Raw genomic sequence first — 111,197 nt, 5'->3', positions numbered from 1 at the left:
GTGTAGTAATTCCCTCGCAGGTGTTATGAGGAACTTCACATGATGCTGTAGCAACTCATTCACTATGCGGTGTCGTGCATAATGGGGACACCACGTGGTCCGTTGTCACAGGAATTCACTCACTCAAGTGGGTAAGGTGTGGTCCCAGGCCTCTCTAGCGTGGAGTCTCAGGGGAATTATCACTGGGTACCTGGGACCTCACTATGTGAAGGTTAGCTTGGCTCAGACTCAACTGCCGAGTTGTTTTTCACTGACTTAAGTACTGTTCACCACTATTCAACACTGGTTCCATTCCTTCCCCAGCGCCAGGTGAGTCTGACCCGTCTTGACCCGTCGGTAGTCAAGGATGAAGTGGGTGTAATAATAATAATAATAATAATAATAATAATAATAATAATTAACGGTTTATTAAAAGAGCTTGGCAGCCAGAAGGCTGAAAATATACAGTTACATATTTGGGGAATGGGTTTCGAATTATAAATAATATACAAGTAACATAAGTGATACAAATAAGATATATAATAACTAGATGGGGAAAAGCTCAAACAACAGTACATTTCAACATAGTGACAGTGCAAGAAGTAGTGTTTACTGGGAGTGAATACACTGTTTTATTACAAGTTATTGATAATTTTTACAATGGTTGGGACTGGGCTGTTCTTATAGCGATCAGTTCGTGCACCTATGGGCTGGATGCGGTTGTGGTGTCGAACAGCAATTCTCGGGCTAGGGATCTCAGGTGGTAGTAGGAGCCGGTGTCGAGGATGGTGTAGAAGCTTCTTACCAAATTTGCAGATGAGGTCGTGGTGATGGTCAGTGAGAGTCGAAAGGGTTAGTGTGTTGAGCGCTTCTTGATATGTGGAGTAGGAAGGGGAGAGAATAATCTTGCATGCCCTCTTTTGCACTTTTTCTAGGTGTTTACGTTGTGTGGCATTTAGGGAGGAAGACCAGGTGGGGGAGGCATAGGTGAGCTTCGGAAGTATGAATGTTGTGTATGTGTGTGTGTAATGATTGCTTACCAAACCACAGCTTACAGCTCAGAGAGATACGACACATGTAACAGATTGCAGATTGCCCCGGGGGGGGGGGGGCTAGTTTATTGGGCACCCCCTTACATCCTGTGCAAGGTGAAGCGTTTACAGTGCCCAACTGGGAAGCATGCTAAGTTCATGCTTGCCTTTATGACTCATGCATTAAGGGCGTGGAAGCCTGAAGGGTCATGGGTTTTGTCAGCAAGTTACATAAAGTGACAGAATGATGAGTGTATGGGGGGGGGGAATTCCCGGTACATTTCATCTGTTTATGGCAAAGTGTGGCAGGTCCATAATAATGTCTGCCACTGCCACTAGGAGGAGGGATATCTGGTCAGGGAGGGAAGAGGTGTTGGTAACGGCTGGGGACCTGTAGGAGGAGGTCATAGGGCAAGTGAGGATGTAGTGAGAGAGGGTGTGAGAGTCGGGTTGACCACAAAGTTTACAAACAGTGCGGCCAGGCTCAGGGTTGCCAATGTACTCCCATAGGTACCTGTACCCTAGGCGCAGTCTCATGTACATAATCTGTTGAGATCGAGTCAGAGATTGATACTCTTTGTAGTGGCGGTTGTCGTCACCGGTTACAGCGTCATAGTGGCATAGTGTGACGCTGCCCCGTTGTTTTAGGTGTGTCCATTTTACGTCGAATGCTTCTCGTTGTGTGGCGTGTATGCGAGATTTGAGATGATTCAGGGAGAGGGCGAGAGTGGCTTCAATATCTTCTTGTGTCGCTTCTTTGGCAAGTCGATCAACAGTGTCACAGGCAGTTATTCCTATATGTGACGGGATCCAAATAAACTTGACACGGATGTCATCAGTTTGTTCTAGCCTGGCGACGGCGGCTAGGGTGTGTTGGGCGGCAGGGGAGGAGGGGGAGGGTAATTTGAGCCTCGCTAGCGCAGAAGTGCTGTCACTGTTTATAAGGAGATTCCGGCGTTCAGTGGGAGCATAGGTCGCCCCCTCATTAATGCCCGCGAAGATGGCTATGCTTTCAGTGTCAGTGGAGGAGGCCCAGTCGTGGACCCTGATTTTCTTGTGGACCTGGCACTCAGGAATCCACACAGCTGCCCCAACGCAGCCCAGCGTGGTGACAGACCCATCACAGTAGACGAGGATAGGAGGGAGGGAGGTCGTAAGAGAAGAGGCGACATCATCAATCTGCTCAAGTTTGAGCATATACCGCAGTTGGGTGGATTTACGACCAGGGAAGATGTGGACGACAACATCAACACACGGGGAAGTCCACGGCGGTAGAGGCGGATGAGTGTACTCGGGAGGGAGAGAGGTCGAGGGGGTGTAGAGGTGATAACGCAGGATGTCAGCAGCAGTGTGGACGGGCCAGTGTTGAGAGAGGGAGGGAGAGGTAATGGGGGCAGGCCGGCGCAGGAGGGTGACTCGGTGTCATGACCTTGTAATTCAAGGACATTTTTAACAGCCGGTGGAGAGCTAGTGGAGCGGTACCGCTCTTGCCTTCAAGCAAGATGTCGCGGGTTCGATTCCCGGGCTGGCTGAAGTTGTTTGAACACACTTCCTAGTCCCCCTGGTCCCTGTTCACCTAGCAGTACAGTAGGTACCTGCTGTAAATCGAAAGTTGCGAATTCGTATTCAGGGACATGTTGGAACTTCCAATAATTTGCTTAGACATAAAATTATTGACTCTTCAGGCTTCTACGCCTTAACTCTTCGGACATAAGGCAAGCATGAACTTATGCTTCCCTGTTGGGCGCTATAAACGCTTCTGCGCTTCACCTTACACAAGGATGTAGGGGGGGGTGGGGGTGTAAAAAAAAAAAGAATCAGCCAGCACCCCTGTCACCCGACCCCACAACCCGGTCAAGAGTCACCCAGTTCAGCAGGAGAGGCCAGAAGATAACTGAGGGGACTAGGAGAGGATAACTGAGGGAACAGGGAAAGGTTATGTTATTTTTAATGGCCTACCACCAAAGATATGTATGACTATGTTTTACTCAACACCAAAGAGGGGGGGACTGTATGGCCCCTGTTCTTAAATCCGCGGAGCAGGAGGTCTTTTATTACCCAAGGTCTAAAGCCCATTGACTAAAATGTGGTTTTGGACGTGAGACGTGATGAATAATACACCACTGTCTCAATCGCCCCCTCATCCTCCTCCCATAGACTAGCTCACATATCCACCAATGAAATAGTGATGACAGAATCACGGCTCGCCTGGTCCCTTATCTACCGTCAACAAACATTTGGGGTGGGTGGGTGGGGGGGGGTAGACCCAACGCTGCCCATGACAACAACACAACAGACATACCTGTATATTGTTTCTCACTCTTGATCTTTTTTTTTCATTTTTGTATTTCTTTATGGTTTATTTTTATTATTATTATTATTATTATCATTATTATTATTATTACATTTCGCCCCCCAGTCCCCGATGTGGGTTAGTGACCTGTGCCCGGGTGGGCTAATCCCCGTAAAAAAAATCTACTTGACATTGTGTCAGGTCAGGTCAGTTACATGAGACCCACTAATCCCCCACAGCTCCATGTGAATGAAAAATACCCGTCTTTGCTTTAACACAGCTTCCTGTAAACGTTTTTCCCCGAATAAATGTTACAAACATGTAAAAATGTTGGGTAAATAAAAGACAAACCTGTAAACGTGTTTTCTTACCTTCCAACCTTTCTGTTTCAGATTGGCCTTATACCCAAATTCAATAATTCAATTCATCTCAATTTGTATCTTACCTAAGACATTCTGCCAGCTTTCCTCTTGGAGAGATGACTTCTCTAAAGGTTGTGTTTTCCTTACGTCATTCCTCTTCATTTTATTGACAAAATCATCTCAAAAGTGCCAATGTTCATACGGAAATACTGAAAGAATTTACTTTCATCATCAATCCTTTTCCGATTTTGTTCTTATCTTCCTCCTCGTCTAATGCAATTGCGATCATTGCCAACTCTGATGAAGAGAATTCGCACATCTTCCCACGAGACGGCCCGTAACAGGAGCGAGATCGTCCCTTGACGTGTATGTGAATACCCTAATACCGTGACCGGAGTGAGACCGTCCCTTGACTGGACCGTGACCGTCCCTCTGGTGTGAATAGAGCCTAACATCAAGTTTACTCTCCAGCTGTCGACTCGTCCCTGAACTAATAGCTGATATTCGGAGACTGATTACTTTTTTTTTTTTTTTTACGGGGAATAGCCCACCCGGGCACAGGTCATCGACCCACAACGAGGCGAAAAAATAAGAGTAAAAATAAATTAGAAGTAGAAGAGAAAAAGACTTTATTAATTTACACCACGAAGATGCCGGAAAACCAGCTTTTTGAAATGAGACAAATTGTAAGAGCATGGAAACACAGAAGCAGGCAGAGCATTCCACAGTTTGGCACCGCGGGCAACATGAGTGTTACGAGCCCACGGCCTTGCCGGCGGTACACAGGATGCTAAATCCACCGAGCATTGCCCGTTAAAGCACCTGTAAAAGAGAGAGTGAAGCAACATTGCGGCGAAAAGAAAGTGAAGAGAGATTGTCGACTAAAGGAGGAGAGTTAATGCCTTTGATATGCCCTTGCCCTATCTAACAGTTGGACAGAAGATTTATTGATTGATACGTTTATTGAGATACAAATAAAATACATCTCAAAGGGATGAAGTGACTTAAGTCATCCACACCCCAGTCCAGGAATGTCCCTCTCAGGACTCACTCAAATCCCTCATTCAGATACAGGGTATATCTTATATAACCTATTATAGTACACAGTTATATTCTAGATGCAAAATTTCTATATTTCTTTAATATTTCATCTATTCCCCTATTTTTAAACATCCACTCTATTTGCATGGGGACATTATTTATATGGACATTTCTATATACATTAAGCAATGGGCATTCCAGTATATAATGTGGCAGGGTATGGGATCTGGGTGTTCTACAAACTCTACATTCTTTATCCTGGTCACTTCTCTCAGCTCCAAGGTCCCAATAATATTTATATCCTAATCTTAACCTCATATACACTGAATCTTTCCACCTACTCCTATCTTTCCCATATGTAAAATTTGTGTTCATGAGAACATGATGGTAATGTTTCATTGTTTCACTTTTCTCATATATTTCATTCCTTTTAGAGCCACCCCAGATATGAGAGCAGTACTCCAGGTGAGGACGAATGAATCCCTTATATACTTGGGGCAACTGCTCAGGAGTGAAGTAGCTACGGCATCTGTACAGCATTCCCAGCTTTCGGGAGGCAGCTTTAGCGATGTTGTAGCTGTGTGGCTTTCATGACATTTTAGAGGAAATGGTGAGGCCTAGCATATCTATTTTAGAATTTGGCAGAATGATTGTGTCCTGAAATGTAATTGGTGGTAGATCTTCTATTTTGAAAAGTGTAATTGGTAAATACTGTATTTTATTAGTCTAGGCTTAGGATAATTATGCATTTAAAAATGGCTAAATATGCATGCAAATATGCAGTAAAAACTGAGAAAATATGCACTTTAAAATATGTTAATAAATAATAACTACTAAGTTAATAACTCCTTTTACTGTACATTTTCTCAGTAAATTTACTTTCCCAGACAGGATGTCGCTGAAGTAGGATTTTTTAAAGAAGGATTAAATACAAAAAACAATATACTGACATAAAGTAATTTATTAAACAATACTGAAAAAGTATTTTCCTTTTAAGAAAACAGAAGAACAAAAGAGTGTCAGGAGGGAACTGGTGGAGCCCGTGCCTCTATACCCTGCCTGGCTGAACACGAACCCATCACGTACAGTTCATGTCCACTGACCAGCCCATCACGGCCTAGCTAACCACAGCCTAATGTTGAGCTATATAAACGTCACTTAAGGATGTTCCTTTTGGATATTATGACGCTAAAACAAAATCGCGTATTTTCGATTTTGTATTAGTGCAACAAAATGGACATTTATTATAGTTCAAATATCAGTAATTTCTGCCCCAGCGTTGCTGTTATGCTGGCGAATTTTTTAACCCTTGAGGATGAAGAATGTTTTATAATATTTTGGAATTTTCCAAATATATGCCTTATAAAACAAAAAAATATGAATATGCACTTTAGCTCAAAAATGGCTTAAATATACATTTGCATATGCACCTTGGTTAAATTCAATAGTAATAAATTATTACTATTGAATTAAACCAAGGTTCTACCTCCCCATTCAGAGATGTTCACAGATCCGCAGTGGTAGATGAAATTATATCAGCTCTAGAAACAGATATAGTTTGAGAATTAAAGTGGAAGGATAAATGTGAAGAAGAGTGAAGAGTAGACTCATCAGCGTAAGAATGGATAGAATTAATCGTAGTGTGAAGTAAATAATTTATAAAGAGAAGGAAGAGAGTAGGTGAAAGAACAGAACCCTGTGGGACGCTACTCTTGGTAGAGAGGGATTAACCCCTAACAAAAGTGGGTAATTTTTTTTTTAGATATATTCTTAGTGTATAACAACTCTATTAATACAGTAAACGAGAATTGTGGGTAGTTTTTTTTTTTAGATATATTCGTATTGTATAACAACTCTATTAATACAGTAAAGGAGAATTGATGTTTCAGCATTTTTGTCATTTTTATCATTTCCATCATAACACTTCCTTCTTTCCTCTTACCGATTTTATATGAGGTGCAGTACTAATTTAGGATTAAAATGCGGTAAGTATATTAAATGAATAATAAACCATTTTTTTGTTTGATCACCAAGAAGGTCGACATAACGAAACATGAATTACTAAACCCCAAGATTTATTGTAACTATATAGCTTCTGTTTTAATTCAGTAAATATGATACAACTTATTAATTCTAATGAAAAAAATAAACATAAAAACTTATCTAATAATTTCATAATATTTTACCTACCAAAAACAGTAATTTTCTTAAACATTAACTTAGACATCACTGAACCTTGAGATGAAATAACAAAGAATACATAGGGGAATATAATTAAAAACCCACTATCCGTCATAAAGAAAGAATATATTAATAAAATACTCAAAATTGAATGGGACAGGTGAGGTCAGGTCAGGTCAAAGTAGGTGTTTTAAAACTGGCGCCAGTAGTAGTTCACCTGGTCCCTACAGATGGCCCTGGCTGTTAACTACTTGAAAATGGCGTCCATAAGCAGTGGTATGTAGCATCATTCTCTCTTTATTGTGTATTTTGGGATTATTACAGATAGATGATATATAACCTTACTAGTGGAGGTTTTAATATTGAATTTAATCTTTTATTCTGATGTTTTAGAGTTGATTTACGTGTTTGTGAAGATATAAACCTCATTGTTAGGGTTGTGTGTTCATATCTCTCAGTCCTTGAAGGCTGTAGGGGAGTCCTCAGGTATATTTAACCCATTATGAAGGATTACTGACAGGAAATCATTGTTACTGTGATGTATTAGTAGTTATATACATTAACTAGTTGCTTACTTTACATGGGGACAGGAGGTAATGCCATGTTAATACACTACGGTAATGCTTTGGTTAACATGTTATAAACTAAGGGTTAAGGAAGTGTCTAAGGTGATTTCTTTTACTTCAGATGAGAGAAAATTAAAATAGGAATAGTATCTGTTTATTTATCATAATGAGAACTAAATTTCCTGGTGTCTTCCCCTGTGAACCTTATAACACCAGGCTTAAGGGAGATGGCTCTATAAATTTAACTTAACATGATAGTTTTAAGTCAGTTAAGTCAGTCTAATGTTCAGTCTAATGTTCAGTCTAATGATAGGTAGTAAGATGGCCTTTCTAACCTAACCTAACCATACCATTAACAACACAGTCTTTCAATATTGCTGCCAGACCTATATCCAGTGTGAATTTTTGGCATATACCTGCTGAACCTGTATCCTTTATGTAATATAGTTTTAATCATTAAACTTAATTCGCTTTTCATGGGCTAGATTAGTATTGATTTGAAAGAGTATGTCCAATTACTTGTGAATTTAGGAAACACAGTGATAAGAAAATTATGATTGTTGAGTTTCTATCTTTGTATGAGCATAGAATGGAATTTAAAAGTGTAAACTCAAAATTATTATTCAGGTATAGTATAGGAAGCTACCTGAAAATATAGATGGTAATTGTTAAGAACAGTGTCGCTAAACTATACGGTTTGGGAATTTAGTTGATGTGAGTGTTGTTACTAGAAAGTATTTGTAGTTAAAGGATTGGCAGTGGACATTTTGCCATGACCGGTTAAGTTTTTACCAACGCTATTTTACCGTGAGTGCGCTCCGATTGGCTAATCGTCTATTACTGACGGACAAAGCGAGAATGATGTGTGACCGTGATTTGTGGCATTTGGCATTTATTTCGCCGTGAGTTGATTGTTGTATAGCTATAAAGGTGACAGTCCAACTCGGCTCTTCATATACTAACTCGGCCCATCTCGGATAACCAACTCGGACCGCTTCGGTTAACGAACTCTGACTAAAAAGTAAAAGCTTTCACATTTATTTTTGTATGAATGATAAAGAACAAAAGTACAATGATAAAAGCAGCAGGGAGTGTAAGGGAGGGGGATTAATTTTGTTAATATTTATTTTTTCATTCTTATCTTATTAATATATTAATGTAGATAAGTGGAAGAAGTTACAACCATCGCATTGGAGTCCTTCCTGTCGGGGACGCACTATTGCCTTGCATACCAAGCATTGGTCAGCCATGGTCAAGACTCAGATGTGAATGGCCCTGTAATCTAACACCAACACAGAGGGCGACCTCACTTTACCTGGAGAACTGACAATTACACCCTCACAAAATAAGGCGGCTGAGGATGACCTGATCATGAGATTTGAGGTTGATGAGTTTCACAACAATTTAAATAATGAGTTACTTAATGCACAAAGGCAGAACATACCATACAGAAAACTCAGATAAAATAACAATGACCCCAAATAGATAAATAATTATTTTAAGAATATTATTGGCCAAAGGAAGGCTATAGGTAGGAGAATAAATTGTGAAGTTTACCGCCAAGATTATTATAAGGTATTGGCCAGTAGGATTAAGACCTAGATAAGAAAAGCAAAGAGGAATAATGAACTGAAGGAAGCAAGGGAGGCGAGGTTATACCTCAAAGGATTCTTCTAAATGTATCAAACTAAAACATGAGACAAGATTGGACCAATACCGGCGAGCTAACTGATAATGACGGAGAAATGAGCAATAATCTGAACATGTTTTTTTCAACAGCTTTCACCACCGAAAACTTAATCATGATACCGGAGACACCGACTGTATACAGATATAGTGAAGAAAATATATTAAGTGAGATAGTAGTGACTAGTAACGATGTCAGTAAGCAAATAGACAAACTAAAGCCTAATAAGTCACCAGGTCCCGATGAGATATTTGCCAGAGTATTAAAGGAATGTAAGGAAGAGCTTAGTATGCCCTTAGCAAATATTTATAACGTGTCCTTAAAAACTGGTGTAGTTCCAGAATCCTGGAGGATAGTGAATTTGATAGCGATTTTCAAGAAGGGAGATAGAGTCACTATCTTCTAACTACTGTCCAATCAGTTTAACATCAATTGTAGGCAAATTGCTGGAAGCAACAATTTCAAACCCTATTCTAAATCACCCGGAGAAGCACAAGTTACGAATGTGAATCATGGTTCATTGATCAAGTTCTACTAACATAAACGCATAAAATTCGTCCTTCACACCGATGAACGCTCGGTATTCACTCATTCACATGACACATATCTCCTGAACCTCTAGTGGGTGGGCCTAGTTGGATGTGCACCACTATATACATCCCTAACCAGAAACAGTTGTTCAATTTTGTTAATTTTTTCTACAGATGTTATCATTATATAAAAGGCGACATTTACTAGAATTTAATAGAACCTGACCTAACCAATGAAAGAAACCTACCTAATCTTACCTAACCTCCTAGCGGGGGAAGGATCCCCTCTTATATTAAATAGAAAGTGGCAAGTCAGCTGCTGCTCCCACACCTTTGGAGTTTCAGTAAATTGACAGAAATGATCACTGAAATATGTAGTTTATTCCTACTAAAATCAGGTATAGTTTCTTTATGATTCTTGTCAATTAGATAAGGTTCAGAGGCTGTGGCCTACTTGTTGCTTCATAAGTAGATTAGATATGGCTGTGTCTTTTGAGCTGTCACCAGTAGAAGAGCCTGGGGTTAATATTCATCCATTGGCTGTCTGCAGGTTTTCACTTTTCGGTAATGTAGAAGAAACAGTATTGTGTAAATCAGTATTAACCCCTACGCCCAGGGCTAGGGTGCCACTGGCCGTACCCCCTCGCGGGTAAATGGAGAAAAATCAACTTTTCCAAAAATAATTTTTAACCTTTTTAAACGAGAAAACAATAAAAAAGAAGCAATAAAAACTATATATTGACCCTCTAGAAGCTTCCCTGGGGTTGCAATGGTGGGAAAATTGCAGTACGGTGCGAGGGAGATAGAGGGACAGCATTGTTTTGACGGCGAGCGCTCGTGGTCAGTGGTCACGTACGCATTTTGCAGTCATTTTCTGTTTGCCTTTGTGTCTGGGATGACCAGTAATGCATATATTTACTGATCATAATACTTATTTCCTATAAATAATTCATTTAGAATTTATTTTATTTGCATTTTTTCACTGTTCTTGTACTGTTCTAATTACAGTAATAAGACAATTTTTGCTTGTTTTATTTTTTATTTTTTTTAGATATACATGTACTGTACTGAACTGTAGTTACCGGTAGCCCTTTTTAAGTCCATTTTGGTATTTAGTATGACCGCACTGGTAGCCATAAAATGAGAAGGATGATAAGGATAAGGTTCATTGTGGCTCTTCAATTTTACTTCTTGTCATCAATTTGTTGGGATTTTCTTCAGCATCACATGTCAGTTTTAATGCACAGAATGCATAACCTAACCTTACCTAACTTAAACTATGGTATCTGGTACCTTAGATTTGTTATGGTAGATTATAAGTTTGGTTAGATTTGGGTGCTGTTTATTCCGTGACCAGATCTGCTCTTTGGGTATTAAAACTAACATTTGGGTAAGGATCTTGTAAAAAAACAAAATCAAGGAATAAGATTGCAGACTTTTCAGTGAAACTCCCCCAGTGGATAAATTACTGTCTGGTGTTGTTATCAGTTCGTGTATCTGGAAAAAAATAAAGTTTATAATTCTGTAGTGTGTTAAAGAAGAGTATATATACACTCTTAATTTCCACATAAGTAAAAGAATAGCAACACGTATGTTGATTTCATAGAACTATAGGTGTCTTTATTTGTGTTTCTTTCCTTGCATTACTATTCAGGGAGGTCCTCGAAATGGCTATCCATTTCTTGTTAAATTCGTTTTTAGCTTCCAATTTTGAAATTAAATTAGACGTCAATGTATGGTACTGTACCTACAGTAGCTAGTATAATATTTTCTTGATTTAATGAACTAATTCGAGCCAACCCTTTCCGTTAAATCAAAATTTCCAATAAATCGAATTTACGATATTTTTGCTCAATTTACCTTACTAGTTCACTAAATCGAGCGTGATTCCATTAAATTCCGTTGCTTGGGGCATGGGGTTTGTTTACATCCGCTCGGTCTGTCTCCTGCCATCACCGTGTGTGTTGTTCGCTGCTACCTCTCGGTCTACCTCTCGTCAGCTAATTACTGTGCTTAGACATCATGCTGAAAGTCTCTCAGAGGTCTCAGAAAGGAAGTGGTGTGGGGGAGAAAGTCAAAAGAGTGCAGCTGTCAATTGGAAAAAAGTTTGGAATACAGTAATAGAAAAAATTGAAAACAAACACTGAACCCTTTAGTTTATAATGTTTCTGTGTACAGTAAGTCCTCGCTTAATGTCGTGGTTACGTTCTTGAAAACACAACGTTAACGGAATAAATTTTCCCCATAAGAAATACATAAAATATGCGAGTTACATTCCTCAGCCTCCCTTTGCCCCATAAAATACATTACATATACTGTACATAAATTCAATGGAATTTTTTAGAAAATATGTATTATGCATCCAAAAAGATAAATGAACTAAATAATTTTGTATTGTACTCATTGATGGGCAGAAGTGGAGTGAGTGTGTGGTGGGTAGCGGAGAGGGGGAGGGTGGTGAGTCACTGAGACCCGGAGGGGGGCTCCTCTGACTGGGGTTCCCCTTCCGTTTTCGTAGCAGGCTAATGGTCATGGGTTGCTTCTTCATAACACTAGCATCACTAACACTTAATGGGTGCTTGGAAGCCATTTCAAATGGTTACAGTACAGCATTTATAGCAAAGACACTTAAGCATGCACGTACGCTGTGGAGGCTAAACAAAGACTGGGGACGCTCCGGGAGAGAGCGTAGTGCACCAAGATGAGAGAGGGTGATGGGCCATACAAAGTAGTCAGTGACGACGTTATAACGAATCGATCGGGACGCTGTCAGAATAATGGGTATCTGAAGAGTAGCGACGTTATAACAAAACAATGTTGTCTGGAGCAACGTTAAACGAGGACTTACTGTACATATCATGTGTCTGAGGTGTCTCCGTAGATGTGAGCGTATTAATGTAATTAATCTTGATTTAGCGAACTAGTTCACTAAATCGAGCGAAAAATAATAGGGAAAATTCCTTCCGTTAAATTGAGAGTTTGTTATATCAGATTCCGTTAAATTGAAAGTACTGTATACTGTATCATTGATTGGTCGTCATATACTCATCAGGACGAAGGTAAATGAGACAGATGCTGCCTTATTTGTATTACTTTATTTATAGAAGTAAATTTGAAGGGGAAAGGAAAAAAAAGGAGGGTTGTACAGTACAGTACCTTATGAAAGTGATGTAACTCCAGTGCAGTATGTACTATACAGTACAGTGCTGTATATAGAATGTCACCACTGAACATCATTTGTAGACAGTACAAGGATTCCTCGGGGAAACTGTGGGTCTGAATCCAATCAATAGGGTAATAGCTACAGTAATACTGTATCGTACTTGAGACCAGTAATAAATAATCTTTATCTCTTAGACTGTGTGCTGTAGGTGACTCGTGTGCCTCCAAGAGCATCCTGGATTCCACTATAGACTCAGCCATGTCAATATTGTTCACTTTGTATCTATATTTCCTTGCTAAAACGCTATGGTATTTCAATCAGTCATTGTGGTCTTTCATAGTAGGACCCTTTTGCTGGAGACGCTTGATACATAATGTTTATAAGTTTATACTGAACTGTATTTGGATTTTCAAAATAACTTGATAATTGTGCAGGAACTCTTAATCAAAACTAACTCAGTGATGTTGTTTTTAGGTTTTAGTGAAGGATTTGAGGTTATTTTTTTGTATGAATTTATGTTTTTGGGTCCCCGCATGCGAGCCGCTAATGAGTGATTTATGACCGCGACTCTTTTTGGTAGCCACATGGGCTTTGAAGAGGTGGCATGTTTTTTTTTACAGGCATTTAGCAATGGGCAACAGCTTTGTTTCTCTACACTGAGTACTGCACAGTACTTTCTTGGAGAATCTACAGTCCAACAAATTGTATTCGAAACTTGTGATGCACTCTGGAAGAATTTTAAGCTCCACTTCCATGCCTGGAAAAAATGAAGGCGACTGGATCAAGATTGTAAAGAATATTTATGCAGCTAACTCACTTTGCCAATTGCTTTGGTGCTCTTGATGGAAACATAATAGAATAAAAAATCCAGACAATAGTAGTTCTAATTTCTTTAAGTACAAACATTTCTTCTCGAAGAGGGTAGTCATGGGTTTAGTAGATACAGTAGTCACTAATGTTTCACTGCTGTGGATGTTGTGGCTGCCAGGAAATCAAGCTATTCAAATATGTTTAAATGTTATAATTTTGGTAAGAAATTGGACTGTGGTCAGCTATGGCTTCACATGCTGTACTGTACTGTACTTTGATCCACAGTTTTTCTTTCGTTATATTCTTTAATTTTGAATTGTAGAGACCTGGACATGTATCAACTTCATTTGTTAACTTTTCGTAGTACAGTACTGTAGTTCTTTACAAGACATTTATTGCTGCATGAGGAGACAGCACCAGTGAGTTGTTCTACACCAGGCCAAGACCTACTGTTTACTGGCATATATGTAGCTAGCCACAAAGTAGTGGCACGTGTACATGCTTTCATTAAAATACTTAGTTCTATTGCTGGCTTCTGGTGGCCAGCCACTGTGGTGGGCGGAGAAAATGGGTATGGTTACAATTTTTTTGTGGCTGCAACAAAATAGTGGCTTGTGCGTGGTCTTCCACAGATACATGCAGGTTTCATTTGTGGCCACACAAAGTCACTCGAAAATGGCTCATGTGCAGGTCCCTTAGACTAGGACTTAGCTTACCGTAGGTAGAATTTGGCCAATTAGGTTAAAACTTTCCTTAAAATCAATCAGAACTGGTGGTATAGTGCAGTTACTGCCATTGGGTTTAGCATTTTCACAAATGTTGTTAAACCAATTTACCTTCATCTTCCAAGACCTGATGAAGCTTGACAATACTGTACAGTACTGTATGCACAACTCTCACTTTTTCTGGCATTTTCTTAAAAGAGTTCACCAGGTGACACTGAAATTAACTGGTAAATTTTCTTTCAAAAATAAAAATTCATTAGTAATTTTGCTTCTTAGAAAGTGTTAACACTCTTAGAATTCAATAACATCACCCATTGTAGTACAGTTAACCCTCGAAGATCCGGACTAAAGGGGGGACCACCTGTTCGGAAAAGCCGATTGTCCGAATCTTCCGAGGAATTTACCAAATGTATGAAAACAATAAATAATTATATAAAAAGCACCAAAAGTACAGTACATATTATCCTGACCACTGGAGTTAATTATACTACAGACTTTTTCCTGTGATAAAGCCATAATTTTGAGCAACATATTACTGTACTCATTTGTACTCGATGTACTACACTAAAGGACTAAAATTTTTATATTTTTAGCCAAATTATTGTAATGTCTATACTCAAATTAATCGCTGTCTTGCAAGGATTCCAACAATGCAAGTTATATTCTGCTAATTTTAGTCTGTGACATTTTATAAGATACAAACTTTTAAGCCTAAAACTACCTTCACCCCTGGGAAGGGAGAGGTGAGGTTGACAGCCAGGCCGGGAGGGAGGAGGGAGGGAGGGTGAGGTGAGGTATTGACCAGCTGGCAGGGAGGTTACCCAGTGCGTAGTTATCAGTCATATAGAGGGAGTTTAAGCTTTTTTGCTTATGAAATGTCACTGAATTGACTTGGCAGGCAGAATATAACTTATGCTAGAATTCTTGTAAGGTAGTGATTAATTTGAATATAAACATGCTATAGTTTGCACCAGACATAAAATTTTGAGTAATTATTTACTATATTTGAGTACAGTACAGGTTTGCCCTTAGGACAATTATTTCTTTTACTTTTTTCACAATATGTATTTAGGATGGTGTGTGTATGTAAATGAGTAAAAATAAGTGAAGAAAGTTACATATATCTACCCAAAAATACGAGTTAAACAACTTGTACTTAAATGTGCTACACAAAAGGACTAAAATTTTATCTCTGTCTTGCAAGGGTTCCAGCAATGCATTTTATATTCTGCTAATTTTAGTCTGTGACATTTTATAAGATAAAATCTTTGAGCCTAAAACTCCCTTCACCCTGTTTTGGGAATGCTTCTTAGGGGGGCTTCTTAGCCCAAGGCCCTCAACTTTTTTTGTCCGAATCTTCTGAATTCTGGATTTACCTGGTCCGGATCTTCGAAGGTTTACCGTACTACAATTTCTAAGTGAATAAAAAACAATATTTGAATATTGGGTAGCTATGCAAACACCTGTTGTTTTGGAATGACGCAATGCTGGGTATATTAACACGTGCTATGGTATACAGTCGTATAAAATTCTGAAATTAAAACTTAAATGCATAAAATTCCAGAAAATTTATTAAAAATATAGCCTGAATAATCTGAAACATATTTGAGTTAGCAGGATGATCTGAATAATGTAGGAAGCACACCATTGTTGATGGTTATACAGGTATCCCCCTATTTACAATGGGGTCAGGTTCCTGAAGACCCATCGCAGGTCAAAATATCATAAAACGGGATCGTTATAACATGGGGTTAAATGGGATACGATCCCAGCCAGTCAGACACCCATATGTATCACCGAAAAAAACTACACTAATAATATGCCTTCAACACAACTAAATAACACTCTACATCATTAAGAACAAGTCGGGTCTTCATTACGTGTCCCCTTCGAGGCTTAGGGGACTCTTGAAAGTGGACTGGAGACGTCATTCTGTCCCCCACACAGCCTCTTGGTAGTTTGGAGAGGCTTCACAATGTTAAGCTTCACCTCCCGAGACACAGTTTTCCTGGATGCCTTTGCCTTCCCAGACATATTCAAAGTTACACTGCTCACTTCAGTCACAAAAACAGTGTGAACGATTATAACATTGCAGCTGACACTGCTTACATTACAGTCACAAAAGACAACAAAAATCACTTCACAGTCACCAAAACAAAGTACCGTACAGTGTGAATGTTGGTGACCAATAATTGTTGAGCTACACGATCATGGCCATGTGTGATCACCATGGAACAAAGCATGGTACTGTGTGCACTAGATGGCCACGTGGCAGCGCTCGGGTAGACCACATCTGATAAATGAATTGAGATACAGTAGGTCCGCATTGGCTGGACAATGACCATCGTTCGTGTGGACTATTTACATTGCAGATAGGGGGTTGGTCTTAACACATCGCAATCTATAAAGCGGAATATTGTAGATAGGAAGATCGTAAATTAGGGGATACCTGTACTGTACAACCAAAGTCAAATGCAGTACTGTATCTAAATCATAGCCAAGGGGGATAAAAAATTTTCACTTGGACTATTGTTGAACTTTGGAGTCAATGGCTTAAATTTCTTCCGACTACGGTTGACTAGCATCCGAAGGTTTAAGATTTTTTATTTTTTTTATTTATAGTAATCTTATCTATTTGACAATTATTATAGCACTGTACTTCTTCACTTTCAGGCATGTCTAATGGAACAAGTAAACCTGGCTATATAAACAGTTTTATGTCATTCCTTGAAAATCAGGAACCAGGTGCAAAACCTGCTAAGGTGAATGAGCCTCAACGAGACCTGAACACCTTATCAGGTATGTTGAGTGGTGTTGGTAAAATTATCTTCCCTCATGACATATAACTTTACTGGTCAAGATAAAACCTAAGTGTTAATATACTGTAACTGTTGGTCAGCATAAAATTAAACCTTGGTGAAATATGGCTTATGCTTGTTAAAACATTAACAGTTTATGATTTTGATGTGTGATTCAAAACTAGATTGGACAAACTATAATTAGAGTGAAGTTTGTTTTAGCCAATACTGCTCAGCAGGTATCTTTTTAATGCCCCAATTTCTGATAAGTATTCTCAAATACCTGTATTATGAGGTTGGTGTTCTCAGACCACATGGATTGGCATACCGGTATAGTATGTACAGTATGCGTAAGTAGTTTTTACCGGTGCTATTGTTATGGCCTCCTATTTCCATTAAAAAAGAATCAAAGTTGTGTTTCAGGAGTACAGTAGGGTCGGGATATATTGCGAGATAGGGTCCAACGATGTTCGCTATACTGTATACTAAATTGCGATATATAATTACATGTAATCAATGGGGAAAATAGGGTTAGGTTCTGAAGGCCAAAAAAAGTGACTAAACTTGACTTAACAAGTTTATTTTCTTACTAACTAAAGCACCAATGAACACTAGACTCGGGAACAACAGGCTATTTCAATACCAATGTCAATGAACACCAGACTCAGGAACACTAGACTCGGCAGCTGACGCGCCATCCTGAGAGCAACAGACGACACATTGTCACCCTCACTTAACAATCATAAACTAACAAACCAAAAATATTAGTTACAGTATTAAATCATTTCCATTAAGCTTTCCATTATCCTCACTTCACTTTTCACATCACTAGCAACCCATTTACACTCGCCTTAGAAGTCGTGATCTGCAGCAGAGTCGGCTGCTTTCTCGTCATTCACTCGGAAAGACTGAGCGGGTGAGCGTGAATGCATGAGTGAGCAACCAGGGTGGCGCCTCTGGTTAGCAAATAACGCATTTTGTTTGCCATGGCGGTACATTTGAAATATTTCCTGCCCGATTTCCCTCGTGAAATAAAAAAATTATCGCTATACAGTGGTCCCTCGGTTAATGAGCACAATTCGTTCCAGAAGGTTGCTGTTAACCAAAAAATTCGTTAACCGAAACTATTGTTTCAATGGGTTTTTGGGTAATTGGTTCCAGCTCACCGAAAATTACATACCGTAAACTAAAAATAAATGCAGTAAAGTACACTTAGTTTGAGGTGTGCATGTAGAAGGCTCCTGGTTTATGATGATAATGATGGGAATTAGAATGGGGGTGGAGGAGAAGGGAGAAGAGAAGGCATTGGGGTGGAAGAGAAGTCACCTCATGCTGCCATTTCACCCATAAAATTTTAATTCACTTGGTGTAATTCAAGATTATTTTCTTTAAATCAACACTGCACTGTGCAATATATTATCATTGTGTAAAATATATTTCAAAATGACCAATAATTTGACTGGAAACAGAAAAAAGCATTTATGTTGAAGAGTCTCAAACAAGATGTTCCTTCCTCTGAACTGGTAAACAAACTGATGCCAAGCTTGGTGTGTTGAGTGGCTGTTTGGCGAGCAAAAAACTAGTTTCCTGTACTTCAATTATGTTCAATAAATGACGAAAAATTTAATATAAAACTTTTAAAATTATTAAATAGTACAACCTTCTTGATATTTACTAAAATGGTAAGGAATTTAAGCCCAAAAACCGATTACTGTATTGGTGGACTAATACTACAGCTGGTGGGCAGCCAAATGCAGGCGAAAACATGTTGGGAAAATTTCATAAGGAATTCGTTAACCAAGGGTTTGCTCGTTGACCGAAGTGAAGAATCTTGTGGATGGTAATTCGTTAACCAAAATTTCGTATACGGTAAAGGAAAATTTTGATAATTTTGGTAGCTGTGATATAATAAAATCGTTAAATAAAGTTGTGATATATCCCGACCCTACTGTACTCAAATCTGTTTAGTTCAAACCTTGCCCTAGACAGGCATAAAAAGAGTGCATATAGATAAAGACTACAGTGAACCCTCACTTTATGTGGTCAATTGAACCCACGGCGGCCCGTGTAAAGCGAGAAACGCGTAAAGTGAACATAACATATGGGATTAATTGAAATAGAGACTGGGTGACCCCCAAAGTCCACTTTTTCAGACACAATACCTACGTTGTAGTAAAAATAACTTCTTAATTTTATGATGGTATGCACACACAATTAATAATTAAGAGAAATATCAATAATATTAGGTTTTTTAACACTTACATTAGTAGAAAAGATGGCTGGGCACATGGGGATGGGGGTTGGTTCCGAGGCAGAGGGCAGATTATTGGCCCTCACCTGTATCACTTGTATCAATTGGATCACTATCCATCACAGAGGCTTGCAGGGCCTCTTTGTCAATCCCCACAAAGTCCGTATAAGTCCATATCCTCCCTATCATTATCACTATCACTGACTTGGGCCGGCTGTGGTGGGTGGCGGGTGAAGAACTCGGTAATGTTTTGATGACTGGGCGACCTTGTGCGCACCCTGCCCGCGCTGCTCTCCGCGTAAAAGAGTACATGCACCACGTAAAGTGAGCATTCCGTGTTCGACAGGGTACTGCGTAAACGTGGAAACGCGTAAAGTGAAACCGCTTTACCGCATAAAACGGGATTTTACTGTAGAGGAAAAATGAAACAAAGTTGTGAATGTTAATTCTTTCATGTTTCCCTTTAAAATTCTTTACCCAGGGACTTAATTCTTAAGTCCAGGTGTTTTGTTGGGCTTTACCCTGTTTATAAGTCGGAGACTGAACTATTTCTAGCATGTTAAGTATGTTCCATGGCCTGTTGGATTTAGGGAAGAATTATAGTAAAATCCCAATTGTCCAGAGTCTGGCCAACCAGCAGATACAACCAACTGGCAACCAAAACGATAATAATGATAATAAAAATTCCTCCAAGATTATCTAGAATCATAAGTTTGAATACCATGTGGAGCGGGTATGAATTACCGTATTTATTGAACAGTTTTTAACACTTATTCTACTTTATATAAATGATGTGGTTCAGAGTTCAACTATGTAGTGAGCACAAGACTAGCCTAATTTAAAAAAATGTCAAATTGCAGACATCTAAAATGAAGAAAAAAATTGCTAAGATAAACAATAAAATTGATACTGTATATAGCATGTCATAAAATACTTTACATGTAGCACGTATTTTATGTACAAAAAATAGCTCCTTCCACACTGAAACTATTCTCTGGATGTCGCGACCCAGCTCAGCCAGGCAGTCAACCAGTAGACTCACAGATGTGTGGTTGCTGCCATGCTGCACTGTGTGTGTGTCATGGCGTCACATTGGGGGAGGGATTGCAGCAGCGCAGTTACAGCCACCACCTTCACACACGTTCGCTTCCCACGCATGCACGTCCTGGCTCTTCATTGTTTTTATTTTATAATTTTATTTTATATTTTCTTTATTTTCAAGCCACCATTTATATTACAGTGGAGTAAGTGTTAAAAAAAAGACAATTTTTCTGCAAATCTGCATTTTCATGTGTGATTAAATTTCAAATCAATTTAAAAAAATCTCGAATGAGCCATGGAAAAACGAAAAACACGGTACAGGCAATTAGGAACGGAACGCTCTTGAAAATGTATGGATTTACGGAAAATTTGACTTCCGAGACAAAAGTTTGCGAGGTCAGCCTGTAGTACTGCATTTTAGGATTTATTGGGGGATCCTAAGAGTGAGGTTCAACTAACTAGAAAATCTCCTTACCCAGCACCTCTCGATTTGTGTTAGTCAGAATATTATCTCTCCTGTAGTAAAGATAGTTGACTCTTTCTTATTCAATAGATGTGAATGAGAAAGAAGAGGTGGGTGACAGTTTTATATCAGTATCTGAGTTTTGTTGAGTTCTAGGTCGGATCACTTGAAGCATATACTATTCTGTACATACAGTAATACCCCGCTTAACGCGGTTTCGCTTAGCGCGATTTCCGCCATATACGCGGTGCCTCGCCAGAACCGAACGAACTTTCACTTAACACGGTTCATCTACTCAAATACGCGGTGAAGTATAACATTTTTTTTTTTTTTTGCTCATAAAATTCATACAAATTACCCGGCCAGAATATAATTTACATTGCTGGAATTCTTACAATATGATGATCATTTTGAATATAAACATCATAGATTTTGCATTAGACATACAAATTTTAGATATAATATTTACTCTGAGTAAATATGTTATTTTTTGTGCAAAATATATGACATTTGTATTCAAAATATTCCTGGTCTTACAAGGAATCCAGCAATGTCAATTATATTATCCTAACTTTAGTTTGAGGTATTATTTATTAAAATTTAGTGGTTTTCCCCCAAAAATTTCTCAGAGAGGGAAGAACCAGCGAGTGTACAGTAGTGTGAGAAGAGGGGGAGGGAGTCGAGTCCATTATTTGAATGGTCATTAACTTGGCAACTGTATTTCTCTATTTCTCTTAAGTATTAATTGTGTGTATGTACCATCACAAAATTAAGATGTTATTTTTACTAGAACATAGGTATTGTGTCGGAAAAAGTAGAGTTTGGGGGTCGGGCCAGTCTCTATTGGAATTAATCCCATATGTTCTGTTGTTCACTTAACGCGTTTTTCACCAGTACCCTGTGGGTTCAATTGACCGCGTTAAGTGGGGTACTACTGTACTGTATTTACAGCTACAGTACTGGTAAGTATGATGTTGATACTTATATTATGAACTCTGCTAAGATCCCATTGGATTTTGTGCATTTGACAGTGAAGCATCTTTTATATTTTTGTTTAGTTTGGCTGGAATTTATTTTGGTCTTTGATGATGAAAGGGATACTTTTAAATATGACTCATCTAGGGGTGCCTTGTCTTTGGTAGCATTCAGTGGTAGGTGCTTCCTATTTAGCAAGACGGTGTATTTTTCAGTGTAACTTCCGTTGGCCGGAACAGTTGGTGCAGAGCACTTCCGGGAATGAGAGATTTCCGGGTAACAGGACGACTTTCTCAAAGTTGGAAAAAATCCCTTATCCCCCAAATTTTCTGGGTAATGGAAAAATGTTATGGAAGTTCCAGAAATTGCCCATTACATCATCTCTCGAACCTGGAAAAATGTCCCCCATCCCTGGAATTTTCTGGGTACTGAAAAAAAATTTCTCGGAATTTCCGGAAAATGCGCCTGATTTTCATCTCTCAAACCTGGAAAAAACTCCCCCATTCTTGGAATTTTTCAGGTATCGGGAAATTTGCTCTGAATTTTCCGGAAAATCGTTCCCAAAGCCAGAAAATTCCGGCTTTAGGAACGATTTTCCGAGAAAATTTCAATTCCTGCTATTGGAGAGTTCTGGGTTTGAGGGATTCCGGCTAACAGAGATATTACTGTATTTTGCTTCTTTCCTTTTTCTGGTTTATTCTTAGATCATAAATCTCCATGAATCTAGGTTATGAATCAAGGATTGATTCTGGAATTCCCATTTTGTAACTGGATTAGGACAGGAAAACGGTACAGGTTGGACCCTGCTAATCTGGGACCCGATAGTCCGGCAGCTTCGATGATTTAGGACGGTGTCATAGTTCACTTCTAGTGACTGTTGTCACTATTTCACCCTTAAATACTTATAATGTGCCTCTTTAAGAGACCAGAAAGCAATGGAAGTGGTTGTAATGCAGCGAAACGTAAGCTTGTGACATTAACTATTTTAGAAAACATGTCTATACTGAAAAAATTAGACAGTAAGAGTACATTTTATGCATTATTTTGCCTTTTTTAACCTCAGCTTCGATGGTTCAGAATTTTCGCTATCCCAGAACCGGCCTGGTCCCAAGCTTCCCCAATTAGCGGGGTGTAACCTGTAATGTACGGTACTTGGGTTCTTTTGTGTAGTTAAGCAGAGCTGAGATTATGTGCTGGAAATCCAGTATGGCTGATAACATATAAGGAATTGGCTGTGCACAAACTGTTATAATACCAAGGCTCATCAAATTCATAGTTGGGGACTTGGTATATTGAAAGGAAGTTCTTGGCTTTATGTATGAGGTGGCTCATTATATTTGCATTACTTAAAAGTAACTTTTACATTGTTATAAGTATTTGTTGTGAATTGTAAATTTCTCTTTTTATCCTAGATCCAGATGACCCTGAGCCTGTACCTGACGACCCCCAAAGTGATTCAGAACAGGCAGTAGTTAAGGAAGAAACCATTGATGTTAAATCTGAATTATTTGCAACTTCTATAGAATTTGAGCCCCCAGAGGAAGATGTAACCCCTACAGATCATACTCCAGCTGTTCCTACCTCTACTACAGGTCAACCTCCTACAGAATATCTCTCTCTTACTGATGGGGAGAACACCAATAGCTCAGAAGCTACAAATAACGGTGAAGTTGGGGAAAAACCTAGAGGTGGCCGCCGCAATGTAGCACGTAGGGGTAGACAGCACAAGGCTGGAGTAACCCCAAGCACTGGTGGTAGGTGTCATATTTGTTGTAAAATTTTGATATCAACTAGAAAACTGTATAATACACGTAGTTCATGATATTTCATGGATTAGATAATGAGTAGAATATTAGTGCCAGTACTGTATACAATAGCTACATGGATATTGAGAATGTTCTTTAAATGCTGTACTCATGCAATTGGAAGATGTAAGCTGATTCTCCTGCTGTTGTGAATTATTCAATTTCCTATGATGAAAGTTATGCCTACTTCTGCAAGTAAGCCAGGTTAGTCTGTACAATTACAGTTTGGTCAAGCTTAACCAAAATTTGGTGACAAATGCGAGTGGCTCTGGGATATTTTGTGGAAGTTATATATTAAATGAACATTTGATGTTTACTGTACTGTAGTGAGTTATGAGTTTAGCTTGTGGAGCAAAATTCCAAGGTGGACAGAGTGGATTTTGGATGCTTTGAATAATGTGTTAATACTGAATTGGTTTAGGGGAGGGAGGTGGTCACAATGCTTCATATATTGTTTGGTTAGAGTCTGGATTGGGTAGGGGGCTAGTTGTCAAACAGCCGTTTTTTTATTCGTTCAGGAGGTAGTTCCTGAGCGTGTTCACCTAGCTCCTGATTGACTAAGAAAACGGTGCTATGTGCTTGAGGACAGTGGTGTTGGTGGGATGTTGAGTGTGGGAGGAGTGTTGTGATTTCTTGTATCTATAGTGAGGTCAAGTTAATTTGAAATTACTAGGATGTGTGGTGGGATTTATCAAGGCAATGGATGGTGTGCTTTTGATGTCAGGGAGTTCTTTTATTTTATTTATTATTATTATTTTTTTATGGAATAGCCCACTAGGACATAGGTCAATGATCCACATCTGGGCCTGGGGGCAAAAAAATAATAATAATACAGTGGTCCCTCGATGAACGAACGGTTCAATTAACGAAATTTCGGTTAATGAATTAGCTCCCATAAGGATTTTCATTTCCATTAAAGAACAAAACTTTGATTAACGAAAGCCTTAGGAGAAACACGCTTTGTTGTGCGCATCAGCTGATCGGCTAGTCCGCCAATACAGTAATCGGTTCTTTGTTTACATTCGTTTCCAGTGGAATAAATATCAAGAAAGTTGTGCTCTTGAATATTTTTGCAGTTTTTATATAGTATTAAAATTATTGGTCATTCTAAAATTTAGCCATCCAGGCTCTGTCTACATGAAGTTTTTCAACTAATATTTTTGGCTCGATATATGTAACTTTATTAATTTATTTTTACTCATTTACATGCACACACTGTCCTCACGGTAAAGCTGTACCGTACATATACTCAAAATAATGTACTAAATGATTACTAAGATATTTGTCTAGTGCAAACTATAGCATGTTTATATTCAATTTGATCACTATCTTATAAGAATTCCAGCAATGTAAATTATATTCTCCCGGTCACTTCTGTGACAATATACTGTATAAGCAAAAAAACAAAAACTCAATCTGAAGGACATAAATAAACAAATAAATACTTCACTAGACCTTCCATTCAGAGATGCTGCACAGATCCATATTGATAGAAGTAATGAGATCAGTTCTAGAAACAAATCTAGTTTGAGAGTTAGGAGGAAGGGTAAAATGTGAAGAATAGTGAAGAGTAGAATCATCAGCGTAAGAATGGATAGAATTAGTTGTAGTGTGAAGTAAATCATTGATAAAAAGAAGGAAGAGAGTAGATGAAAGAACAGAACCCTCTGGGACACCACTATTGGTAGAGAAAGAGCGAGAGATCGATCCCTCAACAACTGCCATGGATCGGTTCTCAAGGAAGCTAGAGATGAGAAAACAAAGTGGGGGAGAGAAACCAAAAGAGGGAAGTTTAGATAGCATAACTTGTGCCATACCCCGTCAAATGCTTTGGAGATGTCGAGGACCACGACGAAAGTTTCCCCATAATCCCTAAGAGAGGATGACCAAAGATGGGTGCAATAGGAGAAAATTGTCTTGCATATAATCAGAAACAAATGTATTAAAAATGTTGAGTCTACCCTCAAGTCCACTCTGCGCTTTGTTGTTAATAAAGCACGGAGTGGACTTAGGGGTAAACTCAACATTTTTAATACATTTGTTTCTGATTATTTGTGAGAGGATTTTCCCATTATTATTTATTTGTATGTGTTTTGTGTGTGTGTGTCTACATACATACACATACTGTATACAATAGAGGTAAAAGAAATAATGTCCTTAAGGCAAACACATAAAGGGAATATATATTTCTTCGTACACAGGTAAAAAAACACCTGTGAATTTGAAGGGCTTGCTGTACTGTACTTAGATCTAAATGGGGATCTCTCAAACTTTATGTATCCCAGATTACCAAAGTGGGTAAACTTGTACAGCTCAGAAGCACCGAGAGCATGATCTCATGGTTTCTCAGCATTATTAACCATCCAGAGAGGAAAGTCCTTGAAGGCAACTCAAAAGGGTGCCATTATCAATCTCTCTTTATCTTGCAGGTATTAGATATACTTATTGTAAATCACCTTTGTTTGTAGTTTTAATCTTACCATAATATTTTGGGACTGAACCCCTTCTATATTATTACAATTTCACAGTTAGTCATTTTAAAACTCCTTCACCTCTTTACCTTTTACTGTTTCTGGCATTGCTCACTTCATTCCTTCTGTGTGTTCTCTGCTCACCCCTCTGCTGTACTCTTACTTCAATTTCATGTTGCATGAAGCCAGGACGTAATGGTTCCTTTCCTTCATTTTAGTTTTAATCAATCCTATATCACTTTATTAACATCCATGCAGATTCAAACACTTTCTTCTTTTTGGTTATCAAAGACAAGAATCTAGGATTACCAGTTTCAGTTCCCAAAGTAGTGAGAGGGAACTGTCAGTCCCTGGACAGGTAACATGCATCTATGTTACTTGATGTGTGGGTTTAATACAAGAAGATCTCAAATTAATTTGTTAATCAGTGTTGTCCTATTAATTTTGGGAATTATGGCCACTAACGAGTAGTTATGCCTTGCTGTTGGGGATCCAGGCTATCAACTTAATAATATTATTATTATTAATTTCTTCACTATTGGTAACCTTTTCCAGACATGTTTCCACTTGGCCCCACTTGACAAAGCTTGGTGTTGATCATACCATATAATGAACCATATTCCTCACAAGACAAATGCTATAAATGTAAGTAAAAAAAAATTTATTCTTGTTTTGTAGGAATAACCCCACAGCGAGACATTCCACGAAGAGCTGCGCGTTCTGTTCAGCGCTATGGTCTTATAGACGCTGAATCAGATGGTCTTGCAGACTCGGATCCTGATTTCCAGTTGAGTGACTCGGATGATGATCCAGACTTTGATCCTGTCAATAGAAAGGTATTGTGTATGTGAATTATTGTATTTCTTGATGCAGACACCTTGTTTAACTATAGAAAAATGGTTTATGCAAAGTTTTCTGAAGATTATGTTGCTTAAATGTAAGCAGGTTTTCTGTTGCAGTCTTAATTTTTCACACCTTGACACTGAAATCAACTATCCCCATTTTATTTGTCACAGCCCTTAGCATCTGAAGCACTTGATACCAGTAAACATTTTTATGCTGCAGATTTGCTCTGGACTTGTCTGTTCCCTATTTTAGTGGTACGGTACATGTGATTTTGTTAGCCGGAACAATTGGTGCAGAGCACTTCCGGGGATGAGAGATTTTTGGGTGTCTAAGCTAGACATCTTGCACAGATAGACACTAGCCCCGAACATTTCTGGGTGCTGGGGATGTTTTTCTTGAGTCTAAACTACTGGAGTCCATAAATGCAGTTTTAATTAAGTTAGAAACTTCATTTTTTTACTAAAATAATCCAGAATAGTTTATCTAAACATTTGGTTAAGTAAATATATTTAAAATGAAAAATCTATAGGATATGGGCATGAATGAAAATGTGTGTTACAGCAAAGACTTGTTTTCCACTCACATGGAGCTGTGGGGGATTAGTGGGTCTCGTGTAACTGACCTGACATGATGCAATGTCAGGTGGAGGTAGGATGGCGGATTAGTGGTCTCATACTACTGTCCTGACGGAATGTCAGGTCACCCTTTCTTGGGTGGGGGATTAGTGGGTCTCATGACCTGAAGATGCCTTGAATAAACAAAACCTAAAGTATTATTAGGGAGATTTTGATAAGTACAAGTTTAAATGAGCAAGTTATATCCCTTCAACATTGCATTGCATTACATTACATTACATAACATTTTAAAATATGGAGTGAGAAAGCAGAAAGGTGTGGGTAATTAGAGAGATGGAGTGGAAATGAGTGTTGCCAGCGCTCAAAAGCTGATATTTAACTCACTTCCATGCAGTCACACACGCAGATGTGTCATACAATAAGATCCTCACTCCTCATGCTTGCTAGTGGTCTTAATTCCCTTGTTGGGGGTGTGTAGAGTGATGTTGAAATGTGTGTGTGTGTGTGGGTGGTTGTTGGAGTATGTTCACGTGGCACCACTGACACGATCTTTGCTGCCTGTCAGATACAGGAAAAGTGCAGAGAACAGCGTCGTGACCTGTACATGGCTTTCATTGACCTAACCAAGGCATTCGACTCAGTCAACAGGTAAACCCTCAGCCATTTTGGTTCCCCACAAATTTCATCGCCAGTGTGAGGCAACTCCATGATGGAATGATTGGCAGTGTCCTGCACAATGGCACCCAGTTTGAGTTCTTCCCCATCCAAATGAGGGTTAATCAAGGGTGCGTAATGGCACCAACTCTCTTTTCCATTTTTTTGGCTGCCTTCCTTACTCGCACCAGCGCAAATTTAGCTGGCATGGTAGACATCCGGTACAAGGTGAGGGGTCTTTTCAAAATATGACAACTCCAGGCAAGAACAAAGGTTTTGGCAGCTGCCATTATTGAACTAAAGTATGCAGACTACCTCACTCTTGTCGCTCACACTGAACGTGACCTACAGGAGATCCCGATCACCTATGCAGATGCGTATGCGCACTTCGGCCTTGAGGTGAATGTACGTAAAACTCAGATTCTCTTTCAGCCTTCCCCTGGTTCAGCCACACCCCCACCATCCATCCAGCTTAACGGTACTACCCTCTCTAATGTTACCCACATTTGGTATATCGGCTCCCACCTGTCCACCACCTCAGACATCGATGAAAAGATTCAGCATCGGATCAGATGTGCATTGTGCATCTCAAGCCTTTGGCAGACACTGAAACCGTGTTTTCTGCTGTAGGGAACTGAAATTACCTACTAAGTTACACATATATCGAGTAGTGGTCCTCCCCACCCTGCTATATGGCAGCGAGACATGGGTCACATATAGGAGGCACATCAAGGCACTTGAAAACTTTCACCAACGTGGTCTATGTTCCATCCCCCGAGTTCGCTGGGAAGACAAGAGAACAAATGCCAGTATTCTTGCTGACACCAACTGTAGAAGCACCGAGGCTACCATTATTAACAAACAACTACGCTGGACTGGCCATGTTATCCGCATGGACGACCGTAGACTGCCAAAGCAGCTACTTTACTGTCACCTAACGAATAGTAAACTTAATGCTGGCGGGCAACTGAAGAGGTATAAGGATAGTCTTAAGACAAACCTGAAAAAGTGCCAAATTGACCCCCTCACCTGGGAGACGATTACTCCACATCGTAATGCTTGGAGGAACACCATGGAAGAAGGTGTCAATACTTTCGAGTTAGCCCGACTGCATGACGAGGCAGACAAGCGCCAACACTGGAAAGATGCTGCCGCCGCCTCTCCCGCACTAGATGTATCCCCCACATGTGCAACTTCTGTGATCGATCCTGCCAGTCCAATATCGGCCTCTTTAGTCACCTCAGAACTCACTAACCTAGGTGACATCCTTAATAATTCATATCGTTATATCATTAGCTGGATGATCGTCATACTCGTTTCCGAGTGACAGCAAAGTAGTAGTAGTAGTAGTAATGTTGGGGTGTGTGGGGGCGGTGATGGTGTGGGCGATGTAGGGTGAGGGTGGTGTTGGAGGGTGTGTGTGGGTGGTTGTTGGAGGGTGTGTGTGTGATGTAGGGGTGTGATGTGTGGGTAGTGTTGGTGTGTGTGGCAAAGTGTGGGTATTGCGAGCTGAGTGTTGGCGGAAGTGAACCTTTTTGGTGGTGAGGGTCTCTTGGTCAGTTCTCCCCCCCCCCCTCTTCCTCACTCAGATTTATAATATTGTTTAGTATAATAGTGTGTAATAATAAGGAAACACCACTACACTCCTCCCCCCATTTTATTATCCCTGACGATTGCAGTTAGGTAAATCCTGAGGAGTGCGTATAACTTTAATGTCCTCGTCATAATCAATCATGTACTGTTCAAAGTCTTTCTCTGCCCTCTCTAAAAATCGCCACAGATATTCTTCATCATTGATTATTGATGCCGGCAACAGTTCAGGTTTATTATAAGACTTGATTTTCACTAGCATTCGTTGGGTCAGGCTCACTTTCATCACTATCAAGGTCAGTGCATGTCTTGTCACTGTCCACTTCTACCTCCTCACAGTCTGTGTGTTCTTGTTGTGATACATTAGTGTCACTGTTTGTGTTACCATTAGACTCACTTTCATCATTTTCATCTTCACTTATCATCATCATTATTGCCGTCAGTGCATGTCAGGTTACCCTGTACCGGATCACAGTCTGCAAAAAGGTCTTGTGATGCATAGCAGTCACTTTTTGTATTATGAGTATACTCAGTTTCATCTATTTCAAGCTCACTTTCACCGTCATTGTCATCGTCAATGCTTGCCAAATTGTCTTTTAACTCGTCATAGTCGGCAAAAATTATTTTTCGATGCTTTGTAGCACGCTAAAAAGTTATTCTGTGCGTTCAAAGTGTTTTTGTCATTATGATAATCACTTTCATCATGCTGTGAGTCACTTTCATTGTCGACAGGTAAGTCATCATTCTCTAAAAAGATCTTCAGATGGTTCATAAAGTGATGCATTGTTTTTTCTGCAATCACAGTGTTATTGTCAGTAAGAGACTCCCTTTCATCCTGTTGTGGCTCATTGTCATCATCGCTATGTTTCATCACTGTCACATTGAGTTTGTACAAGCGGATGTTTCACAAACTTATGTTTTTTAAAGGGAATGTATGAAGCAGCATGTGCGTCACTTTCCTCTACGTACTCGCGTTTAAGGACAATACTGCTTGTATGAGGATGACTGCCAGACATTGCAATGGAAGGTACAGTAATGTTAAAGAAAGTTATCTTTTGCAACCACACTCAAGGCATCACGACACCCACAACCATACACCAACTTCACACTGCTAGCACTGAGGGCCGTGGCTGGTGTGATGAGTCCACAGCATGACTGTTTTTCATTAAAAGTCCCTGCATAGTATCCTTGCACTTACCCATAATCACATCAAAAGTTTACAGTTGTACCAAATTAATGACAAATGTAAAAACATCCTACAACCTATAAAAAACTAATTAATATTATTAGGTCGCCATTATAACACTCAATGTATGCCCCCTAAAGTCAAACAAAGAATGAAGAATGTATGTCATTCTGGAAGAAAAGTAAGTTTGATTATAGATGAATCGGAGAACATAAAAAAAATCGACTCACCAAACAGCAGAGAAGGTAGCATTTTCCTTAGAGAGCAGTCCTGTAGCCGTATTCCTTAACAGTACAGGTCGTCAATGTTGCAGGCAGGTGGGGTGTGACTACATTCCTGGAGCATCCAGGGTCACTTAATCAAGAGTTGTGTCGTCGGGATCATCGACCAACTCCTCCTCACGTTGCTGATCCCTACCTACCCCTCTGAGATCGTCCTGCCTGGCTGTCAAGGCTTGGAGCCATTCCTGGGCCCTACCCTCCAGAAGGATCAGGTGACTCCTAAGGTCGTTGACCTTCTCTGGTGCCAGCAGCCTGTCGTGCGGGTGCTTAGGCGAGAGTACCACCTGGGAGAGGTCAAACTTCTTCTCCCAGTGTCCTCTCCCCTTATATCAAGCAGAACTTGATGATGTTCCCCTCCACATCAACCGGGCTATAGTCCTTCTTGATGATGAATCCTTCAGGAAACCCCCTGTCTACGGCAAGCTGGCAGGCCTGGGTGAAGCCGGGTGCTGGTCGCTTAGTGGCATAGTTGAGGAGGGCTCGCACGTCCAAGAGGTCCTCCCTCTGCATGGCAATAACCAGGAAACCCTTCTTGATTGCTTTGCCAATGATGAGGACGTACTACAAAGGTGTTGTATATGTGGGGCGTCTTCCTCAGTTTCTTTTCAATGCTGCCGAAGGTCCTGTCACAAGGGAGGTACGAGTGGTCGCTCTTCATGAAGATGAAGTAGACCCTGGCGAGGCGTGTGACATGTACTTGCTGTAGGGCCATGGGAATCATGAAAATGTTTTTGTGCTGACTGCTGCAGTTATCACAGAAGACCCGTAGCCGGGTAAAGGCTTCACCACGGTCATCCTTCCTCACCTTCAGCAGACAGCTAGCTATCTCGTCTGCCCCCCCCGCCTCCTGTTGCCTTGTCCCAAACAAACATGCTAGCATCCTGCTTGTCCATGTCGTATGCACAAAAGTTGTACACCCACAACTTTTGCTTATAGTAGGCCTTGCTTGCACGTAGACGGGGGCAAGGAAGGGTCTGCTGCAGGTCGATGGCCACTATCTTGACATCACCATTCCCAGGGCCACCCTCCTGCACCTGGTGAAGAAGGTCCTGAGGCACCTGTGCGATGGCCTTGTGCTCCCTCAGGGTGTTCCTCACGTCGCTGGTGTCCTGAGCATCCTTCTGGAGGGAAAAGATCTGGGTCTCCAGCTTCTCACAGGTGTTGCAGAAAACGGTGAGAGGAGCACGGAACACGATGTTGTAGTCCCTTGTGAACACAGTGTCGTAAAACTCTCAGAGACAGTTTTTTCATCAGGATAATGTTCGCTCATCCACACCAGGTAGCTGCTGTGGAGTTCGGCGATGCTGCCCCCGGCCTCCAGATACTGCCTGTGAGGGCTGTGTGCACGGCTGTAATGGCTAGCGAGCACTGGCAGGGCACGAATGTGCTTGTGCACATGTTGCAGGCGGCTCCCTGTGATGGCCCTGGTGAATGGATGATGTCCTCGCTTGTTTGGGATGGGCGTTCTACTTGGTGATTCCTTCCTTTTATGCATCAAGACCTCCATCTTCTTCTTGTCAAGCCCGTGAATAGTAGCGAAACCTTGGCGGCAGACCTTAAACTCGTGCTGCCGAAGCTTCACAAAAAAATGGTAGGTAAAAGGCCTACGGCTCACTTCAGCTTCAGTTCACTTTCTCTTCACGGGCACGTCCCTGATGAGTAATTGCAGGTAACCATTCTGGGTGTTATAGTTACCAATTGCCCAGAAATTGGTGAAAATGGTCTTCATGTTATCCCTGCCAAGCTTGTTGAAGCAGCCATTTGGGCAGGGAGGGCCGACCTGCCTTGCCCTGACTACTTTCTTGGTGAGGTAACTTACATATTCCTCACCCAAATTCCGTTTACGCTTGGCAACCTCCTATGCCCACTCGTCAACCCTATGCTCTCTTATCTTGCCCCTTTTTTCTATAGGGCCTTGGGGGCTCCTTACCCCTGCGACCTGTACCATGTGGTGCTTCACCACCAACCCTAGGCTCCCCACCATCACCAACATTCTCACCCACGTCACCTGTACCATCAACATCACCAGTAGCATTTGTTTCACCATAATCACCACTAAATTCACCACCAAAATCACTATCACGAAGCATGGCTGGGGTGTCCACGTGAGCACTGTTGTCACTAGACGCACACGCAGGATTTAGGGCTCCTGAACCCTCACCAGAAGGGCTGGCCTCACTCGAATCTTGCTCTAAAACTTGGCCCGACATTGCGTAGCACTTCTAATGCCCGTGAAACACGAATAACGTCAATGTTACACCAAAAAGTTATAAAAAATAGCAGTAGAAACACTGAAACGCCTTATGCTATGCAGCAGCTGGGCAAGAATATCAGGGTGGCAGCATCAGGGCGAGCAGATTGGCCTAGGAGCTATCACGTAGCAAGGGAAATCCATTGTGATTGGCTGACTCAGGGGTTATGGCCCGCGGGACGCGAGCTGTCATTAGCTCACGCTCCTCTCACTCTGAAAGGGATTTGACCACCTTTACAGCTGGTTACGTAGCTCCCAGCCTGGGGCGAAATGACACCCTATTTTTGAAGGACTTTCAACCATATTGCTAATCTACCTCGGGGATTACATCCAACGCAACATGAAGAGGAAGGGTGAAAATAGTGATATCCATCAAAAAACTCGTTTTACCTGGGGTGGCGTTTTACCCCCTTGTAATGCGGAGTGCTTCACATATTGTACTCGGCAGCAGATCCTGTCATCTTTAGCCTACAATAGGCAGACACTTCACTCAATTGAATGGAATACATAATTAATCACGTCTTAACACTTTTGATGAAGGTTGGGTGGGAGATTATTGGGTCACGTTACTAACCTGACCTGATGCAATGTCAGGTCACCCATTTGTGGGTGGGGGATGAGTGGGTCTTAAGATTTGAAGATGTCTTGAATGACATTATTTTTTACTTATGAGGTACTATATACATAGTGCTGTACTGTATTGTATGAAGGGTACAGGTATTAATAAGCACATACTATTACAGTAACATATCTTTACTAATTAATGAAAAACAAATAAACAATATTGTAGCATGAATGAGGCAGAACAGTAGACAAACAGTGAGGCGACCCTGGGGGGGTCGTGGTCACATTTACCCCCCAATGGACCTTCTCCCTCTCCCTCCTTACCTCACAGCATTCATTAGAATCTTTATTTGTGTTAGAGAGATGAATTTGATACCATAATGATTGTCTATTTAACGTTTCCAATGTCCTTAAATAACAAGCTGAGTAATAAGGTAAAATTAAGTATTTTACTGTACAGTATGTGAAGGGTTCTGATATTAATAAGCTCAAATTATTACAGTTTCTATCCTCAAGTCTCTGTGTAAAGAACTAAACAAAGAATTTATCTGAAATACTCCATAACATTCGATACCATAATATCCTGACCACTGGGGTTAGTTATATAGACTTTTCCCTATAAAAAAGCCATAAGTTTAAGCACCATATTTGTTACGCCCTTAGGGGTAGATTGTTATATAAACTCAAATCACTTAAGTCTTTCAAATATCAGTAATTATTATTATATTCTGAATCCCAGTTCCCCCAACAAAGGTCAAGTTAACAGGTCAAAACCTAAACAAGTCAATAAAAATATGAACATTTATTAACTTATTCCCACCACCACATATACATAGAAGAAAATAAATAACAATGATAATAATATGTTTGGAGGTGGCTGAGTACTGTAAGGACTGAAGGTCCAACAAGATTACACAAAATCAAAATCATGCAAAGCAAATCTCAGTAGTCAAATACCAACTCCCAAAACACCAGAGAGAGGGTATGCTACTTAACTTAAGGCAGTTGTGCCTAGACTGACTAGAGTGTACCAGTAGGTCTCCGACGTCGCCTCTCTACCGTCGAATACTGACGTATTATATCCCTATTGGCCAAACCGTAAGCTTTATCTAAATTACCTATTGACATTAGTTCCACTTACCTAACCTATATACAAACCTAATACAATATACCTGTAATATAATACACTCAAACATAATACACAATGTAATAAAGTTAATACTTAAATGACGAATCATTCAGTGTGGGCGAGTAATGAGCGAAACTGCTCAAGCTAACCACACACCATCCAAACCAACGTATTTCATACCAAGAACAGAAACTTATGGCGTACCCACTCGTAACACATTACTGTACTCATTTTGTACTCAATGTATTACGCTAAAGGACTAAAAATTTTATCTTGTGCAAATTATAACATGTTTAGACTCAAATTCATCGTTACCTTGCAAGGATTCCAGTAATGCAAATTATATTCTCTTAAGGCAAGTCTGTGACATTTTATAAGAGAAAACTTTAAGCCTAAAACAAAATTCATCCCATTAGTTGTTATCACCTCCATCTGCCTCCCCTGCTAGCTGGGAGGGGAGATTAACATGTACTTCAGGATTATAAAAGACAGGGAGTTTTAAGTTTTTTTGCTTATAAACTGCCACTGACTTGATTTAGCAGAACATAACATGCATTACTGGAATTCTTGTAAGATAGCGATTAATTTGAGTACAAACATCTCATATTTTGCACAAGATAAAGAAATTAACTTGGTACATTTGAATACTGGTTGTGATAATTTATGCGGTTGCTCAGCAGTTGCGAAGCTTTGTGACATCACTAGTGTTTAATGCTTCTCCATATGCCCTGGTTTATTCATTGATCAGTTGTCTAAGTGCAAAAGTAGCCCAGTCGAGGTTTTGTGTTTATTAAAGATATCTTCAGGTCATGAGACCCACCAATCCCCCACCCAAGAAAGGGTGACCTGACATTCCATCAAAAGGTCAGAAAATATGAGACTACTAATCCCCCACCCTACCTTCACCTGACTTTGTGTCGGGTCAGTTACGTAGACCCATTAATCCCCTGCAACTCCATGGGTGTGGAAAATACCAGTCTCTGCTGTAACACACAGCTTCTTTCACGGCCGTATCATATAGATTTTTAATTTTTAAATATACTTATTCCACCAAATGTTTAGATAAACCATTCTGGATTATTATAGTAAAGGAATGGATTTTCTAACTTAATTAGAACTGCATTTATGGACTTCAGTAGTTTAGAGGAAAACATCCCCAGCACCCAGAAACATTCTGGGGCTAGTGTGTGTCTGTGCAAAATGTCTTGTTTAGACACTCTGAAACTTTTCCCAGTAACCGGAAAAGATTTTGGGGATAAGGAAGTTTCCTGAGTTTGAAAAAGTTGTTTGGTTAACCGGAAATCTCGTATCCCCGGAAGTGCTCTGCACCAAGTGTTCCGGCTGACAGGGACATCACTGTACTGAACTGTATAGTACTCAGTGTCAACTGCAATATAGGGCGTCCTCATTATCCGAGCATAATATGGACCAAATAGAAAGACTAAAGTAATTCCATGGATGAAGGGTAATTAATTCCCATAAGAATCAATAGGATGAGGGTCTACCACATTGTAAATTACACTCAGAACATTTATATACCTAAGAAATATTTAATCAACATTTGATTATGAATTATTTTACCAAATTATTAAACTTTATAGCTTCAAGTCGTTTGTGGTCGGTGTGTTGATGTAACTTAGGCTACCAACCAATCGGTCAGCCAACTGCGTACACATGTACTCGTACACTCATTTTAATGAAATACAATGTTAGGTCACCCATTGCATATGCTCTCACATTTGGAGTGAAGGTGGGATGGGGGATTAGTGGTCTTATGTTACTGACCTGATGCAATTTCAGGTCACCCATTGTTGGGGTGGGGGATTAGTGGGTCTCATGACCTGAAGCTTAGGTATTCTAGTGTCTACTTTTTCCTACTTTCACATTTACTGAATGTACAGTACAATATATGTAACTGTAATCACTTTTCATGTCGTAATGCTGCTTTGACCTTGTACAGTATTCTTGGCTTGTATAATGGAAGAGGACTGTAAACTAATTGTGTCATGATGCTAGGCTTACAGGGGATAGGCTAGGAAATGCATAGCTTATCATGGGTATCCCATGCAGTCTCATGACAGCATTGGCCAATTGAACTGTGCGAGCCAAAGTTCCAAGTTACCCAAGTGGTCTTCCGTAACTCCCGGAACCTTTTTCTCCAGACCTGGAGCAGAAAGGTTTGGAGAGATTTTCTCCTAATTTTTCTGTTAGTTGTGCAATATTTTATTCTGTAATTTGTTCCCCAAACTTGGAAAAAACCAATTTTGAGATATTTTCTTGGATTTTCCCAGAATTTTCTGCAAAATATGGCTAATTTTAAGACCCAGAATTAAGAAAAATCTGGGCTAATTTCAATTTCGGCTTGTGGAGAATTCCGGGAACCGGACATTCCAGCCTTCCCTCTTCCTTTCCCTCTGGTTATACAGTTTGGCAGAGAATTTATCAAACATTTTGTCTGTGATACTATACTGTATCCAGGTCCTTTAAGCATATCATCATTATCAAATCATACTTTTCATTACCAAACAGATTTTTCATTACAAAATTTCCTTGAATTTGGTACAGTACTGTAATGGAAAATACCAAATGGAAACCATACAGCTGAGATCTCTAGGATGTAGCAGGAACTTGCTCACCAAGTGCACTAATCCCGAGAGTCAAACGCTGCAGCCTTGGTCACAAATTTTGAAGACTTGACAATGAAATTTCAAAAAGAGGTAGTAATAGAGTTACCCACAAATTTGCATGAACAAATTTGAAAGTTAGGAATTATCGTGACTCCACTGTATTGGAATAGTTTCGGAAGGGCAAGAAGACTACCCATTTAGCTACTTCATTGATAGAGTATTCGAATAATTATTAAATGTTTTAGGACTTAGTCAATGAAGGCTCATCTATTGTATGTAGATTGACTGAATGGTTTGTTCTGGTTGTAGTTCTTGGCATGGCTGCTTTGATTGTGTAGCATTGCCATCTCCTATGCTTTCAGTCTCTCATTTCAGCATCATGGTGAAAGCCATTAAACTCTTAACCAGGTTGCATTCCTTTCATGTATGACCTCAGGGAAATCAAACCTTTGACTTTTTTAGGTTGTATCACTTAAGTCTATCCTTTAGATAGGAACTTGGGTATAGATAAAAATGTTCATCTCAGGATATGTAGACGAGACTGCCAAGCCACTGGACTGTGTGATGCTTCAGAGAGTATGAGGCCAATTACTTTTTAACATAGTTCCTGGGATAAAGAGAACTGTCTGCCTTTTGGTGCAAGCTTACTTGGAGTAATTAAGTTGCCATATTTATTATGTGAGTTTTAAATAAAGGATTGATCCTGAAATTCCATTTTATAACCAAGCATGGATTGGGCAACTCAGATCCCTTGTTCCTCCTTTAGTGTGGTGAGGTGAGGTAGAAGCAAGGAATATTGGAATTTCATGCCAAGTTTTTAACCATAGCAGTTGGTTTTGTAGTACAGTATGTATGTGTTGGGTTAGGACCCAACTCTTGGCTTAACAGGGATGAACAAATACTGTTGATTCTGAAGTCCGAAAACATGGGAAATCTATATCTACTTATCCATCAAACTATCTATCTACAGGCATCCCCAGTGTTATGGTATTTTGGGTTACAGAAATTTGCCCCTACGGAATTTTGAAATTATGACCCAAAGATTGGGATACGAAAAAAAAACACATCCTTGCGGAATTCTGGTAAATAAAAAAAAAAGAAGTGATTTTTAACCTATATTTTTACCAAATTTGTAAAATTTATTTCGTGTGGATTCTCGGTGGTAGCCACAAGGCAGTTGGGAAGGCCACTCACCTCCCCAGTTGTCAGCAGCCACCACAACAATGGCACTGCTCAGTTAGAATTCTTTCGCCAGTTTGTGTTCAGTTATACTTCTGTGTTACTGTGTACTTTTAGTCAAGGCGAATGGAAAAAGACCATCAAGTTCAAGTGAAAGCAGTGGTGATAAAAGATTCCATAAAGGAATTGCGTTGGACATCAAACTTGATGTATAAGGAGGTAACTCGCAGTAACTTCTATCGCACCACCTCACCTCCTATACCACTTAACATCGCTTCTGGAAGTAAAATTATCATATTACATCATGAATGACTTATTGTATGTGGTTTAAGCTGTCTATTTTCGTACATATAACCCTTTATGTGCTTGTGTTTCGTTTTTGGGCATCAAAAATTTCATAGGAACGCATCTCAACTTATATAATTGGAGTGAATGGGAAAAATGGTTCGCAATATGGAATTTTTCGTTGCGGAAAGATTTTCAGGAACGGAACCCTTCCGTAACCCAGGGGATGCCCGTACTGTACTTCCTTTTCTCACCTAAGGGGTCAAATGATAGAGAAAGTGGTGCAAAGAGGATAGGCAGCAACAGGAGTTGGCTGAAACAATAAGCAGGAACACTCCACACACTTCATTTTTTTCTTCAATAACTTGTACCGAAAAATTCTGTTTTCCTGATCTGCACAAATATGTGTTAGAGTTTCTTTTATTTTAAAAGAGTAGTGCTCTAAGGATTTAGATGATATTATTTATTTTGTACAACCTTTTAACTACATATTTTACTTGTATCTAAAACATAGAATTTAGAAGTTGCTTGATTTCAGACAAATTCTTTAAGTGATGAGGAAGAATTTCGACCTCGTAGAGGTCGTGGACGTGGACGAGGTTTGGGGGGAAGTAGAGGTGAGTGTAAAATTATCAACCTTTATTTTGACTTATAGTTATACAGTATAATAATAAAAAGATTTGTATTAATTTTAAGGCATGCTTTTGATAAGATTATTCCCAGGCTTATCCCCTTTTTTGTGGTTGTAATAGAAAATTTATAAGTACAGTACTGTACATTAAAACTACAGTGATTTTAACTAAGATTGAATCCGGGCATCCATGACAATAAGTGATTCCCTCACTCACAAATTATATCTAACAATGTTAATAGTATTGTAAGGTCTCATGGCAAGGGTTTTAATAATTATCAGAACAATGAATAATTATAATTTTTTTTTTTGCTAACCAAAAATTGGGAATTGTTAATAAATGACTCGGCCAAGAAGGTTGGTGTTGAACCCTAATAACAAACACTAGGGTTGAGAGAGGTGCTCTTTGGCGAGATGCTGGATACTCGCCTCACTGCACTTAACTGAACCGCACGAGAGATAATTGAACGTAATGAGTCGTGGCAAGTTCGTTATTTGAGATAAAATGGTGGAGTTTGTTGCATTAGCATTGGCTGAGAACCACATGTGCAACACTTTATTTTTCCTTTTTGCCACAATGATATACCAGGCAATTCCTTTCACACTAGGACTGTTTGTTGAAGGGCCAGACAAACTATCACTTGCACTCGAAGGGCCAGGGACACTGGGAGGCACCACACTATCACCACGTGGTGCAATCTCTGTACTTTTTATGTTTTCCCACCCCTCCACCTTCACCAGCAATGCGAGGCATAGTTCAAAACTATCACAACACTGTTATAATTAAGTTAAATCACTGTGATAAATGAGGAATCGGCACAAGCTGCTAGAAAATGGTGGGAAATGTAGGTCAAGGTTACGTCCCGTGCTGTTGAACCACAAAGGGCGAGTGGTGTGGTCACTCCCATAACCTTGGAGGTAGTCTACATTGGTGCCAGATCAAACCAACTTTACCAAATGCACGCTTTGAGTATCGAGCGTTCATGCGCAAACCTAAAATTATTGTAATTTTCAAGTTCATATGGAAATTTGCATATGAAAGCCCTAAACCGATAGCTTGGATCATACACAAATGTGCATATGAAAACCCCAAAAGTATTAAGTATGGGAATTTTTTTTTTGTGAAACAATACATTGGATGATTGCTTTTGAAAGTATTAAACAGAGATCCAATTATTTCCTCTAATGAATAAGAAATCTATTTACATTTATCTTGGCCTTGAGCTAGCAGTTTGTCCATTTTTAATATGAGCAAATGCTTGGATTTTTTTAGGTTGAAGAAGGGGAGCAATAATAATGGACGAGTTGACTGTCGGAATTTGTTCGTAAGATGGCAGGTCAATGGGTAAAGAAAACGCTTAAATTCACTATGGTAATGATATTTTTAAAATACATTAGGTCAAAAAGTGTAAAAAATAGGGTTAAAATTACTAAAAAGTTAAATGACTGCAAAAAGCTGTGATTGGTTGCGGCGTCATTGACTAGTGCGAGCCGCAGAGCGGGAGCCTCGAGGCAGCAGCTGTGGTGTGTGTGTTGTTACCAGCAGAAATACAGGACTTGTGGCCATATACAATGTTGAAGCAAAGCACAAAGAGTCGTTGGTGCTTCGTGCCAATGTGCAAGAGTACCGACAAATCCTCACCAGGCAAAATTTTCATCACAGTACCGAAAGATAAGTAGTTAAGAAAGAGATGGTGGCTTGCTGCTTGACTGCAGTTCCTCATGTCAGAATACTGCATCTACTGTTGTGAAGATCATTTTGATGTGAGTATTAAGTTGATATACTGTACGCAGGCATACCTTATTTTTAGGTTAAAATAAATTACTGCTCAAGTATCATCGTGTGTATTTACTTGCTGGCTGCCAAAATGATGCAAAAGACCGATAACACCAACATGGAAGTTTTCACCACTGTTCTCTATTTCATGTTTGGAAAATGTAAGTTCATCATTGATGTCTATATTTAATGTTGTGGAAGGACTAGGGACGACCATGGCCGGGGAATGATCAGATGACAGATGTAATTTAACGTGCTTCATAGCTGGCTGGCCGAGTTCTTCATAATACTCTACTATCCTATTGACGTCTACTTTTGGTAAATTTCTTTCATCTGCCTTGATGAACCCTGAAAGTAGTTGTCCAATCATCTCAGCTGATCGGCTCTGTAAATAAATATTATAAGATAATTAATTGTGCTTTACTGTGCAACACAGTAATACTACAGTATATTGAATATATAAATATTATTAAGCACATTAACTAATTCAATGGATATTAGCTGCCTATACTACAAGTTTCATAGTATATACATTCCAAACAGTATTGATAATTTTTTGGATTTGGTCATCTGGGGAACCTTAAGAGTCTAACTATGGGATGAAGTACTTTAAACAATAAGACACATTATCACTTCGGGATTTCTGTTGCAAAACATTTTTTGATTGCATCAGAAAATACAAGTCATATTTTAGGTTAAGGTATGGTGAGTTATAAGGTTAGCTTAACATACATCGGTAAGGGGGGGGGGGGGTAGTAACTCAAAACTAGTGATAGAAATGAAGGTCTAAATCGTTCATAACACATCACAAACCACCAGTAAAACATAGTCTGCATTTCTATTTACAGGGATGACCAAAAGTTAACATTTACCCAAAATATAGCCTATCTTGAAACTAAGCATCCAAATACTTATGGTAGTTAAAGTAAAAATTTCCCCAATAATTAATATAAATGATGATATATCCCAGTGGTTGGCAGGTGGTTATGTCATTGCAAATGGCGGCCCTGTTACAAGAGAAATAACTTATCTAGACTATTATAGCAGGACTTTAAACTTTTACTACAAATTATTTATACCGTATCACTCTATGAACGTGGCAGAGTGTATTTCTTGTGTTTACCCAGAACCGTCAACTCGTCCATTGTAGCCTGGCTTACAAAGTCCCTATAATGAGTGCTGTCTTGTGGTCTCTTAATACATTGCAAGGGTTTGGATCTCCTGCCATCACTGAAGTCTGGTCTCTTTGTTTTGACCAGTTAAAAAGACTTGACTCAAAATTAAAAGAATGGTGAAATTTGGAGTATCGCTTGAGTACAGATCTAATGCCATAACCATTAACCCTTAAGCCCCAGGTTAGGGTGCTGCTGGCAGTACACACACACACACACACACACACACACACACACACACACACACACACACACACCCCCGTGGGATAAATCGAGAAAAAATCAACTTTTCCAAATATAATAAATAAAAAATAAAAAAATTGACGGGAAAATAGGCAGACGTTCTCGAACGTCACCCGGGGCCTAAGGGTTAAACATAATTTTTAGATGATTGTTGGTGATTGCTTTTTTTTAGCAGATTCATTTTGTAAATTACTCATACCTTTAAAGTAAACAAAATTGATTTAAGCATTTGCTTCTTTGAATGCCATTATGATCAGTAGTTGTCATCATGCAGAATGGTTGAAAGCTTAAGAAAATTATTGTGTTCTTTTATTAATAATATTGTTCTTTTATTTAAATTACCCTGAAATGTTAATGCATGTTGAATATATACTGTAGTGGTACTGTATACAGTGAATCTTATTACAGGACAGGTGTACTATATGTAAAATGCTTGTGTTGAGAAAGAATGTAGAATGTTTCTCATTAAACTGTATGGCTTATAGAAATTTACTTAGTTTGTTTAAGTTTGTTCATTTGTAATTTATAATTTTATGGGTGTACAGAACTGGGATTTGAAAATAACTGATCTTGCTCTGCCTTTACCCTAAGGCGTATTCATTTCTTCAGGTCGTGGTTCAGGTAGAGGTGGAGTCAAGCGAACATTGGATAGTAATAGCGGCAAAGTTTCCTCTAGTGGTGACAAATCGTCCTCCCCTGGCGCAACTAATCCTCCGAAGAGGCGTGGCCGGCCCCCGACCTATCAGACGGTGACAGTAGTCAGTGGCGGCGGTAGTGATGGTGGCGGGGAGGATAACGTAGTCATAAGTGTAAGTTCTTCTGTTTTTTTATTAGCATGTTAAAGTGTTGGTAATATGAAGATCTGTTGGCTCAAGATTGGAGATGTTTAATTTGGAACAATATTCTGAAAACTGATTGATTAAATTCACGTGCTCATAGACGGATGATAAGAAATCACCATCCAAGCTGAGCTCTGCCTACAACTATGCCGGCGGTCGAGTCCAGCGCCAAAACCAGGCAATCCGGCTGCCAGAGGGGCCTCAGCTTACTGCTGAACAGCTTAAAATGGTTGAATCTCAGTTCAAGGTTAGTAAATCATTGGCATAATGTACAATATTTTTTTAAAGAGGTAAGTACCTGATCTTCCCAGTTAAGCGATACAACTACTTTTCAGCTGGGTTGTTGACTACTTGCCATGGATGCATGTAGTAAAGTAATTAATTTGATATGATCTATATCAGTCTTTCTCAACTCATTAAAGATCTTTATTGGAACCCTTAAAGCTAACTTATGAAATTAAAAGGGATATGTATTTGTAAAATTCTGGATATTATACAATAAACTCATCTCAAGCCAAAAGTTCATATTACGACATGCATGCACATATTGTACAGTAAAACCTTCTTTTCTTTTTAAATAGATGTTTGGCGCTCATGTCTATTTTATGTTTTTTAATATATTGTATTAGATTTATTAAACTATATTCTTTGCATGTGCTTTAAAATAAAGACTTAAATATACTTGTTAGATATTTGTTCACCATAAATAGTTACATGTAATTAAGAGACAAGAAAACTGTTTGGATCTTTAGAAATAAATAAGGTCAAATATTTTGTTTTGTTTTGTTTGGAGATGAATTATCCCAAATACTGCCTAATAGCCACCACTTGGGAAGTATAGATGCTATAGTCTGTTCTCTCAAAGCTTGCAACTGAGGCCTAGGTTCACTTTGTAGCAAGGCAGATGGACACCCCAAGAATCATTGCAGATCATTAGTACTGTATTTAATGTATTGTACTTATATTATGATATTTGAATGTGTAATAACCTTTTTCTGTGCTAATCTCTGATAATTTCTGTATTTGGGGAAGCAAAAATTAGCATGTGAAATGATCTGCTAATAAAAACATCATAAAGAGAACACGAGCATGAGGAACAAATTATGGGACGTAAACTCTTCCTCGCCAGATGACATTACGTAGTGTGTCTGGAATTTTTTATTTTATTTTTTCTTGGTCTTATCATATTTTTATTACCAGTGTGTTTCACATACTAATTTTTGCTTCCCCAAGTGTGGAACTATCAGAGATCAACACAGAAAGATTATTATCCCTTCAAATATAATACTGTATACAGTCACCTCTGAATTTACATGGATTTAATTTGCACATTTCTGAAATAACACTAGAATTAAATTAATAACTATTTATAAAATAACACAAAGTTTTTTAAATAGCGAGGTTTTTAAAAGAGCACTATTGCGCCGGGCAGTTCCCGTACGCCGTCCCAGCCATCATTCAACGTGTTAGCACTGTATTATTGGGTTTGTTTCTACTATCGTATTATTATTATTTGATTATTATTATAATTGTTATTGTATTATTATTGTAAATAAAACTTATTGAAGGAAATAGATTAAGAAATTACAGTTTTTAGGGAGCATTTCCCCTAGCCCCTGCCATTTCCTTTATTTCTTATGGGATAATTTAGTTTGATTTACATGGCCATTCTCAAGAACGTTACTACTTTGTAAATTGAGAGATGGCTGTAAATACAATACAGTAGATTACAATACTAAAGAACTGCAATGATTCTTGGGGTTTCTGTCTCCCAATTAATCATTTGTCTTGCTACAAACTGAACCTAGACCTCAGTTGAAAGCTTTGAGTGAACAGACTATAGCACTGAATCCTCCTCCTCCTCCTCCTGTATTATCCTCTATGATTTATCCTTTCATTAGTTGCTGATCACCACTTGGAATGTACGGTCATGGAAAGAAGTCGTGTCATTCCTCCATCCCATCCCCATCCGTGAACCCTGAAACTCGTGAACCTGTACAGAATCCGAGACATCACATGACCCAGTGTGCCATCTATGGACCTTACAATGTGTGATGTCTCGGATTCATAGTTTCATGAGTCTCAAGGTTCATGGATGGGACAGAGGAATGACAGTACTTTTTTCCATGATCGTAGTTTACTCTTGTTGTGGTTCACCAAATAAATATGGTCCTGCTGAGAGAAAAAACACAAGGTTGAGAAATTTCTATGCTCATACAAATTACAGATCTCCATTTCAAAAATCCAAAATGCATGGGACCAGGGCCCTCTCATATGTCTGAAATTTTCAGTTAACTGAGGTCATTAAAAAAACACTAATACAGCATGCCTTGACAATTTGCGGATCTCGATTATTCACGGATGGCACCCTGGATGTACCCAGGAATGTCTCAAGGGTAGTTTTAAAGTGGCTGGCATTTTTGCGGCCGGGACAGGGAACCATTCGTTCTAGAGACAAAACACATACTGTACAAATAGATAATAATGAGAAAATCCTCTCGCAAATAATCAGAAACAAGACACAAAATGTATTAAAATGTGAGTCAACCTCAAGTCAACTCCATGCTTTGTTATTAAAGTTATAACAAAGCACGAAGTTGACTTGAGGGGAGACTCACATTTTTAATACATTTTGTTGTCTTGTTTCTGATTATTTGTGAGAGGATTTTCCCAGTTTTATTTGTTTGTATGTGTTTTGTGTGCATCTGTGTGTGTGTGTGTGTGTCTGTACACACACACATATATATATATACACTGCAGGTAAAAAATAATTGTGCTAAGGGCAAACACATAATGAAATATACATTTCTTTGCACACAAATAAAAATGTACCTCTCTTGGTCAGCAAATGTTATTTGCGGATTTGGCTATTCGCGGCAGTTGTGGAACCTAACCCCCGCGAATTTTAAGAGCATGCTGTATTTCAGTAAGCCCCAAATATGAAAAGTATAAAATAATATATAATACAGTATGTACAGTACAATTGAAATTAAACTAACCTAATTTAAAAGGTTAATAATAATACAGCGCAGAAACAAGTATTGGAGTCGATGAATTTCAGAATCAAAAGAGCGAGTCCTGTTGTCTTGGTAGGGTTGCCAAAATCCTTCATCCCTTGTGTCATATTTTCTCAACACAATTTTATATAGATAGATTTTTGAATGACTGTACCTACAGTTAAAGATTAGGAAGTATAGGGCTGTCTGGACTCCAGTATTTGAAGACATGATTTGGCTTTAGTGAGGGTAATATAATACTTGCTCAGTGAAGATAACTTTGTTTATTTACCTCTTCAGTCAGTAGAGTTGTGCTACACTGCCATCGCTCGGCGGCTCGGTGAACAAGCATGAGTGCGGTAAATTTAAAATACAGTAGACCCTTGTCATTCATGGGTTTGTGATTCGCGATTTCAACGATTCGCAATAAGTAGATGGTGATTATGGTGGCTAGCTTGTGAGCCTTTTCCCGCAGAGCAACGAGTCACCCCACACAGCATCTCGTGTTGTACTCTCAAAACTTTAGTGTTTCTGTGTGAAATGGCCCCTAAAAGACTGCCTAGTGTCAGTGCTAGTGATGCTCGTGGAGTGAAATGTAAAAGGCAGAAGTCAGTGATGACCCTGACAAAGAAAGTTGAATTATTAGATAAGTTAAAAGAGAGGATGAATGCTGCCGTTGCTGGCCGGTTGTTTGGTATAGGTATACAGTAGTGCACTAAGGTAGTAGAAGTTGCTATTCACGGTTTTGCTTATTCATGCCATTCCTTGGAACCTAACCCCCTCTCTCCCCCGCCCCCTCAATAACAAGGGTTTACTGTAGCTAAAAATGCCATCACTCATTTTTTTTTTTTAGAAGTTTTTGGTTAACTGTGGTCAAATCATGAGGAAAGTCACCCAGATTACTAACATCATGTTTATTAAGGGAGATAGTAGTGGATGGTGGTCAAGGCTCCTGGTGGCTGAGGCAGGGAGGAGAGGGTGCTGTGCAGTTGCCTGCTGTAGTGATAGGTGGGGAGACCTCCATCTTAGTTTCTACCATGAAACTTAATTCTGTTTTTTTTTTTTTTCAACTGCAGCATCACCAGAAGGCTGCACAAGGTGCTTGGGAGCTATTATGATGCATATGATACCGGTACTAGTGTACAGAAGGCAAAACTGCAACACTGCCTGTAAACAGACACAAAGTGCAGCAATACTTTTCTACTGCAAGGAGAGATGTGTTGTGACTGATACTGCTCTTACCCTCTGGGTTTCTAAGTTAAAACCTTTTTTCTTTTTTATGCTAACTGCAGCATTAGAAGGCTGCACAGGTTGCTAGGGATCATTATAGTAGTTACAGAATTAGTGAATAGAAGCCACAGACAGTAGGATTTCATGTTTTGCGACTAATTGGTTCCTGTTTTAGCGTCACGAAAGTTAAAATTGCGAAACGAGTGACATTGAAATACATGTAAATAAGCCTAATGAGTTCTGGGGTGTCACCCAAACCCCTCTATTATGACCTACAACCCACCAAGAAAATGACATTACTGTAATGTATTCATACATATTATATTGTACATATTGATGATAACTATATTTATATAGGGGGGGGTACAGTCATACTGTAGAATAACTTACCTGGATGGAATCAGTGAAATGCTTGATGGGGCTGTTTGATGGGTTCTGAGGCAGGGAGGGCTGGTTACTGCTTCCTCCCTGCTCCCTCTTCTACACCTCCTCTAACCTCAGCATCAAATCCCTCAAAGTCTTGAGGCAGCTCTTCCACCAGTAAATCACCCAATACTTCAATATCATTATCGGTGGTGCCGTCATCATCTCCTAAAGCGATGTTTGCCAAGGCATTAACAGGCAGGGCCTTGCACAGGTACCGAGTAACAAGGGCCTGCTGACGAGCATTAACACTGGACATGTACAAGGCCTTATATTCCTCCATACCCTTCTCAAGGGCAGGGCAGATAAGGCTCCGAGGATGAGGCCTGGTAACCTATTCTTCTAGCTGTTCACTGAGACGTGCGATGGTTGTGAGAAACTCAGTCAGCTGGCGTGTTGTAGGTTCACCAGGCTTAACGTCATCCTCTTGTGTTGGCTGCTGTTCTTCCTGTTCTTCATCCTCCTCCAGCATTTCTTCAATTGTCTGTTGCTGCTGATGTTGACCAACGATTTCTTGCAAATCTTTAACCTGAACATCTGAAAATCCCTGTGCTGGGACTGACCACGCTGCCTCCACGGACTGCCTCTCCCCGCTTGCCTTGGTCTGCTCTGCCCCACTTACCTCGGAATTAGCAAACAAAGGCTTCCATGCGTGTAGCACTGTTGCAACATTAATCTTATGCCATGCCTCAACAAATCTGTGCACTGGGGTCCAGACCCTCTCTTTTCATTAAAAAATTCCAATACTCTCTCACCCTCAACTTCTTGGACTCCCCCCCCTCCCATTTAATATTCCTGGTTCTGCCCCTGACGTGAAGATAAACTGTTTCACTGTCCATGCTAATACAATATTAACATTACTTTTGGGTGAGGTAGGATATGAATTTTGATGAGTTGGCCCCCAGAAAAATACCTAAATCGTAATGCGGCCCATGACTGAGGAAAAGTTGCCCATGCCTGCACTACAGTATGTCTTATCAGGTTAATTTTGACCTAACATTTGATTATAGTTTATACAAAAAGAAATGCTGAATGATATTTAGGTATATTGCTCAAAATCTCACTCTAACCTTTCTTAACTATTTAAAAAAAATAATGAAATAACCCTAATTATCTATCCTTATTTTGCTGAGGCATGACCTGTTTGAAAGTAAAGTAATATTTCTGGGAAATTTATCCTCGTTCAGAGAGGACTTCAAAACTTTTTATATAAATAATCACTGCCAGCCAAAGCTTTCATGTGTTTGTGTTGTTTCAGTTTTGCTATTCTACTTCTAATTTTGTCACCATTAACACAGTATTTTGGATAGTTTTTAATGGTGTGTTGATGTGGCTACTATTAGATTTAAGTTTGCTTAACTGTGTGTGTGTCAGGAGACTCTGGTTACTTACTGCACCTGTGTGGAAACTCACATGGACATCATTGTGGAAGGCCTCATATTGTGCTGCATTATTTTATGCATTATTGCATGACCATTGTTATTAGAGTTTGGCTCATGTAAGGTAGGGCATGTATTTTTCACTGGTTTAATGTAACTGATAATACACTGCATTGAAGAAAAGTGAAACCTTATATTGTTATGCCATGTATTGCAATGTTGCACAGGAGGGTCAAATGACACACAGAATTACTAAAAATGTTTATGGGTTCAGTTACAATTTGATAAAGCCCTCATTATTTAAGTGTAGCTTTGGTTTAGGAATTTGTAAAAGCATACAACATTGTACAATATAAAGGATGAACATCATTACTGTACTTATAAGGTCCTGGGAGTAGAGGTACCAAACAGTAAATGGTGCAGGTTCGTTGACTGCTTCGGGGTGAAGGATATAATAAATAAAGGGAATTTACTTTGGATAACAGTGTCAGAATGGTACTTTGTTTGACAAATGATCAGTACAGTAGAGCATAAACTGGACATTGAACATTCGAAGTATTGGGTTCAATTTTTCATAACAAAGCTACAGCCACAGCAATCTAATCCTTAAACTATCAATACATAAATATAACACAATAACACAACCAATGGTTATATGCCTAATATACTCACTAGAGCAGTACTGATATACAAAGCCTGAATAAGTTTTACCCAAGTTCAACAAACGTATGTCTGCCTTACTGGAAGTCCCTGCCGTGTCTGCCTCCTGACTGAGGGATCCCGTGCCTATCACTACTTAGTGTGAAACTTAATTTGGCTATTTAATACTTTAGTCTTAACTATTTTTAACACATTTGTTTGTCTTAATACATAACATTGAGCATCATATAACAACAATATGTCACCAACATCAGATACATCATCATCATTAGTATATCAATATACTTTACATCATTAACATTTACAAGTGGCAACAGTAAACCCAACCATCAAATAGAACATTCCAGCACTTGTGACAGTATTAATATTTATATAAACCTCATTCATTCTTGGTAGGTTATTTGTTATACTCTACAGTCGTGTCGCATCTTACAGGCATTCAACTTTACGAGCTTAGCTTAGGGAAAAAAAACGACACGGTGAGTAGGAGCATATGGCTGGGAGACATAACTGTTCTTCCACTTGCGTCTCACTCGGCCTCTGCTGTCGCGTGTACTGAGCAGGTGGGGGTTGTGTGCCTCTGCCAACCGACCCTTAGCAACAGTTGCTAAGGGTCGGTCGGTAGAGGCAGCACATCCCTACTGAGCTGCGATGCGGTGTGTGCACTGTCTTCTATAATTCTACTATTTTAGTTTTTTTATGCTTTCAATATTTTTCCAAAATATTCTTTGCTGAAATCAATTTGACAATCAGTGGCAAAGAGGATAAAGTAAACTTACAGCAGAGGTGATTGTGCGGTGTGCATTTAAACTGAAATAGGCCTAACCAGCTGAGTCGCCAGATGCACCATTGACAAACTGGCCACTGCTTCCACACTTACGACCACCTCCCACACAGAATACACATCCGTGCTCTTCATATTTCTTATTTTATACTTTTATATATTATATTTTCTTTATTTCTAAGTCATTAAGAGTACTTTAATGTGGCTTAACAATATGGAAAATACAGTAATATCTCTGTTAACTGGAATCCCTCTTAACCAGAACTCTCCGATCGCCAGAATTGAAATTTTCTTAGAAAATTGTTCCCAAAACTGTAATTTTCCGGAAAATTCTGGCTTTGGGAATGATTTTCCAATGGGCACATTTTCTGGAAAATTCCAAAAAATCCGGGGATGAGGGATTTTTTCTGGCGTTGAAAGACTTGTTTCGTTACTTGTAAATCTCTCATTCCCGGAATTGTTCTGCACCAGTTGTTCCGGCTAACGGAGATATCACTGTGTAATATAAAATTATAAAATAAGAAAAATAAAGAGCATATGTAGGAAGTAAATGTGTTATGAGGTGGTGAGTTACCGGGCTTTAAATGCATGACATAACATCACGGCATACAGACCTACAACAGTGGCCGCCGTATGTCTGAGTCGGCTGAGCTGGGTAATTGCCTGAACTGTGTTGCGAGCTGGATGTGTGGGAAGTATCCATGTGGAAGAACTTTGTACATAAAATAATATATACGCTCCCAGTAAATGTGAGGAATAAAAAAAAAATATTAAATAAAAGAAAAAAATGCTGTGTTGCCATTTAGCAGGAGACAGTGAGAGAGCAGAGCAGTGAGTGAGGAAACACCAGCTGTAGCTCTCTCCCTCCCACCCTCAGTGCTTGCTTCTACACACACACACTGATTAATTTCCTTTATATTTTTTACCTTTTGATAATTATTTTATACAGGTATATATTTTTTGGGGGGGCACATACTGTGTATGGTGCGCATTTAAATTGAAAAAGGCCTAACCAGCCAAGTTGTCAAATGCACTATTGACAGGTACAGTATACAGGGGGTATATAACCATGTGCTTTATGGGTGATTAAAGGGATTTTCAAGGCTAATTTTGACTACGTGTTTTTGGCTTTACGCGTCTTCTTCAGAACGTAACCCCCATGTAAGATGCGACACAACTTTACTGTATATAATATTATTATGAATTGCATTGTTTTTCTCCTTACTTGAGGTAAAGTTGTTTAAAACTAAAATTATTCTGCCCTTTGACATCTTACAATTAGAAACTATTTTACAGTATTAACAAATATTTGACTGAAATGAGAATCGTCTGATTAACATCTAGGAAAACCATGTGATTAGTTAAAGATAAGTACTGTATGTTTGAGTTTTAGAATAGTTTGTGATACAGAGTCATTGAGATCATGTATCTAATTTTGTGCATGTACTTATGCATTTGAGTGTGCACATGTGTGTGATTTAATAATTGCATTATATTGTAATTTTGATTAACTGTTTACAGTGCTAGAAGCACAAAAATTGGAAATACAGTGACTTGATTTGGACAGATGTACCCCTTTTTCATAAAAAAATTGCCATATTGTAAATGTTGCAGCTCATAGTTCTTTCTTTTTCTTTTTTTTAGGGCATTTCTTGTCTATGTAGTGAATCCAGTAATTCATTTTCATTGAATCAATAATTTTTCCATGTAAAATAATATAAGGAACTGAGGATAAATTCTGTTATGTTTTTATTGCTTGTCATGCATTACAGAGTGGCGACTTTGTAATGTCTAAGAAGGACATGGACATGATGGAGCATCCTCCAATCTGGAGGATTGATGGAAAATCACTTCTCCAAAAGTTCCAGGCCTTTGAAAAGGATGGCAAGACACTATACAGGAACATATCAACAGTAAGAGTGTAGTTATGATATGAGGCTGAAAACTATGAACACAGCTCTTTTATTTGTTGCTTAATTTTTACCTTGGCTAATAGGACTATCATGAGCTATGGTCATGGTCTATGTGTGTGGTTGTTTGTGTATTTATTTGTTTCTCCACTTTGGAGTCTAGTAGTGAAAGGGATGTGCCATATCAACACACATCTTTTACAGTGGGTAGAGTAAAGGAACAATGGTGAATGACAGGAGAATGTATGTTTACTGTACTTTGCTTTTGATTATACTATGTCCACCCTGGATTATTGGCGGAAAAGGCTGAAAGGATACAGAATTAAATATGACTAAGTCTCCTTGCAACAAAGTCATGTCTTTTAGTTTATTACTATTAATAGTTTAATAAATAATCTTATAACTATTACCTATATTCTATGCAGCCTTGTCAGCTTTTGCCATCTAAGGTACTAGGCCTGTGATATATAAACTGGAAGTGAAAAGAGAGAAAGAAATGTTAAAAGTTTTACTTTTGAGCAACCGCAGCCAGGTAATGGCTACTCACAGCATACATGGGGCCGAAGCCAAACCTAAAGCTATTGGAAAGTCACAAAGCTGAAGCTGTAGCCAGCCATTTAAAGTCATAAGCCAAAGCCTTCTAAGTAGTCATGAAGCCAACACTGGTACTTTAACACTTTTATAATACTGTATTATTCACATGTTGATTTTATAAATTATAGCAAGACTTTAAGATAAGTTGACTTTATTTTAAACTGATTATTCTTGGGGTAAGTTTTGACTGAGTGCAGGACAAAAATCCCCAAAGACGTGTAGACTATTACAATTATTATATCATAAGATTTTAATAAAAAAGGCATTATAAATACTATATAAGTTGTACTTAAACACTAAAATAAATTCATAACTATTTTACAGGAGCATATATTAACATGGCTGTGAGAACAAACATTACAAAAGGATCATCGTACAGTACTGTATCAAGCCAAAGTCAGCAAACTAAATAAAGCACAATATTCTCAAGTTCATTAAGTGTTCAGGTTCATTTATAATTCATTTTACTTCCACCTAATGCTGTGACCTACGCCCTTCAGAAGCTCCTCCGAGGTCTTCCTCTCATTCGCAAAGTCCAGACACAAGTCTGTCAAATGCTGTTGATGTGTCTTAATGTGTTGTATTTTTATCATGTTAAACAAACAGTGTGTATCATAATAGTGATGGATCTGAGGCAGCAAATTTTTTTACCTTACCCTGTACTTGGTAAGTGACGTGGGTTGTTGTGTCGGCACCGAAATAACTGACCATCATGCCAGAGACCAAAGTCGACATGAAAACATATTATCACAGGTCAATCAGGTTAGAATTACCACCCTAGGTAGTGCCAGGGAAGGTAAACTTCAGGTGAGGTCAGGTCATATGTGTGTTGGACACGTGACTTCAATCTGACCTTACATGACCTGAGACCAAAATGATGCTTTTGAAACTTTGTTATGTAGTCTATGAGTCTACTGATCTTTAGAAACATTAATATAGAAAATGGGAGGCTTTTGTCTTGATATATATACACTTTAACTGGGTGTTTTGTCCTGTACCCATTTTGAATCTTTCTATAGGCTAATAAAAGTTGCTTATAATAACAATCTAACTTTATAAATTTTATATTTCTTTGTTTCATTCATTCATTTTCATTTTCATTTATATTTGCATTAGTCACCATTAATCATTTTATTCACTTCATTCATTCATTTATTTTATTCATTACTCAAAATAAATCAGTAATGCAAAACATTTACTAAATATACATGATATCATTAACATATGAGCATAGTAATTGACAGTCAACAATCACAGAGAAACATTGCAATGAATCAAGATTTTCAAAGGTGCTGTCGATCACCCAACAGCACCTGTGGCTGAGGAGGCAAGAGGTGGTATTTGTCCAAAGTTCAGGTCAGATCATTGTGAGAATAGACCAATAGAAAGAGAAGGAATCAGCTGTAATGTCACTGAGACTGTAACATGCACCCGGACTTTCCTCTCAGGTCAGGTCATTGTGTGAACAGAAAAGTCAGGAATCGGCTCTGTGGTGAAGTCACAATATGGTCCTTGTGTCTGTGTAAAGAAGGAAATCCGAAGCCAGGCTTCAAAGCCAGGGTCATACCTTTGACTTTGATGCCAAAGCTTTTTAGAAAGTTTCAAACCCAAAGCTGAAAGCCAAGTCAAAAACTATTGGCTTCCAGAAGCAGAAGCTGGCTTCAGTCCCATGTCTGACTCAGAGACATAGTAATCAGGATTATAAGACACATTTATTTATTTATTTATTGGTAGGCTTCATGTTCTTATTTTAATTTTTGTGGTATTTAGAATAGGGAAATTCGTGAACTTAACTGAAATCTGCTTCCCATTGTTATTTTTCTTACAGTTGAACAATTGTTGCATGCTCAAGTTTGGATAGCAGTTGAACACAGTAGAGGTGGTAGTAGCTCCAGTTATTTAATTTTTTTTTGGTTTATGTATTTTATTATTTTTTAATTTTTTTCTTAGTATTCAGGATGGACATCTCATGCCAAGGCCCTTTATGTCGGAGTCCGTGTCACATTTGTGTTCCAGTCCCGGTATGACACTGTGGTGGAGATGGTTGGCATCCGATATGCAGATGATGAACCAGATAACGAAAATGAGGAGGAAGAACCGTGAGTTTGAGTTCTTTCTTCTTGTGATGTTAAGGACATTTCATGTTATTTACACAAGGTTTCCTCTGGGTTAATTTGCAACTTGAAATGTTTTACATTTAAGTTTTCTAAACCAAGAGTTCTCAAGCGACCCCATCTAGTGTGCAACCCCAAGTAATTTTATATATATATATATCAGTTAACGAATTAGCGCCCTTAAGGATTTTCAATTACTTTAACGAACAAAACTTTGAGTAACGAAAGCCATAAGAGAAACACGCTTTGTTGTGCGCATCAGCTGATCGGCTAGTCTGCCAATACAGTAATTGGTTCTATGTTTACATTCTTTTCCAGTGGAGTAAATATCAAGAAAGTTGGTCTCTTGAATATTTTTTCATTTTTTTATATTAAAATTATTGGTCGTTCTAATTTAGTTAACATATTGATAATATATACAGTACAGGGAACAGTTTTTGTGTGCCAATCAGCTGATTGAATCACCCACCAAGGCTTCTCAGTTTAACTTTGTTTACAGTGGAGTGAACATCCAATTAGTTGGTCTCGTGAATATTTTTGCATTTTTACATTAAAATTATTGGTCATTCTGAAATTTAGTTCACATATTGATAATATACAGTGCAGAAATTATTATGAAACATGATGAAGGCATTAGAACCAATGCACTCTAAAGAATATGGCATGTCATCATCGACTGCCTCTACAATCCGCTGTTTGATATGTCAAGAAAGCTGCCGGGAATACTACATAACACCTCAAAGTAGTTAAAATATTCTGTAGTATTCTATTGTTTTTTATTTATTATTGTACAGTATACTGTACAGTACAGTACTGTATTTGGTTTATATTTAATGTTTTGTTAATTCTGTTACTGGTATACAGTACTTTGTATGTACAGTGTACTTTTTCTATGAGTTGGAACCAATTACCCAATATCTCATTGAAATAATAGATTTGGTTTACAAAATTTTTGGTTAACGAATGACTCTGTGGAACCAGTTGTGTTTGTTAATCGAGGGACCACTGTATATATAATGAAAATTTATACAAATTGAGTATTCTAAAAGTAAACACTGGCAAAAACTGGTAACAACTCTGTAACAATTAATATACAGTGATCCCTCGGTTAACGAGCGCCTCGGTTAACGATTTACCTTCCATAAGATTCTTAACTTTGGTTAACGAGCAATCCCTCGATTAACGAGTTTTTTACAAGCCGACTTCAACATGTTTTCGCTTGCATTTGGCGGTCCACCAGCTGTAGTATTAGTCCGCCAATACAGTACTCAGTTTTAGGGCTTAAATTCCTAACTATTTTAGTAAATATCAATAAGTTTATACTATTCAATAATTTTAAAAGTTTAATATTAACTTTTTTAGTCATTTTAACAATTATTGAACATAATTGAAGGTAAAGAAACTAGTTTCTGGCTTGTCATCCAGCCTGTTAACACACCAGACAGGCGTTAGTCTCTCTCTGTTTTCAGTGGAGGTAACATCTTGCTTGAGACTCTTCAACTAAATGTTTTTTTTCTGTGTTTCCAAGCAAATTATTGGTCATTTTGAAATTTATTTTACATATTGACAATATGTAACGCAGTGCAGTGTTGATTTTAAGAAAATAATCTTGAATTACACCAAGAGAACTAAAATTTTATGGGTGAAACGGTGCCATGGGGTGACTTCTCTTCCACCCCAGTGCCTTCTCTTCTCCCTTCTCCTCCACCCCCATTCTAATTCCCATCATCATCATCATCATCCAGGAGCCTTCTACATACACACCTCAAAGTAAGTGTACTTTTCTACCTTTTTTGTTGAATTTAGGCAATTTTCGGTGAGCTGGAACCAATTACCCAAAAACCCATTGAAACAACGGTTTCGGTTAACGAGCAACCTGCTGGAACGGATTGTGCTCGTTAACCGAGGGACCACTGTATGTCATGTTTATATCATCATTTAATGTTTTTAACCTGGGGGTATAATTACAGTATATGGATAAACAACCAAACATATAATTTTGTTAATTACATCAGTCATAATTCATATGTGACATGTGTGCATTGTCATTTAATATATTTTTTGTTAACTGGGGGTACAATTACAGTGAACCCTCGAAGATCCGGACTAAAGGGGGGACCACCTGTCCGGAAAAGCCGATTGTCCGAATCTTCCGAGGAATTTACCAATGTATGAAAATGATAAATAATTATATAAAAAACACCAAAAGTACAGTACATATTATCCTGACTACTGGAGTTAGTTATACTACAGACTTTTTCCTGTGATAAAGCCATAATTTTGAGCAACATATTACTGTACTCATTTGTACTCGATGTACTACACTAAAGGACTAAAATTTTTATCTATTGTGTAAACTATGTGATGTCTTTATTCAAATTATCCGCTGTCTTGCAAGGATTCCAGCAATGCAATTTATATTCTGCTGATTTTAATCTGTTACATTTTATAAGATAAAAACTTTAAACCTAAAACTACCTTCACCCTGGTTTGGGAATGCTTTTTAGGGAGGCTTCATAGCATTTTTGTCCGATTCTTCTGAATTCTGGATTTGCCGGGTCCGGATCTTTGAGGGTTTACTGTATGTGATTAAACAACATAGCATAAAGTTTTCTAAGTTACAACTCTCTCATATGTTGTATGCTACAACTGTGTTATATTTCATATCTGACAGATGTACATCATCATTTGATTACTTTTCTATACCTGGAGGTATATGAGGTTAAGGAACATAACAGACAAATTTTTGAAGTTGAAGTTTGAAATACTGTTATGGTAATCACATTTTATAAAAGCAATTAACGAGAAAGCTACCTCAAAGACATAGGTGGTTCCAAATTGTACCAGAACGTTGATAGCTCGATTTTCAATCACTGAATATCTCTGATAAACTAATCCAAAACATTGATATGTCATCATAGACGTCAACATTCACCCTTGCCTCGTTGTCAGTTTGTAATCTGTCATTTAGAGCACAAAATAGCCACACTGTTTTATATCTGTCTTGATGGAAACTGAACGAAATCAAAAGACCTAGTAAGCATTTCAGGGAATGTATCATTGAAATTTGCTGCCGTTTTGTGTTTGCAACCATGGAAATTAGATAGTGAATTGGGCTGAGAACAGTTCAAAGGTAGGAGTGTGAAACTTATGGTGTAAAATGTGTCATCAGAGCCACCCTGATCTGATACAAGGAAGGTAACTGCATTAATCCCTTGGCCATCAGTTATGGTCCCAACTTGACGAGACAGCACCTGTCGGCCACGTCCTTCAGTCCTTGATACCTAGACTAAAAAAAAAAAAATTATGACCTGGATTAATCATATGTGACCGGGAAAAAAAAATCACGTGGCTGCTGCAAGACCCAGGTGACTGCAGCGACCCAATGAGGTCTGTCTGAGCCCAGCGACTTTATAAGCTCTATGCGACCCCATGACCTCTATGTGACCCCTTATGATGCATCGCGACCCTGTGTTTGGGAATCACTTGTCTTAACAAACAATATATTTCTTTAAGCATACAGTATTGTTATAGTGTAAATATATCTGCACTGTGTCTATGTTTTTGTTTTCAAATTTTTAAGCATTTGTTCACTAATTAAATAAGTTTTCTCTTCAGTAACTTCCTTTTCTTTTGTACAGGTCCTGGAGTGCTGTTAAATATCAACATCCCCAAGACTTTGAGTGAGTTTACCCCATTTACCTTTTTTTTTTTCGTTTTTTTTTTATAAACTAGGTTGGTGAACTTTGTTACATATTTGCATTGATGTTTATTGATTTTAATTTTAAGTAACAAGTTATTTGAAACCATTTAATGACATCAGGAATAAGAAAATCATATTACCCTACCATATATAGTGTCAGTCACCTTTCCTAATGTGGTTATCTTTTTTTTTATGGGAATTAGCCAACCCGGGCACAGGTCAAACGACCCACAACGGAGCCTGGGGGGCGAAAAAAAAGAACGGAAAGAAATTGAAAATATAGAAAAAAGGTTATACTGTATTAATCTACACCACGAAGATGCCGGAAAACCAGCTTTTTAAAGTGAGACAGATTGTAAGAGCATGGAAACACAGAAGAAGGCAAAGCATTCCACAGTTTGGCTGTGTGAGGAAAGAAGGAGGTACTATAACGGGTTATTCTCGTGTGACCGATATCCACAGAGAAATGGTGGGCACCGCGGGCAAGACGTGTGTTACGAACCCACGGCCTTACCGGCGGTACACAGGATGCCAAATCCCCTGAACATTGCCCGTTAAAGTACCTGTAAAAGAGAGAGAGTGAAGCAACATTGCGGCGAAGAGAAAGGGGAGAGAGATTGTCGACTAAAGGAGGAGAGTTAATAAGACGAAATGCCTTTGATTCCACCCTATCTAATAGTTGGACAGAAGAAGAGCCACCCCAGATATGAGAGCAGTACTCCAAGTTAGGACGAATGAATCCCTTATATACTTGGAGCAACTGCTCAGGAGTGAAGTAGCTGCGGCATCTGTACAGCATTCCCAACTTTCGGGAGGCAGCTTTAGTTATACTAAGGATGTGTGATTTCCAGGACATATTGGAGGAAATGGTGAGGCCTAACATATTTATTTCAGAATTTGGGGGGATGATAGCGTCCTGAAATGTAATTGGTGGGAGATCGTCTACTTTACAAAGTGTAATTGGTAAATATTGAGTTTTGTTACTATTGAACTTAACCAAGTTTGTATCTCCCCATTCAGAGATGCTGCACAGATCCGCGTTGATAGAAGTAATGATATCAGTTCTAGAAACAGATCTAGTTTGAGAGTTAGGAGGAAGGGGAAAATGTGAGGAAGAGTGAAGAGTAGAATCATCGGCGTAAGAATGGATAGAATTAGTTGTAGTGTGAAGTAAATCATTGATAAAAAGAAGAAAGAGAGTTGGTGAAAGAACAGAACCCTGTGGGACGCCACTATTGGTAGAGAAAGAGCGAGAAATCGATCCCTCGACAACAACTGCCATGGATCGATTCTCAAGGAAGCTAGAGATGAGAGAACAAAGTGGGGGAGAGAAACCAAAAGAGGGAAGTTTAGATAGCAAAGACTTGTGCCATACCCTGTCAAATGCTTTGGAGATGTCGAGGGCCACGACAAAAGTTTCCCCATAATCCCTAAGAGAGGATGACCAAAGATGGGTGCAATAGGAGAGCAGATCACCAGTAGATCTTGCCTGGCGAAAGCCATACTGGTGATCCGACAAAAGAGAAAGGCGTTCAAGGTGACAGAGAAAATGGGAGTTCAAGATAGTTTCGAAAATCTTAGAGAGGGATGAAGTTAGGGCAATGGGGCGATAGTTAGAGGGATTAGAATGGTCACCCTTCTTCGGGATGGGCTGAACCAAGGCATGCTTCCATGAAGAAGGAAAAGTTTTGGTTTTGAGGCAAAGGCGAAAGAGGCGAGCAAGCACAGGGGCCAGGGCTTCAGCACACTCCCTCAGAACACGAGGGGGTATTCCGTCCGGTCCATGCGCCTTACTCACATCCAACCTGGATAACACACCGGCAACCCTGCGAGTGGAGATTATAGGAAAGTGCATAGGTTCAGTAGGAGGTGCAGGGGTAGGAGGGGTAGAGTGGGAATCGTCTAAGGTGGAATTAGAGGAGAATAAGGTGCCAAAGAGGTTGGCTTTCTCAGGGGGAGAGTTGGCTATAGAGTTATTGGGACGGAAGAGGGGAGGAAAAGAAGGCGTGCAGAAGTTGTTACAGATGTTTTTAGCTAAGGACCAGAAGGATTTACTAGAGGAAGAATTATTCAGGACAGCAGTCTTTCTTTTAATAAAATTCCGCTTGGCCCTACGAAGAATAGCCTTACAACGATTCCTAGAAGTAATGAAAGAGGTATGGGTAATAGGAGAAGGAGATAGTTTCATAGCTCGATATGCCCTATCTCTCACCCTGCAAGCAAGAGAGCAGGAGCGATCAAACCATGATTGTAATGTGAAAGTTTTGGTAGAAGATGGGATAAATGCACTCATACCGCCCTGTATAACCCCAGCAATGCTGTCAGCACATACTGAGGCATCCCGAGTGGAAAAGCAACATTCATCCCAAGGAAAGTCGGTGAAGAATTCTCGCAAGGATTGCCAGCTTGCCCTCCGATAGTGCCATAGTTGACGTTTAGAGGGGGGTGGGGGAGGTGGTCGTGCCCAGTTTGATTTAATAGAAATAAGGTTGTGATCAGAAGACCCTAAGGGGGCAAAAATTGAGTATGAATAGTGTGAGGGGTTAGAGGTAAAACAAAGATCAAGAATGTTAGCAAGTTGATCGTGTCGATCAGGAACGCGTGTAGGGTGTTTGATTATTTGTTCCAAATCATTAAGTAAGGAAAAAGAGAGTGCCTCAGCTCCACCTGGGTCATCCCTTGCAGAGCCAAGCCACTCTCTGTGATGTACATTGAAATCCCCTAGGTAGAGGATCTCGGTGTTGGGGTGTGTGGATAGCAACGACTCATGGCAAGAAGTGAGATAGTCAAAGAGTTCGAAATAGTTGGTAGAGTTGGGAGAACAGTATAGGAAACAAAGAAAAATAGTCACAGTAGGTAGAGATATTTTGAGCCAGATGACATCATAAAGGGGAGATTCAAGATCCGTGAGTCGGGCTATAGGTGTACGTGTATTGCAGTAGGCGCATACACCTCCCTTAGAACGGAAGTAGGTATAAAGGTTGTAGTTAGAGACTTGAAAAGGTTTGGGTGAAGCTGCTTTGATCAGTTGAAGTTCGGAGAGTAGTAAGAGATCAGGGGAAGAGGTTAATAGATGGTGCTCCACAGAAGAAAAATTGGATCTCAGTCCGCGAATGTTGGAGAAATGAAGCGTGAAAAAAGCCGATCCTCCAGCAACCGTAATCTTGATTGAATGATCTCTAATAACATAAATGATATTACAGTACAGTATATTACCTCTCTATATCAAAATAATTGGTGCACAGCCAGTTGGTATAGGGAGTTTTTCAGTGTTAAATGAATCCCCCAAAACTCATCCAATACCAAACTTTCTTCAGTATACAGTAGGGTCTCAGAGTACGTGTATCTACGGGGGGCCCAAATTCACGGATTTTTATTTCGCGGTCCTCTACTATTCGCTGATGACACTCTGGATGTACCCAAGAATGTCTGTGGGTGGTTTTAAAGTTGCCAACATTTTTGCTGCTGGGACAGGGAGCCATTCATTCTAGAGATAGTAATTTCCTTTACCTGTATTGTAAATATGTGTTTCATAAAATTTTTCAGACAATTTTATTCTAGAAGAAACCTCATTACAATTAATAAAACAATTCAATGGCAGTGAATTGAGCCCTAAAAAAAAAAAAAATCAACGATTTTTTGGCAAAAACCTCTGAGGCTGAGCATAAGTATTCATGCATGTATGTGTCTCAAGCTCTGAGGCTGAGAGGGTTAATACCATTCGCAGATTTTGACCTAACACTCGCGAATAGTACAGTTCCTGATTGATGTCACACAGTTGTGGGCTGAACTTCTGGGCGACCACATGGTAGTGGTGCAGAGGACAAACAAAGTGGCGTTTGCCTGCTACCCTCAAGAGTAAGTTTTCAATAACCACAGCTACAAATATCGTCTTACTCATTAAAAGAAGTGGAACAAAATACACTAAAATACAACAGTTGTCAACATATGAACTACATACAATATTTGTCATGTTTCAATGTTGCTGCGCTGTTGCTACATTGTCTCAAATTTATTTTTAGTAATATCGGCGAATGACAAACTGTTATAGCAAGAATATGTCTTAGAATATAGAAAATATAATATAAAACTATAAAATAAGAAAAATGAAGAGCATGGATGTGCACGTTTGAGAAGTGAACATTTGTGTGTGGAAGTAGTGGCCTTTTGTAACAGCATAGCCAACTCACCATTGCAGCCATGCTCCCTTCCTCCCTCCCTGATGTGAGTCAGGTGGGTGATTGCCTGGTTGAGATGCTGAACTGTGTCACGTCACCCAGAGGATGCTTCGAGTGTGGAAGGAGATATTCTTTTTATCCTTACCCTCCCCTGCTCTACATGCTAACTATTTCTTTTATGTTTTTGAACTTATGATATTTATTTATTTTTTTTATGGCACATTTTGTATGAAAGATTGTTGTGTATGTAACAGTAAAAAAAGAAGAAGAAATTATGAGTTGAAAAATAATCATTGGAACTCTGGCTTCTTTCTCTCTCTCGCATTGGTTCAGGGAACATCTCCGAGGCGCTTGTGCTGGTAAAGCTTTTCTTTTTGGTGAATTATACGGCAATCATGGCCCCTAAGAGGAAATTAGTGGCAGTTGTCAAAGTGACGAGAGTGAGAGAAAGAAAAAAAGGGCATACTGTGAGAACTTTTGAAGGAAAAGTCAATATTTGACTTATTAAGGTGTGGTGTATGAAACTGAAGTTGGTCACCTCGTTATAAAGAAGGGTTATACACATACAGTATACGTATATGAGGGGGGGGATATACTTGAATTCGTGTTTACGTGAGGATCCCAGGAATATAACCCTCGTGTACTTTTGAGACTTTACTGTTTTTGAAAAAGTTCAGCATTTTTAGTCAAGATAAATTGTCACAATATTGGAATTTTTTTTATTTTTTATAAAGTATAGTTTGGTAACACAAGACATAAACAGCTCCTTTCCTGGCTGGTTAGCTGTTCACTATGTAAAAATTTCACCGGGAACTTAAGATGCCACAGTAACTTGTCTGGGGTTGTGTGTTGGAATTTTTTGGGAGGTGAAAATCGGTTATTTTACGATAATGTTTTTTTAACCCGGCACCAAATGAACGCAAATAATATGGAAATTAAGGTGAAAGTAGTTACATGGGTCATTTTAAAGGGGTCGGTGTCAGGAGCATCGACAGGGAGAACTATTACTAAGTCAGTCCACCCTCAACTACCTTCTTCTCTACACATAATTCACTTTCCAGTCTATTTTTTTATTTTGTGGTTTTATATTACCTGTATATATTCTTTATTTCTAAGTCACATGAGAGCAGTGTACTGTACAGTATTACAGTTTTACTCTATATTTGATAACTTCAGATATTTGAGGAGGGGTTTGGTATATAGCGCATTTTTTTTTAAATCAAGTCTTGGTAGAGTCGTACAGTCTCACCCAAAAGTTTGTTAAATCTCCCAGCCAGCTATTGCTGCACTGCCTGCCTGGGGTTGTATTTACTCATTGAATATAATTTATTTTTTAGGTAAATAGAGAAGAAACCTTCAGGCTTTTAGCTGCATAATTTATAATTATATACTGTATAATATAATTTTTTGTTTTTGTTATTCTCTACAAGTGAAGGTTTGCTGGATCACCAGGATTTTAGACTGAGGTGGGGAGTAGCCAAGTCTTATGAAAGTACAGTACTGTTTACTGCTGTTGATGAGTGGTTCCTTGCTAGTGCATTTGATCAAACTTATAATTGAACCTTTTTTAGTGCTTCTCTGACATCATGAGTTAGGCTCATTTAAACTCATTCTCAGTTTATTTCTTGCATAATCTTTTTTTCTTTTGCTTTTACAGTACATTAGTATAAATTGTATGCATTAGAATTGTTGTATACAGACTTTACATTTGTATTTTATGAGAAATTATTTAGATACTCTGGTGAGACAGTCATGGTACAATCGGCCTTTTTTTTTTATGGGGACTAGCCCACCCGGGCACAGGTCATCGACCCACAACGGGGCCCCGGGGGCGAAAAAATAAGAATAGAAAGAAATTAAAAATAGAAAAGAAAAAGGTTATACTGTATTAATCTACACCACAAAGATGCCAGAAAACCAGCTTTTTAAAGTGAGACAGATTGTATGAGTATAGAAACACAGAAGAAGGCAGAGCATTCCACAGTTTGGCTGTGTGAGGAAAGAAGGAGGTACTATAACTGGTTATTCTCGTGTAGTGTTGATTTAAAGAAAATAATCTTGAATTACACCTAGTGAACTTAAAATTTTATGGGTGAAATGACGCCATGAAGCATGGGGTGATTTCTCTTCCACCCCCACTTCCTTCTCTTCTCCCTTCTCCACCCCTGCTTCTAATTCCCATCATCATCATCAACCAGGAGCCTTCTACATACATGCCTCAAAGTAAGTGTACTTTACTGCATTTATTTTTACTTTGTATGTAATGTTCGGTGAGCTGGAATCACTTACCCAAAATCCCATTGAAACAATGGTTTCGGTTAACGAATGACCTTCTGGAACGAATTGTGTTCGTTAACCAAGGGACCACTGTATTACTAATAAATAAAAGAAAAGAAAAAATACTGCATTGCCATTTGGCAATCATTTCATTACACACTGGACACAAGAGACAGTGACCAGCCAATGACCCCCCACCACACACACACACACAGCTGTGGGAGCTAACTCCAGCACATGACGGAAGGTTTATTCCCCCGTCATGTTTCTGATTTTATGATGCCAGTAATTATTCTTAAAAAGTGCACATTCTGTATGAACAATTGTGTGTGCAAGTAACAGATCCAAAAATAAAAGAATGTACTGTACATCTACCTGAAATTATGGGTTGAAAAATAACCTTAACACAACTCTGGCATCCTTTCCTCTCTTGTACTGGTTCCTTGAACATCTCCCAGACGTTCGTGCTGGTGAAGTTTTTCTTTATTGGTGAATTTTACCGCAATCATGGCCCCTGAGAGGAAAATTAGTGGCAGTGCTCTTGGTGATGGGAGTGAGAAAGAAAAAAGCATACTGTGAGAACTTTTGAAGAAATAATCAAGATATTGAAATTACAGTACTATGGAGTGGCATATCAAACTCTGAAGTTGCGTGTCAGTCGCCTTAGTATAAAAAATGGGTTTTACATATCTATATGGGTGGGGGGGCAAATATACGCAAATTTTGCACTTCCGCAGGGATGCCAGGAACGTAACCCTCACGTACTGTACTCTGAGACCCTACTGTTGTGTAGAGAATAATAAATTAGTTTGAGATTAGTAAGATAAGTAATATACAGTACTGTATGTAGAGCCCTTAAGTGTTTAATTTTCAATTACGGGTAATTTTATTTTTAATGTTATACTGTATGGTAATTAAGATTATATATAGTGTATCTGAAAAATAATTAAATTTTTTTACAGGGATGATGAACAGTATGATATATAAAGCTTTTAATATTATTATTATTGAATTAATTTTGATTGAAGACTCAAAGACTTCAATTTTCTCTTTGCAGAATCTCGGAAGAACTGCGCTCACACATGCCAAGCTTTGAGATTTACCTACAAACTCTTATCTCACAAGCACTAGACAACAATTTCTTAATGGAGATTTATGAAGAAAATGGTTTGGATGTTTAATTTGTATTGTTACTCTTAGAGTGATGCTCATCTTTCCTTTCCTGTCGTATGCATTCTCATTACTGTACCTTCCTTTTTTCCTATTACTCTATTTTATCTCCCTCCTCTTTTCTTCCTTAATGTCCTAACCCTGTCTTCTGTGCTTCTCTTATTCCCAATTCCCTTCCCTCTTAAACCTGCCAGGTGATATTTATTAGTTGCAATTATTGACCTTAAAAAAGTGTTGAGCTTCTTTTAAGAAATTATAAGCTAGAACATATAATTTTGTTTTTATAAATTACAAGGCTTTAATAAGAACTAACTTGCTAATTACATGATGGATTTCGATTGTCCACTTACCCATTCCACCCAACTTGCATCAGCACTCTCTCACTGGCATATGCTTATCCTCATTCCAAAATTATCATTGCTCACTTTTAGTTAATTTTCTTAGTAGTGGCGATGTGTTACTGCTTAAAAAAAAAGAGCAATAATTGTCACACTAAAAAGGGAAAGGGGAGGGGGGGTAGAACTACTAAATTTACATAGCTTTCTCTCTCTCCAGAAAAATGTTATCCATTATCCCTATCTGTGCTCTTCAACCTTCTTTCTTCCTTTATCCCGAACCCTTTTCATCCCTCTCATTCTACTTTTCTCTTCCCTGTAATCATGTTATTTATCTCTACTGTCTCTCACTTCTATTTTCCTCCACCCTTATTTTCTTTCATCCCATTTGCATTTGTGTCTCTCCTTCCATTGTCACCTTTCTTTATGTTTTTTCTCCTTTTATCTTTTTTTTTTCCATCTTGGTTATTACCCGACTCCTTTGCCCTTGCATAGTCTTTCTTACATTTAGTGAATTTGCATTTTGTTACTATAACGGTATTTGTAATACTCTACTCTTATATCTGATACCACAATTTTTTGGGGGGTATTTTGATTTATTTATTTTTCTTCCACAGATGATTACTTTGTTGAAAGAGTTAAAGTAATTGATGAGTTAGCTGAACAGAGGAAAAAGAAGATCCTGGAAATCGTTGACTGGAGTGACCAGTTCCGGGTAGGTGTCTATAGTTCACTGTGCTGTATAAATAAATTTGTAAAGTTTCCTCCTTTTTTTGTAGATCAAATATTTTTTTCCTAACATCACAGTTTCCTCTTGTATTATTACTACATGTGACAAAAGATATAAAATGTGGTCAGATAATTATTTTGTTTTGAACACTCACCTTTCAGCCACCAGAGCCAGAGGTGTAGAATTGTGAACCATGACACCAGTTTGTAAGTTTACCTTTTTGTTGACAGCCTTCCTTCTGGATTAGGATGAACATTCTAAGGAAACTGCTTACTTTAAGTTATCCACGATCAATAAATTGTCTTGGAGTAAGAGTACAATGCTTAGAATCTATGGCAGGGAGTGTGGGAGCAGAGCAAAGATTGTTTTCACCTAGTTTAAAAGTATGCTGAAGAAAGTGCCAGCCTCAAAAATCCAGTATGTCGTCTATAAAATACGACCTGTACTGTACATAAAATGATGTTTTTATCTTCTAAAGTTACATCTGAGTATCCTTCCTTTTATGCTGACCCATGCAAGCGTGGAAAATGGCCATAAAATGTTGATGATGATGACAGGAATGCCTTTGAAACTTATTAAATTTATAGTGGAGGTTTTATCGAACTTCTTGAAAGATTGGCAAAAAAAAAATATTCAGAGGTGGATGGTTAGGGGGAGAGGGAGAGTAAAAGAAAGAAGGAGATGGAAGGATGGGATAAAGGACATATTAGTGGATTACATTATATGAATGATAGGAGAGCATGGTGAGTGATTTATGGAGATTTTAGTGTGGTGAGAGTTAATGGATGTCGGCAAATAAAAAGAGTCGGTTCTTGCCTTTAGTTCCATCCACCTTGCTTTATAGTAGGAGAGTGCCTTCAAGACTCATTTTGCATTTTTTTTTTTATATAAATCTCTAATTGATGTTAGTGTGATCTATGTAATCTTTCCACTTTAATCTTTGACATTTCATAAAATTAAATTGTTAAAAAACAAAACAAAGGTAAACAGAAGCACTAAGTCAATTTTCGTCTTGCAGAGTTCCTTAGACACATGGCCATGCGTCAATGTAATGATTACTAAGAATGCTGACATGTGCCAAGCTTGTACCAAGAACCCTGCCTCAAAACTTTCACAACTGTATGGTCAGCCATACAACCAACAGACTCTCCGGTCCCGAGAACCATTACCAGCAGAGTTAGATGCAAAGGTATGATACACCATTTGTTAATTGTCCTTCAATGCAATATAGAGTAGTTACTTTTATACAGTGAACCCTCGAAGGTCCAGACTAAAAGGGGAGACCACTGGGATTAGTTATACAGACTTTTTCCTGTGAAAAAGCCATAATTTTGAGCAACATATTACTGTACTCAAATGTACTACACTAAAGGACTAAATTTTTCATCTCTTGTGCAAACTATGTGATGCTTATACTTAAATTCTACGCTGTCTTGCAAGGATTCCAGTAATACACGTTATATTCTGCTAAATTTAGTTTACGACATTTTATAAGATAAAAACTTTAAGTCTAAAACTACCTTCACCCTGTTTTGGGAATGCTTCTTAGGGAATCTTCTTAGCCCAGAACCCCCCAATTTTTTGTCCGAATCTTCCAAATCTGGATTTACAGGGTTAATTTTTCAAGAGTTCACTTTACCATGAAATTAAAATCTTGTTCTGTTCTGTAGAATTAATACATGAATTATGCATACTAACTTCATTCTATAGAAGTTAACCAACATTTTTCTTTGCCAAAATAAAGAGATCAAAGCCTTAAGGGATTACTTCTTGCCAAAGTGCCGTTCTTTATTTACTCTTTTAAAGTCAAAACAATAAAGCACATGTTTAGATGTTATTTGTGGGCATTGAACTTTTGCAAAAGGTTGTACTGTCCTTTGATGTGCAGAGTTGTTGCTTTGAGGTTTTTATAATTAAAATGCATGGAGAATGTGTAAACCTGTTTATGACAGGAAATGACAATTTCAATATTTATTTTTCTTATTAAATTATGTGTAAACACAAGGCAACTGCTCCTTTGAATATGGGCAGCTGAAAGTACGGTATTAGTTGTAGTAAATTTTTTATTAAATACAGATCATGGCTCAAAATCCAATCCTTTTTTTATTTTCAGAATTTTGAAGTGTGTGATCGCTGCTCGAATATCTCTCAGATGTATAATAAGGTGTCCCATCAGAAATATGATTATTATTCTCAGTGTAAATCAACAGTAACCAACATGAGAGTTACTCACCCCAGTAAGCACACCACCACAATTCTTCGAGACTTGCTGGCCAACGACCACTGGATCATGGGGGTATGGTGAAATTTTTTGTTTTCATGTAAATTTCTTAATATAAAGAGTTTATATTTTCACATCAAGGAAATAAGAGAACTGTTAGGAATATTTTCATTTCATGAATGCAGTGCAGTTTATAATGCTTCATTTGTCAATACTAATGATCAGAAAGCCAGCTAAGTAACATTTTATCAGTATTCAGTCATCCCCCTATTTTCAGACTTTTCTTTTACAGAACTTCACTGTAATCGAAAGGGTTTATTTATGACTAAAATTCAATAAGCGGAAAGCAAAACTCACGATAAAGGAAACCTTGGTAAAAAATAAAATAAAAAACATATTTTAGAAGGAAAAAAAATATATACTCTGGTAAGATTCTCCTCCTCTCCCTTCAAAAATGAACAAAAAACTGCTGTAATAAATAATAAAAATGATATATCATACATCTTAAAATATTTTATGTACAAAAATAGCTCTTTTCCCCCCTCAAACCATCCTCCGGGTGATGCTGAGAGAGAACCACACAGTTCTGCCAGCAACCCAGCTTACTTATAGATGTGTGGCTGCTGCTGCACTATGCTGTGTACAAGCCATGATACTACATTAGGGGAGGCAGTGTGCAGAGTTGTAAAAAAGTACAGGACTTTGTTTCTAAAGTTAAGGTTTTGTTACATTGGCAAAATTTTGCTCGATAGAAGTAAAAGTATCCAAAGATCAATGTACTCAAGTAGAAGTAAAAAAAGTATCTCATTCATAAAGTACTTAAATATTGAAAGTAAAAAGTAACAACAAAATTATAAATTGTCTCAAATATTAAAATAAATCCAGAGTAAATTAAAACAAAAATAGTGAACCAAGATGAAAATTTAAGACTCATAGCATTACACATCTTTATTTGCAAATCTTTCTTTTGAAATTTATCAATAATTGATTCTCAAAACTATGGCTGTCCAATCAGGATCTTTTTGGCCTAAATATAAGCCCACCAGGACCTACGTTCAGCCGCTCTTCTGCCTACAATCCATGGCAGGGGTATAGTGCGTTTTGTCTCAGCTGAGAAAAGATGCCCCGCCCCCTCCCCAAGATTTACAGCTGATTGGCTGTTGCAAACCTGTCTGATTTTGTCCTGAAGTAATGATGTATTTCTAAATGAGTTTATTCATAATCGTTGGGATGACCGTTTCTGACGAGTAAGATGTTGAGCTAAATTATATAAAGATACATACATTCATTATTTCAAACATAAGCACATAGGAAATTTATCAGAAGTATTATACTGTACATGAATTAACTGTTAATCTCTGGTAGCAAATTCACTCTTTCGGAAAATGCATTTAATATATACGTACTTATTTTCACCCACAATAAGGCATACTAAGACAAATTACGTATAAGTAATACTACATTATGCAAAAACAACATTTTTAAAGATCAGAATTGCATTGAAATATTCCACGACCATTAGCAGAGGCGGGAAAAATATGAAGTTGTTCGCAGTCATATTTCCCGCCTCTGCTGACGGTTGTGTAATATTTCAATGGGGCCAGTGAGAGGAAGTTTTCTGCGCTGCATGCCTTCTACCCATAACTTAAGTGCTTCTTCCATCTCACCATACATAGCACTCTTGAGGTGGAGTTTACCATTGGCAACATCTGGCGAAGCATAGGCTGCTCTAATTTTTTTCTCGTTGAGCTTTATAGTACGGACAGAGCTCTCCGATAGTCCAAATTCACGTCCCACACTTGAAGCGCCATTTCCACGCTGCAGTGCTTCCAGCACCTTGATTTTCTGCTCCAGTGTAATGGCTTGCCTTGATTTCTTGGCCTGTGGGGTAGTTAATGATGTAGTAGCTGGCATCTTGGACATAGTGGCGATGGTTGATACACGTGGTAGAAGAGATAGTGTCACACAGGATGTCCGTTCACTGGAGCATCAGCGCCAGAATTGAGGATGCGTGAGGGTGGCGGGTAGCCGTGTAGCGTGTCCAGAGATGCGTCTGGTGGGAAACATTAGGCGCGAAATTTAAAATATGTTGGGCCTTGATTGACTCGGCAAAATAGGAAAGATTCGCTTTAAATTAAAACATTGTCCTTAATTATGGGCGTCGCTTTAAATCAATTATCTAAAATCGATTTATAAAACTATTTTTTTTATATATTTCCACTCAATCTTCTTGTACTGTTACTCCTCTCATACAACTGAAAGTTTTAAGCCTGTTCCTTCTTTATGAGCACTGTTAGCCTACCATTCTCTTCTTTATGAGCACTGTTAGCCTACACTTGTGTGTGCCTGCAGCATTGGCACACCCAAGAATGGTCAACCTGTCCTTAGCATCCTTAACACCTGTTGGTGCTCTCTCATCAGCCGTTGTTAATTTTTTTCTAGGAACGTAGCGCCAGTACAGAGCTGTTTCATCAGCATTGTAAATTTGTTCAGGACTAAGGTTTTCATCAGATATTATTTTAGCAAACTCGTCAATGTAATTTTCAGCTGCTTCATGATCAGCAGAACCTTTTTCACCACAGATTTTCAGATATTTTATACCATGACACTTCTTAAATTTCTGCAGCCAACCTTCTGAATATTCTCACTCACCATCAATGTTCAGTTCTTCATGGTATATTCTAGCTTGTTTCATGACCATCAAACCAGTCAGTGGAACACATTCACTTCTTCGTTGTCGAATCCACTCAATCAGCACACGGTCAAGATCTTCATTTTTTGCCCTATGCAATGTTTTTCTGTTTTTCATTAGTTTATGGTCATCACTGTCAGTGTAAAACTTCAACAACTTGTGTTTCTGTTTCTTTAAGTCATATACAGTACAGTGGTAGTTCCCACACCATATTCTTTAGTAAGACGCCACACAGGTACACCACGATCAAGCTTCTGTAATAACTCCACTTTATGTACTATCGATAATGAGAGATGCTTCCTTTTCTTCTCACTGTTACCCATAGGGGTATCTGAAGCTCTTTTTGACATTTTCAGTGAAATTAAACAAAATTACATAAAATATAAAAACAACAGACGCAAATGTGTGACTCGTAGCAACACCGAGACACAAGTGATGCCTCTCTCACACCCGCCGCCCGGCGTGGGTCAAGCACCCGGTAGCGTCAGGTCCCAGTCATGTGTTGATAAAATAATTAATTAAATTGCAATTTATTTATTGGTTTGTGAATTGGGGTAAGGATATCCAGTAGGAGAAAGATTATATATGTACAAGTCATTATTCTATATATTGCAAATTACTTGTTTATTAATTGACAGTTTTATTGCATGTTGACTTTTCTTATTAATTTCAGCTCTTCCGTTCTATGTGCACAACATGGATCAAGGTAGATAGAATATATCAAGATGAAATGGAGTATCTCAAGAAAACTGGAAATGAAACAGAAAATCCCGAGAAAATTGTTATTGAAATGGAAAATCTTGAGAAAACTGATAATGAAACAGAAAATCTCGAGAAAACTGATAATACAGAAAATCTTGAGAAAAATGCTAATGAAACAGAAAATCTCGAGAAAACTGATAAAGAAACAACGTGATTGGTAGCTTGAAGTGTGATGCATAGACTATCCTACTGTATGGATGAAACTGAAATTAATTCAGTTAGACCAGAATGCACATTTTCAAGTAACAAGTTGAAAAATTATTAATTTTAGTGACTTGGTAACTTGGAGAATATCAAATGAAAGGAGAGACAGTGTGAGTAACCTCTGTTGTGTAGAGTGTGACGATGAGTGATGGTTGTTCGCGATGTGTGATACTTCAGTGTACCATCAAACAGGCTTATGTCAAAATTGTCTAAACATCAGAGCATAAAAATGTATGAATTGTGTACTAGCAATGCTTACTGTCATTTCTTATATTTGATAGAATAAAAGTTATGGGTATTTTTCTTAGTACCAGTTTTTGCTAAAGTGTTGTACAGTATAAGGAACAAAGTTGAAGATGGATAAAAGTAATATTTACATAAATGGTTGGTTACTTATTTAATGTTGATATTTATATAAGGTAGTCAGAATGTCTATTTGAAAAATTTATTGTTCTAGCAAATGATTAAAAGGATTATCCTGTATAGTGCAGTATTTTTAAAGGATTTCAATTATTACAGGAATAATTTATGATTCTTTTAAGCACAATTAGCCCTCTCAACCTCGGAGCCTGAGACACATATGTGCACGAAAACTTACGCTCAGCCTCAGAGGTTTTTGCCGAAAAATCGGCCTTTTTTTTTTTTTAGGCTCATTTCACTGCCATGGAATTGTTTTTATTAATTGTATTGGGTCCACTTCTAAAGTAAAATTTTATGAAAATTTTTATGAAACCATAAATAACTTGAAAATTCTTGAAATTTAAGCTACTTTTTTTAAGTAAAAGTAGGAAAATTTTTAGTAACATCTCGATTTCCATTTACATTTTGCTTGTATTGTGGTGGTCATTGATATGTACTATATACCAAAATAAAGAACAATGCATGTAGAATATTGTGGTATAAGGAAAAATAATATAACCCTCCTCTCGCTCTAATGGCCAGAGTGACACTGGCTTCATGCTGCGCTGCCATGCACACGATGACCAAGACTGTCTAGGGGAAGGTGATAAGACCCACACAAAGAAAATGACGTCCAAAGTTCAGTCAGTTTCACCAAATAGTTTTGGGATGCCACATTGGCGTCGCGAGACTGAGCGTAAGTTATTTTGCCTTTTATGTTCGATGCCACAATGGCGTCGTGCGAGGCTGAGAGGGTTGGTGTACCTTCATTTTCTTGTTGCATTTTCAGGGTTGTCATAAGTGGTGATTTCGTTTATAAATTTTCTTAGTATTCAAATTTAGTAACACATCAGGTGGCCCCCCAAAACACACCAATAATTCCCAAGGTATACACCTGACACAAATATGATTTCAGTGTATACAAATTTGAGAATTTTATTTGAATTTTGTTTTTTCTAAAATACTGTAAATGAAACTCCAAGGTGAGCTTGAGATAAGTAAGCATCATGAACAGGAGAAAGGTAATGTACTGTACCAACTGTATTATGTAGATGTAGTTTATTTAGTTTATCTTTTTGTTTAGGTACAATATTTTAATTATATTTTATTTATACGTAGTGTAAAGCACAAGAACAAACCAAAACACGACAACAAGCTTCGCTGCAAAATATTTTCCCACTAACCGTATTACTGTATATTATTCTCTATCCGAATATTCAATAACTGAATGACATTTAATGAACCTATCCCCTGCGGATAAAGAGGGATGCCTGTACAATATTGAAAGTGGTGTTCCCGTAGTGGAGGGGTTAATTTAGGAAAAAGTGTTGCTTGTATAATCTTGAAAATTTTATGAAAGCTTGTCAATAGACTGAAATTATGTCAGGTGTACGAATTGAAATTATTGCACTTGTAATTGTGTTTTATCCTATGTATTTATATGCTCTGGGTATACTGTATATACAGTAAACATGTTGTATCACAAAGAATATCTAAAAAAAAAAAACAATTTCTTTTACACTGCAAGAAAATTTTGTCCAAGCTGAGCACTTTGCTTAATTAATACTGTTTAGTCAGTGTGTCTCATGTTCAATTTTCCTCACACTTATTGTTTTGATAACCTGATTCAAAAACAAGTATGTTGAGGTGTTTCTTATTTTCTTCTTCTCAGAATTGGATATCACTTACAGAAAGCAGATACATAAAGAAATTTGTGCAATTTTCTGTCAATAACCCCCTGTACATATGTCCTTAAAGTTTAGTGAATATTACCATAATAACATTACGTTCTGTCATGTGATATTAGGTAGACAGGATACGAATACATTAATGAATGATAACTGTACTTCTATAACAGAAAATACACTTGGTACAAATACTTTTGTAGCAGTGATGTGTATATATTTTAGATATCAATTAGTGTATGTAAGAAGATGAAGATTTTATAGCTGTTCATAAATTTTGACACACAGTTATAATCACCATATCTATAATTAAGACATTGAACTATTTACAGTACTGTACAATAATATCAAAATCATCCACAGTCCTTATCGTATTCGATGTGACCTTGTCCGGGTAGACTTTCAGTTAGCTGCGTAGCTTTTTATTGTCTAATTCTTACAGTGTCCTTGAGCTTGAAGATATCTGATTATGCAGGAGCTGTGCTTAGATCATTGTTGTGGGCATCATTACCAAAGTACTTCCAACTGTTATTGAACATGTAGTTGACCATCTTAGTGACAGCTTTTGTAGCCTGGTTTTGTGATAAATGATATGTGGATATCAGTTTGTCAGCCACACTATAGAAAGCCTCTTACTTTCCTAGGGTTTTCATGGATGTGTATTATTGAGACAACTTACCTTCATCCAGATTTAAGAATCTTCTCTTTTTCCCTGTTGTTGATAACCTGTTGTTCTTAGGTATATTCATCTTTAGTACATTTGTTCTCATCAGTTGTCCAGCCATCAGTATCAAACTACTACAGATTAGTTTTCTCTGTGTCCTCTTGCTCTTTCCAGAGCACATTATCCATTGCAACCTGCCTCCCCATTTGCCTCCCTGTTGTTCTCTGCCATGCCATGTCCACTGAACTATGACAAAGCATCCTTCTTGGTCCTTGTAAATCCTCCAGAAACTTCCACTCTGTTTCAATAACTTTCACTCCCATAAATCTTTTCTTGGCATCTCTGTGAATTATCAGATGTCAAACAAAGTGGTTGCAATATGGTTGTTAAACTGAGATTTCTGCCTGTTTCTTTAGTCATTCTGTGTGTGTGTGAACCTGACAGTATTTTTTTTAAAGTCATTATACAATTTTGTTTCCTAATAGACAATGTTGTTGATCAACTTAGTTGCACCAGATCCAAAGGTTCTGCAAGTTTTAGGCAACTGTCCATGCAGCATCATTACAGAAAGTTGATTCATACCTGCTGTTGCTGGCCTTGGCATAAACATCACCTGAATAACATCTTGCTGAAGTCGAAATTCACCTGCCTTAAATTAATACAGCTCATTGTACTCTACTTCTCCATTCCGGTGTGTAGAGACAGAACATAACTCTCACATTGTGATCTAGCTGCTTATGTGTATTCTAAATGTTGTTCAGTATTTGTACAGTACTATAAAAGAATTGATTTGTAGACAAATATGAACAGTTATAACAATTGACATGCATCTTAAAACCACTGTAGTAGGTAGACAAAAAACATTCACATAGGCAGTGCATGACTATTCAAACCTTGATAGTAATTGTTAACCCTTTCACTTCATCTGTATAATTAATGGCCCTATCCCCCATTTTGGAGAGTTTTAGGAAATTTCAAATAAATTTTATATAGTTCTCACTCGTGGTCAAGAATGTGTGGGTCTCATCTGAATGCAGGCACTCTCCTGGTAAATGGGTTACCTAACACTGGCGATAAGCCATCTGGTGTGAGACCGCAATGCCTAATGCATGATGAAACCAAGTGTTCTTCCTCTTCTATGAATTATACATGTCCATAAATTCACTGGTGGCTTTGTATAATAGACTATTATACAACATTAAAATTCAAGTGAAAATAAATTTTTAAATCCACTGATAATTGTGGCAAAGCATACACAGAAATTATGAGATGTGGATTATATTGATATTGAAACAGTGCATTTAGCCAGAAAAAATACAGATACAGAGTTGATAATAATAATATTGACATGGCAGAGCCAGTTGAGAGTCTGAGCCCTCATACCATCAATTATGGACACTGCTCATGGGATTAATTTGTGCACCAGCTTACATACTATTACGTATTTACATTATATTTATATGATCTCTCCCACTACACCATTTATTCAATAGGTTTTCAGAGTGCATGGGTGGACGCAGAGAGGGACATTGCACTTCTGACACTTTAATGTTGTTTGCCGTTACCTTTTCTGCACCTTGGGTGTGTGGGTACACACATAGCATCTCCTGTATCCCACAAGAGGGTCAACAAAGCTCCAATTTGGCCATTGGTGTGATGTCAGGAAGATTAAAACATTTCAATCATTTGGTGGACAACATTTTCACAAATGTCTAGCAGTGACTGGTTACTACCAGTTTTTACTTGATGTAAGTACTGTAGTAACTATTAAGAAGCAACATATCTAGCATATGGAAAATAACTTTTATTTCTTTCTACATTTATTCTAACAAACGTGGACTCTCTTTCAACTTGTTATGTCTCATCAGTGTCACATATCCCTCCTTCATGATGCACAGAATGTTCTTAATGTTCTGTATCACTTGCTCACCACTCTTGACCACTGGAATATTAGCCATGCCGTTTCTGTTTGCTCACACAGTTTTACATGCTCCAGTATTTTCCTCAAGCAAGTATAGAAAGAGGTGTGGGTTTGTGTACCTATTGTCAATGTAGAGTACTTGTGCTTTCTGTAGATGAGTCAAAAATGTTTTGATAACCGAGCCAGAAATACCTAGATTTGCAGCATGCACAACCTTTATTTCCTTCCCAGTATACATATGAAATCTGAAATATAACCACTATCACTGTCACAGAGTACAAAAATTTTACTCAAAAACAATGATGCTTTGAAAGTTACACCTCCACTTTGTCAGGCTCTCCTCTATGGAGACATTTTGAAAGGGTCTGAACTTTGTATTAGAATTTGTGTGCACATAATCATAAACTGGCCAAATTTTCTGTGTCTTATCACCTTGAATAAGGTGTGTGTTGTCAGTCACAGTGTAAGCATCAGTTATACCAGATTGTGATGAATCAGACGCAAACTGTATTGGGGTGAATGATGTGAAGACCTAGTCTTGCCAGCTCTTGTCAACGTGTGACAGTTTCCTTGTTCACTGCACACGTGGGTTATTGTCACTCCCTAGCATTCTCCGAGTCACTCTCCTCACATATATCCCCTTATTCTTTACTGTTAGGCCAATATTCATCATGTTAGTAATCATTCATATCAACTATTTTATATCCATAAAAAATCTCTTAGTGATTTGCACTGCCTTGCCATGCTGCTGAGATTGAGGTGGCAGCAGCATAAAGATCCTGTAATCACTCCTTCGACATGATGAAGCACACTGGTCCATTTACTCAGAATTTTTTTTTCATATCGTATGGCAACACTTGAGGGATTGCCACTTAGCCTACTATCACTAATATTTGGCCACCAAATTGTCGAGTGCAAAATTTGAAGATAGGTGTCCTATATGTATCAGCCACAGTGAAACCTCAAATTGCAGTGAAAGGGTTAAATAGAAGTACGTACAATAGTTTATTATAGGTAACACAGAAGTCCAAAAAATTTTGCCTTCATTACAGTGGTCCCTCGATTAACGAACACAATTGGTTCCACAGAGTCGGTTGTTAACCGAAATTTTTTTTAACTGAATCTATTATTTCAATGGGATATTGGGTAATTGGTTCCAACTCACAGAAAAAGTATACATACGGAGTACTGTATACTGGTAATAGAATTAACAAAACATTAAATATAAACTAAATACAGTACTGTACTGTACAGTATACTGTACAATAAATTATAAATAAACAAAGTACCTGTAAGAGTCACCAAAGAGGGCTAGGAAGGATGACTCCTCTTCCCCATAATCCTCCTCTCCTCCTCCTCCTCCTCCTCCTCCTCTACCTCCTGTCCTGCATGCAGAACAACACTAAGGTCAGATAAAGTACCGTATTTTTTAAAATTTCCACAGAAATTTTTCAGTGTTAAGTCGTCGTATTTGGGGGCCTGGAACGGATTAATCCTATAACGAACGAGGTTCTAGAACCAATTTGATTCGTTATAGCATTGGCGGAATAGCAGATCAGCTGATGCGCACAACAAAGCGTGTTTCTCATAAGGCTTTCGTCAATCGAAGTTTTGTTCGTTAATGGAACTGAAAATCCTTATGGGAGCTAATTCGTTAACCGAAATTTTGTTTATTGAACCGTTAGTTAATCGAGGGACCACCATCAGCAACTAAATTTTTACCATGAGTTGATATTGCCATTGTAATGCAATTTATGCTACCATATGAATTGCATCATATTCCATAATTAAACTATATATAAAGATAAAGCTTGAGAAGGCATGTGCAGGTGGTTATTGACATGGTCCATTTCATTTCTTTTGTATGTGCAACTTTTAAGAACCAGAATTGTGGGGGGTCACCTATTTTGACCCCAACTTTTGGTTAATAATGACTGATAAGATTATTACAACTTGAATTTGTGACAAATGTCTCAGCTATGTAACCTCCCAATTAATTTTTCCTTTTTCTGATTTTTTATACTTCAACAAAGACCATATACTGTACTTTTACTGTAGTGAAAATACTTTAAACAATTTGAATTTGACTTATCGAACCCCTTAAAACAAGTAGTACTGTAGTAAAGAAAATTAATGAAGTCTAAAATACGATACCTGTTAAAGTTTTTTTCTCAAAGTAGTAGTTTTTCTTTTGGGGTTACTTGGTATTCCATCATGGTGCTTAAGTCTTGAGCATTCAGCATGATAAACTAAATGCCCAACAATCTTCCAGTAATCTTACTTGTGATGCAGTATTTTCTTGATTGTATGTGTATACAATTTTGTGTATGTATACAAGTAAGCCACTTGTAAATCCTTCATGATGTAGGTCACTTTTACATCTGTTGCAGCTCTCTCTTCTTTTGACAAGGTCCTATAAAATTAACCATGTACAGTGCTACTTTCATTTGGTTAGAAGAATATCATGTTTTTAATTTCTATTGACATTACATTATTACTATGTATACCTTTCATCTCTTGCTTCATACGTTTATGGGATCAAGATTATCCAGTAATTTAAGCCATTATTTTTTTTAATTTACCTTAAAAACAGATTAGTCTTTAGAGTTTTGTAGACTTAAAGCATATGGAAAGGGATGTTGTTTAGTAATTTTTTTCTGTAAAATCTGTATCTAGTGTCCTGAAATTCACAGTGGAACAAGAACTCCTCATTCACTGAATACTTTGTAAAGCTATTCAATATTACAGTAGCTTCGATGATAATTTTATGGTAAAACAGTTACAGTATTTGAAGTTCAAATTTATTTTGGGGAAAATAGCTTTATGACTAAGATTCTTTGAATAAATGGATAAGTTTCCTTTAAAATGAGTATTACTTCTGTGAGCAATGGATCAGTAATTAACCTTTTCACTGTGTATATCTTGAGTATGTGAGGATTTTTATATTTTGTGCACTGTAAGTATGAGATGTACAGGTTTCGCACTTTAAAAGATACCATGTGCTCTCGTATGAGTAGTTGGGGCCATAAAACTTTTGTTGGCATCACTTGATTTTGCCACCTGAATGGAAGATAGATTTTTTCAACTCTACAGCCCAGTATCTATCAAGTTATCATGGGGGAGAGTACAACCTGTACACTTCCAGGGTAGTCGTCCAGAATGAGGATGTTGTTGATAGTCAGTTCTCCTTTAATACAGTAGTTGCATCCCTGAAGAACATAATGTTATAGTAACTATTGATTCAATGGGAATTAAGGGGTTCGGGAGCAGTAGATTTGAGAACACCAACATGACACAGATTTTCTGTACAATTTGTAATAGTTTGTTTTGTGTGTTCTTTTATAATCACTGTGTTTTAGTGTGGTAATATTATTCATTAATATAATAAAACATGAAAAGTGAGAAAACCAGTTGTTACAGTGCGTTAGTCTATGTTGGTAAGTGATAAAAAACAGCCATGAAGGAGGGTGAAGAGGGAAAATTATGAAATTAGAGGAGTGTGACTTAACAGCTTTTAATGATAAAACTTTTTAAATAAAAGCATTTCTAACCATAGGAAATGTAAATAAACTTAATAGAATGTTTGGAAGAAAAATAATATATGGTAAAGCACAGTCTGCACGTATGTAACAGACTGAGACGTGTTGGGTAACGTAACTTGGGTTGGCAAATCTTATTTTTCTGTCATTTCCAGATCCCTTGAAATTCATTACCAAATTGAGTGTTTCAATATCAAATTTTTTACCATTCAGTACAGTAAAAAAAAAAGAAGTAAATAAATATACAGGTTATTAAAATAAACATCACTTAGCTTAAGATCTTACCTTTATATATCTGAAGTGTAGATAAAGTTGTTTACACAAAATTAGTACTAATTTGGTCATAACTGGGCAGTGAAATAATCACTGCACACCTCCAAGTTCACCCCTTATGATCACACATGTTAACTGTGGATTTATTCAGAGTCAATACCAAATTGCCACCATAGACAGCATTTAGAAGTGGCCACCGGCACCCTGCCTTGTGTGACACTACTCTGAGGCAGCTGTAGAACCACTTATTCCTACTTGTGTGTCAATTGTTATGTTTCACTCATTTGTGTTATATCCACTTCACATCTGCATTATAAAAAATATTGCGTTATATCCAATTTATGTTATGAAAATTTGCATTATAGGAGAACTGACTGTATCTTGGATATATACTGTAATTGATTCTGATAACATAGAATGCAGTGATGATAAACTTAATATGTTTGATATGCAGGAAATTTGTACAACAAACAGTAGAAGAACAAATAAAGTGATTCAAGTTCTTGTGATGGTGAACCTGGCCCAGTAAGTGTAGGCAACGTTGGCTAGTGGAAGAAATGTGGACATGGGAATCTAAGCCCTTCACATCACATGAGTACACATTTGACTCAACAGACTCAGGTTTGACTAATATATGTTTGGGAGCAAATGCTTCAAAGGAACTAAGATCTGTGCCTGATAACATGTGGAAATTCAGAGAAAAATTTACTTTTGCATTGATGAAAGTCTTTTGTTTGGATTAGTGCTACACGGAAAGATGGTTATTTTGGGGGGGGGCTTCCCACAGTTAAAAGATCAGAACATTGCTTACTCAGTATTGTAATGAAAATTAACCAGTAGATAACGAAGGCAGGGTATAAAACTTGGAACTTGTATTTGACATGCAGTATTTGTGCATCATTTAAAAATTTTATGTAACGAATATATTTCAGAGGAAGTGCATGGAAAGTGCAATAGAATCTCCATATTCTCCAAAGAAGAGATTTAGGTTATTTTTTAATTTTTAATAAATTGTTTTCTATTATGTAAATACAAGTAGTCCCCGACTTACGACTGACTCAACTTACGTCCATCCGCACTTACGAACGCCGCAGTCGTAACCAAAACTTTTTTCAAGTGACGCACGCATTTTCCATGCCGAAACGTTTCCGTCCTGAGCGAGGGCGTGGCTTGGGTCACCGTGTGGTTACACTCACTCAATACAGCGCTTAGTTGGTGTTTGGCTATCGTATCCTATACTGATCACGCTGTGAACTTACATTATTATCCATTCCTCATTATTTATTACTTTTACTGTACTGTATCCATTCCTCATTATTTACTACTTTCACTGTACTGTCTTTCATTGTAGATTTTTTATTTTTTTTTTAATTACTATTATTTTTTTTGTTATCTATGTTGGACTTACGACCTGGATTTGGGTCCCTAACCCCGTCGTAAGTCGGGAACTACCTGTCGTGGAAAATAAAATTGTGTAAATTTTGATAATTGTCATAAAACACTAAACCCATAATAATTTTTTCTTATATCAATGGAGGGAAATAATAATATTTTAGAAGTCTGATACAGTTACGGAGTTTCTACTGTGCTTTGCCACCACAGTCATTAATGGTCTGGCTCAATTAGCTCTTCATGAGATTTACTTTGTTATTGTTTTATTGATATTAATCCGTGTGACAACAATATTCTGTACAGTAATTTGTTGGCATGGTAATGTAAATAGTATTGGTGAGTAATTTTGCATTCAGGTACAGTATTGGGCTAGCAAGGATCAAGTGATAGTCTTCTCATTTTTGGCACAGGTTGCTAAATTGCTGTCTCGTTTCAAAGCTGAGTTTTAGTTATTTTCCTGTTACTTTTATACAATGATTGTATATAAAAGATTACAGTGGTTGTGTATGTCATTGGAAATTTTATACTCGGTTAATGTTCATGTACCTAGTGAAAGAAAGGTTCTCGGCCTTATAAAACATAATTAACTTGTGTTTCTGTGGCTGTACACCCTTGCTGGGTGAGGTGTTCCACACTTGTTTTCTAATATTACCTTTACTGTCCCACTGTAAAGCTAAGTGCAGATGTAATGTAAAATAGAATGGTTGCTGTTAAAATTAATAGTACTGAAGATAATTTTTTTTTTTTTAATATGAAATATGAAAGTGCCAAAGATCAGCAGTCTTTTGTGTACAGTGTATTGATGAGGGGAGTTGTACCTGGTTTTAGACTTTACTGAGAGCACTTAATGAAAACTGCCTATTAAGCAAGAGCAAAACTGAAGACTGCTGATTATTATTATATTTTTATTCATCATTTATGACATACAGTAATCCATTGTGTGAAATATAGCATTAGTATCTTGCAAGGTTTCCTGAAATACCAATTTTCATAATTTGTAAATGACAATGAAGAATCCTGCCTTTAAAGTAAACCTACTGCCACAGGGGTAACACTTTACATTCACAACCCATAATAGTCAAGGTTGGTCCCCAAAATGGTTGTTGATACACAAGGAAAAAGCTCTAGCCTAACTTACCCCTTCCTGCCATATAATAGAGCAAAAGATATTTGAGGATTACTTAAAAACATAATTACTGTGTTCATGTACAGTGAATTTGAGCAAAAGTTGCATTTTTTTTTACTACAGGTTGACAATCCCTTATCCGAAATCCTTGGGGCCAGATGTGTTTTGGATTTCAGAATTTTTTCAGAATTTCGGATAAGGGATTTGCCGTTGACTCCATTAGCCTAGTTATTTATATTTTTGTTTAAGACCTGAGTGCCGGGTATGTATTATTTATACTTCAACCTTGCATAGATGCCATTTCTTGGAGGTTTTATTTACTGTATTTATCTTTTCTTCACTTAGGGATATTTTCATAAAGTGTTGCTCTAAATGAGGTCAGTGTAAAATTGATAATGTGTCACTTCCATTTGAACCATACCAACATGGCCTTCCTAGATGTATATCTTGAAGAAAACTGGAGTGTGTAGAGGATGGAAGTGTATGATAGTTATCTTGCTTGAACTTGTGTGCATATTTGACTGATTTTGATATGAGTATGTTTACATCTTAAATCTCTATTTCATGCAGTATAAGATGAGGGTAAATGTATATAATTTCTTTAGCGTCCTTTGTTAATCAAACCCACAGAAGCATATTTCAGTATGAATTTAATTTACACTATTGATATTCTTATTTGTCAGTCCATCCAAGAATTCCAAAAAATAATGTAAAGGAAGATCCTAAATTAATTTGAATACTCATCACAAAGAAGCATTATAATAATTCCAGGGCAAGGTGTCGCTAATCTACTCCTAACTTGCAGATGACGTCACCAGTAACCAGCATACATTGCAATCTATACCAATTCGCCGTCTTTGGGGTAGTCAATATTTATAGCGAAGCGATGCTGTTAACAAGTGAGGTTGATTTGCCTGATAAATATTGAACCATGCATGATGGTAAACTGGTGTGTTGTCTTTGGCTGTTACAATAATTAATATATGAAAGGAAAGGGAATTTATTTTTTTTTAATCAATGAGTACTGTCCTCACATCTGAGGGTTGGTGACTACAGCCCTCCACTCTAAACATTCTTGGACTATTTTTCACTAATACTCTAAGGGTTTGAATATCTCTGAAGACTCAGTTTCTAATTTCATTCATCCATCCCAGTCTCTGCCTTCCCCTGGCCCTCCTACTCTCAACTTTGTCCATTAATATTTCTGTTATTATCCCCTTATCCCTAGTTATATGACCAGAGTATCTCATTTTTCTTTTTCTGTACATTTCAAGTATTTCTTTTGAAGTTTTTGCTACTCTTAGTACTTCATATGTTTTCCTGTCAGTGTAACTTATTTTTAGCATTCATCTATAACACCACATTTCAAAGGTGACTCCAACTTCTTTCTGGTGTCTGCTGAAAGTGTCCATGCATCTGATCCATACAACAGTCCTTGCCATGTAAAGCCTTTCAGCTGCCCTTTTTCTCAAATTTAAGTTAAAGTCTTTAAGTTAAGTCTTTTTGATTATTAACCTGCTACGAAAATGGAGGTTTCAGTGACCCGCCACCCTCCCCCTCTCCGCTACCCACCACACACTCACTCCACTTCTGCCCATCAATGAGTACAATACAAAATTATTTAGTTCAATTATCTTTTTGGATGATAATATATATTTTCTAAAAAATTCCATTGAATGTATGTATATGTAATGTATTTTATGGGGCAAAGGAAGGCTGAGGAATGTAACTAGCATATTTTATTATTTCTTATTGGGAAAATTGATTCCGTTAATGTTGTTTCCGTTAACGTTGTATTTTTCAAGAACGTAACTACGACGTTTAATGAGGACTTACTGTACTACAAATTTCTTAGGACCTTTAAACCCCTTTCACTCAAAATTCTCAAAGTACTATAGCTTCTCTAGTTTCTTTTCCCTTTCTAAATGCAATTTGCTCTTCAGATAATTCGCTTTCTGTTCTTAACATTATTCTACTTAAAATTATGTTTTATAAAACTTTGCAGGTATGACAGAATGGAGGTGTGTGTGAATCACAAGAAAATTAATTTTGTATATATGAATGTTAAAGGTTAATAAAACCATCTATAAATCTGTGGGTGATGCGGTGACCAGGTAACCATAAACAGATAAAAAAGAACTGATAAACCTACCTAAGAATTTTTCACTAAGCCAAACATCAACAATCTGTTGCTTCCAAATTTCACATGCCTCACTTCCTTAACCTATCCACTGACGAAATGATTGTAAGAATCCAGAGATTTGTAAGCTATCAACTCTTCAAGTGCATACACTTTGGGTATTTATGAGGTAGTTCACTATGTCAGGGTAGGTAATCCATTGGCCATTGATTTACATCGGTCTACCACTCACTTGGAATTTTGTATGGGTCTTTGCCTTTGATCACGGTATCATGTCCAGAAATGGTGTCTAATGAATCTGCATGCTTCTGTTTAGCACTTTTAACTATTTTTCCTCAGGGTCTCCCATTGCAGCATAAGTGCATTGATATTATGAAATCTTAACTGCCAAACAGTAACTCTTATACCTCCAAGATGGTGGACCACGCTTAACATGCTGGGTAGGCATGACATAACTGCAAACTATGAATTATGCTGTATAAACTAAAGGTTCTTGATGTACAAGAAAATTCATTTTATTTTAGATACAGTATTGAAAAATGCATGGTTGATCTTTTGTTTCAGTAAATAGGTGTTTACATACAGTATTTATTAATGTTTATATATTGTGTTAACTGCCTGCCTCATTTGAATTAGGGAAGCAGTTGCAGATTTTCCTAAAAACCTATTGTGTTTCCACGCTAACCTGGTCCATAAGCCACGCCCCTTGTTATAGCTACAAATACAGTCAACCCTCGCTTTACGCGGTCCCACTTTACGCGTTTCCGCGTTTACACGGTACCCTGCCGAAACCGGAATGCTCACTTTCCGCAGTGTGTGTGTACCCTTTTACGCGGAGAGCGGCGCGAGCAGGGTGCGCACAAGGTCGCCCAGTCATCAAAACATTACCGAGTTCTTCACCCGCTACCCACCACAGCCGGCCCAAGTCAGTGATAATGATAGTGAGGCTATGGACTTATATGGACTTTGAGGGGTTTGACAAAGAGGCCCTGCAAGCCTCTGTGATGGATAGTGATACAATTGATACAAGTCATACAGGTGAAGGCCAATAATTTGCCTTCTGCCTCGGAACCAACCCCCCATCCCCGTGTGCCCAGCCATCTTTTCTACTAATGGAAGTGTTAAAAAACCTAATATTATTGATATTTCTCTTAATTATTGATTGTGTGTGCATACCATCATAAAATTAAGAAGTTATTTTTACTACAACGTAGGTATTGTGTCTGAAAAAGCGGAGTTTGGGGATCGGCCCGGTCTCTATTTCAATGAATCCCATATGTTATGTTGTTCACTTTACGCGTTTCTCACTTTACGCGGGCCGCCGTGGGTTCAATTGACCGCGTAAAGTGAGGGTTCACTGTAGCTGATTGGTTCATGGAAAATATAGGTGTAGTTGTCTATTTATTCAAACTAAATGTGTTCACAATCAGTAAGCAGACCTGTTATTCTCTATAATAATGTTAAATAACTGGACTATCAAAATGTAAATGATTTCAAGGCATTAGCACTTCAGAGTGGATGTCAGAAAATTTCAAATATTTATCATAAAAGGTCAAAGTCAAAGATAAAATTAGCTTACAAATGAAGCCTTTTCATTATTTCTTTGTTTTATACCAAACAAAGCAAACAGAAGCAATTGATACCAAACATAGTCTTGAAATCATTAATGTTTTGGTAGTCCAGATATTTAACATTATTTTAGGTAATAACTGGTCTGCTTACCAATTGTGAACACATTTAGCTAGAGTAAATGGACAGCTACATGAACATTTTGTATGAACCAATTGGCATTTTTCATAGAAGAGGGGAGTGGCTTATGGGCCAGGTTATCATGGAGGGGTGTAGTTCACACCATCCCACTGCAAAAAAATTACAGTACGTACTGTATTTATTAGTGGTTTTTGTAACCTACAGTACAGTATATCAATTACAGTCATTAATGTATTGTGAATTAATTTGTGTAGTTGTTTTAGATTCAGTTGAAGATGCACCAAAGAAGGGTTCCTTATGACATTGCAGTTACTGTACTTATTATTTTTTCCTCTGCTTAAACATGCTTTCTTGTCTTTTTAATCCTCTCAGTTATAAGTTAACATGGTAATTTGTTTCTAAAACAACAGTCATATTTTGGAGCGATGGTACAATATGAGTGATAGTTATGACTGTGACATGGTACAATAACAAGTAAGGCAACACTTGTGTTTTGTATATTGGTACAATATCAGTGACAGTCATGTTCATGAGTTTTGGTACGATACATGTGATACACATTTTAAGCAGTACTGTACTGTACAATATGGCATATTTACCGTGTAAAACCTTTAGTAACAAAGAAATAACCAATAGATTTTACTTTTAGTGTACTGTATATCAAATATTTTATAAATTCATTTGAGTTTTATATTTATTTTTGTTATTTTGTGTTAGGTTTAACCACTTCTTTTATACTCCAGTTAATAATGGTTTGTGGTAGGGAGGTACACACAAACAATTTATCTTCTAGTAACTTAGTTTGAGAACCTAAAGATTTTTTTTTTTTTAAGATCTTTAGCTGCTGAATTAATTTTGAGGAATTAAAGGAAGAAGTTACCAACTGTAAGACTGTTTGTATGTGCATGTGAGTATACATAGGTTAGGTTAGGTACATTCATCAACTGCATGAGAACCAATTCTGACAACTGGCTCATGCACTGAGAGAATTATAACAGCCTTCACTAATTCAGCTTGTGACCAATACTAGTTTGCTCTCATTCTAGCTTGTACAGTACAGTACAGTTGCTGGTATATCACGAAAGAACAATTTGGGAGACCATTGTACAGTGGAAAATAATGTTAAAAAAAAAATTATAATATAAATGAAGTATTGCTATTGATTGTCTGTAAATGATGACTGTATCAACTGACTCAAACATTTCAGCCACAACGTTTATGTATTGTGAGGAAGTATACCTTTTAGTTTGGCTGTGAGATAAATGGGGCATTTTCATGTATACTGTACTGTACCAAAAAATAAATAAATGAAATACAGAAGGATGGTAACTTTAGCTGACTTCATCGCTGTGGGGAGAGGAATAGATAAATGAAAAATAGAAGTATTGGCAGAGGTAATAAGAGCACAGTAAAAGCCCAAAGCTAAATGGGGAAATGTTTGCCAGTCTATTGTCATAAATTGAATTGTCATATACGTATCAGATCTTTTAGTGTCTAATCTTAATGCTACAAACAGAAGGTACATTCCTGGCCACAAAATAATATTACCAGTTCCCCAGAATAGTCACATTAAGGTACAAAGTGTACTGTAGTATATAATAATGTACAGTAATTATATAATACTAATGAATACAGGCATGTTCTGTTTTACTATAGTATTTCCACGCTGAACTGGCCCATAAGCCCCGCCCGTCGTCTATAATTGCAAATAACTGATTGGTTCCCCTGAGCATTTTACCCCTCTCCCCCCCAGACTGCGTGTATATAAGCATGTACTGTATTTATATCAACCTTTTATAATAAATATTTAAAATTTTCTAACATCATCTCTGAACTGCTAATGCCTTGAAATTATTTGCATTTTGACAAGCCGTATATTTAATGCTATTTTAGATATAATAACAGGTTTGCTTACCAATTGTGACTCTTTTAATTTGAAGTTTCCATAAACCAATCTTCAATTAATATAGAAGAGGGACGGGGCCTACGGGCCAGGTTAGTGTGGAAACCGTATACTGTAGTAACGACGTTTGAACAATAACACTCAACATTAGTGTTAGAGAAGAGTCACATTTTGAGAATTTGTCTTAATCACATAAGCATTCATGCAAATTGTTTTCTCTGTATTTTGCCATTCCCAATACCTGTGAAATATTCACTTGACTAATACCCTTGTCAAGGTGCTTAAATACAGTAGAGAGGTCGCTTTAAACCGAATTCGCACTCAATCAAAGTGTTGTATCAATGGAATAATTTAGTTTGGTACTTGAGAGAAACACAAAATACTAAAAACACTGAGAGTCTACCCAGATGCACCTCATTCCATCTAGAATAAGACAAAACATTGTTAGTACACTGTACAGTTTTATGTTAAAACAAACACGGCTAAAATATGAAACGTGAAACAGTCTGTTTACTAACTACTAGCGATCAGCTGATGGAAAGATGGGGGGGGAAGGTGAGGTGATATGTTTGACAGTTGATGCCAAGGTCTAGTGCTTCTTTATTTATTTATCTATCCTTAAGAGCGATTAAGTTTTTCTCTTTTAAAATGTCACTTAACTGACCTAGGAGAATATAATTAACATTGCTGGAATTCTTATAAGATAGTGATTAGTTTGAATATAAACATGCTACAGTTTGCATTAAACATACAAATTTTAGTTCTAATTTCAAATGGCTACATTTTTTGGCTTTTGTGCAAAATATATGATATGCAAATTATCCTCCGTCTTGCAATGATTCTAGCAATGCAAATTATATTCTCCTAACTTTAGTCTGTGATATTATATAAGATAAAAACTTAAAAGCCTACTGTATAACCACCAAAACCTAGCTGGGAGGGAGGGAGAGGAGGTGACATGTTTGACAGTTGGGGCTGAAGGTCTAGTGAAGTATGTATTTGTTTATTTATGTCCTTTAGATTGAGTTTATGTCACTGAACTGACCTGGGAGAATATAATTTACTTTGCTGGAATTCTTATAAGATAGTGATTAATTTGAATATAATCATGCTATAGTTTGCCCTAGAAAAAGTTTTAGTAATCATTTAGTACATTATTTTGAGTCCATGTACAGTACAGCTTTGCCCTTAGGACAGTGTAGCATGCCCAGAGAAACATTAGGCGTGAATTTTAAAATATGATGCGCCAGATTGACTTGCGCAAAATAGGAAAGATTCGCTTTGAATTAAAACATTGTCCTTAATTGTGGGTGTCGCTTTAAATCAATATTAAATTGAATCGCTTTAAATCGACGTTAATTTGTCAATTTATATGCGAATCACCACATGTTGGAACTCAGAGCTTTACTGTATATATTTAAAAATGAAGAAATTGGCATATTTTTTATCTCCATACTAACTTATTCATTTTATGATGTAAGGTTGCCTGGCAGGTGTTGATCCCAATTGTTTGTATTCAGTGGTTAGTGGGTTACCGTACCTCCACCACCTTGTCAGAGGCTAGTGCACCATCATTAAGTATACCCAGTAGTTGCTGAAGGTTGTATTGGGGCTTTTATAAGAGGATAGAATCCAATCCTCTACTCTTGTTAGTGGTCTCTGGAAGTACATGTAATAAATGAATAACATGCAAGATAACATAGTTGTATGAAAGTATAAGTGTTGCATTACCCCCTGAATTCTGCCTTGACATGGAAAGGGTGTTTTGTATTGTCACTTATAGCTCATATACTGTATAGAATTAATTTTAGAAAAATTAAAAAATGCATGCCTTGTTTTGGTCTTCTTTGAATTAAGTCTAATTCTTAGTTCAGATAAAATAGGTTCTTGGTAGTTTTCAGTACTCTATAGATTTCCATAGTGTCAGTGCAGAGAAATGGCATTCCATTTTTGCCTCAGCCATGTGTGTGATGGTGCATCAGTCAGTGGGTCATACTTCTGGATTCTAACCAGAATACTGTTTCTATTAATTACCGTATACAGTACACCTAGATCTTCTGGGTAAGTAGTAGGGTGTGATTGTCAAGGTTACTGGGAGGTGGTACCACTGTATATGTGCTAGCTCCAAAATTATTTTTGTTTTGTTCACCACTTAAACTGGTAAAAGACATTGGTAAATCATTGATAGAATAACTTCATTTTCTCTCCCCTTGTTTTTTTGTTATGTATGTATGGGTGACTTTTGACCATTTTAATTTCTTTAGTGAGAGATGAAGTATGATGGTTAAAATCTTAGAGATTAATAAAACAGGCTCTCTGCTGTTTAGCTACTGAAGCCAGCACAAATCTTAAGTTTGCTAAACAAAAGTGAACTGTACTGTACCTGCTTTCTATGAACTATCCTTTGAATGTACAAGCTTCAGGTATTGAAAGTGTAACTCCCTGTTCTTTTTTGGCTTTCATGTTTGACCTAGTGTTTGGCAACTGTTAATTCATTTGTTAAATATATTGATTAATAATAACATTGTTATACATTATTTTTATGTGTTTACAATTTAGTGATGTAATATTTTCACACATTCAGGTGTTGGGTACCTTTCAGTAAGTCTTACGCCTGTATTATTAAACAACATCTTCCCTTGAAGCGGGTCGTCGTGTTTCAACCCAAGTTTTAAACTAAATGAGTCATGAGGGACACCGCAATACTGTACTTAACGGGGTGGTGTGGCGGTAAAATAAACTAATTCCAATATTATAAATTAATTTTATTGGAATGAGTTTATACCGCACAAAACTTTCAAAAGATGTTTATAATTCGGGCATCAGCCTCTTCCTTAAACATAAAACTTGTCATACTGTGGTGTACCATTTTATAACTTGATGCTATGATCCGTACCATGTCTTTCTCTCTTCCTAAAATGCATCTTAATTCTTTATACAGTACTCTTTGTAAATTAATGTTACATTTCCAAAGTTTATGCCGACTAGTAAGATATCTTGAACTTACCTTTCATACTGGTAGCACAGTTGACACACATTTCACACATGTTTAACTTTCCTCTGTCAGCATTATTTATTTGAGACACCTTAAAAAGAGATATTATAAACTACAGTTGTACAGTAGTTGTGTTCCTGCAAGTTAATGTGAAATAGATAGCAGAATAAGATGGGTTGGTGGTTCTACCCACCTTTATATGTAAGTACTTTAAATTTTGTATTTTTATATTGCTCTTTTTTTATATTTCTTCCAATAAGCATGAGTGTTTGTTTTAATTTTGTTACTGGGTTTGCAGAAAGCATTGTACAAAATAGTTTTTTATTTAAAATTGAAATGGGATCAAATGCAATTTTATTTTCCAGTTCATTTAATTTATAAAATCAATCAAATGCAATTTTATTTTCCAGTTCATTTAATTTATAAAATCAATCAAATGCAAAGCCTTGTGATGTAAGGAAAAAAGGAAAAGTGCATTACTACTGGATGAAATATATAATATTGTACATTTTTAGACAGACTGGTGCTTCATTATATTCTGTTTACAAGTAGATTGATGTAAATTGTTGGACGTGTGTTTTAGCTCTTAATTTTAGCTCTCATTTTTTATTATGGCCTACTGATTGAAGGTACTACATGTACATGAAATATTATTTTATGTTTCTATTGAATAATACAAACATTTGTTTATTGTCATCAGTGAATAAGATGTAAAGAATTTAGGTTCAAAGATGTAGAAAGTTGGTGGCAGTTGAAGGTATCAAACAAGACACATTCACTTGTATATGAAGAAACTGTGAGAAAAGGTTTGTGGTTGGTTATGGTGTAATATTCAGTAAGTAGTTCACATTATTCAACATTAAGTTATTATTTTGTTATAATGTTCTCCTTTCTCAAGTTCACAAACATCGTAATACTTATAGGAAGCCAGAATGGTTCATTTCAGTATTGTGAAAAATATATTATCCTGACTCCTAAGGTATATTTTCTTTAAACAATCATTTGGCATTTTTTAGCTGATAGCAAATCATGTTATATAAGATATCTAGAGCATTGAACAACTTACATCAGGATTTATACAACATAAAAGTTAAAAATTTAGATTTAGTATAACACGATTCATATTGCTTTAATCAAACCCGCCGTGTAAATATTGGTGAGTGTTATCATTGAATGGGCCAACTGTGTCGCCATATATCTATCCAACCATAAGGGCACATGATTGCAGTAGCTGTTACTGAAAATGTAGCACACCAGCAATGACAATATAAGAACTCCATTTTTATTCAGTGGGTCACATCAGGAAACTTAAAACACATTTATCTGTAAATCTGTTTGATGGTTCATTCATAAAGTGTTAGAAAAGTGAAACAACTGCATACTGTATTATCTAATAGCACATGCCTGTTCCAATAGCTTTAGAGGATTTTCTCCAAAGTTAACTTAATTTCATAAAGTGCAGTGATCGTTTTCTCTCTCAGTGATTGAGAATATTGTAGGCATTGATAGTTAAGGAAGGCATTGTTTAGTAATACAATTACAATTGTGGAGTTGATTAAACAGAAATCTAATATTCATTGATTCCTCAGTAAATATGTTATAAAATATTAATTCTGTTATCACATAATAAGATGACTGTTATTTGGAATTGATAGTGAAATTGAGCAGAAAGCAGAGGTGGTATTGTTGGTATCTGCAGGAGAAATTTCCACTAATAAATGTACATTTTCATTTCTGGTATTTTATCCCATATATATTTTGTGAACATTGCTGTATTTAACTCAAAATTTTAAGTCCTCTTGTGAAATTTTGATGTATGGATCAACTCTTCGAGAGGTTTGGTTACTCGAAAAGTTTTTTTCTGGGAGAAATTTGTTGTCACGACTTTATATGTGTCCAAGGGGTTAGCCCTATCCTAACAAGTCACTAGAACCTGTGTGGGCTCCTGCATGATTCTGGGGCTCCCCCATGGTTCCTGAAGGGTCCTGAGGCCTCCTGCATGGTCTTGGTGGATCTTGCAGGATCCTGAGACCTTCTACAGGGTCTTGGGGACTTCCACGGGATCATGGGTGCTCCTGCAGAGTCCTGGGACATCCTTCATTGTTCTAGGGATTTCAACAGGTTTCTGGGGGGTAACTGCAGGATCTATTGGGCTCCTACACACTCGGGGTTCCTGTATAGTCTTGGGGGCTTCTACGTGGTCCTAACGGCTTCTACTGGACCTTGGGATCCTGGGGCTTCTACAGGGTCCTTCCAGCTCTACAGGATATTGGGGGCTTGTACAGGACACCAGGGGCTTTTATGGGGCACTGGAGGATTCTACAGGGTTTTTGGGGACTTCTACAGGGTATTGGAGGCTTTACATGGTTCTGGGGCTTCTACAGGGTCCTGGGGGCTTCTACAGGGTTCTGGAGGCTTCTACAGGGTTCTGGAGGCTTCTACAAGGTTCTGGGGCTTTTACAGGTTGTTGTGGAATTCTACAGGGTACCAGGTACTTCTACAAGAAACTGGAGGCTTCTACATCTGTTCTGATGTTGAATTTCTTCATCGCTGTCCGCTATGGTGGACAAATGGGAGCCAATATACTAAAAGTGTGGAACATTAGTTAGGGTAGTACCATTAACCTGGATGGTGTGGTTGAACCAGGGGCAGGCTGAAACAGAATTTGAGTCTTAATACTTTCACCTCGAGGCCAAAGTGTGCATGTGTATCTGCATAGATGTTCAGGATCTCCTGTAGGTCGCCGATGTTCAGTGTGAGTGACAAGGGTGAGGTCATTTGCATACTGAAGTTCAGTGATGGAAGTAGCTGAAACCTTTGCTCCTGCCTGGAGTTATATTGACATGATCCTTCATCCGGTACTGGATATCCACCCCAGCAGCTAAATTGGCACTGGCACAAGTAAGGAAGGCAGCCAAGAAAATGGAAAAGAGAGTTGGTGCCATTACACATCCTTTTTTTTTTAACCCCTATTTGGATGGGGAAGAACTCAGACTGGGTGCAATTGTGCAGGACTGCCGTTTATGCCTTACAATGATAATGAATTTTGTTGGGTAACCTAAATGACTGAAGGTCTGCCAAAGGGCTTGTCTGTTGATCAAGTCGAAGGCCTTAGTAAGGGCAATGAAGGCCATGTACAATTCACAGCGCTGCTCTGTGTACTTTTCCTGTTTCTGGCGGTCAGCGAAGATCATGTCAGTGGTGCCACATGATGGTGTAAAGCCACACTAATATACTGGGAGGAAGTTTTCTGTCTGGAAGAAGTCTTTCTAGGAGGATTTGAGCGATAATTCTGCCAGCTTCCCCTCGATGGGAGTCACCTTGCAAGTCCCGATGACCTCGTGAGCAGTACCGGAGGGGGGTTTGGCCACCCTTCCTTCCCTCTTCGGAGGGAGGGAAAAGGTTTCCCAAACTGGGTAGGTCACCGGGGAGGGTCCAGACAAAAAGCTCCTATCCTGCTGCCAGTTTTGAGTGCAGACTGGCAGCATCGTTCTCAGCCCAGACCACTGGGGCTGCAATACTCTCACACGTGTTTGCTGTGCCTGCTGTCCCATAATGCCTGAAGACAAGGAGTCCTGGAGGTTGAGCGACGCTGCATCTTGCACCCTGCAGATAGCAACACCTCTTTATTCCCCTATTCCAGCTTGACAGGGTGACTTGGTTGGGCCCGATCAAGTCAATCGGCTGGTCACAGTGTGGCTAGGGTCAAGCAGATACCAGGGGACCTGGCACTCATATGGTCTAGGAGCTGCTGTCTTGGCCCCTGGCGGTTACCCGTTATACTCCTTCACTACCACTGGGGTTACCAGGGTCTTACCTCTAGCATTGACCTCCCCTTGTTGGGCTCCGTGGTGGATGGGGGGAATGAAGTAATTTAGTGCCAAAAACAAACCCAAATAACCGGCCAGATACTCCCACTGACGACCCTGCACCTGTCCCTGGACCCTCCTATGGATCATCAATTGCTACATTGCAGCCCTATCAGATTGAGAAAAATGGCTCTGGGTCACGACAAATACCCAAGTATAAGAGCTGCAAGAGGCCCACTGGCCCTGGCACTCTCCATGATGCTTCTACCCGCAAGATCTTACTAGGCATTCAAGCAGGTAGATTTTACAAAATCTCTAATACTCCATACCATGGAAGGCAAGTCTGTAATGGACCTGGAGATTTTTTATGTTCACGGGTATACAGTAACAATTTGTGGGAGAGAACCAAAAATATCCTCCCAGCAAGATGGTAGCCTCCTAGTGGAGGTCTCCCCGAGGAGTGCTGAACTCTGTACCATATTTGAGGTACAGTACTTGATGTTCCAGTCTCCTGTACTCTGCATGCTACCTTTAACCAGTGTCGAGGGAAGGTATTCTCAAAGGAGCTGCTCCGATACTCGGAGGAGAAGCTTCTGAAAGAGCTCCGATTCCAAGAGGTGGTGAAAGTGGACAGGTTCCACAAGAAAGAAAATGTTCTTAACCATATTCCAAATCTGTTATTGACATTTGGCTTCTTCGAAATTCCAACCTCTATCAAGGTTGCTTGGGTCTTCCTTAAGGTGAAACCATACATTCCAAACCCTAGATGATGCTTCCATTGTCAGTTGTGTGGCCATATCAGCTGCCCTTAACGTAAGTTACAGCAGGGTGTTCTGCAGTATATGTTAACTGGTAAGGGGTATGAGGGTCAGAAATGTCTGGGTCTAGTCTGTTGTTTTCACAGTAGTAAGGGGCACCCGGCCTCTTCTAGTGAATGTGGCTGGTTCCGAATGGAGAAAGAGATACTAAAGATCTGCACGAGTGGCTGGTCACCACAAACGAAGCGCTGAATCTGTATCGAGAGTTCTGAGTGGCTGGTCACCACAAACGAAGCGCTGAATCTGTATCGAGAGTTCTGAGTGGCTGGTCACCACAAACGAAGCGCTGAATCTGTATCGAGAGTTCTGAGTGGCTGGGCACCACAAACGAAGCGCTGAATCAGGAGTCGAGCTTGGAGCCACATTTCTCTGAACCATCTGTGATTTTTGTTGATCAGCTGAATAAAAAACGTTTCCCATTATTTCCTGCAGAAGCAACTCAGTTTTTCTGCTAGTGAGCATTTACATGTAATATCCGGTCCTTATCATTACAAGAGAGTCGGTTAGATAGAAGTTTCGATCGGGTGGTTCAGTGTCTGGGAGTCAAGCTCTCAGTTGTCACTTTGGAAGGTATCAGTCCTTTCTTATGGTGCCAAATTAAGCAAAACAAATATGGCCACGCCAGCCATCCGATTAAGTGTTATTACTAAGGTTCGCAAGTGACGCTTTGTATCATGTGCTTCAACACCACAAGAGCGTATGTTCGTACTGGAGATGGTTCAGTGTGTGGTGGAGATGTGGATGAACTTTAGACAGCCAGACGTGGAGGGAGGGAGCCGGCCAGTAGTGAGACGGTCGAGGCGTTTAGTGGATGTGTGACGGAAGTTAACGTTTACAAAATGCTCCTAAATTAATACATCCAGTTGTCAAGGATTATAAAATACAGACGCCATCATGTGTGTGTTGGTGTTGAAAAATATAAGGTATGTCGCTGTGTATATTTCCCTTACAACTTATTTCTCTCTCCAATCTGCGTCAATTCGATAGCCCATTAATTGTATAGAAATGTTGATGACTGGGACTTAATTATACTGAATGATCTTGACAGCTTCACTGGGGTAGAAATCCATTTCAACGTGATTTGGTTGTAGGAGTTTAAGGTTAGGTACCAGAACAAGGCGACCACCCACGCTGATTAACCCGACCTTCTCTCCTAGACCATTATCCGGTTAGCATTTATACGGAATCCTTTAACACGGCTTTAGAGGATTATGAACATTAGATTAACACCTAATCGTGTCCATGATCAAACCTTATAAGTGGTTGTTCCCAGTCGGCGTAATAGAGATGTCTCAACTGTGTACATTATGCCTTCAGTCTTCATTGGTGTATTCATAAGTGTTCTAAGTGGTCTATGATTGTCGGGAACAAAATGTAAACAGCACTTTTAGGCTAAAACGTATGTAACAATATAAGCAACTAACCACTCAGCGCAGCCAAACTCAGCTCGACATTAGCCACCACGTGAAGATTAGGCACCCAATCAGATTTTACTTGTTATACACAGAAGTGCCACTTTTGGTGGAGGGGGAGGGGGGGTGTTAGGGTAGTTAATCTTCAGGTGATATAAGATGGGCTGCTGCCATATCTGCGTGATTTCATAATTTTATCTTGTTTAAACCAAAATTTTGTCTTGTTTAAACCAAACACGATTTCTATGAGCGTTTTAAATCCCAGTGTAAGAGGCGGTTGGTTCCTCACAAGCTGCTCACACTCGTCCTGGGTGTGTAGGAGAGTCAGGACCAGTGTTTAGCTTGTCTTCAGGTTCCCACGCGTTCACTATCTGGGTCCAAATGGTCTCTATAGGGTTGAGGTCTGGGTAGCACTACGAACAATCATAGTAATCTCTTAACACAAGCAATATTTCTCACAATATTATATTTGTGATATTAAATGTTTCAATAAAAATACAACATTATTATTCTATTGGGCAAGGGAAAAATGTATTGTTTAACTGAACGAAACACATTGAATATGGATCTGGAGATTTAGATGGCCAGTCCAAAAGGTCAATTTCATTCGACCTTTCCTCTGACCAGCGCTTCATCTCTCGTGCCGTTTGAACAGGGCAGTTATCAAAGAAGTGAACAATATTCATCAAACATAATTTGTTAACACTTATATCATGAATTGGCGCCTTCATATAGGTGAAAATGCGTGACTTAGAAAAATAAAATAGGCGAGTGTGGAGGCACGGATGGTGGGCAGCCTCCAGCAGCTCGAGACAAACGTCAGAGGTGATGATGGGTAATGTAAACTGTTGAACACTGAAGAGGAAAACTAAGAGATAACTGTATTATATACTGATGGAAAAAAGAACAAAATATTGGTATTGAGGGAAAGGTGTTTGATGATCAAGTAACCCAAATTAAGGAGCACATTTCAGTATTAATAGTATGGATAGATCTACGTAGTATTAGTTAAGGGCTGCAAATCGGTGCCATCTTTTACTGTAATAATACAAGACTAATACCATATGTTGGAGTTTGATAAACTTTATATAGGAGCAACTTTTCTAGACCATTACAAATTCTAAATTGCAATTTAAAATATGTATACCCCTTTTTGACCCGAGCTAATATTGACACTGGTGTATATACTATTGAACACAGTATGGTGGCTCACTGGCAAGGTACCTGTTGTGGATGATGGAGGCCTCGGGTTTGACTGCCAGATGGACTGAAGTCGTGTTGAACTGGACGAGACAGAGACAGGATTTTGAATGGTTCGTAAGTAAAATTGTTTTACCGGTGATGTTGGTGCTGGTGCAATGGAATTACTCTACTATAGAGAAAGAAGCTGTGGCTCTGCTTATGGCACTGGAAAAGTTTAACATATATCTTGGCAACACCTACCAGAAAATTGTAGTTTACAGTGACCATAATTTATTATTTCAGAAGTCGATGAAAAAAAAGAATGAGACACTTAATAGTTGGTGTGAGGGATGGACTTGGTATGTTGTGTTGGAGTGAAGACAGGACTTGGTATGTTGTTTAGGAGTGAAGGCAGGACTTGGTATGTTGTTTAGGAGTGAGGGATGGACTTGGTATGTTGTTTAGGAGTGAGGGATGGACTTGGTATGTTGTGTTGGAGTGAAGGCAGGACTTGGTATGTTGTTTAGGAGTGAGGGATGGACTTTATATGTTGTGTAAGAGTGAGGGAAGGACTTGCTATGTTGTGTAAGAGTGAGGGAAGGACTTGGTATGTTGTTTAGGAGTGAGGGATGGACTTGTAGTATTGTGTAGGAGTCAGGGAAGGACGTGCAGTGTGGTATAGGAGTAAGGGAAGGTCTTGTAGTATTGTGTAGGAGTGAGGGAAGGACATTGTAGTATTGTGTTGGGGTGAGGGAAGGACTTTTAGTATTGTGTAGAAGTTAGGGAAGGACTTGTAATTTTGTGTAGGAGTGAGGGAAGGACTTGTAGTATTGTGTAGGAGTGAGGGATGGACTTGGTATGTTGTGTAGGAGTGAGGGATGGTCTTGGTATGTTGTGTAGGAATGAGAGAATTTCGTAGCAAATGCTCTATCTCATTCACCAGACTGAAAATAAAACACAAGTGTTTTATCTTTGGGGAGGGAGTTTTATAAGGCACTGAATATATTTGATTGAGAGGTAATTACACTGCTTCTTCAGTAGGTAGGACTATATTTTATATATGTTCATGTATGTAAACATTGTCTAGTATGTCATATATATATTAATTTATAATAAGTATGTAATAAGTAAATCAGCTTAACGTTGTGCATTTGTTAGGTAAAATAGTATGGTAATTGGCGGCGTGGTATCCACATTGTGTGGGTCACGGCAAGTGCAGGGAGGTAGACGAGCCTGGCTGGTGATAGTGTGTGGTGCAAGTGTGGTACAATTGGTCTGGACTCAGGATATATTTATATGAAGATAAGTGGTGTATACTTTTGTACTCTTCTAGTGTATGGTGAGGCTGAGGTTCGGGTTTGGGTTAATTTATGCTGTGGTCATCTGTACTGTACTTAAATTGTTCCTTTACTTTGACCTTAGTTTGTTATGCATTTCATGATCCATCTTCAACATGATACCTATATTTTGAGTTAATCTGAGGGTTATACTTGAGAACCTGGAGGACATAATATAAGAGTCATTATAGTGTTTACCCTGCTTGTTGTTGTGACCACTCGTGTGACTTGTGACTTGACTAGTGGTAAATTCTTGATAAAGAGGAGTGCTGGCATAACAGTATGAAGAAAGAGATTTTAATTCCTGTCGCCCTGCACTATATACAAAAAAAAATATTTTTGGTTTTTAAAATTTTAATTTCACAGGTATTAACAGAAAATACTACTCCAGGGAGGATGAGGACCATAACTTGGTGTACAGATGACGAGGCAACATCAAGATGGACAAGAGAAACGATCAAGAGTACAGTAAAGGATGAACAATCTCAAAATAACTCGGTCTACCAAACATGACAGAAAGTTGTATTGTATATATGTAAGTGTTGGTTAAATACGTCCACATAAATACTAAAACAGATTATAACAGTGTGTTGAAATCTTATCTACTGACTACTGTAGAGATACTGTAGCACTGGAGGAGTGAGGAAAGAACAAGCAATATTATGTAAGAGTGAGGGAAGGACATGCTGTGATGTGGAAGAGTAAGGAATGGTTATGAAGTGTTGTGTAGGAGTGAGGGAAGGACTTGGAGTATTGTGTAGGAGTGATGGAAGGACTTGTAGTTTTGTGTAGGAGTGAGAGAAGGACTTGTAGTATTGTGTAGGAGTGAGGGATGGACTTGGTATGTTGTGAGGGAGTGAGGGATGGTCTTGGTATGTTGTGAGGGAGTTAGGGATGGACTTGGTATGTTGTGTGGGAGTGAGAGAAGGACTTGCAGTATTGTGTACTAGTGAGGGATGGACTTGGTATGTTGTGTAGGAGTGAGGGATGGACTTGGTATGTTGTGTGGGAGTGAGGGATGGACTTGGTATGTTGTGTGGGAGTCAGGGATGAACTTGTAGTATTGTGTACGAGTGAGGGATGGACTTGGTATGTTGTGTAGGAGTGAGGGATGGACTTGGTATGTTGTGTAGGAGTGAGAGAATTTCGTAGCAAATGCTCTACCTCATTCACCAGACTGAAAATAATACACAAGTGTTTTATCTTTGGGGAGGGAGTTTTATAAGGCACTGAATATATTTGATTGAGAGGTAATTACACTGCTTCTTCAGTAGGTAGGACTATATTTTATATATGTTCCTGTATGTAAACATTGTCTAGTATGCTATATATATTAATTTATAATAAGTATGTAATAAGTAAATCAGCTTAACGTTGTGCATTTGTTAGGTAAAATAGTATGGTAATTGGCGGCATGGTATCCACATTGTGTGGGTCACGGCAAGTGCAGGGAGGTAGACGAGCCTGGCTGGTGATAGTGTGTGGTGCAAGTGTGGTACAATTGGTCTGGACTCAGGATATATTTATAGGGAGATAAGTGGTGTATACTTTTGTACTTTTCTAGTGTATGCTGAGGCTGAGGTTCGGGTTTGGGTTAATTTAGGCTGTGGTCATCTGTACTGTACTTAAATTGTTCCTTTACTTTGACCTTTGACCTTTGTTATGCATTTCATGATTTATCTTCAACATGATACCTATATTTTGATTTAATCTGAGGGTTATTATTGAGAATGTGGTGGAGATAATATAAGAGTCATTATAGTGTTTACCCTGCTTGTTGTTGTGACCACTCGTGTGACTTGTGACTTGACTAGTGGTCAATTCTTGATGAAGAGGAGTGCTGGCATAACAGTATGAAGAAAGAGTGATTTTAATTTCTTGTCGCCCTGCACTATATACAAAAAAAAAAGTATTTTTGGTTAATAAAATTTTAATTTCACAGGTATTGACAGAAAATACTACTCCAGGGAGGATGAGGACCATAACTTGGTGTACAGATGACGAGGCAACATCAAGATGGACAAGAGAAACGATCAAGAGTACAGTAAAGGATGAACATTCTCTAAATAACTAGGTCTACCAAACATGACAGGAAGTTGTATTGTATATATGTAAGTGTTGGTTAAATACGTCCACATAAATACTAAAACAGATTATAACAGTGTGCTGAAATCTTATCTACTGACTACTGTAGAGATTCTGTAGCACTGGAGGAGTGAGGAAAGAACAAGCAATATTATGTAAGAGTGAGGGAAGGACATGAAGTGTTGTGTAGGAGTGAGGGAAGGACATGAAGTGATGTGTAGGAGTGAGGGAAGGACGTGCAGGGTTGTGTAGGAGTGAGGGAAGGACATGCGGTGATGTGGAGGAGTGATGAAAGGTTATGTGGTGTTATGTAGGAGTGAGGGAAGGACATGAAGTGTTGTGTAGGAGTGAGGACAGGACATGAAGTGTTGTGTAGGAGTGAGGGAAGGACATGCAGTGTTGTGTAAAAGAGGGAAGGACTTGCAGTGTTGTGTAGAAGTGAGGGAAGGACTTGCAGGGTTGTGAAGACGAGGGAAGGACTTGCAGTGTTGTGTAGAAGTGAGGGAAGGACTTGCAGGGTTTAACGAGGAAGGACTTGCAGTGTTGTGTAGAAGTGAGGGAAGGACTTCTAGTATTGTGTAGGAGGAGGGAAGGACGTGCAGGGTTGTGAAGACGAGGATGGACTTGCAGTGTTGTGTAGAAGTGAGGGAAGGACTTGCAGGGTTGTGTAAACGAGGGAAGGACTTGCAGTGTTGTGTAGGAGTGAGGGAAGGACGTACAGGGTTGTGTAGACGAGGGAAGGACTTGCAGTGTTGTGTAGAAGTGAGGGAAGGACTTGCAGGGTTGTAAACGAGGGAAGGACTTGCAGTGTTGTGTAGAAGTGAGGGAAGGACTCTAGTATTGTGTAGGAGTGAGGGAAGGACGCAGGGTGTAGACGAGAGAAGGACTTGGAGTGTTGTGTAGAAATGAGGGGAGATTTCTAGTATTGTGTAGGAGTGAGGGAAGGACTTGCAGGGTTGTGTAGAAATGAGGGAAGGACTTCTAGTATTGTGTAGGAGTGAGGGAAGGACTTGCAGGGTTGTGTAGGGAGTGAAGGAAGGACTCAGGTATTGTGTAGGAGGAGGGAAGGACTTGCAGGTTGTGTGAGGAGAGTGAGGGAAGGACTTGCAGTTGTGTAGGAGTGAGGGAAGGACTTCTAGTATTGTGTAGGAGTGAGGGAAGGACTTGCAGTGTTGTAGAAATGAGGGAAGGACTTCTAGTATTGTGTTGGAGTGAAGGAAGGACTTAGTATTGTGAGTGAAGGAAGGACTTCTAGTATTGTGTAGGAGTGAGGGAAGGACTTCTAGTATTGTGTAGGAGTGAGGGAAGGACTTGCAGTGTTGTGTAGGAGGGAGGTAAGGATTTGCAGTATTGTGTAGGAGTGAGGAAAGGACTTGCAGTGTTGTGCAGAAGTGAGGAAGGACTTGTAGTGTTGAAATCTTATCTACAGCTACTGTAGAGATGTTGTGGGAGTGAGAAAAGAACAAGCAATATTATGTAGAGTGAGGGAAGGACATGTGGGTGATATGGAGGGTGAGGAAAGGTTATGCAGTGTTGTGTGGGGTGAGGAAGGACATGGAGAGTGTGTGTGGGGAGTGAAAGGTCTTGTGGTGTGTGTAGGGTGGGGGTGCTTCTAGTGTGTGTAGAGGTGGGGAAGGACTTCAATGTTATGTAGGGGTGGGGAAGGGCTTCTATTATTGTGTGGGAGTGAGGGAAGAACTTGCAGTGTTGTGTAGAAGTTGAAGAAGGACTTGCAGGTTGTGTAGGGTGGGGAAGGACTTGCAGGGTTGTGTAGAGTGAGGGAAGCACTTGTAGTAATGTGTGGGACTGAGGGCAGGACTTGCAGGGCTGTGTGTGGGAGCAGAAGGAAGGACTTGCAGGGTTGTGTAGGGTGAAGGAAGGACTTGCAGGGATGTGTAGGAGTTAAGAAAGGACATGCAGGGTGTGTAGGAGTGAGGAGAAGGACTTTCAGGGTTGTGTGGAGTGAAGGAAGGACTAGCAAGGTTTGTATAGGGTGGGAAGGACCTGCAGGGGTTGTGTGGAGGAGTGAGGAAGGACTTGCAGTGTTGTGAAAGAAGGACTTGTAGTAGTGTGTGGGAGTAGGGGAAGGACTTGCAGGGTTGTGTAGAAGTGAAGGAAGGACTAGCAGGTTTGTGTAGGAGTGGGGAAGGACTTGCAGGGTTGTGTAGGGTGGGGAAGGACTTGTAGTATTGTGTAGGAGTGATGGGAGGGACTTGCAATGTTGTGTAGGAGTAAGGGAAGGTCATGCACTGTTGTGTGGGAGTGAAGGAAGGACTATGAGTTTGTGTGAGGTGAGGAAGGACTTGCAGGGTTGTGTAGAGATGGGGAAGGACTTGTAGTATTGTGTAGAGGTGAGGGGGGAAGGACTTGCAATGTTGTGTGGGAGTAAGGGAAGGTCTTGCACTGTTGTGTACGAGTGAGGGAAGTACTTGTAGGGTTGTGTGGGATAAGGGGAAGGACTTGTAGTGTGTGTAGGGTGGGGGAAGGACTTGCCCTGTTGTGTAGGGAGTGAGGGAAGGACTTGCACTGTTGTGTAGGGAGTGGGGAAGGACTTGCAGGGTTGTGTGGGGACTAAGGGGAAGGACTTAGTGTTCTGTAGGGTGAGGGAAGGACTTGCCCTGTTGTGTAGGGAGTGAAAGAAGGACTTGCAGGGTTGGTTAGGGAGTTAATGAAGGACATACAGGGGTTGTGTAGGAGTGGGGAGGAAAGACTTGGGGTTGTATGGGGTAGGAGTGAGGAAGGACTTGCAGGGTTGTGTAGGAGTGAGGGAAGGACTTCCAGGGTTGTGTTGGAGTGATGGAAGGACTTGTAGGGTTTGTATGAGTAGGGAAGGACTTGTAGTGTGGTGTAGAGTGAGGGAAGGACTTGGTGTGGTGTAGGGTGGGGAAGGACTTGTAGTGTTTATGTGGGGAAGGACTTTGTGTGTGGTGTGGAGTGAGGGAAGGGGAAGGACTTATAGTGTGGTGTAGGGTGAGGGAAGGACTTGTAAATGTGGTGTAGGAGAAGGCTTGTAGTGTGATGTAGGGTGAGAGAGGACTTATCGTGTGGTGTAGGGTGAGGAAGGACTTATGGTATTGTGTAGGGTGGGGAAGGACTTGTTGTGTATGGAGTGAGGAAGGACTTGTTGTGTATGGTGGGGAAGGACTTGTAGTGTGGTGTAGGAGTGAGGAAAGGACTTGTAGTGTTGTGTAGGAGTGGGGAAGGACTTGTAGTGTTGTGTATAAGGTGGGGAAGGACTTGTAGTGTGGTGTATGAGTGAGGGAAGGACTTGTAGTGTTGTGTATGGTGAGGAAGGACTTGTAGTGTGGTGTATGAGTGAGGAAGGACTTGTAGTGTTGTGGGATGAAAGGACTTGTAGTGTTGTGTGTATGAGTGAGGGAAGGACTTGTAGTGTTGTGTATCAGTGAGGAAGGACTTATAGTGTTGTGTATGAGTGAGGAAGGACTTGTAGTGTTGTTAATGAGTGGGGAAGGACTTGTAGTGTTGTGTATCAGTGAGGAAAGGACTTAGTGTTGTGTATGAGTGAGGAAGGACTTGTAGTGTGGTGTGTGTAGTGAGGAAAGGACTTGTAGTGTTGTGTATGAATTGATGGAAGGACTTGTAGTGTTGTGTATGAGTGAGAGGAAGGACTTGTAGTGTGGTGTATCAGTGAGGAAGGACTTGTAGTGTTGTGTATAGTGAGGAAAGGACTTATGAGTGTTGTGTATGAGTGAGGAAAGGACTTGTAGTGTTGTGTATGGTGAGGAAGGACTTGTAGTGCGGTGTAGGGTTGAGTGAAGGACTTGCAGTGGTGTAGAGTGAGGAAGCGACCTGTAGTGTTGTGGAGGGAGGGAAGGACTTGTAGTGTTGCATAGGTGAGGAAAGTGACTGTAGTGTTGTGTGGTGGAGGGGAGGGGTAGGACTTGTGGTGTTGTGTATCAGTGAGGGAAGGACTTGTAGTGTTGTGTATGAGTGAGGGAAGGACTTGTAGTGTTGTGTATGAGTGAGGGAAGGATTTGTAGTGTGGTGTAGGAGTGAGGGAAGGATTTGTAGTGTGGTGTAGGAGTGAGGGAAGGACTTGTAGTGTGGTGTAGGAGTGAGTGAATGACTTGTATTGTTGTGTAGGGGTGAGTGAAGGACTTGTAGTGTTGTGTAGGGGTGAGGGAAGGACTTGTTTAGGAGTGACCAAATTGACTTGTGGCGTTGCGAAGCCTATAACTTCTTATACACTGTTGTAATCTTTTATGTGGATTTGTAACTAAACAGTCAGGAAGTATTTTGTTCAACTTAATTATTTTGGACTTTAGTTTCATGTTCATTTGCAAAAGAAAATATTTATTCTTCCTGGCAATGAAATACAAGATGTTAGTTTAAGATTTTATTGTAAATTTAAGTAATTATTACTTGTAACCAATAAGCATTTCCGGTGGGCAAACTTTTGACATTGTAAAAAAAAATGATTGTATTTGTTGTAAATGTTCTGAGGCAGTATGTCACTCCTAGGGGCTATGTGAGGCCCCCAGGGCTTATATGCCGCCGCCACGGACTGTTTGACTAATTAGGGCTGTGTGATGATCATAGGTGGTTGTATAATGGATTTAAGGACTATGTATGGTTGTCAGGGGTAGTCTGACCCAACCAGAGGCTGTTTGTGGCTATATTGTGAATATCAACTTGGAGATGTGTGAGGCTCTTAGAGAGCTACTTTACTTGTGACTGAGGGGGTTAATTGATGCTCCTAATGTCTGTGTACAGAAAAAGATGAATATATCCTAAATAAGTCGGTCTACCCAACATGACAGGAAGTTGTATTGTGTATATTATTTACTGTTGGTTCGACAAGTCTTTATAAATGCTAAAATAGAATTTAACGGTGTAGTGAAAGTTTATCTACTGATTACTGTAGGACTGAGGGAAGGACATGCAGTATTGTGTAGTATTGAGGGAAGGACTTCAGTATTGTGTAGGAATGAGGGAAGGACTTGTAGTGTTGTGTAGGACCTGGGGAAGAACATGTAGTGATGTTCGTAAATGAGAGAAGGACTTGCTGACCTAATGAATGAGAGGAGGACTTACTGAAGTACTAAGAAGTGAGAGGAGGACTTACTGACCTACTAAGAAGTGAGAGGAGGATTTGCAGTGTTTTATAGGAGTGAGGGAAGGACATGCAATGTTGTGTAGTATGAGGGAAGGACTCATTGTGATGTATAGGAGTGTGGGAAGGACTCACTATGATGTGTAGGAGTGAGGGAAGGTCTCGCTGTGAGTTGTAGGAGTGAGGGAGTGAGTGAGAAGGACTCACGGTGACGTATAGGAGTAGTGGAAGGACTCAGGGTGAGGTGTAGGGAGTGAAGGACTCACGGTGAGGTGTAGGGTGAGGAAAGGACTCACGGTGAGGTGTAGGAGTGAGGAATAGACTCACTGATGTGTAGGAGTGAGGGAAGGACTCACTGGGGTGTAGGAGTGAAGGACTCACTGATGTGTGGGTGAGACTCCTTGAGGTGTTGGGTGAGGAAGGACTCACTGTGAGGTCTAGGGTGAGGAAGGACTAACTGTGAGGTGTGGGGTGAGGAAGGACTGATTGGGGTGTAAAGTGAAGGCTGTCTCATCAATGGGGCAGACTAGTGATCATTATGGTCATTGACGTCATTGCTGTGAAAGCTCATAAAATGAGAGAACTTGTGACATAATGTTACAGAGCAGTTGTAATGATTTAATAAGAACTGAAAATTACAGTAGAATTTTGAATTAGCATCTTTTAATCAGTGCCAGGAAGAGTAAAATAGCTCGTTATACAAGTGGAAATAAAACTAGTACAAAATAAGTCAACAATGTCATAACATTGTTGAAGTTACAATATTTTTGTATAGTTTCATCTTTATTGTATAACACAATATTTAAATTTATATTATTTATTTATAGTTTTTGTATTTTGTTTTTGTTTTCAAATATTAAAAATTAATTACAAGGCAGTGTAAGGGGATAAGTGATGTTGTGGCAACAGGATGTGTGAGCTCTTAAGAGCTATCTGTGGAAGCTGATTGATTCTCAGATCTACATGATGCTTGTGGGGTCAGTGATGTAAGGAGCTGGAGTGCAAAGGCTTGTCTGGGCTCCCTTCTATAGATATAGAGCGAGACCGTCGACCAAAAAAAGGTACACTGGTAGCCTTTATGGGACCCTGTGTACACAAGTTGTAATACCCTAAGGGCAACCTAACCTGGTGTCAATCATGACAATAAATATTTGTATAATAACCAAAGGTTTGTCTATAAATGAAAAAAAAAAAATTGTTATCATTGTTTTGAAATTTTCAGAAATAGTTATCATAGAAAACAGAAATTGTGTTTCACAGAAAATGGGAAAATTTCTACTTTCAGAAAGTTGAGTAATTTCAGGAAGGATGAATAATCTTATCTACTTTTCGGGAAAGTAGATTATCGACTTTAGATAGATCATCGTTTT

The 111,197-nt window shown here is 38.6% G+C and overlaps 1 protein-coding gene across 3 annotated transcripts; it reads left to right on the top strand.

Moving 5' to 3' along the window:
• Nucleotides 1-7,143: 7,143 nt before the first annotated feature.
• LOC121869531 lies at nucleotides 7,144-75,009 on the top strand. 3 transcript variants are annotated; one of them, XM_042370899.1, is made up of 15 exons: nucleotides 7,144-7,163; nucleotides 17,042-17,167; nucleotides 23,309-23,650; nucleotides 26,851-27,008; nucleotides 39,878-39,956; nucleotides 43,772-43,971; nucleotides 44,102-44,248; nucleotides 53,246-53,386; nucleotides 55,928-56,076; nucleotides 59,733-59,774; nucleotides 67,307-67,416; nucleotides 68,372-68,469; nucleotides 69,503-69,673; nucleotides 70,598-70,780; nucleotides 74,071-75,009. In XM_042370899.1, exons 1-15 carry the CDS (start codon nucleotides 7,145-7,147, stop codon nucleotides 74,311-74,313), a joined length of 2,208 nt encoding a protein of 735 aa, XP_042226833.1. In that variant the 5' UTR covers nucleotide 7,144; the 3' UTR covers nucleotides 74,314-75,009. The 3 variants fall into 3 exon arrangements, with proteins under 3 accessions (XP_042226833.1, XP_042226832.1, XP_042226834.1); XM_042370898.1 differs by having other exon boundaries at nucleotides 43,754-43,971; XM_042370900.1 differs by lacking the exon at nucleotides 44,102-44,248 and having other exon boundaries at nucleotides 43,754-43,971.
• Nucleotides 75,010-111,197: the final 36,188 nt, after the last annotated feature.

This window comes from Homarus americanus, unplaced genomic scaffold (genome assembly GCF_018991925.1).
Source record: "Homarus americanus isolate GMGI-L3 unplaced genomic scaffold, GMGI_Hamer_2.0 scaffold23578, whole genome shotgun sequence".
NCBI lineage: Eukaryota > Metazoa > Arthropoda > Malacostraca > Decapoda > Nephropidae > Homarus > Homarus americanus.
This window is presented reverse-complemented; position numbering and strand designations above follow the sequence as displayed.

What these genes read in the sequence shown, in the direction of transcription:
- LOC121869531 (XM_042370898.1), top strand. An exon ending in AGGATAACGTAGTCATAAGT is followed by an intron (nt 43,972 to 44,101) that starts GTAAGTTCTTCT and finishes ACGTGCTCATAG; the next exon opens with ACGGATGATAAGAAATCACC. An exon ending in ACGACCACTGGATCATGGGG is followed by an intron (nt 70,781 to 74,070) that starts GTATGGTGAAAT and finishes TATTAATTTCAG; the next exon opens with CTCTTCCGTTCTATGTGCAC.